Below are 121896 nucleotides of genomic sequence, written 5' to 3' on the forward strand. Positions count from 1 at the left end.
CTCTCTCGGCCCTGGTCAGCCTGACGCGGGTTAACCTGCTGACTTATAGCCAATTGATGAGCCACTTTCACAAGCAAATTTTGAGGTATTTCCCTGCACTTTAAAGAATGGAAAATGAAGATGCTTCTCATCAAAGTGGCATGGACAGATTTCCGACGAAAGGAGGATTTTGCTTGGATTCAGAAAATTAATGTGTGATGATTTTGGAATATTGATGAAGCTAATAGAGGAGCTGATGCAGGAGAATTAAGCAGGGACATCACTCCTGGAACTGGAGAGAAAAGACTCGAGACAAGATTTGAAGTTTCCGGGAGGTCCAGCCTGAAATAATGAGGGCAGCAGCAACTTTTCTCCCACAGTCTAAAACATTTGCGCAGAAGGAGTTCCTGTGGAGCCCGTTTGATCACTATCACAGATTGGTGGAAGTTCTGTAGTATTCATTTAGCAATTGTGTCCAAACATGACCAGCTGCCTGGAACATTTTCTATGGCTGAAAACATCAAAGATAGGCATGTTGTTTATTTTTCACAGCTTCATTTCATATTTGCCTATGTAAGTAAGGGTGTATCGTATATCAGCCATATAGGTCTACTGTTAAGAGGCAGCATCATTAACATAAAAAAAGAATTGCGCAGAGGCTAAATTTCAATTTTAACATTATTATTGTATGTGGTTGATTTAATTTAAATGAAAGGAAGTGTTCCATCTTAATTCAAACAATGCTCAGGTGGGTTTTTTCTTTCAACAGTTTGGGCTGTTATTAATGTGTTGACAGTAGTACTGAAGCAACAATGGTTGGAAGTAATGCACAAGGGAAATTAACACCTTCTCTGTGTTTGGGTTTATGTTTAGTTGCCCCTGCAATAAATTGGTTAATAAACATAGGGTCGACAATGGGCACAATTTTCCACTGGCACTCCAGGCCAGTAACTTTACAAATTCACTGGCCCTGCCATTAAAACCACTGGCCCTTTTACCACTCTTGGTTCAGCAACTCTGACACCCGCATGAATAAGTAGTAATAGATTGAGTATGTTACCTACCATTACTGACACTGTTCAAATGTATGCATAATTAGCGTGATCAGCCCGTGAGAGTAACTTTTTTTAAACAAAATCTTACAGTCTCCTACTTCCTGTAGCCGTTAAAGGTAAACAGTCTGCGGCACGTCCGCTCTGTGAACGGTCTGTTTATGTAGCCACAGCGCTAACGTGCACCGGGACGAGGTGCCGCTGATAACGGGAATACATACACTTATTGCCACCTCACGTAACTGCCCATCTGCCTCGATCATCCCGCAGGTGCATCAGTGATGGCCGGAGCTTCGCGTGCATGTTTACAGTTCACAGGCAGGTGACTGACACACAGACTCTGCATGCACAGCGGGCAGTTTACTCTGTGCTCTCATTAAAAGCTGCACTATGTGATATCAGACAGACTTTTCCTGTTGTTCTATGTGTGGGAAACACTGCTATGGGTGTTTAGTGGCTCATCAGCGTTGGGGGAAGTAAATCTCCCTCGCGTGTGTATGAAAACTAAAACGTGTGTTTATACTAGTCTGCGGTAGCTTGCCAACGTCAATTAGCATGTTCTGGAATGGCAGCTGATCTGTCGCTGAGTTCTGCGTAGAAAGTAACTCGTCCCGTTCATCAGAACTGTGAATCTCGGGAGGGCTACTATATTGTCTACATTGTGGGCTTGTAGATCCTACTGGCACACTGGGCCAGTTAAATAGGTAATCTACTGGCCTGGGGGGTTACAAACATAGTGTCGGGCCACCGGGCCAGTGCTTATGTCGAGCCCTGAAATAGTCTGGTACACTGTTTATCCGATGCGCTTCTGATTATATCAGTGATATATTTGAACTTGAATAGGGTATAATAGATTTACTTTTTTCTATAATGTTGTGAACAGTCTGTAGACTGAGCTTTTTTAGTGGAGCATGTTGTGTAGGCACTATTTGGTGTTACTATGTTTTATAAATGGGAATTTTGTATTTAAATTGACGCTGTTTTTTCAGTTCGTCTGTTTGTACTTTTTTACACTTAGTTTTTGTAAGTCACATTCTGTTTATGCCGCTTCTCAATGACATAGTGATGTCTTCTGATGTGAGTAAATGCTCTGCTTTGGTGCTGCTGGATCTTTGCTCTACTTTTGACACTGTAGATCAGAGCAACCTGATTGACAGGCTTGAGCAGAGGATTTGTGTCTCTGGGAGCGCCTTGGACTGGTTCTCCTGCTATGTCTCTGAGAGAAATTTACTGTGTCACTTATTCATCCATGTCTGAGATGAAGTCTTTTCTGTGGTGTGCCTAAGGATCTGTGTTGGCCCTATATTATTTTCTCTGTTGCAAAGGTTGCAATGTCAATTGGGTTAGAAATCTTTGTATCAGTTTTGATTAATTTATTGAAACACTGAGCCCTTTTTTTCTGATTCCCTTTTCACCTGCCTTAGTAAGCTGTCCCTTGACTGTCTACAAATAGCACAGAACTCTGCTGCAAGGCTGTTGACTAGGTCTAGCAATAAGAATCACATCACACATATCTTATCTTCCTTACACTGGCTTCCCATCAAATGCAAGCTTAATTTTAATGAAGTAAAACATTTGAACTTCATTTTGTGTGTTTATTTACTTCTATGGTGTTTCAGGATGCATAGCTGTTGGTCTTTCTGACACTTTAGCTTACATTGTCTATCCATGTGTTGGTTTTGTCAACCAAACAATGTTGGTGATCATCTGACTTATGTATTTAATCATGACATATTAGTTTTGTCAAGTATTTGTAAACTTGCAATAACAACCATTATAATTAACAATAAAAATTCTAGTGCCAAAAAATAAACAACTGAAGAGACAATGGTTCAGTGTCAACTGATTGTGTAACATGGCTTCGGTCTCACTTAGGGGAAATAGTGAGTCATCGCATTACGGGTTATGTAATCATCAAACAAAATACTCTCATGACCTATATGTATAACTACAGCAGCAAATTCAGACCCTAACCTTTAGGGGTGTGCATCTCTCCCTTATAAGGCAATCTGATATGAATCTAGATACATGGGTTATGATACAATTCAGGGACAATACATTTTAAAACAGTATGATTGGATTTGGTGCGACTCGATGCAATGCAAACTACACATTTAGCTAGACTGAGCACCAGCTGTGCCACTTACCTCGCCTGGCGCTGCTTTCCTGAGCCATCCCCACACCTCTCCCTCCTGCAGCTACATGCCAGCCATGCCCACCTCCACACCTTGTTGTGCAGGGCTGCAGCTTCAACTGACATACTTGTGAATATCCTCTCAGTATCATACTTACTCAGGAATGGCAAAGTTTTGAGGTGATGATCCAGAAGGGATGAAGTGCAGAGGAGGTCATGGAGGCGTGTGTACCGTTTCTCAAAGTCCTTGTTAAACACATTCTTCATCTCAGTAATGAGTGCCCTGTCTTCATCAGATGCCTCAAGGCATCTTGAATTAGCTTGTGGGAAGGCAGAGCCAGTTGCTGCTGTTTCTCCTGTAGGATTTCAGCTCCCCTTATGTTGCGGTGCAAAAATCCAACCACCCTCCCCACTCTTCCCAGCAACCCTGTAGCGGTGTCAACTTGAAATTCTATCTGTGAGGCCAGATTTAATGTGTGAGCAAAGTACCCCAGGTGAAGGGTCATCTCTGCTTCCACTCCAGCTACAATCATATATGATCATATGTAATCATATAATCTATCATCATATTTAGCAGCAAAGCTCCAGTCAACCAATTCATAACTTTAGCACATGGTACATTTTGATTGATCCAGAGGTCTGCCTATTGATGTAGTCGTTTCTAAATTGTTAAAATTGGTTTCTGATTCAAATTGGTGAATCTTTACACCCCAACTAACCTTACAATAATATAAGGCATATTGTGTTAAGAGTACAATTGATAAAAAGATGTACCCCATGATTTACAACAACTATTGTGACAACAACCTAACTTGGGAAAAAGGAAAAAGTTGCATTCCTCTTAAAACATTTTTTAGTTTGCTTGAGCCCATTTACCTCTAATCTTCATCTACCACTACTAGTGAATCCACAATACTACATTATGTCAAAAACTCCTTTTGAAGTTTTGTATTCATCAGGAAAAATGAAAATAAAAGACATCTGGTTTTGGTTTCCATTAATTGGTCATTTTTATGCGTTTTAGCAGAAACTGTTGCTCGCTTACAAAACAGCAACAAAAACAGCTTCTGCCTACCTGAACACCCTCATCCTGAACTCCCTCCCGCCCACTACGCTCTGCCAATGAAAGGTGCCTGGTACTCCCATCACAACAGGGCCCTAAGTCTCTAACTAGACTCTTCTCCTCAGTCGTCCCCAGGTGTTGGAACCAGCTACCAAACTCCATTCGGTCCGCAGAGTCCCTTTGACCTTTATGAAGAAGCTAAAGACCCAGCTCTTTATGAACACATCTGCACTTAATGATACTGATGCAATTGATGATGATGACATCGAGGATGTAGTTTATGCTGACTAGGTTTTTCATGATGATGATGATGACTATACTGAACCTTGTTGATGTTGCTGATGATGATTATTTAAAAAAAAAAAGAAACGCCCTATACACTTCCTGTCAGCACCAGTGTCTGATCGCACTTGAAGCTGTTTGTTGGCACTTACTGACTTCATTCCCTCCAGTCTTGATCGTTGCTTGTGTTGTATTAACTGTCAGATGTACGTCGCTTTGGACAAAAGTGTCTGCGAAATATAATTGTAACATTGTAACATTGTAGCAGCTGGGGACGGCTTTTTTGTTGTTGTTTTAAATGAGAGGGACACTTTTTGCATGCTGCTTTTGCGTTGCAGAGCACCTCGCCTTTTTTCCGCTCTGTGTGCCTCGCGTTTTTGGAGAAACGTTCTGAGCGCCTCGAGTTGAAAAAAAGCTTCAACCCAAAGCAGAAAAACGCCTGTTTTCAACAGGATTCAACAGAAAAGGCTGTGCAGTGCGCCTCGCGTTTTGCAGGCTGTTCTGTCTGATCTGTCTCCTTTCAACCATGTTCTGCCCCTGAAATTATAGTTTACTGTCCTGTTTATACAGTGTAGCACAGGCGCCTGTACCTTTTAAGGAAAAGTGCTCCCTGGGATAAGTAGCTGGTCATGTGCCATGAGGTAAGTTTTATGTTTATGTAATGTTTTATGTTTTGGTCTTCAGCTCCTCAGTTAAGATGCGGTTCTTTATCTTCTTTTTTGCTAAAGCAACGTCTGTAAGTATTATCACTGTAGTTCATGTAACCTCAAAGTCATTTTGTATTCATGCAATGTTGAAGCATGTTGCCAATATAAACCATTAATTTAACTTGGACTGCTGGACATTTCATCATTTGTTATTAAAGTTTTTACTTAGAATATTGAAATAGTCTAATACTCCAGATGCTTTTTTAAAATAAGGGTTAAAGGGCTGAGAGATGGGGGATACCTGACACGCTGATTTGGGAAGTGCTAGAGATATCTGTCAGACAAATTAAGTCATATTTTTCCTTGATCTCATTAAAAGCAATTGTTTGATTTTCTTTTTAATACAATGTACAATTCTGGCTAGTTAGTGTTTATTGCTCCAACATAACCTTTTGACATCAATCATCTGAAGTAACTAATGTACATAGAGGTCCACCCCTAAAAAGAAAAGATTGAGGAAAACTTTTTAAGAAACAAATTATCAAAGTGTAACCGAATATCAATTTCCTGATATAAACAAATATTGACGCCAACCCAGGAGCTTTGAGAATCATCAAGGAGTTTATCATGATAGCAGACAGAAATTTATGGAGCTCAAAAAATTATTCAGGACATTTCTGAGAAAATCCTCAGCACACTCATGGCAGAAAGAAAGTGCCAGAAGTCACGTGACATGTTTTTTTGTCTTTACAGAATATATTTTTTTGTACTTGTAATTGACTCATAGCACCACCTGCTGTTGTAAGAGTATATTACTCAGGACATCTGTGAGAAAATCGTCAACACACTCATGGCGGAATGTTCATACCAAAAGTCACTTGAAACTTTTTTCTTTGTAAGATATATTTTTTGCTGACCGCCGAGGTCAGCCCTACACATGGGTCTGTATCTGACTGACTGAGTGACGGTACCTTTAGAGACATAGAGAGAGAGAGAGAGAGAGAGAGAGTTGCGACATGGCAATGGCGGATCATGGAGCATATTGGACCTCCGCTGACGCGACTCTGTCTACATGGCTCTGGATACTTTGTTCAGGGAGTAGGCGGGGCTGCTCCTCCGCTGTCGTCACCTACAGTACATCCACAGCGTGCATAGCCAGGGGTAGTTTCAGGTCTTTGTTTTAAATGTTTCCTTCGGTTGGTCTTAACAGAAAACAGTTGTATTTACATTAGAAACGGGACCTTAATTAACACACAACGCCTGGCTAATGTTCACTAATGCCGTTTGGTTACGAAGCACAATGCCAGAGTCATCCAGTGTGTATGTTGGAGCTAGTTTGCTAACCTTAGCATGCTCGCTAACGTTATGACTACCAAAATACTATCTGAGTGTGTATGTCAGTTATATAGCTTGACGCTAGGAATGAGGATTTTCTGAAAGTTACATATAGCACCTTTAAGTATTGATTTTTTTTAAAAATGCTTAAATCAATTTAAAGTAGATGTGGGTTTACTCAATCATTAGATGGTTTCTATGCTACGATGGTAGTGTAAAATAATATTTTGTGAAATTACGAGACAGGGTCAAAGAGTTTGCACATATGCAAAATGCCTTTAATAGAAACAAATATCCAAATTCCTCATTAAATATGATGCTATTTATCACCCAGATTATAAAATATTATAGATATGACAGATTTTTCTGAACCAAAACACAAATATTACATGAAGTTAAATTACCAGAATACACATTACAATAGAAATACAAATGATTGTATATTGTATTATAAAGTACAGTGAAAGTAGAATTAGCTACTAATTATTCTAACAGTGTGATAAAGAGTGAAACTATCAACATAAATCTGACCAAGTTAGAGTTGAAGCAAAGAGCACACTGTTATTTCAATTAAATTAAGATTTTTGTCTTCGACTTCATTGACTGACCTGTCCAATTACTCAATCTTGAGTAGCTCACCACCTAAAATTTGGACTTTGAACATTATTGGTCCTAAAAAAAACGACTAAAGCAAGTTATACAACATGATTCAAATTTTGACTTTTTTGAAAATTACACTCATGTTTTTACTCATAAATTCAATAGCAAATTTATTTTAGAGGTCCAGGTGCTTGAAGTTTGCAACATTATGAATACTTCTATTCTTACGCTCAGCATAACCATATCAACCGTTATCAATCATTCGGCAGGTCAACCCAAGTTCAAATTTAATTTCAGATTTTTTTTTTAAACCTGAAATTGCTTTTACCTTTTTTTCTTCTTTCATTCTTATGTTTCAAAGGGATATCAACACTGATTCTATTGCTGGCTTGACAGTAGCCATGACAGCAGCACAAATAAGGATGTAGTGATGAGACTGATTTTGTGGCTCACTCCACCTGAAATTTCTGTAAGTGAGAAAAAAGTAAATAAGATGTTGCTTGAACATATAATAATTTGTGTGTGTGTGTGTGTGTTTTTGATGTCTTTGAGGTATTGTTATATATAACTTACGTATGCCATCCACAGTTATTGAGCTGGTGTCAATGTTGAATGCCGTAATATTTGAAGCTGCTTCAGTCAACACATCTGCAATTTGAGTACCATTGGGAACAAATGTGTTTGCAAATAATAGGTCCATTGTGTTGAAAATCGATCCATTACTGAGTGAGAAATACAGAAAAAGTACTCTTGTTATTTTCTACAAATTTAAAGAAAACATCCCGACAATTTATCAACAAAACAAATTACCTGAATGAAGTCACTTTCAAGAATCTGAATGTAGAGAATCCTTTCTGGTAGAAAGGTTCAAGCTGTGGGAATTCAAGGCAACGTATTACATTTTACAAAGTACATTTATTTTGGCAATCTTGTTGTGTGCTTTTCTTCTCTTACACTGTTCAATAACTATTTTAACACTCAATACTCTGTATGAACTGATGATTTTTTAATTGTCTTGGCTCGTAATTCATGAGAAAATAAAGCAGAAGGATTTTTGATGGTATAGAGCCAAAAATTATTGGACATGTAAATGTAAACATTTTCCCATATCAGTTTTTAAATTGCAATATACTTGTCACAACCGCCTGCCAAATAGTGTAATAGAAAAATAACATTGGTCCAATTCATACTGTGTTGCTTTTTCAATGATAGCTAATTGTTCTGGTTTGTGAATACAGTATTAAAAAAGGCAGGACCTTTACCTTGTGAATTCTCACAGGCTAACATTATAGGAAGCTCAACGTTACAGGTCACTAATTTTCTATCCTGAAAAAGGCCTCAATAAGGGGTGAATTCTTTTTCCAGTATGTATCTCTTGATATCTTGCGAAACTTTTATGCAAAAGCCTAAACTATGAATACATTGCATAATTATTTTTTTCAGATTTATATGTTATCACAGGTTAAATTGTTATGGGAAAGACTTACGTTCGCCTTGATCATTGCAGCTCGATTTATAAATGCTGGAGATGTCACATTGAGCAAGTCATTACTAAATGTCTCTCCTGCAGATCTAAAAGTCAACCTCCGTTTTATGAGTTGTACAGTAGTCGTGGGAACAGCTGTTACAGAGGGTATCACTGCAGCAGTTGAATTTGGGGCTTCAGTAGGAGAACTTGATGTTGTATTTGGATTTCCTGTAAAAACAATAAAAATACCTTAATATGTTTTGGGGCTCAGTCATTTATCTATTTGTCTCTGTCAAGAATCAACTTAGACTTCATTCAAATCATAATTTCAAATGTCTTATATCTGGATAAAACCAAATGTGATAACTTCTTTCCTTTACAATGGAAGTTATTCATATGCTTTATGTGAATAGCTCTAAGAGATAGAAAACCACAAAAGATTTGTAGATGTACATCTTAACTGATTTTGTAAAATGTATTTAATAAAGGGTGTGCTCTTCTTCCGTCCAGTTATTTAAAAAAATGTAAATAAATCATAAAAACATCCAGTGGGATATGGGTATATGACTATAAATTGTATTGAAGCGATAGTTGTAATTGCCTAGATTTACACACATCCTTTTGCGCACCCACAAACACAGTCACACGGCTAGTGATGAACAGGTTACAGTGTTATAAATGTTCAAAAAAAATATTAAAAAATGAATTAATTTCTACTCACGAACGATAGCAATGGTGTTTGTATCAATGGTGACGTTGAAGGTGTTGTTGGGGTTATTTAAACCTTGTTTTAAGGTGTCTATGATTTCCTCATCCTTGGGTATTTCATCTTGTGAAGCTGAATTGTTGAACTCCAGTTTGAGCTCTACTTCAGTGTTCTCCATTCGCGTTAATGCTATACCTCGACTACATAGAGAGAATACAAACCTTTATTAAATGATATTTCCACTTATTAAAATGTATTTTATCCATGTTTTTTTTGGTCATCCATGCTGAAACATTCTAATACTCACAACCAACAATGTACTCTTTAAGTTATTGTTAAATATAAATACAGTAAATGGATTTTGAACAATGCTTGCAGTATTACCTAAATCGAATGACAATGGTGCGAAGGAAAAGAACACCAAATCTTGCTCTGTAGATGAAATCACACTGTGAAAGGGAAAAAAAGTAGCATAAAATTAGTCAAATGAATTGACCCCAAAATATACTTAAAGCGCAATAAAAATAATAAGTAACTGAAAAATGGTACGAACCAGTGTTACAACTTTGGTTTCGAGTGCTCTGTATTGCGCACTGTTTGGATTATCGAGTTCAACCACAAAAGGTTCTTCCAAGTTGGCTGCGAGAACAACAACTGGTGGAGGAGCTGTGCCTGATGCACCAGTGCTAGCTGTTACTTCAGATGTTGATGTCTCGTTCGTAGTAGTCAAAGAACCAACTGTGTTCGACCCTCCGGTTGTGGTGGAACTACCATTTGTAAATGATCCACGAGTTGTAGTTAACCCATTGGTACTTGTTGACCCACTGCTTGTCGTGAGTTCTCCAGTTGCATTATTGAAATTTGTTGACCCACTGGGAGTCACAGATGCTTCCGTGGTTACTTCAGGAACCACAACTGATGCGGGGACTGCAGGCACTACAGTTGTCGTCGGTTCACCAGTTGTTGTTGACTCTACTGCCGTGGTTAATGTGTGATGGATGACAAAAGGTAAATGTTAGTAGGTGCACTGCCCAGAATTTGTGCCAACTGGAGGAAAAAGTAGATTCATATTTGAAATGTCTACTTACCAATTGCTCGGATGGAGTTGGCATCAATAGTGAGGTTGAAGGTGTTGCTGTTGTTTTCCACAGCACTTGTTAAGACTTCTACGACATCCTCAGCCTTTGGGATTTGGTCGAGTGTTGCCGTGCTGTTGAACACCAGCTCCACCTCTGCTATGACATTCCCCGAATCTGACTCCCTATTTGAAAACACACATCGTAATCAATTGAGCCCGTTTTAGAAATGCACGGGTTCTTACCTTTTTCATTATACATTCATTTCTTAGTGACTCTGAAGTATTTAAAAGTGCCAGATTATTGCACGAAATGTGGTTTTCTAGTTGCGAGTTGATGAAGTGTATGTCTGAGACTTTCAAGCCTGTAAAGGTTACCCAAATTCGACGACTTCTGTGCCGGTAAAAACACGTCCAAACCTCTGGGCAAAGATGAAGTCGCACTGTGAGCAAGAAAGAAAAATGACAAACTTTCAGCTCGAAAATATTACAGTGGCTTACAAATGAAATGGATAAAATGACAAGATTACGCAGGACAGCGTCAATTGTTGTAAATGACTTTAAGTTGTACGCACTGTTGTTACAACTCGTGTTTCAAGTTCTTTGAATTCTGTGCTGCTGCGATCGTTGAACTCTTCCTGGAATGGTTCTTCCAAGGTTACTTCAAGAACCACAACTGATGCGGGGACTGCAGGCACTACAGTTGTCGTCGGTTCACCAGTTGTTGTTGACTCTACTGCCGTGGTTAATGTGTGATGGATGACAAAAGGTAAATGTTAGTAGGTGCACTGCCCAGAATTTGTGCCAACTGGAGGAAAAAGTAGATTCATATTTGAAATGTCTACTTACCAATTGCTCGGATGGAGTTGGCATCAATAGTGAGGTTGAAGGTGTTGCTGCTGTTTTCCACAGCACTTGTTAAGACTTCTACGACATCCTCAGCCTTTGGGATTTGGTCGAGTGTTGCCGTGCTGTTGAACACCAGCTCCACCTCTGCTATGACATTCCCCGAATCTGACTCCCTATTTGAAAACACACATCGTAATCAATTGAGCCCGTTTTAGAAATGCACGGGTTCTTACCTTTTTCATTATACATTCATTTCTTAGTGACTCTGAAGTATTTAAAAGTGCCAGATTATTGCACGAAATGTGGTTTTCTAGTTGCGAGTTGATGAAGTGTATGTCTGAGACTTTCAAGCCTGTAAAGGTTACCCAAATTCGACGACTTCTGTGCCGGTAAAAACACGTCCAAACCTCTGGGCAAAGATGAAGTCGCACTGTGAGCAAGAAACAAAAATGACAAACTTTCAGCTCGAAAATATTACAGTGGCTTACAAATGAAATGGATAAAATGACAAGATTACGCAGGACAGCGTCAATTGTTGTAAATGACTTTAAGTTGTACGCACTGCTGTTACAACTCGTGTTTCAAGGTCTTTGAATTCTGTGCTGATGCGATTGTTGAACTCTTCCTGGAATGGTTCTTCCAAGGTTACTTCAAGAACCACAACTGATGCGGGGACTGCAGGCACTACAGTTGTCGTCGGTTCACCAGTTGTTGTTGACTCTACTGCCGTGGTTAATGTGCGATGGATGACAAAAGGTAAATGTTAGTAGGTGCACTGCCCAGAATTTGTGCCAACTGGAGGAAAAAGTAGATTCATATTTGAAATGTCTACTTACCAATTGCTCGGATGGAGTTGGCATCAATAGTGAGGTTGAAGGTGTTGCTGCTGTTTTCCACAGCACTTGTTAAGACTTCTACGACATCCTCAGCCTTTGGGATTTGGTCGAGTGTTGCCGTGCTGTTGAACACCAGCTCCACCTCTGCTATGACATTCCCCGAATCTGACTCCCTATTTGAAAACACACATCGTAATCAATTGAGCCCGTTTTAGAAATGCACGGGTTCTTACCTTTTTCATTATACATTCATTTCTTAGTGACTCTGAAGTATTTAAAAGTGCCAGATTATTGCACGAAATGTGGTTTTCTAGTTGCGAGTTGATGAAGTGTATGTCTGAGACTTTCAAGCCTGTAAAGGTTACCCAAATTCGACGACTTCTGTGCCGGTAAAAACACGTCCAAACCTCTGGGCAAAGATGAAGTCGCACTGTGAGCAAGAAAGAAAAATGACAAACTTTCAGCTCGAAAATATTACAGTGGCTTACAAATGAAATGGATAAAATGACAAGATTACGCAGGACAGCGTCAATTGTTGTAAATGACTTTAAGTTGTACGCACTGTTGTTACAACTCGTGTTTCAAGTTCTTTGAATTCTGTGCTGCTGCGATCGTTGAACTCTTCCTGGAATGGTTCTTCCAAGGTTACTTCAAGAACCACAACTGATGCGGGGACTGCAGGCACTACAGTTGTCGTCGGTTCACCAGTTGTTGTTGACTCTACTGCCGTGGTTAATGTGCGATGGATGACAAAAGGTAAATGTTAGTAGGTGCACTGCCCAGAATTTGTGCCAACTGGAGGAAAAAGTAGATTCATATTTGAAATGTCTACTTACCAATTGCTCGGATGGAGTTGGCATCAATAGTGAGGTTGAAGGTGTTGCTGCTGTTTTCCACAGCACTTGTTAAGACTTCTACGACATCCTCAGCCTTTGGGATTTGGTCGAGTGTTGCCGTGCTGTTGAACACCAGCTCCACCTCTGCTATGACATTCCCCGAATCTGACTCCCTATTTGAAAACACACATCGTAATCAATTGAGCCCGTTTTAGAAATGCACGGGTTCTTACCTTTTTCATTATACATTCATTTCTTAGTGACTCTGAAGTATTTAAAAGTGCCAGATTATTGCACGAAATGTGGTTTTCTAGTTGCGAGTTGATGAAGTTTATGTCTGAGACTTTCAAGCCTGTAAAGGTTACCCAAATTCGACGACTTCTGTGCCGGTAAAAAGACGTCCAAACCTCTGGGCAAAGATGAAGTCGCACTGTGAGCAAGAAAGAAAAATGACAAACTTTCAGCTCGAAAATATTACAGTGGCTTACAAATGAAATGGATAAAATGACAAGATTACGCAGGACAGCGTCAATTGTTGTAAATGACTTCAAGTTGTACGCACTGCTGTTACAACTCGTGTTTCAAGTTCTTTGAATTCTGTGCTGCTGCGATTGTTGAACTCTTCCTGGAATGGTTCTTCCAAGGTTACTTCAAGAACCACAACTGATGCGGGGACTGCAGGCACTACAGTTGTCGTCGGTTCACCAGTTGTTGTTGACTCTACTGCCGTGGTTAATGTGAGATGGATGACAAAAGGTAAATGTTAGTAGGTGCACTGCCCAGAATTTGTGCCAACTGGAGGAAAAAGTAGATTCATATTTGAAATGTCTACTTACCAATTGCTCGGATGGAGTTGGCATCAATAGTGAGGTTGAAGGTGTTGCTGCTGTTTTCCACAGCACTTGTTAAGACTTCTACGACATCCTCAGCCTTTGGGATTTGGTCGAGTGTTGCCGTGCTGTTGAACACCAGCTCCACCTCTGCTATGACATTCCCCGAATCTGACTCCCTATTTGAAAACACACATCGTAATCAATTGAGCCCGTTTTAGAAATGCACGGGTTCTTACCTTTTTCATTATACATTCATTTCTTAGTGACTCTGAAGTATTTAAAAGTGCCAGATTATTGCACGAAATGTGGTTTTCTAGTTGCGAGTTGATGAAGTGTATGTCTGAGACTTTCAAGCCTGTAAAGGTTACCCAAATTCGACGACTTCTGTGCCGGTAAAAAGACGTCCAAACCTCTGGGCAAAGATGAAGTCGCACTGTGAGTAAGAAAGAAAAATGACAAACTTTCAGCTCGAAAATATTACAGTGGCTTACAAATGAAATGGATAAAATGACAAGATTACACAGGACAGCGTCAATTGTCGTAAATGACTTTAAGTTGTACGCACTGCTGTTACAACTCGTGTTTCAAGTTCTTTGAATTCTGTGCTGCTGCGATTGTTGAACTCTTCCTGGAATGGTTCTTCCAAGGTTACTTCAAGAACCACAACTGATGCGGGGACTGCAGGCACTACAGTTGTCGTCGGTTCACCAGTTGTTGTTGACTCTACTGCCGTGGTTAATGTGAGATGGATGACAAAAGGTAAATGTTAGTAGGTGCACTGCCCAGAATTTGTGCCAACTGGAGGAAAAAGTAGATTCATATTTGAAATGTCTACTTACCAATTGCTCGGATGGAGTTGGCATCAATAGTGAGGTTGAAGGTGTTGCTGCTGTTTTCCACAGCACTTGTTAAGACTTCTACGACATCCTCAGCCTTTGGGATTTGGTCGAGTGTTGCCGTGCTGTTGAACATCAGCTCCACCTCTGCTATGACATTCCCCGAATCTGACTCCCTATTTGAAAACACACATCGTAATCAATTGAGCCCGTTTTAGAAATGCACGGGTTCTTACCTTTTTCATTATACATTCATTTCTTAGTGACTCTGAAGTATTTAAAAGTGCCAGATTATTGCACGAAATGTGGTTTTCTAGTTGCGAGTTGATGAAGTGTATGTCTGAGACTTTCAAGCCTGTAAAGGTTACCCAAATTCGACGACTTCTGTGCCGGTAAAAAGACGTCCAAACCTCTGGGCAAAGATGAAGTCGCACTGTGAGCAAGAAAGAAAAATGACAAACTTTCAGCTCGAAAATATTACAGTGGCTTACAAATGAAATGGATAAAATGACAAGATTACGCAGGACAGCGTCAATTGTTGTAAATGACTTTAAGTTGTACGCACTGTTGTTACAACTCGTGTTTCAAGTTCTTTGAATTCTGTGCTGCTGCGATTGTTGAACTCTTCCTGGAATGGTTCTTCCAAGGTTACTTCAAGAACCACAACTGATGCGGGGACTGCAGGCACTACAGTTGTCGTCGGTTCACCAGTTGTTGTTGACTCTACTGCCGTGGTTAATGTGCGATGGATGACAAAAGGTAAATGTTAGTAGGTGCACTGCCCAGAATTTGTGCCAACTGGAGGAAAAAGTAGATTCATATTTGAAATGTCTACTTACCAATTGCTCGGATGGAGTTGGCATCAATAGTGAGGTTGAAGGTGTTGCTGCTGTTTTCCACAGCACTTGTTAAGACTTCTACGACATCCTCAGCCTTTGGGATTTGGTCGAGTGTTGCCGTGCTGTTGAACACCAGCTCCACCTCTGCTATGACATTCCCCGAATCTGACTCCCTATTTAAAAACACACATCGTAATCAATTGAGCCCGTTTTAGAAATGCACGGGTTCTTACCTTTTTCATTATACATTCATTTCTTAGTGACTCTGAAGTATTTAAAAGTGCCAGATTATTGCACGAAATGTGGTTTTCTAGTTGCGAGTTGATGAAGTTTATGTCTGAGACTTTCAAGCCTGTAAAGGTTACCCAAATTCGACGACTTCTGTGCCGGTAAAAAGACGTCCAAACCTCTGGGCAAAGATGAAGTCGCACTGTGAGCAAGAAACAAAAATGACAAACTTTCAGCTCGAAAATATTACAGTGGCTTACAAATGAAATGGATAAAATGACAAGATTACGCAGGACAGCGTCAATTGTTGTAAATGACTTTAAGTTGTACGCACTGTTGTTACAACTCGTGTTTCAAGTTCTTTGAATTCTGTGCTGCTGCGATTGTTGAACTCCTCCTGGAATGGTTCTTCCAAGGTTACTTCAAGAACCACAACTGATGCGGGGACTGCAGGCACTACAGTTGTCGTCGGTTCACCAGTTGTTGTTGACTCTACTGCCGTGGTTAATGTGCGATGGATGACAAAAGGTAAATGTTAGTAGGTGCACTGCCCAGAATTTGTGCCAACTGGAGGAAAAAGTAGATTCATATTTGAAATGTCTACTTACCAATTGCTCGGATGGAGTTGGCATCAATAGTGAGGTTGAAGGTGTTGCTGCTGTTTTCCACAGCACTTGTTAAGACTTCTACGACATCCTCAGCCTTTGGGATTTGGTCGAGTGTTGCCGTGCTGTTGAACACCAGCTCCACCTCTGCTATGACATTCCCCGAATCTGACTCCCTATTTAAAAACACACATCGTAATCAATTGAGCCCGTTTTAGAAATGCACGGGTTCTTACCTTTTTCATTATACATTCATTTCTTAGTGACTCTGAAGTATTTAAAAGTGTCAGATTATTGCACGAAATGTGGTTTTCTAGTTGCGAGTTGATGAAGTTTAATGTCTGAGACTTTCAAGCCTGTAAAGGTTACCCAAATTCGACGACTTCTGTGCCGGTAAAAAGACGTCCAAACCTCTGGGCAAAGATGAAGTCGCACTGTGAGCAAGAAACAAAAATGACAAACTTTCAGCTCGAAAATATTACAGTGGCTTACAAATGAAATGGATAAAATGACAAGATTACGCAGGACAGCGTCAATTGTCGTAAATGACTTTAAGTTGTACGCACTGTTGTTACAACTCGTGTTTCAAGTTCTTTGAATTCTGTGCTGCTGCGATTGTTGAACTCTTCCTGGAATGGTTCTTCCAAGGTTACTTCAAGAACCACAACTGATGCGGGGACTGCAGGCACTACAGTTGTCGTCGGTTCACCAGTTGTTGTTGACTCTACTGCCGTGGTTAATGTGAGATGGATGACAAAAGGTAAATGTTAGTAGGTGCACTGCCCAGAATTTGTGCCAACTGGAGGAAAAAGTAGATTCATATTTGAAATGTCTACTTACCAATTGCTCGGATGGAGTTGGCATCAATAGTGAGGTTGAAGGTGTTGCTGCTGTTTTCCACAGCACTTGTTAAGACTTCTACGACATCCTCAGCCTTTGGGATTTGGTCGAGTGTTGCCGTGCTGTTGAACACCAGCTCCACCTCTGCTATGACATTCCCCGAATCTGACTCCCTATTTGAAAACACACATCGTAATCAATTGAGCCCGTTTTAGAAATGCACGGGTTCTTACCTTTTTCATTATACATTCATTTCTTAGTGACTCTGAAGTATTTAAAAGTGCCAGATTATTGCACGAAATGTGGTTTTCTAGTTGCGAGTTGATGAAGTTTAATGTCTGAGACTTTCAAGCCTGTAAAGGTTACCCAAATTCGACGACTTCTGTGCCGGTAAAAAGACGTCCAAACCTCTGGGCAAAGATGAAGTCGCACTGTGAGCAAGAAAGAAAAATGACAAACTTTCAGCTCGAAAATATTACAGTGGCTTACAAATGAAATGGATAAAATGACAAGATTACGCAGGACAGCGTCAATTGTTGTAAATGACTTTAAGTTGTACGCACTGTTGTTACAACTCGTGTTTCAAGTTCTTTGAATTCTGTGCTGCTGCGATTGTTGAACTCTTCCTGGAATGGTTCTTCCAAGGTTACTTCAAGAACCACAACTGATGCAGGGACTGCAGGCACTACAGTTGTCGTCGGTTCACCAGTTGTTGTTGACTCTACTGCCGTGGTTAATGTGTGATGGACGACAAAAGGTAAATGTTAGTAGGTGCACTGCCCAGAATTTGTGCCAACTGGAGGAAAAAGTAGATTCATATTTGAAATGTCTACTTACCAATTGCTCGGATGGAGTTGGCATCAATAGTGAGGTTGAAGGTGTTGCTGCTGTTTTCCACAGCACTTGTTAAGACTTCTACGACATCCTCAGCCTTTGGGATTTGGTCGAGTGTTGCCGTGCTGTTGAACACCAGCTCCACCTCTGCTATGACATTCCCCGAATCTGACTCCCTATTTAAAAACACACATCGTAATCAATTGAGCCCGTTTTAGAAATGCACGGGTTCTTACCTTTTTCATTATACATTCATTTCTTAGTGACTCTGAAGTATTTAAAAGTGCCAGATTATTGCACGAAATGTGGTTTTCTAGTTGCGAGTTGATGAAGTTTATGTCTGAGACTTTCAAGCCTGTAAAGGTTACCCAAATTCGACGACTTCTGTGCCGGTAAAAACACGTCCAAACCTCTGGGCAAAGATGAAGTCGCACTGTGAGCAAGAAACAAAAATGACAAACTTTCAGCTCGAAAATATTACAGTGGCTTACAAATGAAATGGATAAAATGACAAGATTACGCAGGACAGCGTCAATTGTTGTAAATGACTTTAAGTTGTACGCACTGTTGTTACAACTCGTGTTTCAAGTTCTTTGAATTCTGTGCTGCTGCGATTGTTGAACTCTTCCTGGAATGGTTCTTCCAAGGTTACTTCAAGAACCACAACTGATGCAGGGACTGCAGGCACTACAGTTGTCGTCGGTTCACCAGTTGTTGTTGACTCTACTGCCGTGGTTAATGTGTGATGGACGACAAAAGGTAAATGTTAGTAGGTGCACTGCCCAGAATTTGTGCCAACTGGAGGAAAAAGTAGATTCATATTTGAAATGTCTACTTACCAATTGCTCGGATGGAGTTGGCATCAATAGTGAGGTTGAAGGTGTTGCTGCTGTTTTCCACAGCACTTGTTAAGACTTCTACGACATCCTCAGCCTTTGGGATTTGGTCGAGTGTTGCCGTGCTGTTGAACACCAGCTCCACCTCTGCTATGACATTCCCCGAATCTGACTCCCTATTTAAAAACACACATCGTAATCAATTGAGCCCGTTTTAGAAATGCACGGGTTCTTACCTTTTTCATTATACATTCATTTCTTAGTGACTCTGAAGTATTTAAAAGTGCCAGATTATTGCACGAAATGTGGTTTTCTAGTTGCGAGTTGATGAAGTTTATGTCTGAGACTTTCAAGCCTGTAAAGGTTACCCAAATTCGACGACTTCTGTGCCGGTAAAAACACGTCCAAACCTCTGGGCAAAGATGAAGTCGCACTGTGAGCAAGAAACAAAAATGACAAACTTTCAGCTCGAAAATATTACAGTGGCTTACAAATGAAATGGATAAAATGACAAGATTACGCAGGACAGCGTCAATTGTTGTAAATGACTTTAAGTTGTACGCACTGCTGTTACAACTCGTGTTTCAAGTTCTTTGAATTCTGTGCTGCTGCGATTGTTGAACTCTTCCTGGAATGGTTCTTCCAAGGTTACTTCAAGAACCACAACTGATGCGGGGACTGCAGGCACTACAGTTGTCGTCGGTTCACCAGTTGTTGTTGACTCTACTGCCGTGGTTAATGTGCGATGGATGACAAAAGGTAAATGTTAGTAGGTGCACTGCCCAGAATTTGTGCCAACTGGAGGAAAAAGTAGATTCATATTTGAAATGTCTACTTACCAATTGCTCGGATGGAGTTGGCATCAATAGTGAGGTTGAAGGTGTTGCTGCTGTTTTCCACAGCACTTGTTAAGACTTCTACGACATCCTCAGCCTTTGGGATTTGGTCGAGTGTTGCCGTGCTGTTGAACACCAGCTCCACCTCTGCTATGACATTCCCCGAATCTGACTCCCTATTTAAAAACACACATCGTAATCAATTGAGCCCGTTTTAGAAATGCACGGGTTCTTACCTTTTTCATTATACATTCATTTCTTAGTGACTCTGAAGTATTTAAAAGTGTCAGATTATTGCACGAAATGTGGTTTTCTAGTTGCGAGTTGATGAAGTTTAATGTCTGAGACTTTCAAGCCTGTAAAGGTTACCCAAATTCGACGACTTCTGTGCCGGTAAAAAGACGTCCAAACCTCTGGGCAAAGATGAAGTCGCACTGTGAGCAAGAAACAAAAATGACAAACTTTCAGCTCGAAAATATTACAGTGGCTTACAAATGAAATGGATAAAATGACAAGATTACGCAGGACAGCGTCAATTGTCGTAAATGACTTTAAGTTGTACGCACTGTTGTTACAACTCGTGTTTCAAGTTCTTTGAATTCTGTGCTGCTGCGATTGTTGAACTCTTCCTGGAATGGTTCTTCCAAGGTTACTTCAAGAACCACAACTGATGCGGGGACTGCAGGCACTACAGTTGTCGTCGGTTCACCAGTTGTTGTTGACTCTACTGCCGTGGTTAATGTGAGATGGATGACAAAAGGTAAATGTTAGTAGGTGCACTGCCCAGAATTTGTGCCAACTGGAGGAAAAAGTAGATTCATATTTGAAATGTCTACTTACCAATTGCTCGGATGGAGTTGGCATCAATAGTGAGGTTGAAGGTGTTGCTGCTGTTTTCCACAGCACTTGTTAAGACTTCTACGACATCCTCAGCCTTTGGGATTTGGTCGAGTGTTGCCGTGCTGTTGAACACCAGCTCCACCTCTGCTATGACATTCCCCGAATCTGACTCCCTATTTAAAAACACACATCGTAATCAATTGAGCCCGTTTTAGAAATGCACGGGTTCTTACCTTTTTCATTATACATTCATTTCTTAGTGACTCTGAAGTATTTAAAAGTGCCAGATTATTGCACGAAATGTGGTTTTCTAGTTGCGAGTTGATGAAGTTTAATGTCTGAGACTTTCAAGCCTGTAAAGGTTACCCAAATTCGACGACTTCTGTGCCGGTAAAAAGACGTCCAAACCTCTGGGCAAAGATGAAGTCGCACTGTGAGCAAGAAACAAAAATGACAAACTTTCAGCTCGAAAATATTACAGTGGCTTACAAATGAAATGGATAAAATGACAAGATTACGCAGGACAGCGTCAATTGTTGTAAATGACTTTAAGTTGTACGCACTGTTGTTACAACTCGTGTTTCAAGTTCTTTGAATTCTGTGCTGCTGCGATTGTTGAACTCTTCCTGGAATGGTTCTTCCAAGGTTACTTCAAGAACCACAACTGATGCAGGGACTGCAGGCACTACAGTTGTCGTCGGTTCACCAGTTGTTGTTGACTCTACTGCCGTGGTTAATGTGTGATGGACGACAAAAGGTAAATGTTAGTAGGTGCACTGCCCAGAATTTGTGCCAACTGGAGGAAAAAGTAGATTCATATTTGAAATGTCTACTTACCAATTGCTCGGATGGAGTTGGCATCAATAGTGAGGTTGAAGGTGTTGCTGCTGTTTTCCACAGCACTTGTTAAGACTTCTACGACATCCTCAGCCTTTGGGATTTGGTCGAGTGTTGCCGTGCTGTTGAACACCAGCTCCACCTCTGCTATGACATTCCCCGAATCTGACTCCCTATTTGAAAACACACATCGTAATCAATTGAGCCCATTTTAGAAATGCACGGGTTCTTACCTTTTTCATTATACATTCATTTCTTAGTGACTCTGAAGTATTTAAAAGTGCCAGATTATTGCACGAAATGTGGTTTTCTAGTTGCGAGTTGATGAAGTTTATGTCTGAGACTTTCAAGCCTGTAAAGGTTACCCAAATTCGACGACTTCTGTGCCGGTAAAAAGACGTCCAAACCTCTGGGCAAAGATGAAGTCGCACTGTGAGCAAGAAACAAAAATGACAAACTTTCAGCTCGAAAATATTACAGTGGCTTACAAATGAAATGGATAAAATGACAAGATTACGCAGGACAGCGTCAATTGTTGTAAATGACTTTAAGTTGTACGCACTGTTGTTACAACTCGTGTTTCAAGTTCTTTGAATTCTGTGCTGCTGCGATTGTTGAACTCTTCCTGGAATGGTTCTTCCAAGGTTACTTCAAGAACCACAACTGATGCGGGGACTGCAGGCACTACAGTTGTCGTCGGTTCACCAGTTGTTGTTGACTCTACTGCCGTGGTTAATGTGAGATGGATGACAAAAGGTAAATGTTAGTAGGTGCACTGCCCAGAATTTGTGCCAACTGGAGGAAAAAGTAGATTCATATTTGAAATGTCTACTTACCAATTGCTCGGATGGAGTTGGCATCAATAGTGAGGTTGAAGGTGTTGCTGCTGTTTTCCACAGCACTTGTTAAGACTTCTACGACATCCTCAGCCTTTGGGATTTGGTCGAGTGTTGCCGTGCTGTTGAACACCAGCTCCACCTCTGCTATGACATTCCCCGAATCTGACTCCCTATTTGAAAACACACATCGTAATCAATTGAGCCCGTTTTAGAAATGCACGGGTTCTTACCTTTTTCATTATACATTCATTTCTTAGTGACTCTGAAGTATTTAAAAGTGTCAGATTATTGCACGAAATGTGGTTTTCTAGTTGCGAGTTGATGAAGTGTATGTCTGAGACTTTCAAGCCTGTAAAGGTTACCCAAATTCGACGACTTCTGTGCCGGTAAAAAGACGTCCAAACCTCTGGGCAAAGATGAAGTCGCACTGTGAGCAAGAAACAAAAATGACAAACTTTCAGCTCGAAAATATTACAGTGGCTTACAAATGAAATGGATAAAATGACAAGATTACGCAGGACAGCGTCAATTGTTGTAAATGACTTTAAGTTGTACGCACTGTTGTTACAACTCGTGTTTCAAGTTCTTTGAATTCTGTGCTGCTGCGATTGTTGAACTCTTCCTGGAATGGTTCTTCCAAGGTTACTTCAAGAACCACAACTGATGCAGGGACTGCAGGCACTACAGTTGTCGTCGGTTGACCAGTTGTTGTTGACTCTACTGCCGTGGTTAATGTTTGATGGACGACAAAAGGTAAATGTTAGTAGGTGCACTGCCCAGAATTTGTGCCAACTGGAGGAAAAAGTAGATTCATATTTGAAATGTCTACTTACCAATTGCTCGGATGGAGTTGGCATCAATAGTGAGGTTGAAGGTGTTGCTGCTGTTTTCCACAGCACTTTTTAAGACTTCTACGACATCCTCAGCCTTTGGGATTTGGTCGAGTGTTGCCGTGCTGTTGAACACCAGCTCCACCTCTGCTATGACATTCCCCGAATCTGACTCCCTATTTGAAAACACACATCGTAATCAATTGAGCCCGTTTTAGAAATGCACGGGTTCTTACCTTTTTCATTATACATTCATTTCTTAGTGACTCTGAAGTATTTAAAAGTGCCAGATTATTGCACGAAATGTGGTTTTCTAGTTGCGAGTTGATGAAGTTTAATGTCTGAGACTTTCAAGCCTGTAAAGGTTACCCAAATTCGACGACTTCTGTGCCGGTAAAAAGACGTCCAAACCTCTGGGCAAAGATGAAGTCGCACTGTGAGCAAGAAACAAAAATGACAAACTTTCAGCTCGAAAATATTACAGTGGCTTACAAATGAAATGGATAAAATGACAAGATTACGCAGGACAGCGTCAATTGTTGTAAATGACTTTAAGTTGTACGCACTGTTGTTACAACTCGTGTTTCAAGTTCTTTGAATTCTGTGCTGCTGCGATTGTTGAACTCTTCCTGGAATGGTTCTTCCAAGGTTACTTCAAGAACCACAACTGATGCAGGGACTGCAGGCACTACAGTTGTCGTCGGTTCACCAGTTGTTGTTGACTCTACTGCCGTGGTTAATGTGAGATGGATGACAAAAGGTAAATGTTAGTAGGTGCACTGCCCAGAATTTGTGCCAACTGGAGGAAAAAGTAGATTCATATTTGAAATGTCTACTTACCAATTGCTCGGATGGAGTTGGCATCAATAGTGAGGTTGAAGGTGTTGCTGCTGTTTTCCACAGCACTTGTTAAGACTTCTACGACATCCTCAGCCTTTGGGATTTGGTCGAGTGTTGCCGTGCTGTTGAACACCAGCTCCACCTCTGCTATGACATTCCCCGAATCTGACTCCCTATTTGAAAACACACATCGTAATCAATTGAGCCCGTTTTAGAAATGCACGGGTTCTTACCTTTTTCATTATACATTCATTTCTTAGTGACTCTGAAGTATTTAAAAGTGCCAGATTATTGCACGAAATGTGGTTTTCTAGTTGCGAGTTGATGAAGTTTAATGTCTGAGACTTTCAAGCCTGTAAAGGTTACCCAAATTCGACGACTTCTGTGCCGGTAAAAAGACGTCCAAACCTCTGGGCAAAGATGAAGTCGCACTGTGAGCAAGAAACAAAAATGACAAACTTTCAGCTCGAAAATATTACAGTGGCTTACAAATGAAATGGATAAAATGACAAGATTACGCAGGACAGCGTCAATTGTTGTAAATGACTTTAAGTTGTACGCACTGCTGTTACAACTCGTGTTTCAAGTTCTTTGAATTCTGTGCTGCTGCGATTGTTGAACTCTTCCTGGAATGGTTCTTCCAAGGTTACTTCAAGAACCACAACTGATGCGGGGACTGCAGGCACTACAGTTGTCGTCGGTTCACCAGTTGTTGTTGACTCTACTGCCGTGGTAAATGTGTGATGGATGACAAAAGGTCAATGTTAGTAGGTGCACTGCCCAGAATTTGTGCCAACTGGAGGAAAAAGTAGATTCATATTTGAAATGTCTACTTACCAATTGCTCGGATGGAGTTGGCATCAATAGTGAGGTTGAAGGTGTTGCTGCTGTTTTCCACAGCACTTGTTAAGACTTCTACGACATCCTCAGCCTTTGGGATTTGGTCGAGTGTTGCCGTGCTGTTGAACACCAGCTCCACCTCTGCTATGACATTCCCCGAATCTGACTCCCTATTTGAAAACACACATCGTAATCAATTGAGCCCATTTTAGAAATGCACGGGTTCTTACCTTTTTCATTATACATTCATTTCTTAGTGACTCTGAAGTATTTAAAAGTGCCAGATTATTGCACGAAATGTGGTTTTCTAGTTGCGAGTTGATGAAGTTTATGTCTGAGACTTTCAAGCCTGTAAAGGTTACCCAAATTCGACGACTTCTGTGCCGGTAAAAAGACGTCCAAACCTCTGGGCAAAGATGAAGTCGCACTGTGAGCAAGAAAGAAAAATGACAAACTTTCAGCTCGAAAATATTACAGTGGCTTACAAATGAAATGGATAAAATGACAAGATTACGCAGGACAGCGTCAATTGTTGTAAATGACTTTAAGTTGTACGCACTGCTGTTACAACTCGTGTTTCAAGTTCTTTGAATTCTGTGCTGCTGCGATTGTTGAACTCTTCCTGGAATGGTTCTTCCAAGGTTACTTCAAGAACCACAACTGATGCGGGGACTGCAGGCACTACAGTTGTCGTCGGTTCACCAGTTGTTGTTGACTCTACTGCCGTGGTTAATGTGAGATGGATGACAAAAGGTCAATGTTAGTAGGTGCACTGCCCAGAATTTGTGCCAACTGGAGGAAAAAGTAGATTCATATTTGAAATGTCTACTTACCAATTGCTCGGATGGAGTTGGCATCAATAGTGAGGTTGAAGGTGTTGCTGCTGTTTTCCACAGCACTTGTTAAGACTTCTACGACATCCTCAGCCTTTGGGATTTGGTCGAGTGTTGCCGTGCTGTTGAACACCAGCTCCACCTCTGCTATGACATTCCCCGAATCTGACTCCCTATTTGAAAACACACATCGTAATCAATTGAGCCCGTTTTAGAAATGCACGGGTTCTTACCTTTTTCATTATACATTCATTTCTTAGTGACTCTGAAGTATTTAAAAGTGCCAGATTATTGCACGAAATGTGGTTTTCTAGTTGCGAGTTGATGAAGTTTATGTCTGAGACTTTCAAGCCTGTAAAGGTTACCCAAATTCGACGACTTCTGTGCCGGTAAAAAGACGTCCAAACCTCTGGGCAAAGATGAAGTCGCACTGTGAGCAAGAAACAAAAACGACAAACTTTCAGCTCGAAAATATTACAGTGGCTTACAAATGAAATGGATAAAATGACAAGATTACGCAGGACAGCGTCAATTGTTGTAAATGACTTTAAGTTGTACGCACTGTTGTTACAACTCGTGTTTCAAGTTCTTTGAATTCTGTGCTGCTGCGATTGTTGAACTCTTCCTGGAATGGTTCTTCCAAGGTTACTTCAAGAACCACAACTGATGCGGGGACTGCAGGCACTACAGTTGTCGTCGGTTCACCAGTTGTTGTTGACTCTACTGCCGTGGTTAATGTGAGATGGATGACAAAAGGTCAATGTTAGTAGGTGCACTGCCCAGAATTTGTGCCAACTGGAGGAAAAAGTAGATTCATATTTGAAATGTCTACTTACCAATTGCTCGGATGGAGTTGGCATCAATAGTGAGGTTGAAGGTGTTGCTGCTGTTTTCCACAGCACTTGTTAAGACATCTACGACATCCTCAGCCTTTGGGATTTGGTCGAGTGTTGCCGTGCTGTTGAACACCAGCTCCACCTCTGCTATGACATTCCCCAAATCTGACTCCCTATTTGAAAACACACATCGTAATCAATTGAGCCCGTTTTAGAAATGCACAGGTTCTTACCTTTTTCATTATACATTCATTTCTTAGTGACTCTGAAGTATTTAAAAGTGCCAGATTATTGCACGGAATGTGGTTTTCTAGTTGCGAGTTGATGAAGTGTATGTCTGAGACTTTCAAGCCCGTAAAGGTTACCCAAATTCGACGACTTCTGTGCCGGTAAAAAGACGTCCAAACCTCTGGGCAAAGATGAAGTCGCACTGTGAGCAAGAAACAAAAATGACAAACTTTCAGCTCGAAAATATTACAGTGGCTTACAAATGAAATGGATAAAATGACAAGATTACGCAGGACAGCGTCAATTGTTGTAAATGACTTTAAGTTGTACGCACTGTTGTTACAACTCGTGTTTCAAGTTCTTTGAATTCTGTGCTGCTGCGATTGTTGAACTCTTCCTGGAATGGTTCTTCCAAGGTTACTTCAAGAACCACAACTGATGCGGGGACTGCAGGCACTACAGTTGTCGTCGGTTCACCAGTTGTTGTTGACTCTACTGCCGTGGTTAATGTGAGATGGATGACAAAAGGTCAATGTTAGTAGGTGCACTGCCCAGAATTTGTGCCAACTGGAGGAAAAAGTAGATTCATATTTGAAATGTCTACTTACCAATTGCTCGGATGGAGTTGGCATCAATAGTGAGGTTGAAGGTGTTGCTGCTGTTTTCCACAGCACTTGTTAAGACTTCTACGACATCCTCAGCCTTTGGGATTTGGTCGAGTGTTGCCGTGCTGTTGAACACCAGCTCCACCTCTGCTATGACATTCCCCGAATCTGACTCCCTATTTGAAAACACACATCGTAATCAATTGAGCCCGTTTTAGAAATGCACGGGTTCTTACCTTTTTCATTATACATTCATTTCTTAGTGACTCTGAAGTATTTAAAAGTGTCAGATTATTGCACGAAATGTGGTTTTCTAGTTGCGAGTTGATGAAGTGTATGTCTGAGACTTTCAAGCCTGTAAAGGTTACCCAAACTGGACGACTTCTGTGCCGGTAAAAAGACGTCCAAACCTCTGGGCAAAGATGAAGTCGCACTGTGAGCAAGAAAGAAAAATGACAAACTTTCAGCTCGAAAATATTACAGTGGCTTACAAATGAAATGGATAAAATGACAAGATTACGCAGGACAGCGTCAATTGTTGTAAATGACTTTAAGTTGTACGCACTGTTGTTACAACTCGTGTTTCAAGTTCTTTGAATTCCGTGCTGCTGCGATTGTTGAACTCTTCCTGGAATGGTTCTTCCAAGGTTACTTCAAGAACCACAACTGATGCAGGGACTGCAGGCACTACAGTTGTCGTCGGTTCACCAGTTGTTGTTGACTCTACTGCCGTGGTTAATGTGTGATGGACGACAAAAGGTAAATGTTAGTAGGTGCACTGCCCAGAATTTGTGCCAACTGGAGGAAAAAGTAGATTCATATTTGAAATGTCTACTTACCAATTGCTCGGATGGAGTTGGCATCAATAGTGAGGTTGAAGGTGTTGCTGCTGTTTTCCACAGCACTTGTTAAGACTTCTACGACATCCTCAGCCTTTGGGATTTGGTCGAGTGTTGCCGTGCTGTTGAACACCAGCTCCACCTCTGCTATGACATTCCCCGAATCTGACTCCCTATTTGAAAACACATCGTAATCAATTGAGCCCGTTTTAGAAATGCACGGGTTCTTACCTTTTTCATTATACATTCATTTCTTAGTGACTCTGAAGTATTTAAAAGTGTCTGATTATTGCACGAAATGTGGTTTTCTAGTTGCGAGTTGATGAAGTTTAATGTCTGAGACTTTCAATCCTGTAAAGGTTACCCAAATTCGACGACTTCTGTGCCGGTAAAAAGACGTCCAAACCTCTGGGCAAAGATGAAGTCGCACTGTGAGCAAGAAAGAAAAATGACAAACTTTCAGCTCGAAAATATTACAGTGGCTTACAAATGAAATGGATAAAATGACAAGATTACGCAGGACAGCGTCAATTGTTGTAAATGACTTTAAGTTGTACGCACTGCTGTTACAACTCGTGTTTCAAGTTCTTTGAATTCTGTGCTGCTGCGATTGTTGAACTCTTCCTGGAATGGTTCTTCCAAGGTTACTTCAAGAACCACAACTGATGCAGGGACTGCAGGCACTACAGTTGTCGTCGGTTCACCAGTTGTTGTTGACTCTACGGCCGTGGTTAATGTGAGATGGATGACAAAAGGTAAATGTTAGTAGGTGCACTGCCCAGAATTTGTGCCAACTGGAGGAAAAAGTAGATTCATATTTGAAATGTCTACTTACCAATTGCTCGGATGGAGTTGGCATCAATAGTGAGGTTGAAGGTGTTGCTGCTGTTTTCCACAGCACTTGTTAAGACTTCTACGACATCCTCAGCCTTTGGGATTTGGTCGAGTGTTGCCGTGCTGTTGAACACCAGCTCCACCTCTGCTATGACATTCCCCGAATCTGACTCCCTATTTGAAAACACACATCGTAATCAATTGAGCCCATTTTAGAAATGCACGGGTTCTTACCTTTTTCATTATACATTCATTTCTTTGTGACTCTGAAGTATTTAAAAGTGCCAGATTATTGCACGAAATGTGGTTTTCTAGTTGCGAGTTGATGAAGTTTATGTCTGAGACTTTCAAGCCTGTAAAGGTTACCCAAATTCGACGACTTCTGTGCCGGTAAAAAGACGTCCAAACCTCTGGGCAAAGATGAAGTCGCACTGTGAGCAAGAAAGAAAAATGACAAACTTTCAGCTCAAAAATATTACAGTGGCTTACAAATGAAATGGATAAAATGACAAGATTACGCAGGACAGCGTCAATTGTTGTAAATGACTTTAAGTTGTACGCACTGCTGTTACAACTCGTGTTTCAAGTTCTTTGAATTCTGTGCTGCTGCGATTGTTGAACTCTTCCTGGAATGGTTCTTCCAAGGTTACTTCAAGAACCACAACTGATGCGGGGACTGCAGGCACTACAGTTGTCGTCGGTTCACCAGTTGTTGTTGACTCTACTGCCGTGGTTAATGTGAGATGGATGACAAAAGGTCAATGTTAGTAGGTGCACTGCCCAGAATTTGTGCCAACTGGAGGAAAAAGTAGATTCATATTTGAAATGTCTACTTACCAATTGCTCGGATGGAGTTGGCATCAATAGTGAGGTTGAAGGTGTTGCTGCTGTTTTCCACAGCACTTGTTAAGACATCTACGACATCCTCAGCCTTTGGGATTTGGTCGAGTGTTGCCGTGCTGTTGAACACCAGCTCCACCTCTGCTATGACATTCCCCGAATCTGACTCCCTATTTGAAAACACACATCGTAATCAATTGAGCCCGTTTTAGAAATGCACGGGTTCTTACCTTTTTCATTATACATTCATTTCTTAGTGACTCTGAAGTATTTAAAAGTGCCAGATTATTGCACGAAATGTGGTTTTCTAGTTGCGAGTTGATGAAGTTTATGTCTGAGACTTTCAAGCCTGTAAAGGTTACCCAAATTCGACGACTTCTGTGCCGGTAAAAAGACGTCCAAACCTCTGGGCAAAGATGAAGTCGCACTGTGAGCAAGAAAGAAAAATGACAAACTTTCAGCTCAAAAATATTACAGTGGCTTACAAATGAAATGGATAAAATGACAAGATTACGCAGGACAGCGTCAATTGTTGTAAATGACTTTAAGTTGTACGCACTGCTGTTACAACTCGTGTTTCAAGTTCTTTGAATTCTGTGCTGCTGCGATTGTTGAACTCTTCCTGGAATGGTTCTTCCAAGGTTACTTCAAGAACCACAACTGATGCGGGGACTGCAGGCACTACAGTTGTCGTCGGTTCACCAGTTGTTGTTGACTCTACTGCCGTGGTTAATGTGCGATGGATGACAAAAGGTCAATGTTAGTAGGTGCACTGCCCAGAATTTGTGCCAACTGGAGGAAAAAGTAGATTCATATTTGAAATGTCTACTTACCAATTGCTCGGATGGAGTTGGCATCAATAGTGAGGTTGAAGGTGTTGCTGCTGTTTTCCACAGCACTTGTTAAGACTTCTACGACATCCTCAGCCTTTGGGATTTGGTCGAGTGTTGCCGTGCTGTTGAACACCAGCTCCACCTCTGCTATGACATTCCCCGAATCTGACTCCCTATTTGAAAACACACATCGTAATCAATTGAGCCCGTTTTAGAAATGCACGGGTTCTTACCTTTTTCATTATACATTCATTTCTTAGTGACTCTGAAGTATTTAAAAGTGCCAGATTATTGCACGAAATGTGGTTTTCTAGTTGCGAGTTGATGAAGTTTATGTCTGAGACTTTCAAGCCTGTAAAGGTTACCCAAATTCGACGACTTCTGTGCCGGTAAAAAGACGTCCAAACCTCTGGGCAAAGATGAAGTCGCACTGTGAGCAAGAAACAAAAATGAGAAACTTTCAGCTCGAAAATATTACAGTGGCTTACAAATGAAATGGATAAAATGACAAGATTACGCAGGACAGCGTCAATTGTTGTAAATGACTTTAAGTTGTACGCACTGTTGTTACAACTCGTGTTTCAAGTTCTTTGAATTCTGTGCTGCTGCGATTGTTGAACTCTTCCTGGAATGGTTCTTCCAAGGTTACTTCAAGAACCACAACTGATGCAGGGACTGCAGGCACTACAGTTGTCGTCGGTTCACCAGTTGTTGTTGACTCTACTGCCGTGGTTAATGTGAGATGGATGACAAAAGGTAAATGTTAGTAGGTGCACTGCCCAGAATTTGTGCCAACTGGAGGAAAAAGTAGATTCATATTTGAAATGTCTACTTACCAATTGCTCGGATGGAGTTGGCATCAATAGTGAGGTTGAAGGTGTTGCTGCTGTTTTCCACAGCACTTGTTAAGACTTCTACGACATCCTCAGCCTTTGGGATTTGGTCGAGTGTTGCCGTGCTGTTGAACACCAGCTCCACCTCTGCTATGACATTCCCCGAATCTGACTCCCTATTTGAAAACACACATCGTAATCAATTGAGCCCGTTTTAGAAATGCACGGGTTCTTACCTTTTTCATTATACATTCATTTCTTAGTGACTCTGAAGTATTTAAAAGTGCCAGATTATTGCACGAAATGTGGTTTTCTAGTTGCGAGTTGATGAAGTTTAATGTCTGAGACTTTCAAGCCTGTAAAGGTTACCCAAATTCGACGACTTCTGTGCCGGTAAAAAGACGTCCAAACCTCTGGGCAAAGATGAAGTCGCACTGTGAGCAAGAAACAAAAATGACAAACTTTCAGCTCGAAAATATTACAGTGGCTTACAAATGAAATGGATAAAATGACAAGATTACGCAGGACAGCGTCAATTGTTGTAAATGACTTTAAGTTGTACGCACTGCTGTTACAACTCGTGTTTCAAGTTCTTTGAATTCTGTGCTGCTGCGATTGTTGAACTCTTCCTGGAATGGTTCTTCCAAGGTTACTTCAAGAACCACAACTGATGCGGGGACTGCAGGCACTACAGTTGTCGTCGGTTCACCAGTTGTTGTTGACTCTACTGCCGTGGTTAATGTGCGATGGATGACAAAAGGTAAATGTTAGTAGGTGCACTGCCCAGAATTTGTGCCAACTGGAGGAAAAAGTAGATTCATATTTGAAATGTCTACTTACCAATTGCTCGGATGGAGTTGGCATCAATAGTGAGGTTGAAGGTGTTGCTGCTGTTTTCCACAGCACTTGTTAAGACTTCTACGACATCCTCAGCCTTTGGGATTTGGTCGAGTGTTGCCGTGCTGTTGAACACCAGCTCCACCTCTGCTATGACATTCCCCGAATCTGACTCCCTATTTGAAAACACACATCGTAATCAATTGAGCCCGTTTTAGAAATGCACGGGTTCTTACCTTTTTCATTATACATTCATTTCTTAGTGACTCTGAAGTATTTAAAAGTGCCAGATTATTGCACGAAATGTGGTTTTCTAGTTGCGAGTTGATGAAGTTTAATGTCTGAGACTTTCAAGCCTGTAAAGGTTACCCAAATTCGACGACTTCTGTGCCGGTAAAAAGACGTCCAAACCTCTGGGCAAAGATGAAGTCGCACTGTGAGCAAGAAACAAAAATGACAAACTTTCAGCTCGAAAATATTACAGTGGCTTACAAATGAAATGGATAAAATGACAAGATTACGCAGGACAGCGTCAATTGTTGTAAATGACTTTAAGTTGTACGCACTGTTGTTACAACTCGTGTTTCAAGTTCTTTGAATTCTGTGCTGCTGCGATTGTTGAACTCTTCCTGGAATGGTTCTTCCAAGGTTACTTCAAGAACCACAACTGATGCAGGGACTGCAGGCACTACAGTTGTCGTCGGTTCACCAGTTGTTGTTGACTCTACTGCCGTGGTTAATGTGCGATGGATGACAAAAGGTCAATGTTAGTAGGTGCACTGCCCAGAATTTGTGCCAACTGGAGGAAAAAGTAGATTCATATTTGAAATGTCTACTTACCAATTGCTCGGATGGAGTTGGCATCAATAGTGAGGTTGAAGGTGTTGCTGCTGTTTTCCACAGCACTTGTTAAGACTTCTACGACATCCTCAGCCTTTGGGATTTGGTCGAGTGTTGCCGTGCTGTTGAACACCAGCTCCACCTCTGCTATGACATTCCCCGAATCTGACTCCCTATTTGAAAACACACATCGTAATCAATTGAGCCCGTTTTAGAAATGCACGGGTTCTTACCTTTTTCATTATACATTCATTTCTTAGTGACTCTGAAGTATTTAAAAGTGCCAGATTATTGCACGAAATGTGGTTTTCTAGTTGCGAGTTGATGAAGTTTATGTCTGAGACTTTCAAGCCTGTAAAGGTTACCCAAATTCGACGACTTCTGTGCCGGTAAAAAGACGTCCAAACCTCTGGGCAAAGATGAAGTCGCACTGTGAGCAAGAAACAAAAATGACAAACTTTCAGCTCGAAAATATTACAGTGGCTTACAAATGAAATGGATAAAATGACAAGATTACGCAGGACAGCGTCAATTGTTGTAAATGACTTTAAGTTGTACGCACTGTTGTTACAACTCGTGTTTCAAGTTCTTTGAATTCTGTGCTGCTGCGATTGTTGAACTCTTCCTGGAATGGTTCTTCCAAGGTTACTTCAAGAACCACAACTGATGCAGGGACTGCAGGCACTACAGTTGTCGTCGGTTCACCAGTTGTTGTTGACTCTACTGCCGTGGTTAATGTGAGATGGATGACAAAAGGTAAATGTTAGTAGGTGCACTGCCCAGAATTTGTGCCAACTGGAGGAAAAAGTAGATTCATATTTGAAATGTCTACTTACCAATTGCTCGGATGGAGTTGGCATCAATAGTGAGGTTGAAGGTGTTGCTGCTGTTTTCCACAGCACTTGTTAAGACTTCTACGACATCCTCAGCCTTTGGGATTTGGTCGAGTGTTGCCGTGCTGTTGAACACCAGCTCCACCTCTGCTATGACATTCCCCGAATCTGACTCCCTATTTGAAAACACACATCGTAATCAATTGAGCCCGTTTTAGAAATGCACGGGTTCTTACCTTTTTCATTATACATTCATTTCTTAGTGACTCTGAAGTATTTAAAAGTGCCAGATTATTGCACGAAATGTGGTTTTCTAGTTGCGAGTTGATGAAGTTTATGTCTGAGACTTTCAAGCCTGTAAAGGTTACCCAAATTCGACGACTTCTGTGCCGGTAAAAAGACGTCCAAACCTCTGGGCAAAGATGAAGTCGCACTGTGAGCAAGAAAGAAAAATGACAAACTTTCAGCTCGAAAATATTACAGTGGCTTACAAATGAAATGGATAAAATGACAAGATTACGCAGGACAGCGTCAATTGTTGTAAATGACTTTAAGTTGTACGCACTGCTGTTACAACTCGTGTTTCAAGTTCTTTGAATTCTGTGCTGCTGCGATTGTTGAACTCTTCCTGGAATGGTTCTTCCAAGGTTACTTCAAGAACCACAACTGATGCGGGGACTGCAGGCACTACAGTTGTCGTCGGTTCACCAGTTGTTGTTGACTCTACTGCCGTGGTTAATGTGCGATGGATGACAAAAGGTAAATGTTAGTAGGTGCACTGCCCAGAATTTGTGCCAACTGGAGGAAAAAGTAGATTCATATTTGAAATGTCTACTTACCAATTGCTCGGATGGAGTTGGCATCAATAGTGAGGTTGAAGGTGTTGCTGCTGTTTTCCACAGCACTTGTTAAGACTTCTACGACATCCTCAGCCTTTGGGATTTGGTCGAGTGTTGCCGTGCTGTTGAACACCAGCTCCACCTCTGCTATGACATTCCCCGAATCTGACTCCCTATTTGAAAACACACATCGTAATCAATTGAGCCCATTTTAGAAATGCACGGGTTCTTACCTTTTTCATTATACATTCATTTCTTAGTGACTCTGAAGTATTTAAAAGTGCCAGATTATTGCACGAAATGTGGTTTTCTAGTTGCGAGTTGATGAAGTGTATGTCTGAGACTTTCAAGCCTGTAAAGGTTACCCAAATTCGACGACTTCTGTGCCGGTAAAAAGACGTCCAAACCTCTGGGCAAAGATGAAGTCGCACTGTGAGCAAGAAACAAAAACGACAAACTTTCAGCTCGAAAATATTACAGTGGCTTACAAATGAAATGGATAAAATGACAAGATTACGCAGGACAGCGTCAATTGTTGTAAATGACTTTAAGTTGTACGCACTGTTGTTACAACTCGTGTTTCAAGTTCTTTGAATTCTGTGCTGTTGCGATTGTTGAACTCTTCCTGGAATGGTTCTTCCAAGGTTACTTCAAGAACCACAACTGATGCGGGGACTGCAGGCACTACAGTTGTCGTCGGTTCACCAGTTGTTGTTGACTCTACTGCCGTGGTTAATGTGAGATGGATGACAAAAGGTCAATGTTAGTAGGTGCACTGCCCAGAATTTGTGCCAACTGGAGGAAAAAGTAGATTCATATTTGAAATGTCTACTTACCAATTGCTCGGATGGAGTTGGCATCAATAGTGAGGTTGAAGGTGTTGCTGCTGTTTTCCACAGCACTTGTTAAGACTTCTACGACATCCTCAGCCTTTGGGATTTGGTCGAGTGTTGCCGTGCTGTTGAACACCAGCTCCACCTCTGCTATGACATTCCCCGAATCTGACTCCCTATTTGAAAACACACATCGTAATCAATTGAGCCCGTTTTAGAAATGCACGGGTTCTTACCTTTTTCATTATACATTCATTTCTTAGTGACTCTGAAGTATTTAAAAGTGCCAGATTATTGCACGAAATGTGGTTTTCTAGTTGCGAGTTGATGAAGTTTATGTCTGAGACTTTCAAGCCTGTAAAGGTTACCCAAATTCGACGACTTCTGTGCCGGTAAAAAGACGTCCAAACCTCTGGGCAAAGATGAAGTCGCACTGTGAGCAAGAAAGAAAAATGACAAACTTTCAGCTCGAAAATATTACAGTGGCTTACAAATGAAATGGATAAAATGACAAGATTACGCAGGACAGCGTCAATTGTTGTAAATGACTTTAAGTTGTACGCACTGTTGTTACAACTCGTGTTTCAAGTTCTTTGAATTCTGTGCTGCTGCGATTGTTGAACTCTTCCTGGAATGGTTCTTCCAAGGTTACTTCAAGAACCACAACTGATGCGGGGACTGCAGGCACTACAGTTGTCGTCGGTTCACCAGTTGTTGTTGACTCTACTGCCGTGGTTAATGTGAGATGGATGACAAAAGGTCAATGTTAGTAGGTGCACTGCCCAGAATTTGTGCCAACTGGAGGAAAAAGTAGATTCATATTTGAAATGTCTACTTACCAATTGCTCGGATGGAGTTGGCATCAATAGTGAGGTTGAAGGTGTTGCTGCTGTTTTCCACAGCACTTGTTAAGACTTCTACGACATCCTCAGCCTTTGGGATTTGGTCGAGTGTTGCTGTGCTGTTGAACACCAGCTCCACCTCTGCTATGACATTCCCCGATTCTGACTCCCTATTTGAAAACACACATCGTAATCAATTGAGCCCGTTTTAGAAATGCACGGGTTCTTACCTTTTTCATTATACATTCATTTCTTAGTGACTCTGAAGTATTTAAAAGTGCCAGATTATTGCACGAAATGTGGTTTTCTAGTTGCGAGTTGATGAAGTTTATGTCTGAGACTTTCAAGCCTGTAAAGGTTACCCAAATTCGACGACTTCTGTGCCGGTAAAAAGACGTCCAAACCTCTGGGCAAAGATGAAGTCGCACTGTGAGCAAGAAACAAAAACGACAAACTTTCAGCTCGAAAATATTACAGTGGCTTACAAATGAAATGGATAAAATGACAAGATTACGCAGGACAGCGTCAATTGTTGTAAATGACTTTAAGTTGTACGCACTGTTGTTACAACTCGTGTTTCAAGTTCTTTGAATTCTGTGCTGCTGCGATTGTTGAACTCTTCCTGGAATGGTTCTTCCAAGGTTACTTCAAGAACCACAACTGATGCGGGGATTGCAGGCACTACAGTTGTCGTCGGTTCACCAGTTGTTGTTGACTCTACTGCCGTGGTTAATGTGCGATGGATGACAAAAGGTAAATGTTAGTAGGTGCACTGCCCAGAATTTGTGCCAACTGGAGGAAAAAGTAGATTCATATTTGAAATGTCTACTTACCAATTGCTCGGATGGAGTTGGCATCAATAGTGAGGTTGAAGGTGTTGCTGCTGTTTTCCACAGCACTTGTTAAGACTTCTACGACATCCTCAGCCTTTGGGATTTGGTCGAGTGTTGCCGTGCTGTTGAACACCAGCTCCACCTCTGCTATGACATTCCCCGAATCTGACTCCCTATTTGAAAACACACATCGTAATCAATTGAGCCCGTTTTAGAAATGCACGGGTTCTTACCTTTTTCATTATACATTCATTTCTTAGTGACTCTGAAGTATTTAAAAGTGCCAGATTATTGCACGGAATGTGGTTTTCTAGTTGCGAGTTGATGAAGTGTATGTCTGAGACTTTCAAGCCCGTAAAGGTTACCCAAATTCGACGACTTCTGTGCCGGTAAAAAGACGTCCAAACCTCTGGGCAAAGATGAAGTCGCACTGTGAGCAAGAAAGAAAAATGACAAACTTTCAGCTCGAAAATATTACAGTGGCTTACAAATGAAATGGATAAAATGACAAGATTACGCAGGACAGCGTCAATTGTTGTAAATGACTTTAAGTTGTACGCACTGCTGTTACAACTCGTGTTTCAAGTTCTTTGAATTCTGTGCTGCTGCGATTGTTGAACTCTTCCTGGAATGGTTCTTCCAAGGTTACTTCAAGAACCACAACTGATGCGGGGACTGCAGGCACTACAGTTGTCGTCGGTTCACCAGTTGTTGTTGACTCTACTGCCGTGGTTAATGTGTGATGGACGACAAAAGGTAAATGTTAGTAGGTGCACTGCCCAGAATTTGTGCCAACTGGAGGAAAAAGTAGATTCATATTTGAAATGTCTACTTACCAATTGCTCGGATGGAGTTGGCATCAATAGTGAGGTTGAAGGTGTTGCTGCTGTTTTCCACAGCACTTGTTAAGACTTCTACGACATCCTCAGCCTTTGGGATTTGGTCGAGTGTTGCCGTGCTGTTGAACACCAGCTCCACCTCTGCTATGACATTCCCCGAATCTGACTCCCTATTTGAAAACACACATCGTAATCAATTGAGCCCGTTTTAGAAATGCACGGGTTCTTACCTTTTTCATTATACATTCATTTCTTAGTGACTCTGAAGTATTTAAAAGTGCCAGATTATTGCACGAAATGTGGTTTTCTAGTTGCGAGTTGATGAAGTTTATGTCTGAGACTTTCAAGCCTGTAAAGGTTACCCAAATTCGACGACTTCTGTGCCGGTAAAAAGACGTCCAAACCTCTGGGCAAAGATGAAGTCGCACTGTGAGCAAGAAAGAAAAATGACAAACTTTCAGCTCGAAAATATTACAGTGGCTTACAAATGAAATGGATAAAATGACAAGATTACGCAGGACAGCGTCAATTGTTGTAAATGACTTTAAGTTGTACGCACTGCTGTTACAACTCGTGTTTCAAGTTCTTTGAATTCTGTGCTGCTGCGATTGTTGAACTCTTCCTGGAATGGTTCTTCCAAGGTTACTTCAAGAACCACAACTGATGCGGGGACTGCAGGCACTACAGTTGTCGTCGGTTCACCAGTTGTTGTTGACTCTACTGCCGTGGTTAATGTGAGATGGATGACAAAAGGTCAATGTTAGTAGGTGCACTGCCCAGAATTTGTGCCAACTGGAGGAAAAAGTAGATTCATATTTGAAATGTCTACTTACCAATTGCTCGGATGGAGTTGGCATCAATAGTGAGGTTGAAGGTGTTGCTGCTGTTTTCCACAGCACTTGTTAAGACATCTACGACATCCTCAGCCTTTGGGATTTGGTCGAGTGTTGCCGTGCTGTTGAACACCAGCTCCACCTCTGCTATGACATTCCCCAAATCTGACTCCCTATTTGAAAACACACATCGTAATCAATTGAGCCCGTTTTAGAAATGCACGGGTTCTTACCTTTTTCATTATACATTCATTTCTTAGTGACTCTGAAGTATTTAAAAGTGCCAGATTATTGCACGGAATGTGGTTTTCTAGTTGCGAGTTGATGAAGTGTATGTCTGAGACTTTCAAGCCCGTAAAGGTTACCCAAATTCGACGACTTCTGTGCCGGTAAAAAGACGTCCAAACCTCTGGGCAAAGATGAAGTCGCACTGTGAGCAAGAAAGAAAAATGACAAACTTTCAGCTCGAAAATATTACAGTGGCTTACAAATGAAATGGATAAAATGACAAGATTACGCAGGACAGCGTCAATTGTTGTAAATGACTTTAAGTTGTACGCACTGCTGTTACAACTCGTGTTTCAAGTTCTTTGAATTCTGTGCTGCTGCGATTGTTGAACTCTTCCTGGAATGGTTCTTCCAAGGTTACTTCAAGAACCACAACTGATGCGGGGACTGCAGGCACTACAGTTGTCGTCGGTTCACCAGTTGTTGTTGACTCTACTGCCGTGGTTAATGTGTGATGGACGACAAAAGGTAAATGTTAGTAGGTGCACTGCCCAGAATTTGTGCCAACTGGAGGAAAAAGTAGATTCATATTTGAAATGTCTACTTACCAATTGCTCGGATGGAGTTGGCATCAATAGTGAGGTTGAAGGTGTTGCTGCTGTTTTCCACAGCACTTGTTAAGACTTCTACGACATCCTCAGCCTTTGGGATTTGGTCGAGTGTTGCCGTGCTGTTGAACACCAGCTCCACCTCTGCTATGACATTCCCCGAATCTGACTCCCTATTTGAAAACACACATCGTAATCAATTGAGCCCGTTTTAGAAATGCACGGGTTCTTACCTTTTTCATTATACATTCATTTCTTAGTGACTCTGAAGTATTTAAAAGTGCCAGATTATTGCACGAAATGTGGTTTTCTAGTTGCGAGTTGATGAAGTTCATGTCTGAGACTTTCAAGCCTGTAAAGGTTACCCAAATTCGACGACTTCTGTGCCGGTAAAAAGACGTCCAAACCTCTGGGCAAAGATGAAGTCGCACTGTGAGCAAGAAAGAAAAATGACAAACTTTCAGCTCGAAAATATTACAGTGGCTTACAAATGAAATGGATAAAATGACAAGATTACGCAGGACAGCGTCAATTGTTGTAAATGACTTTAAGTTGTACGCACTGCTGTTACAACTCGTGTTTCAAGTTCTTTGAATTCTGTGCTGCTGCGATTGTTGAACTCTTCCTGGAATGGTTCTTCCAAGGTTACTTCAAGAACCACAACTGATGCAGGGACTGCAGGCACTACAGTTGTCGTCGGTTCACCAGTTGTTGTTGACTCTACTGCCGTGGTTAATGTGTGATGGACGACAAAAGGTAAATGTTAGTAGGTGCACTGCCCAGAATTTGTGCCAACTGGAGGAAAAAGTAGATTCATATTTGAAATGTCTACTTACCAATTGCTCGGATGGAGTTGGCATCAATAGTGAGGTTGAAGGTGTTGCTGCTGTTTTCCACAGCACTTGTTAAGACTTCTACGACATCCTCAGCCTTTGGGATTTGGTCGAGTGTTGCCGTGCTGTTGAACACCAGCTCCACCTCTGCTATGACATTCCCCGAATCTGACTCCCTATTTGAAAACACACATCGTAATCAATTGAGCCCATTTTAGAAATGCACGGGTTCTTACCTTTTTCATTATACATTCATTTCTTAGTGACTCTGAAGTATTTAAAAGTGCCAGATTATTGCACGAAATGTGGTTTTCTAGTTGCGAGTTGATGAAGTTTATGTCTGAGACTTTCAAGCCTGTAAAGGTTACCCAAATTCGACGACTTCTGTGCCGGTAAAAAGACGTCCAAACCTCTGGGCAAAGATGAAGTCGCACTGTGAGCAAGAAAGAAAAATGACAAACTTTCAGCTCAAAAATATTACAGTGGCTTACAAATGAAATGGATAAAATGACAAGATTACGCAGGACAGCGTCAATTGTTGTAAATGACTTTAAGTTGTACGCACTGCTGTTACAACTCGTGTTTCAAGTTCTTTGAATTCTGTGCTGCTGCGATTGTTGAACTCTTCCTGGAATGGTTCTTCCAAGGTTACTTCAAGAACCACAACTGATGCGGGGACTGCAGGCACTACAGTTGTCGTCGGTTCACCAGTTGTTGTTGACTCTACTGCCGTGGTTAATGTGAGATGGATGACAAAAGGTCAATGTTAGTAGGTGCACTGCCCAGAATTTGTGCCAACTGGAGGAAAAAGTAGATTCATATTTGAAATGTCTACTTACCAATTGCTCGGATGGAGTTGGCATCAATAGTGAGGTTGAAGGTGTTGCTGCTGTTTTCCACAGCACTTGTTAAGACTTCTACGACATCCTCAGCCTTTGGGATTTGGTCGAGTGTTGCCGTGCTGTTGAACACCAGCTCCACCTCTGCTATGACATTCCCCGAATCTGACTCCCTATTTGAAAACACACATCGTAATCAATTGAGCCCGTTTTAGAAATGCACGGGTTCTTACCTTTTTCATTATACATTCATTTCTTAGTGACTCTGAAGTATTTAAAAGTGCCAGATTATTGCACGAAATGTGGTTTTCTAGTTGCGAGTTGATGAAGTTTATGTCTGAGACTTTCAAGCCTGTAAAGGTTACCCAAATTCGACGACTTCTGTGCCGGTAAAAAGACGTCCAAACCTCTGGGCAAAGATGAAGTCGCACTGTGAGCAAGAAACAAAAATGACAAACTTTCAGCTCGAAAATATTACAGTGGCTTACAAATGAAATGGATAAAATGACAAGATTACGCAGGACAGCGTCAATTGTTGTAAATGACTTTAAGTTGTACGCACTGCTGTTACAACTCGTGTTTCAAGTTCTTTGAATTCTGTGCTGCTGCGATTGTTGAACTCTTCCTGGAATGGTTCTTCCAAGGTTACTTCAAGAACCACAACTGATGCGGGGACTGCAGGCACTACAGTTGTCGTCGGTTCACCAGTTGTTGTTGACTCTACTGCCGTGGTTAATGTGAGATGGATGACAAAAGGTAAATGTTAGTAGGTGCACTGCCCAGAATTTGTGCCAACTGGAGGAAAAAGTAGATTCATATTTGAAATGTCTACTTACCAATTGCTCGGATGGAGTTGGCATCAATAGTGAGGTTGAAGGTGTTGCTGCTGTTTTCCACAGCACTTGTTAAGACTTCTACGACATCCTCAGCCTTTGGGATTTGGTCGAGTGTTGCCGTGCTGTTGAACACCAGCTCCACCTCTGCTATGACATTCCCCGAATCTGACTCCCTATTTGAAAACACACATCGTAATCAATTGAGCCCGTTTTAGAAATGCACGGGTTCTTACCTTTTTCATTATACATTCATTTCTTAGTGACTCTGAAGTATTTAAAAGTGCCAGATTATTGCACGAAATGTGGTTTTCTAGTTGCGAGTTGATGAAGTTTAATGTCTGAGACTTTCAAGCCTGTAAAGGTTACCCAAATTCGACGACTTCTGTGCCGGTAAAAAGACGTCCAAACCTCTGGGCAAAGATGAAGTCGCACTGTGAGCAAGAAACAAAAATGACAAACTTTCAGCTCGAAAATATTACAGTGGCTTACAAATGAAATGGATAAAATGACAAGATTACGCAGGACAGCGTCAATTGTTGTAAATGACTTTAAGTTGTACGCACTGCTGTTACAACTCGTGTTTCAAGTTCTTTGAATTCTGTGCTGCTGCGATTGTTGAACTCTTCCTGGAATGGTTCTTCCAAGGTTACTTCAAGAACCACAACTGATGCAGGGACTGCAGGCACTACAGTTGTCGTCGGTTCACCAGTTGTTGTTGACTCTACTGCCGTGGTTAATGTGAGATGGATGACAAAAGGTCAATGTTAGTAGGTGCACTGCCCAGAATTTGTGCCAACTGGAGGAAAAAGTAGATTCATATTTGAAATGTCTACTTACCAATTGCTCGGATGGAGTTGGCATCAATAGTGAGGTTGAAGGTGTTGCTGCTGTTTTCCACAGCACTTGTTAAGACATCTACGACATCCTCAGCCTTTGGGATTTGGTCGAGTGTTGCCGTGCTGTTGAACACCAGCTCCACCTCTGCTATGACATTCCCCAAATCTGACTCCCTATTTGAAAACACACATCGTAATCAATTGAGCCCGTTTTAGAAATGCACGGGTTCTTACCTTTTTCATTATACATTCATTTCTTAGTGACTCTGAAGTATTTAAAAGTGCCAGATTATTGCACGGAATGTGGTTTTCTAGTTGCGAGTTGATGAAGTGTATGTCTGAGACTTTCAAGCCCGTAAAGGTTACCCAAATTCGACGACTTCTGTGCCGGTAAAAAGACGTCCAAACCTCTGGGCAAAGATGAAGTCGCACTGTGAGCAAGAAAGAAAAATGACAAACTTTCAGCTCGAAAATATTACAGTGGCTTACAAATGAAATGGATAAAATGACAAGATTACGCAGGACAGCGTCAATTGTTGTAAATGACTTTAAGTTGTACGCACTGCTGTTACAACTCGTGTTTCAAGTTCTTTGAATTCTGTGCTGCTGCGATTGTTGAACTCTTCCTGGAATGGTTCTTCCAAGGTTACTTCAAGAACCACAACTGATGCGGGGACTGCAGGCACTACAGTTGTCGTCGGTTCACCAGTTGTTGTTGACTCTACTGCCGTGGTTAATGTGTGATGGACGACAAAAGGTAAATGTTAGTAGGTGCACTGCCCAGAATTTGTGCCAACTGGAGGAAAAAGTAGATTCATATTTGAAATGTCTACTTACCAATTGCTCGGATGGAGTTGGCATCAATAGTGAGGTTGAAGGTGTTGCTGCTGTTTTCCACAGCACTTGTTAAGACTTCTACGACATCCTCAGCCTTTGGGATTTGGTCGAGTGTTGCCGTGCTGTTGAACACCAGCTCCACCTCTGCTATGACATTCCCCGAATCTGACTCCCTATTTGAAAACACACATCGTAATCAATTGAGCCCGTTTTAGAAATGCACGGGTTCTTACCTTTTTCATTATACATTCATTTCTTAGTGACTCTGAAGTATTTAAAAGTGCCAGATTATTGCACGAAATGTGGTTTTCTAGTTGCGAGTTGATGAAGTTCATGTCTGAGACTTTCAAGCCTGTAAAGGTTACCCAAATTCGACGACTTCTGTGCCGGTAAAAAGACGTCCAAACCTCTGGGCAAAGATGAAGTCGCACTGTGAGCAAGAAAGAAAAATGACAAACTTTCAGCTCGAAAATATTACAGTGGCTTACAAATGAAATGGATAAAATGACAAGATTACGCAGGACAGCGTCAATTGTTGTAAATGACTTTAAGTTGTACGCACTGCTGTTACAACTCGTGTTTCAAGTTCTTTGAATTCTGTGCTGCTGCGATTGTTGAACTCTTCCTGGAATGGTTCTTCCAAGGTTACTTCAAGAACCACAACTGATGCAGGGACTGCAGGCACTACAGTTGTCGTCGGTTCACCAGTTGTTGTTGACTCTACTGCCGTGGTTAATGTGTGATGGACGACAAAAGGTAAATGTTAGTAGGTGCACTGCCCAGAATTTGTGCCAACTGGAGGAAAAAGTAGATTCATATTTGAAATGTCTACTTACCAATTGCTCGGATGGAGTTGGCATCAATAGTGAGGTTGAAGGTGTTGCTGCTGTTTTCCACAGCACTTGTTAAGACTTCTACGACATCCTCAGCCTTTGGGATTTGGTCGAGTGTTGCCGTGCTGTTGAACACCAGCTCCACCTCTGCTATGACATTCCCCGAATCTGACTCCCTATTTGAAAACACACATCGTAATCAATTGAGCCCATTTTAGAAATGCACGGGTTCTTACCTTTTTCATTATACATTCATTTCTTAGTGACTCTGAAGTATTTAAAAGTGCCAGATTATTGCACGAAATGTGGTTTTCTAGTTGCGAGTTGATGAAGTTTATGTCTGAGACTTTCAAGCCTGTAAAGGTTACCCAAATTCGACGACTTCTGTGCCGGTAAAAAGACGTCCAAACCTCTGGGCAAAGATGAAGTCGCACTGTGAGCAAGAAAGAAAAATGACAAACTTTCAGCTCAAAAATATTACAGTGGCTTACAAATGAAATGGATAAAATGACAAGATTACGCAGGACAGCGTCAATTGTTGTAAATGACTTTAAGTTGTACGCACTGCTGTTACAACTCGTGTTTCAAGTTCTTTGAATTCTGTGCTGCTGCGATTGTTGAACTCTTCCTGGAATGGTTCTTCCAAGGTTACTTCAAGAACCACAACTGATGCGGGGACTGCAGGCACTACAGTTGTCGTCGGTTCACCAGTTGTTGTTGACTCTACTGCCGTGGTTAATGTGAGATGGATGACAAAAGGTAAATGTTAGTAGGTGCACTGCCCAGAATTTGTGCCAACTGGAGGAAAAAGTAGATTCATATTTGAAATGTCTACTTACCAATTGCTCGGATGGAGTTGGCATCAATAGTGAGGTTGAAGGTGTTGCTGCTGTTTTCCACAGCACTTGTTAAGACTTCTACGACATCCTCAGCCTTTGGGATTTGGTCGAGTGTTGCCGTGCTGTTGAACACCAGCTCCACCTCTGCTATGACATTCCCCGAATCTGACTCCCTATTTGAAAACACACATCGTAATCAATTGAGCCCGTTTTAGAAATGCACGGGTTCTTACCTTTTTCATTATACATTCATTTCTTAGTGACTCTGAAGTATTTAAAAGTGCCAGATTATTGCACGAAATGTGGTTTTCTAGTTGCGAGTTGATGAAGTTTATGTCTGAGACTTTCAAGCCTGTAAAGGTTACCCAAATTCGACGACTTCTGTGCCGGTAAAAAGACGTCCAAACCTCTGGGCAAAGATGAAGTCGCACTGTGAGCAAGAAACAAAAATGACAAACTTTCAGCTCGAAAATATTACAGTGGCTTACAAATGAAATGGATAAAATGACAAGATTACGCAGGACAGCGTCAATTGTTGTAAATGACTTTAAGTTGTACGCACTGCTGTTACAACTCGTGTTTCAAGTTCTTTGAATTCTGTGCTGCTGCGATTGTTGAACTCTTCCTGGAATGGTTCTTCCAAGGTTACTTCAAGAACCACAACTGATGCGGGGACTGCAGGCACTACAGTTGTCGTCGGTTCACCAGTTGTTGTTGACTCTACTGCCGTGGTTAATGTGAGATGGATGACAAAAGGTAAATGTTAGTAGGTGCACTGCCCAGAATTTGTGCCAACTGGAGGAAAAAGTAGATTCATATTTGAAATGTCTACTTACCAATTGCTCGGATGGAGTTGGCATCAATAGTGAGGTTGAAGGTGTTGCTGCTGTTTTCCACAGCACTTGTTAAGACTTCTACGACATCCTCAGCCTTTGGGATTTGGTCGAGTGTTGCCATGCTGTTGAACACCAGCTCCACCTCTGCTATGACATTCCCCGAATCTGACTCCCTATTTGAAAACACACATCGTAATCAATTGAGCCCGTTTTAGAAATGCACGGGTTCTTACCTTTTTCATTATACATTCATTTCTTAGTGACTCTGAAGTATTTAAAAGTGCCAGATTATTGCACGAAATGTGGTTTTCTAGTTGCGAGTTGATGAAGTTTAATGTCTGAGACTTTCAAGCCTGTAAAGGTTACCCAAATTCGACGACTTCTGTGCCGGTAAAAAGACGTCCAAACCTCTGGGCAAAGATGAAGTCGCACTGTGAGCAAGAAACAAAAATGACAAACTTTCAGCTCGAAAATATTACAGTGGCTTACAAATGAAATGGATAAAATGACAAGATTACGCAGGACAGCGTCAATTGTTGTAAATGACTTTAAGTTGTACGCACTGCTGTTACAACTCGTGTTTCAAGTTCTTTGAATTCTGTGCTGCTGCGATTGTTGAACTCTTCCTGGAATGGTTCTTCCAAGGTTACTTCAAGAACCACAACTGATGCAGGGACTGCAGGCACTACAGTTGTCGTCGGTTCACCAGTTGTTGTTGACTCTACTGCCGTGGTTAATGTGTGATGGACGACAAAAGGTAAATGTTAGTAGGTGCACTGCCCAGAATTTGTGCCAACTGGAGGAAAAAGTAGATTCATATTTGAAATGTCTACTTACCAATTGCTCGGATGGAGTTGGCATCAATAGTGAGGTTGAAGGTGTTGCTGCTGTTTTCCACAGCACTTGTTAAGACTTCTACGACATCCTCAGCCTTTGGGATTTGGTCGAGTGTTGCCGTGCTGTTGAACACCAGCTCCACCTCTGCTATGACATTCCCCGAATCTGACTCCCTATTTGAAAACACACATCGTAATCAATTGAGCCCATTTTAGAAATGCACGGGTTCTTACCTTTTTCATTATACATTCATTTCTTAGTGACTCTGAAGTATTTAAAAGTGCCAGTTTATTGCACGAAATGTGGTTTTCTAGTTGCGAGTTGATGAAGTTTATGTCTGAGACTTTCAAGCCTGTAAAGGTTACCCAAATTCGACGACTTCTGTGCCGGTAAAAAGACGTCCAAACCTCTGGGCAAAGATGAAGTCGCACTGTGAGCAAGAAAGAAAAATGACAAACTTTCAGCTCGAAAATATTACAGTGGCTTACAAATGAAATGGATAAAATGACAAGATTACGCAGGACAGCGTCAATTGTTGTAAATGACTTTAAGTTGTACGCACTGTTGTTACAACTCGTGTTTCAAGTTCTTTGAATTCTGTGCTGCTGCGATTGTTGAACTCTTCCTGGAATGGTTCTTCCAAGGTTACTTCAAGAACCACAACTGATGCGGGGACTGCAGGCACTACAGTTGTCGTCGGTTCACCAGTTGTTGTTGACTCTACTGCCGTGGTTAATGTGAGATGGATGACAAAAGGTAAATGTTAGTAGGTGCACTGCCCAGAATTTGTGCCAACTGGAGGAAAAAGTAGATTCATATTTGAAATGTCTACTTACCAATTGCTTGGATGGAGTTGGCATCAATAGTGAGGTTGAAGGTGTTGCTGCTGTTTTCCACAGCACTTGTTAAGACTTCTACGACATCCTCAGCCTTTGGGATTTGGTCGAGTGTTGCCGTGCTGTTGAACACCAGCTCCACCTCTGCTATGACATTCCCCGAATCTGACTCCCTATTTGAAAACACACATCGTAATCAATTGAGCCCGTTTTAGAAATGCACGGGTTCTTACCTTTTTCATTATACATTCATTTCTTAGTGACTCTGAAGTATTTAAAAGTGCCAGATTATTGCACGAAATGTGGTTTTCTAGTTGCGAGTTGATGAAGTGTATGTCTGAGACTTTCAAGCCTGTAAAGGTTACCCAAATTCGACGACTTCTGTGCCGGTAAAAAGACGTCCAAACCTCTGGGCAAAGATGAAGTCGCACTGTGAGCAAGAAACAAAAATGACAAACTTTCAGCTCGAAAATATTACAGTGGCTTACAAATGAAATGGATAAAATGACAAGATTATACAGGACAGCGTCAATTGTCGTAAATGACTTTAAGTTGTACGCACTGCTGTTACAACTCGTGTTTCAAGTTCTTTGAATTCTGTGCTGCTGCGATTGTTGAACTCTTCCTGGAATGGTTCTTCCAAGGTTACTTCAAGAACCACAACTGATGCGGGGACTGCAGGCACTACAGTTGTCGTCGGTTCACCAGTTGTTGTTGACTCTACTGCCGTGGTTAATGTGCGATGGATGACAAAAGGTAAATGTTAGTAGGTGCACTGCCCAGAATTTGTGCCAACTGGAGGAAAAAGTAGATTCATATTTGAAATGTCTACTTACCAATTGCTCGGATGGAGTTGGCATCAATAGTGAGGTTGAAGGTGTTGCTGCTGTTTTCCACAGCACTTGTTAAGACTTCTACGACATCCTCAGCCTTTGGGATTTGGTCGAGTGTTGCCGTGCTGTTGAACACCAGCTCCACCTCTGCTATGACATTCCCCGAATCTGACTCCCTATTTGAAAACACACATCGTAATCAATTGAGCCCATTTTAGAAATGCACGGGTTCTTACCTTTTTCATTATACATTCATTTCTTAGTGACTCTGAAGTATTTAAAAGTGCCAGATTATTGCACGAAATGTGGTTTTCTAGTTGCGAGTTGATGAAGTTTATGTCTGAGACTTTCAAGCCTGTAAAGGTTACCCAAATTCGACGACTTCTGTGCCGGTAAAAAGACGTCCAAACCTCTGGGCAAAGATGAAGTCGCACTGTGAGCAAGAAAGAAAAATGACAAACTTTCAGCTCGAAAATATTACAGTGGCTTACAAATGAAATGGATAAAATGACAAGATTACGCAGGACAGCGTCAATTGTTGTAAATGACTTTAAGTTGTACGCACTGCTGTTACAACTCGTGTTTCAAGTTCTTTGAATTCTGTGCTGCTGCGATTGTTGAACTCTTCCTGGAATGGTTCTTCCAAGGTTACTTCAAGAACCACAACTGATGCGGGGACTGCAGGCACTACAGTTGTCGTCGGTTCACCAGTTGTTGTTGACTCTACGGCCGTGGTTAATGTGTGATGGACGACAAAAGGTAAATGTTAGTAGGTGCACTGCCCAGAATTTGTGCCAACTGGAGGAAAAAGTAGATTCATATTTGAAATGTCTACTTACCAATTGCTCGGATGGAGTTGGCATCAATAGTGAGGTTGAAGGTGTTGCTGCTGTTTTCCACAGCACTTGTTAAGACTTCTACGACATCCTCAGCCTTTGGGATTTGGTCGAGTGTTGCTGTGCTGTTGAACACCAGCTCCACCTCTGCTATGACATTCCCCGAATCTGACTCCCTATTTGAAAACACACATCGTAATCAATTGAGCCCGTTTTAGAAATGCACGGGTTCTTACCTTTTTCATTATACATTCATTTCTTAGTGACTCTGAAGTATTTAAAAGTGCCAGATTATTGCACGAAATGTGGTTTTCTAGTTGCGAGTTGATGAAGTTTATGTCTGAGACTTTCAAGCCTGTAAAGGTTACCCAAATTCGACGACTTCTGTGCCGGTGAAAAGACGTCCAAACCTCTGGGCAAAGATGAAGTCGCACTGTGAGCAAGAAACAAAAATGACAAACTTTCAGCTCGAAAATATTACAGTGGCTTACAAATGAAATGGATAAAATGACAAGATTACGCAGGACAGCGTCAATTGTTGTAAATGACTTTAAGTTGTACGCACTGCTGTTACAACTCGTGTTTCAAGTTCTTTGAATTCTGTGCTGCTGCGATTGTTGAACTCTTCCTGGAATGGTTCTTCCAAGGTTACTTCAAGAACCACAACTGATGCGGGGACTGCAGGCACTACAGTTGTCGTCGGTTCACCAGTTGTTGACTCTACGGCCGTGGTTAATGTGCGATGGATGACAAAAGGTAAATGTTAGTAGGTGCACTGCCCAGAATGTGTGCCAACTGGAGGAAAAAGTAGATTCATATTTGAAATGTCTACTTACCAATTGCTCGGATGGAGTTGGCATCAATAGTGAGGTTGAAGGTGTTGCTGCTGTTTTCCACAGCACTTGTTAAGACTTCTACGACATCCTCAGCCTTTGGGATTTCGTCGAGTGCTGCTGTGCTGTTGAACATCAGCTCCACCTCTGCTATGACATTCCCCGAATCTGACTCCCTATTTGAAAACACACATCGTAATCAATTGAGCCCGTTTTAGAAATGCACGGGTTCTTACCTTTTTCATTATACATTCATTTCTTAGTGACTCTGAAGTATTTAAAAGTGCCAGATTATTGCACGAAATGTGGTTTTCTAGTTGCGAGTTGATGAAGTGTATGTCTGAGACTTTCAAGCCTGTAAAGGTTACCCAAATTCGACGACTTCTGTGCCGGTAAAAAGACGTCCAAACCTCTGGGCAAAGATGAAGTCGCACTGTGAGCAAGAAAGAAAAATGACAAACTTTCAGCTCGAAAATATTACAGTGGCTTACAAATGAAATGGATAAAATGACAAGATTACGCAGGACAGCGTCAATTGTTGTAAATGACTCTAAGTTGTACGCACTGTTGTTACAACTCGTGTTTCAAGTTCTTTGAATTCTGTGCTGCTGCGATTGTTGAACTCTTCCTGGAATGGTTCTTCCAAGGTTACTTCAAGAACCACAACTGATGCAGGGACTGCAGGCACTACAGTTGTCGTCGGTTCACCAGTTGTTGTTGACTCTACTGCCGTGGTTAATGTGAGATGGATGACAAAAGGTAAATGTTAGTAGGTGCACTGCCCAGAATTTGTGCCAACTGGAGGAAAAAGTAGATTCATATTTGAAATGTCTACTTACCAATTGCTCGGATGGAGTTGGCATCAATAGTGAGGTTGAAGGTGTTGCTGCTGTTTTCCACAGCACTTGTTAAGACTTCTACGACATCCTCAGCCTTTGGGATTTGGTCGAGTGTTGCCGTGCTGTTGAACACCAGCTCCACCTCTGCTATGACATTCCCCGAATCTGACTCCCTATTTGAAAACACACATCGTAATCAATTGAGCCCGTTTTAGAAATGCACGGGTTCTTACCTTTTTCATTATACATTCATTTCTTAGTGACTCTGAAGTATTTAAAAGTGCCAGATTATTGCACGAAATGTGGTTTTCTAGTTGCGAGTTGATGAAGTTTATGTCTGAGACTTTCAAGCCCGTAAAGGTTACCCAAATTCGACGACTTCTGTGCCGGTAAAAAGACGTCCAAACCTCTGGGCAAAGATGAAGTCGCACTGTGAGCAAGAAAGAAAAATGACAAACTTTCAGCTCGAAAATATTACAGTGGCTTACAAATGAAATGGATAAAATGACAAGATTACGCAGGACAGCGTCAATTGTTGTAAATGACTTTAAGTTGTACGCACTGCTGTTACAACTCGTGTTTCAAGTTCTTTGAATTCTGTGCTGCTGCGATTGTTGAACTCTTCCTGGAAAGGTTCTTCCAAGGTTACTTCAAGAACCACAACTGATGCGGGGACTGCAGGCACTACAGTTGTCGTCGGTTCACCAGTTGTTGTTGACTCTACGGCCGTGGTTAATGTGCGATGGATGACAAAAGGTAAATGTTAGTAGGTGCACTGCCCAGAATTTGTGCCAACTGGAGGAAAAAGTAGATTCATATTTGAAATGTCTACTTACCAATTGCTCGGATGGAGTTGGCATCAATAGTGAGGTTGAAGGTGTTGCTGCTGTTTTCCACAGCACTTGTTAAGACTTCTACGACATCCTCAGCCTTTGGGATTTGGTCGAGTGTTGCCGTGCTGTTGAACACCAGCTCCACCTCTGCTATGACATTCCCCGAATCTGACTCCCTATTTGAAAACACACATCGTAATCAATTGAGCCCGTTTTAGAAATGCACGGGTTCTTACCTTTTTCATTATACATTCATTTCTTAGTGACTCTGAAGTATTTAAAAGTGCCAGATTATTGCACGAAATGTGGTTTTCTAGTTGCGAGTTGATGAAGTGTATGTCTGAGACTTTCAAGCCCGTAAAGGTTACCCAAATTCGACGACTTCTGTGCCGCTAAAAAGACGTCCAAACCTCTGGGCAAAGATGAAGTCGCACTGTGAGCAAGAAACAAAAATGACAAACTTTCAGCTCGAAAATATTACAGTGGCTTACAAATGAAATGGATAAAATGACAAGATTACGCAGGACAGCGTCAATTGTTGTAAATGACTTTAAGTTGTACGCACTGCTGTTACAACTCGTGTTTCAAGTTCTTTGAATTCTGTGCTGCTGCGATTGTTGAACTCTTCCTGGAATGGTTCTTCCAAGGTTACTTCAAGAACCACAACTGATGCGGGGATTGCAGGCACTACAGTTGTCGTTGGCTCACCAGTTGTTGTTGACTCTATCGGCATAGTTACTGTGTGAAATATATAAACCATATATTTGAAAAACATTTACTTTTTAAAATTTTTATCTTCCACATATTTATTGATCAAATCACAAACTTACCCATAATTATCAGCAAAACTAATAAGTTGGGTCCAACACCCATCTTGTTTGCAATTGAATCTGTAAAATGAGTAATAAGTTATTTACAGCAGAAGAATACTAGCAGCTCATACTACCCTTTAAATTAAAGTCCCTTAGAGCTTAGTTTATGGTATTAGATAGATAGATAGATAGATAGATAGATAGATAGATAGATGCATTTACACATGAACAACCAACCGTTTGTATTTAAACTGACCTTTTCAAAATTCCACTAATTTTACATTTTTTGTTTGTGGGTACTACAAACCAAAAAACTTTCTAGAATTGGTCCAGGAGACTGCCTTCAGAAAAATCACAGTAACTTTAAGTCCAATAAAAGTTTTTGCCAGTAAAAGACAAAGGCTGCCTCTCCCTGAGAGGGATACAGTTATCTTGTCGGTGTACATCATTGGCACCACGCCTACTTTTTAGTACTTTGAAGTACATTCACTTTTCTGAAATTTGAATAAAGTGTTAATTAATACTATTTGGTCACTGTTTACTGTTTTTTTCCCTGTGTGTGTGTGTGTGTGTGTACACAGTATATGCATTATATGTATATATTCTGTATATATATATACAGTATTGTGCAAAAGTTTTAGGCAGGTGTGTATGCTTATTTGAAAGCAAAGGGTAGTAACACTGATTTGATTTAGATTTATCTTCTGTTCATTCACTGCATTTTCTTATTTGATGTATAATAAACTATTAACATTTCCATTTTTCAAAGCATTCTTAGTTTACAGCATTGTTCCCCTGATCTGAAGTCTGTCAAATGCCGGCCTTTTAAGCTAACAGTAGTGATTGTCACGGCTGTTTACATTCCATCCGATGCTAACGTTAGCACAGGACTCACTCTATTGCTGGACACCATTAACGAACAACAGCGGTGAGGATGCTTTTTGTGGACTATAGCTCAGCATTCAACACAATAATCCCGGACATTCTGATCACCAATTTTACCACCATGGGCCTCCCCCCTCTCACATGTGCCTGGATTAAAGACTTCTTAACCAACCGGCTCCAAACTGTGAGACTTGGCTCCCACCTCTCCTCCACCCGCACACTGAGCACCGGCTCCCCACAGGGCTGTGTGCTGAGCCCACTCCTGTACTTTCTGCACACCCATGACTGCAGTCCAGCCCACAGAGACAACATAATCGTCAAATTTGCTGACAACACTACAGTGGTTGGACTCATCTCAGGGGGGGACGAGTCTGCCTAAAGAGAGGAGGTTCTTAAATTAACAGCGTGGGGTCCCGTGAATAACCTGGCATTGAACACCACAAATACTAAAGCATCCTGGACGGAGAATCACAGCAGTCATCAAGAAGACTCAGCAGCTGCTACACTTCCTGAGGGTCCTCAGGAGGAACAACATCAGCGCTAATCTGCTGCTGACCTTCTACCGCTCAGAGAGAGCCTGATGACATACTGCATCACAGTGTTATACGGCAGCTGCACTGAGGCAGACAGGAAGAGGCTTCAGAGGGTAATCAAAACAGCTCAGAAAATTGTGGGCTTCCCTCTCTCCTCCCTGATGGACATTTATACCTCCCGCTGCCTGAATAAGGCACAAAACATCATCAAGGACAGCTCTCATCCTGGTTTCCAAATGTTTGACCTGTTCCCCTCTGGCAGGCGCTACAGGTGCATCAAAGCAAAAACAAACAAACTTAAAAACAGTTTCTTCCCCACAGCCATCACCACTCTGAACCAACACATGAACTCACTGACACCCTGACACTCACGCACTTTCTCCCAATCTTGTGCAATATTTTCTAAAAGTGCAATATGAACTCTAGCACACTGGTGAATGTGTCTGTTGTACTGAATGTGTTTGTTTTGTTTGTTGTTGTTGGTTGTTTGTTTTTCTGTGCTCTCCTTACCCCTTGTACATTGTATAATGACAATAAAGTATTCTATTCTATTTTTCACACCTGCCTAAAACTTTTGCACAGTCCTGTATATTCTTCATGAGCTTTAAGTAAGTTTGTGCTTTATGACCCTGTACAATTTTGTTTTAATTGCTTTTTCTGTACAAACTCGTTTAGATTTGATCATCCTTTTTATAATACAAAAAAACTTCGAAATTCATCTTCAACCCAGGACTCAAAACACCTGGGTCATTTATCTAGGTCGTCATTTCACTTGTAGCCTTTCTTAACTTTAATAGATTGTAAACCTGTCTGGAGTTGTCAAAAAATGACTAAAAAAGGGCTAAGACTGTATACAGTACATTTATATATTAAATAATGCAAAAAGATGTACATTTAGATTTAAAGATTTACTTACCCCGATTGGGAGAAGACACAGATAGATAGAAAAAAGAAAAAAATATAGTCCACTCTTTGAACAAGTTAAAATTTATTTTAGTTGTTTACTGCTTTAGCCTTTAATAAGTTAATCCATTTGAAGTTGGTGACATTGCAAACATTCACCTGTTGTGGGAGTCCCCGTCCTTGTGTTGTTGCATTTTATATGAGGGAGTTCTATCACTAACAAATGGCATGACTCATTTGAAGACATATACATGATACATTATTCAGGAATGTTACAGCGAAGCAAAGAACAATATAAAATCACAAGTCATAAGGTGCCACCTGTTAAAGCTGTCTTTCTTGGCTCAGTTTCAGAGTATACTCCCTTGTCTTTGTCATGTGAACAAAATGTAATGCTGCAGCATTCCACTTCTGGAAAATCTGATGGGCGTTCCGACAAGGTTCCAGTTAATTATGTCAAACAATTCATTATTGAGGGCTGTACGGTGGTGTAGTGGTTAGCGCTGTTGCAGTTTGCATGTTTGCATGTTCTCTCCGGGGTCTCCGGCTTCCTCCCACAGGCCAAAGACATGCTTATTAACTGGTGACTCTAAATTGCCATGCTTTCACATCATTTCGATGCGATCAGATGAACCCCAAGATAGCTATCAGCTACCCTCAGATTAATTGGTGTTAATTAAGAGGTGAAAACAGCTTTTTGATTTATTTTATATTCAAGAGGGATATGTTTCAAACACAAATATTTTGCAAATCATGCAGAATAGCAGGTAGACAAACAAACTAAGGGCCCTATCGTACACCCAGTGCAAAGCGCCACAGCGCAAGTGTCATTGCTATTTTCCACCCGACACAGTTTCCATATTCACGCCCAGCTGCCACGTTGTGTATATAGCAAGTGATCTTACTGATATACTCCCACGTTTTTGCCCATATTTAGCGTGTTGGTATTAAAATCAGGTGTGGTCAGGCAAACGGGTGGCGTGTTGCTATCTTGAGGACACAGAAAGCAGCTGCGCCACAGACCAACAAAAACCTTGTCTAAAGTCTATGAAGCGACGTGAAATAACGTTGTTTATGGGACAGAGGACTGTGAGACGGCAAGCTTTCTTTTCCCTTGTCTCCTAAAATTACGATACTGCTTTCGGTTTGTTACCGATCTGGTGAGAAGTGCCGGAAAGACGTGGACAAGCTCTCCGCTGCCTCAACACACACACCTGCTTCAGGGAGATTCCTGGTCGAGCCACATATGGGCCAAAAACTGCAGAGACTCCAAGCTCTCCATCTCACGTGTTCATTCTGATGTGCACTCCCTCTAATACATGCAGGAACACACACTCACACACACACAAGTAAGAGGTAAATTTATTACAATCCTCAGACATAACTACTTGTGGCACCAACAATCCTGCCCACAGATATTAATACACTGTCCAGTGTCCCTTACGTACACACTGGAGAATACAGCCATGTGATCCAGCGGCAACAATAAGTACATAAACATTTCCAGCCGACCTTGGTCAGCACACATAAGTTAATGTAATGTAATAAGATAAATTCATGTCAGGTCCTGACGGCGTGTCTGGAGATTAAAAAAATTAATTTAGTTATGCTGTTGTGCCTCGTGCATAAATGTATACAGCGGCTCTATTCATTTTCATTTCTGAGGGGCAGTTGGATTGCTTCAGTGGCTATCACATCAGCTGGAGCCGACACTCCGATTGGTTTGATTCATGTTATGCCGAAAACACACCTATGAATAATCCAGGGACTTAAGCCAACCTCTTTGCACCTTGCACCTTGCGCCCTGCGCCTCGGTTTGCGCCCAGATTGTGCACCGTCTAACTAGCAAAAGTGGGTCAGACGCCCTAACACTTACCGCCATGCACTTTAGACTGTGAGCTTTCTGCCGTGTAAATAGGACCCTAAGAGTTATAGCTAAAATGCTCTTTAATATTTGTTTATTTATTGCATACGCATATGGATGATGGTGTAATCCACGAATAAGAAAAGAGACTGGTATATCCTGTATGACATTAATCTGAAAATATCCTTTTCATGAATAACTCAATGAGGTAAAACAGTTTATGTTGTCATTACATTTGTAGGTATTAGTGTTCACTTGTCAGTACTCACATTATATTCTATTCTTCTTTTCTATTCTATATTTAGTCACATGAATTTGCCTGAGCTGGTGTTAAGATGCCTCCTCACCATCCTGGATATATGCATTGTTTGCACTTTTTCAGCATCAGTAATAAAATGGAAGGATGGCTGTATGACACCTGAACAAGTCTACAATAATCTCTATTGTCAATCATTACAGTGTTGGGTTGATCTTCCTGATTGAATAATCCAATAGATGCTACTGTTAACAAAAGTCTCATATTGGGGCGCTGGTTTAGCTCAGTTGGTTTGGCTCAGTTCATTCCCCACTCTCTCCTCCCCACATTTCCTGTCCATATCCTCAGCGTTCCTATATGATAAAGGCAAAAAGCCAAAAAAATCTTTCATCTTAAAAAAAGAAAACATGTTTTGTATTAAGGAGAGGACTTAGCGCTGACTTTATTTGTGAAGCTGGATTTCTAAAAGCTTCAAATAATGAATTCAGCAAGTATAAAGCAAGTATACTCAATCAGACCCAAAAGAGAGTTGGCTTGTTTTGGTTGAAGCAGTTATGATGACAGCAGTTATGACATGCTGCAGTGCTTACAGCATTGAAATGTTACAAAAGTCACCATCCGTACATCTCAACAGAATTAGAGTCACTGTTTTTAATCCACAGAATAGGCTGACAACACTGAATTTTTCGTTCTTTTAAAATATTCTTGAAGGAAACTGCACTTTATTACCCAGGAAAATGTTTGATGCTATTTTCTCCCTGAACAAACCTGAATCAATGACTCTATCGAGAATATCTGATTATAAGACTATGTTTTAAGAAATAATGAGACATCATCTGATTGTATATACAGCATATTTAGTGCCTTTAATGAAACCATCATCAAATGATTAAACATTTTTTGGCAAGATGGCAAAAAAAAGAGACAAAACCTTCATTTTCATTTTCTGAGCATCATGATGAATATTTTACTGACAAACAATTAAAAGGTACAGTCACAGAATATACATATACATACAACTAAATAATTCAATTCAAACATGATTGGCTTTAAATAATGTTTTTCAGGAAATTATCTCGTGAAGGGATTTATTTTCAAGGTTAAACAGTGGACAATGCAATCAACCTCTCCAGGTCTTTTTGGATTATTTATGTCAACATAGTCCTTTTTCATGTCGGTGAAAGCTGTCACTTTGTAGTGAGGCTCACATTGACATCTGCTTGACGCTATTGCTGGCTAGACAGCATCCATGACAACAGCACAAGGATGGTTGCAGTGATGAGACTGATATTGTGGTTTACTCCGCTTGAAACTTCTGTAAATATTAAGGAAAGGAAACAAGCCATTACTTTAGCAAACAGTTATTTAATATTTAACATTTTGGATGAGGTATAAGTAAGTTCTGATAGAATAATGCTTACGTGCGCCATCCACAGTAATGGAATTGGTGTCAATGTTAAAGGCTGTGATGTTTGAAGCTGCACTGACCAAAGTACTTGCAATCTGAGTGTTATTAGGAACAGTTGCTGATGCAAAGCTGAGGTCCATGTTGTTAATGATTGATCCATTGCTGTAGAGTAATGAACAAAAATATTAATTTATATGAATTTTGAGCCTTGCTCTGAAGATTCTAAAAACTTAACATCAACAAAATAATTACCTGAATGAAATTACTGTCAACAAGCGGAATGAAGAAAATACTCTTTGGAAGAAAGGTTCAAGCTGTGAAAATACAAGAAAAAAAACAATTTTAGGTACATTTCCAAAAACACAACAACCAGTATTAATCAAGGATGGATGACATGTCTCCAGCGCCTCGAACAAAAGTGTAGTGGTGAAATCTGGTGCTGGTGACGTCATTTTTAGTCTGCGCAGTAGGGTAATCATTTGGAGCCAGAGTCTGTGCAGTAGAGATTTACTTGTGGAGCTGCGGTACTGATGTCTGCCCCTTCCGTTACCCAAAACACACATTTAACTTACACACAAAATGGAAAAGATCCCTAAGATCAGCACCGTCTACTGCAGAACAGCTTCTTGTTACTTATAACTACCAGTTTGTTTATGTTTGGTTGGCAAGGCTAGATTACATTATTTGAATAACTGTAAACAAATTAATAATAGTTGTCCCACACACTGGGGGATTATCAATGTTGGGTGCTCCCTCACAACTCACAATACTCTATTTTGTTTACAGGAGGAGGAGTCTTTTGGGATGCTGACTGTTGCTGGCTTAATTTAACTACAACATGTATAAGGATGTTTCTGCAGTACAAAAGACAATAGCAAAACTATAATACTGGCAACTGAGGCAAGCAGTATAAAGCTCACCCCAACTTCGCGCAGACTTTTTACTAAGTGGAGGGCAGGAAAAACTCCACTGAAAGTCCAAGTGAACAGATTTGGACAATTGCGTTCACACACACACCACACCTGCACTCCAGTGCACTCCAGTGCAGGTGTGGTGTGTGTGTGAAAGGGGTTTTTAGATTTTAGTTTTTGCTCTGTGAGAAATTGATTTTATGACTGACTATTACTGTAACATGATATATGTTGTAAAAAAAAATTTGAATCAATTATTAATTGTGATGCTTAAATGCTTTGCTAGGTTTTACTGTAGACTTACTGTAGTCTTTATCAATGACGCTCGACTTGTAAATGCTACAGATGATGGATTTAGCAAGTCACTTGTAAATGTCTCTCCAGCAGATCTGAAAGTAATTCGCCTTGTTGTGACTGCCTCAATAGTAGTAGTTGTAGCAGATGTGGTTGAAGGAGTCATTGTGGTTGTAGTATTTAAAGTAGGGGTGGCAGATGTCGGGCTCCGTCCTATAAAAAACAGAAACAACATGAAGAAAGTAAAAATAAGAGGCTTCCATTTGAAGCAAAATACATATCACGATATACTAAATGTGTATATGTTAGGTCACAACAAAAGTAGTAGTAGATAATGTCTGTAGGACATTGGACCTCATTGTAATAACTTCTCTTTGTTTACCCAGCAATTTGTTAAAAAGTTGTCTGGAAGGAATTAGATAATATTTTTAAAGAAAGATCAGTGATACTAATGGCTGTAAAAAAGGATGCTTTAAGCCCCATCCTTAACTGTAATAAAACGTAAAACATGATTTTCCAATGAAATTCTGGAGTATATCAAAAATCAACCCTAGACAAAGTTCTCGCTTTATATTTTTAATCCTTGTTACATGTCTTGATAACTGTAGTTCACAAAAAATAATTGCACCCACCCAAACACAACCACACAACCACACAAACACACACACACACACACACACACACACACACACACACACACACACAACCAATAACACAAACCACAACACAGAGTGACACAATGACAGAAATAATAGACACTGAATCAGCATTCCCACTAATGACAATTAACAACAGCCACTGGATTAAAATGTAAGGCGAGAATTTACTTACCAATTACTTGGATAGATGTGGAATCAACAGTGAGGTTGAAAGTACTGTTGGGGTTTGACACAGCTTCTACTAAGGTTTCTGCAACAGTATCAGACTGTGGGATTTGATCTGGTGATGAGGTACTGTTGAACTCAACCCCTACCTCTGCTTCAGTATTATCCATTCTTGTTCTGGCCACAGATCGTCTGCATCAAAAATGCAAATATTTAAAGTCATAATTAAATTAGTAACATATGTTTTAATATCACACTTTTTCATATCACATTTAAAATTTAAATAAAGATAACCACAACCAATAAAGTAATGATAAATCAGCCAAACTCTGAAAATGTAAAGTGTTACCTAAATACTATGACAAAACTGCGGATGAAAAGAGAGCCAAATCGTGTCCTGTAGATAATATCAAACTGTGGGAAAAAGCATATACATAAACAAATAAATTATTAGTTTAATTGAATTAACAACTACAAAGTTACTCTAAAAAAAAGAACATAGTACTCACCAATGCAACAACTTGAGCCTCAAGAACCTTAAATTGTTGACTTTCTTTATCATTAAGTTCCTCTACAAATGGCTCTATGAGGACTGCTGCAACAACCACAACTGGTGAAGGAGATGCAATAGCAGCAGTAGTAAAAGTACTAGTTGTTGTCATTGTAGTTGTGGCTGCAGTTGTTGATGATGCAACAGTTGTTGAACCTCCAGTTGTTGTTGTAGACCCACTGGTTGTAGTTGATCCAAGAATTGTCGTTGAACCTCCAGTAGCTGTCACTGCACTGCTGGTTGTTGTTGATGTCCCTGTTGTTGTTGATCCTGCAGTTGTTGTCACTGCACCACTGGGTGTTGTTGAACCTCCAGTTGTTGTTGTAGACCCACTGGTTGTAGTTGATCCAAGAATTGTCGTTGAACCTCCAGTAGCTGTCACTGCACTGCTGGTTGTTGTTGATGTCCCTGTTGTTGTTGATCCTGCAGTTGTTGTCACTGCACCACTGGGTGTTGTTGATCCTCCAGCAGTTGTTACTGCTCTACTGGTTGTTGTTGATGCCTCGGTTGTTGTTGATCCTTCAATTGTTGTTGTTGATCCCCCGGTTGTAGATGAAAGCCCAGTTGTTGATGAGGCACCTGTTGTTGTTGAACCACCAGTTGTTGTCACTGCACCACTGGATGTTGTTGTTGTTGTTCCTTCACTTGCTGTTGTTGATCCTCCAGCTGTAGTTGTGGCTGCTGTTGTCACTGCACCACTGGTTGATGCCTGTGTTGTTGTTAATACTCCAGTTGTTGTCACTGCACCACTGGTTGATGCCTGTGTTGTTGATCCTCCAGTTGTTGTCACTGCACCACTGGTTGATGCCTGTATTGTTGTTGATCCTCCAGTTGTTGTCACTGCCGCACTGGTTGATGCCTGTGTTGTTGTTGATCCTCCACTTGTTGAACCTTCAGTTGTTGTCACTGCTTCACTGATTGTTGTTGATGCCCCTGTTGTTGTTGAACCTCCAGTTGTAGTTGAAGACTCTGGTGTTGAACTTCCAGTTGTTGTTGATCCTCCAGTTGCTGTCACTGCACCACTGGTTGTTGTTGATGCCCTTGTTGTTGTTGATCCTCCAGTTGTAGTTGAAAGCTCTGTTGTTGAACCTCCAGTTGTTGTTGAACTTCCAGTCGTTGTCACTGCACCACTGGTTGTTGTTGATCCTTCACTTGTTGTTGTTGACCCTCCAGCTATAGTTGTAGCTGCGGTTGATGATGATGCACCTGTTGTTGTTGAACCTCCAGTTGTTGTCACTGCAACACTTGTTGATGCCTGTGTTGTTGTTGATCCTCCAGTTGTTGTCACTGTACCACTGGTTGATGCCTGTGTTGTTGTTGATCCTCCAGTTGTTGTCGCTGCAACATTTGTTGATGCCTGTGTTGTTGTTGACCCTCCACTTGTAGCTGAAAGCCCAGTTGTTGTTGATCCTTCAGCTGTAGTTGTGGCTGCAGTTGTTGATGATGCGGCAGTTGGTGTTGACGCTACAGTTGTTGTCACTGCACCACTGGTTGTTGTTGATGCTTCTGTTGTTGTTGATAGTCCAGTTGTAGCTGAAAGTCCTGTTGTTGTTGATCCTTCACTTGTTGTTGATGATCCTCCAGCTGTAGCTGTGGCTGTGGTTGTTGATGATGCACCAGTTGTTGTCACTGCACCACTTGTTGTTGATGCCTGTGTTGTTGTTGATCCTTCAGTTATTATTGATCCTCCAGTTGTTGTTACTGCTTCACTGAGTGTTGATGATGCCCCTGTTGGTGTTGTTGTTAATCCTCCAGTGGTTGTCACTGCACCACTGGTTGATGCCTGTGTTGTTGTTGATCCTCCAGTTGTTGTCACTGCACCACTGGTTGATGCCTGTGTTGTTGTTAATCCTCCAGTTGTTATCACTGCACCACTGGTTGATGCCTGTGTTGTTGTTGATTCTCCAGTTGTTGTCACTGCACCACTGGTTGATGCCTGTGTTGTTGTTGATCCTCCAGTTGTTGTCACTGCACCACTGGTTGATGCCTGTGTTGTTGTTAATCCTCCAGTTGTTATCACTGCACCACTGGTTGATGCCTGTGTTGTTGTTGATTCTCCAGTTGTTGTCGCTGCACCACTGGTTGATGCCTGTGTTGTTGTTGATCCTCCAGTTGTTGTCACTGCTTCACTGATTGTTGTTGATGCCCTTGTTGTTGTTGTTGATCCTCCAGTTGTAGTTGAAAGCTCTGTTGTTGAACCTCCAGTTGTTGTTGAACCTCCAGTTGTTGTCACTGCACCACTGGTTGATGCCTGTGTTGTTGTTGATTCTCCAGTTGTTGTCACTGCACCACTGGTTGATGCCTGTGTTGTTGTTGATCCTCCAGTTGTTGTCACTGCTTCACTGATTGTTGTTGATGCCCTTGTTGTTGTTGTTGATCCTCCAGTTGTAGTTGAAAGCTCTGTTGTTGAACCTCCAGTTGTTGTTGAACCTCCAGTCGTTGTCACTGCACCACTGGTTGATGCCTGTGTTGTTGTTAATCCTCCAGTTGTTGTCACTGCACCACTGGTTGATGCCTGTGTTGTTGTTAATCCTCCAGTTGTTGTCACTGCACCACTGGTTGATGCCTGTGTTGTTGTTAATCCTCCAGTTGTTGTCACAGCACCACTGGTTGATGCCTGTGTTGTTGTTGAACCTCCAGTTGTTGTCACAGCACCACTGGTTGATGCCTGTGTTGTTGTTAATCCTCCAGTTGTTATCACTGCACCACTGGTTGATGCCTGTGTTGTTGTTGATCCTCCAGTTGTTGTCACAGCACCACTGGTTGATGCCTGTGTTGTTGTTGTTGATCCTGCAGTTGTTGTCACTGCACCACTGGTTGATGCCTGTGTTGTTGTTGATCCTCCACTTGTTGTTGAACCCTCAGTTGTTGAACCCCCAGATGTTGTTGTTGATCCTCCAGTTGTAGTCAAAGCTCCAATTGTTGTTGAAACACCAGTGGTTGTCACTGCACCATTCGTTGTTAATGCCTCTGTTGTTGTTGATACTCCACTTGTTGTTGAACCTTCAGTTGTTGTCACTGCTTCACTGATTGTTGTTAATGCCTCTGTTGTTGTTGATGTCCCTGTTGTTGTTGATCCTCCAGTTGTAGTCAAAGCTTCAGTTGTTGTTGAAACACCAGTCATTGTCACTGCACCACTTGTTGTTGATGCCTCTGTTGTTGTTGATCCTCCAGTCATTGTCACTGCACCACTTGTTGTTGAACCTCCAGTTGTTGTTGAACCTCCAGTCGTTGTCACTGCACCGCTGGTTGTTGTTGATCCTTCACTTGTTGTGGTTGACCCTCCAGCTATAGTTGTGGCTGCGGTTGATGATGATGCGCCTGTTGATGTCGAACCTCCAGTTGTTGTCACTGCAACACTTGTTGATGCCTGTGTTGTTGTTGATCCTCCAGTTGTTGTCACTGCACCACTGGTTGATGCCTGTGTTGTTGTTGATTCTCCAGTTGTTGTCACTGCACCACTGGTTGATGCCTGTGTTGTTGTTGATCCTCCAGTTGTTGTCACTGCTTCACTGATTGTTGTTGATGCCCTTGTTGTTATTATTGATCCCCCAGTTGTTGTTACTGCTTCACTGAGTGTTGATGATGCCCCTGTTGGTGCTGTTGTTGATCCTCCAGTTGTAGTTGAAGGCTCCGTTGTTGAACCTCCAGTTGTTGTTGATCCTCTCGTTGGAGTTAAAGCTCCAGTTGTTGTCACTGCACCGCTGGTTGATGCCTGTGTTGTGGTTAATCCTCCAGTTGTTGTCACTGCACCACTGGTTGATGCCTGTGTTGTTGTTAATCCTCCAGTTGTTGTCACTGCACCACTGGTTGATGCCTGTGTTGTTGTTAATCCTCCAGTTGTTGTCACTGCACCACTGGTTGATGCCTGTGTTGTTGTTAATCCTCCAGTTGTTGTCACAGCACCACTGGTTGATGCCTGTGTTGTTGTTGAACCTCCAGTTGTTGTCACAGCACCACTGGTTGATGCCTGTGTTGTTGTTAATCCTCCAGTTGTTATCACTGCACCACTGGTTGATGCCTGTGTTGTTGTTGATCCTCCAGTTGTTGTCACAGCACCACTGGTTGATGCCTGTGTTGTTGTTGTTGATCCTGCAGTTGTTGTCACTGCACCACTGGTTGATGCCTGTGTTGTTGTTGATCCTCCACTTGTTGTTGAACCCTCAGTTGTTGAACCCCCAGTTGTTGTTGTTGATCCTCCAGTTGTAGTCAAAGCTCCAATTGTTGTTGAAACACCAGTGGTTGTCACTGCACCATTCGTTGTTAATGCCTCTGTTGTTGTTGATGCCTCTGTTGTTGTTGATACTCCACTTGTTGTTGAACCTTCAGTTGTTGTCACTGCTTCACTGATTGTTGTTAATGCCTCTGTTGTTGTTGATGTCCCTGTTGTTGTTGATCCTCCAGTTGTAGTCAAAGCTTCAGTTGTTGTTGAAACACCAGTCATTGTCACTGCACCACTTGTTGTTGATGCCTCTGTTGTTGTTGATCCTCCAGTCATTGTCACTGCACCACTTGTTGTTGAACCTCCAGTTGTTGTTGAACCTCCAGTCGTTGTCACTGCACCGCTGGTTGTTGTTGATCCTTCACTTGTTGTGGTTGACCCTCCAGCTATAGTTGTGGCTGCGGTTGATGATGATGCGCCTGTTGATGTCGAACCTCCAGTTGTTGTCACTGCAACACTTGTTGATGCCTGTGTTGTTGTTGATCCTCCAGTTGTTGTCACTGCACCACTGGTTGATGCCTGTGTTGTTGTTGATCCTTCAGTTGTTGTCACTGCACCACTGGTTGATGCCTGTGTTGTTGTTGATCCTCCAGTTGTTGTCAATGCACCACTGGTTGTTGTTGATGCCTCTGTTGTTGTTGATCCTCCAGTTGTAGTTGAAGGCTCTGTTGTTGAACCTCCATTTGTTGTTGATCCTCCAGTTGTAGTCAAAGCTCCAGTTGTTGTTGAAACACCAGTTGTTGTCACTGCACCAGTTGTTTTTAATGCCTCTGTTGTTGTTGATCCTCCAGTTGTTGTCACTGCACCACTTGTTGTTGAACCTCCAGTTGTTGTTAAACCTCCAGTTGTTGTGGAACCTCCAATCGTTGTCACAGCACCGCTGGTTGTTGTTGATTCTCCACTTGTTATTGTTGATCCTTCAGCTATAGTTGTGGCTGCAGTTGATGATGATGCACCTGTTGTTGTTGAACTTCCAGTTGTTGTCACTGCACCACTTGTTAATGTCTCTGTTGTTGTTAATCCTCCAGTTGTTGTCACTGCACCACTGGTTGTTGTTGAAGCCTCTGTTGTTGTTGTTGATCCTCCAGCTGTAGTTGTGGCTGCAGCTGTTGATGATGAAACAGTTGTTGTTGAACCTTGTGCAGCTGATGCAGTAGGAAGATCATTGGATTAATTTGTTTAAAATACCTGTTTGGTTTTTTTTGCTGCATTTGAACATTGTTACTATATATTACTGTAATCACCCACTTACCTGTCAGCATCAGAGAAAAAATTAATAGGATTTGTCCAACACCCATTATGGCTGCTCTTGAACCTGCAAAATGTAATAGCACAGTGACTTACTCAAAAAAGTGTCAATATAATGTATATCTTAATGTTTAATCTACAGTATAAATGTTCATTTGAAATTTATAATCATAGTTATAGGTAAAGTGTCACAATTTTTTTTTTTTCTCGAGTGTAAAATAGAATGTTCGCCCTTCAAATGAAGTAAGTAGTATTTCAATTTTAGAGTACGTGAGATGTTTTCATTTACTTATGTCAACAGTGTTAACAGCATGTATTCTTATTAAGATATTCCACTGGTGTATACAAACAAAAATTAAAAAAACACATTGCCTTTTAATGCAGCCAAAGTGCACAAGATTTGTCTAAATACAGTTTTGAATTTCTTAATACAACATAAAGATAAAATTAAATTAAGGTGATAAAAGCTTTAAGATGTTCTTATTATGCAGTGTCAATATCCAGTATGTCTTTGTTGTTAATTGGGATTTCATATTTGGGTTGAGTATTTTGGTATATACATACACACATACATACATATATATCATGCTTGTATGTGTGTATGAATCTAGCTAGTGTTGAAGATCTTCAGGTCCAATTCAGTGGCTGGTTCAGATGAGTTTTATTCACTGCGCAGTGGAGAGAGATCATCACAGCAAGTTGTAGAAAACCTCTCTGACTAGAGTCAGCTCTAGTCAGAATGTATATTATGGTTAACAGAAAACAAAGGGCTAACCAAAATGGCTATGCTAATTGAGATAAAGCAACAAAGAGCAATACACAACCAAGATGAAAGAAGCTACGGTGTCATTCTCAGATGTTGGTGGCTGGGGGACCCAACTAACAAGAAGGTTCAAGCTACCTTCTCGAGGCTCATACAGTGGTCTTACGCCGGGAACACACTGGACGCTTCCTCGTCCGGTGTGTCCCCAGCGTTAGGGGTGAAGAACTCACAGCCTGTAAAGCACTTTTAACAGTGTGTTTTAAAAGGGGCTATACAAATAAAGTTTATGTTTATAGATATTGACACTGAAGGTGAATTTTCTTTCTTGCATCAAAAAAGACTCCAAAAGTGATTTAAATGGGGTATTCAAGTCTGATGAGAAGTTGTTGATGTTCCAAAGCCAAAAAATACACCCCTCCCTTTTTTGCTTTGTCAAAATTCAGTGGAAACCTGGAAAAGGAACATTTATTTTCTTCACTGTTGAAGACATACTTTGTATTTTCAACCACTTAATAAAATATTTCTTAGAATAATATCGTAGTATTATACGATACATATGACCTCCCTATGGAGGAAGACAAGCAAAAAGATGGAAAGAAGTTTCCACCAAGAAACTATACATTATTGGATTCTTGTTTTATTATTGCTATGGGGTAGATGAAATAAATACAACTTATGAAGAATATACAGAAGCTTCTACTTCTGTGTTAATTCTTCTGCACCTAAACACTAGGTCACTTGTATGTGTACACCTACTAGGCTATAAACTTGATTCTGATTCTGATAATACCTTATAAAGCAAGATTTCACAAAACATTGCAAAAATAATACATAGCAAAATCTATCAAAATAATAGTAGGATAAGTTACACTTTAATAGTACCCTCCTATGAAATATTGACATAAATATGTACTTACCCAGAAAAATTGTCACAAGTGATGCTAAAACTGTTCTTTTAATTTGCAATACTGTATTCAGTTTCCTTATTCTAATGTGTGCACATCTCCTGTGAAGCCACCTGTGTGCATGGGTCTATATATATTGTACCAAGTTTTTTAAAAAAAAGCATTGTGACGTAAGAAATGAAACAAAGAAAGAAAAAAAAAAGTCATGGCTCAGTCACAAGACAATCCCATTCATTTTTGTTTCTGCATTCCACTCAAGTAGACTAACCAGATTAACTTCTTATCTTTAACACAGATAAAGCTAAGATACTTACGAAATCAAATTTTTCAGTTCATCACCTTTGTATTGACAATTACTTTATTTTTGCAAATAGGGAAATTGGAAAATGTAAGTGCAACATAAAGTTTCCATTATTTTTGTCTTATGTTTATTCATTGAGCTTTGAGCAGTATAAAATAACTTTTCAAATTTAAAGATTACATTTTTGAAGTAAGGAAAAAAAAATTCTGTTTGTATCACTTGGAAAGGGTCTGGCTGTATGGTTATGTCGAGTTATTTACAAATCAAATTGCACTGCTTAATCAACAAACTAAATAAATTATTTTTACAGAAAAAAATGTCATACATAGTTGAACCAATGTACCCTGGCATGTTCCTGTAAAAAATGTTTTTCCCTCATTCAAACTTCATTAAAAGTCATGTGAAAAACATAATAGTGAAAAAATACAAAGGCAACAAGGTCATGTCCTAAACCAGAGAATAGAATCCACATTTAGCATGGACCCACCCTGGTCTGACTGATATTCAGAGATAATGAAATTCCTCTATGGTTAGTGATTATTACTGCAACGTGCACACACTTTCTGGTACTTCCTAAAGACTGTCCCTGGCTGTTAAGATCATACATATTAGACAGTACAGTAGACATGCACAGCAACAGAAATCAAGGTCTATTGGTGCCGGACACAGCAACTTTCAGATCAGAGCCAGGCAGTGGCTTTCACACTGTCCCTATCTGCCTAAATACAAAATCAACACAAAACAATAAGGGAAAGAAAAAAAAACATACTTCACATAACGTAGATGTGAATAGAACGTTTATTTAAAGTGGTATTGGTTTCAGAGGAATAAAAGTGTAAGAAACATTGGGATAAACAGAAATACAAGTTACTGTACAAGTTTACTGTATAAGCTGCTGGAGACTGAATTTCCCAGAGGGAGTCATCCCAAAGGGATCAATAAAGTTGAGTCTAAGTCTAAGTCTAAGTGCAAATTCTATAGGTCAGTAAAATCTCCAAAGATCAGCAAAACATAAGAATGACTAAGTCACATAAAACTAAACATTAAAGAAAACATCACATCAACTCATTGGTTACATAACAGTAAGAACTACAACCTTTATTGAACTAGAAATTTAATGGCAATGAAACCAAGAGACAAAGACCTAGCTTAACAAAACCAGATAAAAAGTATAAAATAAAATACTTTAAACAAAAAATCTTCAATCCTAATCATGTGTAAGGTTTGTCATCAACATGTTTTATTAGAATAGTATTTTTAAAGGTAGGACATACAAGGTTATCTTTGAAATGGAAACGCAGGCTAAAAGAGAATGGGGGCATAACTGGCCTTACCACCACAAACGTGTGAAGAAATTCTACTGACATCATTCAGTGCCTGGCTTACTTAAACATCCCTTGTTTAAACCATCCATGGTATTGGTGGAAGAGTTTCATGTCTATTTGTCTGTACACTGTCCAATGAAAATTCATATTCAGTGCAATTGTATTCCTTGTTTTATTGTTTTTTTTCAGATCTCATTATTTAAGTAATCAGAGCAATCCAACATTATTGACACTTTTTCTCTTCAGCATACAAAGAATAAGGGTGTGTAGTGTCTCACTGAAGGCAGGTTTTAAGCTGAAAACAAGAATTTCATGGCTTCTGTGTCTTCTGTGTTATTAAATAACAGAAGTTAGGTTTACCTAAAATTCGATGTTGGACGCCACCCAATTTTGACAAAACAGGGAAAACTTATAATTAGTTACTAATCAATTTAGGCTTGTGATCTCAGGATTGCTACGAGGTTCTCGGCCATGGTGTATGGTGACTTTACCATTTCAAACACACAAATCACTGGATCAAGGTCTTAATAAATGAGATATTTGCTAAACTACTAACTACATGATTCTACTATACTAAACTATTAATAAATTAATAAATGAGGAATAAATGAGTGAGCACAATGAATAGGTTCACGATGAACAATTTCTGAATAAGATTGACATTAAGTCAAGTCAAATCAGTGACCGTATCTTTGGAGGTTTATCAATTGATTGAATGTATAAAACACCATTCAGCAGTGGAGAGATTGAGGAGCACCATGGAAGGCCGTGAAGCAATTTAATATTAGGTTTAATTCTAATTTTGATCAAGAATCCTAGTTTAGGTCGAATACTTATTAAATCTCTTGATTAATTTCTCAATTGGTAATTTAGCATACATTTTCTGACATCAACTCTTAACACCTGAAATAGTGTTGTTCACCTGACGATGGACAGAGTGGCAGTAGCAGAAGTTCTTCCTGGCGGCCTCAGCATTTTGGGTCCCACGGTAAAGACTGCAGGCTTTGAGTCTGTGTCTCTCCATCTCTCTCAGCAGTGGCCAGAGCACCTCCTCATGTCCTTTGGCTGAAGGGGTTATTATGGCAGCTTTGCCATATTCAAAGTCCTTTCAAAGTCTTTGTCTTTAACGTCATCTTTATTCAAAGTCACTTTTCTTTCGATAGTTACAAGATTGGAATTTTAGGCAAGTTCAATGCAACCTTAGGATTCAGTAGAGTCAAAGCAGGCGCCGTTTTCTGGCCCAGCATTACGCAGGGCAGCATCAAGGTGAGAACCAGAGGCGTAACAGCACAAGTAGCAACAATGGATCCTGGCTGGCAGGACTCAAGTTCTAATTGTTGTTCTGAAATCAGAACTTTTCTTCACAGGTTGGTTGGATGTCCCTTCCAACATGCTCGTTGTGGCTTGAACTCTGCTGTGGGCCTTGGGCTACCAGACGGCAGGCCTTTCCCCCTCTCTCTGGCCTTTGGCCATTAGGCCAGAGAGAGGGAGGATCACATCACTACATCAGTCTTGGGGTCTCAGCAGAAGAGCCACAGCAGAAGACCCGTCTTATCACTTCTCCTTGGGTGTTATCCTTTGTGAGAGGGGTGTTTTGCATTGGCAGGAGCTGCTGACCACTCCCCATCATAAACCATCTGTTGATTCTTTCAGTTAAACTTCTTTTACAAACTTAATATTAATTCACTTCGCCTTTTTAATTCTTCCAAATTTGAAAGTTTTGCTCTCTCTCCTTTGAAATGAAACCAAATACTTGATATCGCTCACTGAATAAAACTTGATCAACTGAATTAAACCATTTCAGCAACCACATAGATGACAACCTTAGTTGTCATGACAAATACGTATAGCTGTACACATACATTTTACATATATGCATCTGTATACCATTTTGTACACCAAATGAATGAAATAATAGAGTAAAACCAAGAGAACTTTAGTCTTATCAGTGCTCCTATCACCACAGGAATGTGTCTGTATCCTGTGACGTGCAGAGGTGCTCGGAGAGATCTTGCAGGCAGATAAAATTCACACAACATTGTAAAACAAATAAGCAATCATCGATTCCAATTCTATACTTAAAAGAGCTATAACTATAGGCTTTATAATCTCACGATGAATGGCTTATAAGGAGGATGAAAATGCGTAATACACTAAATGATTAAAACAAATGTGTATATTGTAAAATATGGCGAGTAACTGAGGATAAAGCACTAATGTGCACATGCATTCCTACTGAAGACTTTTGGAAACATGTAACATACTTATAAATCTAACAGGACAATATAAAATAATTGAGGTAACAGAATACATATTAATTAAGGCTTTGGCCTACAGGTTTAAGAATTGTCTGTTTCCTGAACAACTGAAATTCAGAGAGTCACAGAACTATAGTATCTCTTATCAGTTAAAGCAGTGGCAGGGGGGATGAGAGGGAGAGTGGACAGATAGCCACCCATCCTCTCTGTACGTTTAGAATCAGCAATCAACATTAAGCATTAGTCCAGTACCTTCAGGTGGTCATTACATATAACATAGTTAATGTACATTTTAATGATAAAGTTCTTAATTTCATACAGTTTTTTCCTCCATCTTGTTGCTCGAGTGAGTCTTTTGATGTTAGCCAGAAATCAAGGAAATTGTCCTCCTAAAGGAGCCATAATTTAGCTGGCTTAACTTGTCAGAGCTGGCACTAAAATCTTGTCCATCTCTGGTCGAGTAGGTCCAGGCCCAGCTGTAAATAAGGCTGGTCGCTTGACATTATTGACCCAGAGGTCACGTGAACAGGAAGATGAAGATTCCGTTTTAGTTAAGTAGTTAATGATTTTAATTCTTCATCATCGGATCATCTGCTACACAATCTGTGAAATTGAAAGGGAGAAATAATTTACAACATGGCAAATTCTCACACAATTAAACATCACCATGCCGTTATAGGCTTTTTTTTAATGGTTTCTTACTTTGTATGCATTAGGTATAGGCCTACTCACTATTTCTTGGACATATGCATTGCAACATATCAAATTAGTTGTAAATTGTTTGGAGAAATGTGCTTATTCTTGAGTTAATTGGGAGGAAAAGTTCCACTCTCTTATCCGTACAGTAAATATAAAGCCAGCAACCAGTTATTTTACCTTAGCGTAAACACTACAGTCAGGGAGAAACAACTAAACTCTTTATATCTAGAGGTAGTCATTAATGCCAACTGGCATTCCCAAGCTCATAACTACACTCAAAATTTAAAAAACTGAATTGTTGCTAATGGTGACAATGAACTAAAGCTATAGTAGAAGCTGCATGTCATCCGAACTTGCATATTTTGACGGGACATCAATGTGGGGTCTCGGTCTGAGTGTTACTTGGGGCTGGGCCAAACTGAACTACACCATAAAATAAGATTACACCATTTTTTCACTTTATTCAATCATTTCTGTGAAAATGATTTGTATTCAACGGACCACCAGGAGTGTGCTGTTCAGACACCGGGTGTGGAGGGACCCAAAAAGAAATGCTGGCCGGGAGAAGCAGCAGAACTAGCACCTGAAGAAGATCTGGGCAAGTGGGCCTTGGAACCACATTCAGCAGCCTCCCAGTGAACACTACAGGACTGGGACCACACATTGCCTTGCAACAAATTGTGGCCAATTTCATAAAATGAAATACAGTACTGACTTGATTTACAGTGGACAAGAACACAGCTCAAACTGACTCTAGGGATGACAAAGTTGCAACAGGTTCATGCTGGGACAGAATGCACGAAGCTGGAATGGCATAAGAGATATTTCGTGAATCAGTTAGCATCCATCTCCTGATCTGACGGTTATGGCGGGGTCAGCCCCAGGGTGGCAAGAACCAACAAAAAAAAAAACACCAAATGTGAAAAAAGCCAACTTCTACACCTAATCTGTGTTTAAATAACTTTAACTGATGAACAGTAAGTAACACCAACTATAGTAGGGCTGTTTGCAAGTTACAGGTTGTTGCTTGATATTTAGTGTACTGATATGACAGTTGCAATTATTCCTTCAGCAAGTGAATAAGGGTGTTTCCTGTAATGCTAAATGACTCCTTCACAACCACACCACCACAACACTGTATATACCTCACTTGTGTTGTCCTCATCTGGCTGCTCCACATTGAAGGCATCAGAAACAGGGAACGTTGTTCGGATCACAATCGGGTAATTGAAGACGAGGGGCCTTATTGCAGCCATTTTTGGGCTATATTGGAAAAAAACTATTTCCCCCCCAAGCAAGGAAACAGAACTTTGCTCAACTTGGTGCTGTGTTGTGTTGGCTTCAGCAGGATTTGTGGTTGATGCATCCGTTGATAAAAGGGGCTGACGAGAACTTGAATCTGTCATTCCTGTTGCAGGTCGAGAGAGAAATTTCAAGGAGTTGGACGATGTGGTTTGAGACACAAATCCAGGTGATGGCAAAGCTTTGGATGTCACAGTTTCAGGTACAGCAGTTGACATGTTAGTTGGCGTATCTATTAAAGAACTGTTAACTTTTTCTTTTACAATTTTAGATCTTTGACTTAGGGCAGGTGTCCCATCTGTTGAGACAGACATGAAGGTTGTTTCAACATTTGTTGTTTGTGTTGTTCTTACGGCTGTTTCTGTTTCAGATGCTGTAAATTGAGTTGCCGTTGCTGTTGATGCTGTTGCCATTGATACCACAGATGGCACAGATGGTCTGTTATTTGGTGTAGACACTAGACTTCTTGTTGTTGCTGTAGTTAAAATTGATGAACTTTGTTTAGGTGGCTCTTTTGTAAAAGAAGTTGTAGTTTGTGTTGGTAGAGTTGATTGTGGTGAATTTGTTGTGTTAAATTGTTTTGATTTTGTGGATGCTGTGACCTGTGTCTGAAGAGTTGTTGACTCTTTGCTAAATCCGCTGTGACTTGTCCCCACATTGGTTTGTTTTTGTCCTGTTGATAGTGTGAATGGTGCTGGTGTTTGAATGATGGTTTTTGTTTCAACTGGTGTTGTACCAAATATAGTTTGTGGTACTGTTTCTACAGATGTTGTATTTTTTATTATTGATTTTATTGTGGTTAAACTAGATTGGGTTAGGGTTGATGGGGTCACTGATGTTGTACTTTGTGATGGTGACATTGATGATTCTGTTTTGTGTGAGATAGATTGTGTTGGATTAGTTGTGGACCCTGTTTCAACAGATTCTCTAGTTTGTGTTGTGAGTGATATTACCATAGATGGTCTAGTTTGTGTTGGTGTAGTCACTGATCCGTCGTGTGTTGGTATTGTGCTGTGGACTGCTATTGATCCAGCAGTTGTGGGCCCTTCTGTAGTTGATATTTGTGATGTGACTGATTCTGTTGTTGTGGATGCTTTACTTTGTGAAGACGTTGTTGTTGCTACTGTACTTAGTGTTGATCTCCCTGTATTGTGATCCGTTAACACTTGTGGTTGTGTTGTTACAGATGATGTGATTGGTGTTGATGTGATAACTGATGCCGATGTTGTTACAGTAATCACATTGTCTTTGGCGGTAGATCTTGTTGGTTGTGTTGTTGTTATGGCTGTTTCTGTTTCAGATGCTGTAAATTGAGTTGGTGTTGCTGTTGATGCTGTTGCCTTTGATACAGCAGGTAGCACAGATGTTCTGTTATTTGGTGTAGACACTAGACTTCTTGTTGTTGCTGTAGCTAAAATTGATGAACTTTGTTTAGGTGGCTCTTTTGTAAAAGAAGTTGTAGTCTGTGTTGGTAGAGTTGATTGTGGTGAATTTGTCGTGTTAAATTGTTTTGATTTTGTGGATGCTGTGACCTGTGTCTGAAGAGTTGTTGACTCTTTGCTAAATCCGCTGTGACTTGTCCCCACATTGGTTTGTTTTTGTCCTGTTGATAGTGTGAATGGTGCTGGTGTTTGAATGGGGTTTTTTGTTTCAACTGGTGTTGTACCAAATATAGTTTGTGGTACTGTTTCCACAGATGTTGTATTTTTTGTTGATATCGATTTTATTGTGTTTGGAGTAGATTGGGTTAGGGTTGATGGGGTCACTGATGTTGTACTTTGTGATGGTGACATTGATGATTCGGTTTTGTGTGAGATAGATTGTGTTGGATTGGTTGTGGACCCTGTTTCAACAGATTCTCTAGTTTGTGTTGTGAGTGATATTGCCATAGATGGTCTAGTTTGTGTTGGTGTAGTCACTGATCCGTTGTGTGTTGGTATTGTGCTGTGGACTGCTATTGATCCAGCAGTTGTGGGCCCTTCTGTAGTTGATATTTGTGATGTGACTGATTCTGTTGTTGTGGATGCTTTACTTTGTGAAGACGTTGTTGTTGCTACTGTACTTAGTGTTGATCTCCCTGTATTGTGATCAGTTAACGCTTCTGGTTGTGTTGTTACAGATGATGTGATTAGTGTTGATGTGATAACTGATGCCGATGTTGTTACAGTAATCACATTGTCTTTAGCTGCAGATCTTGTTGGTTGTGTTGTTATTATGGCTGTTTCTGTTTCAGATGCTGTAAATTGAGTTGGCGTTGCTGTTGATGCTGTTGCCATTGATACAGCAGGTAGCACAGATGTTCTGTTATTTGGTGCAGACACTAGACTTCTTGTTGTTGCTGTAGCTAAAATTGATGAACTTTGTTTAGGTGGCTCTTTTGTAAAAGAAGTTGTAGTCTGTGTTGGTAAAGTTGATTGTGGTGAATTTGTTGTGTTAAATTGTTTTGATTTTGTGGATGCTGTGACAGGTGTCTGAAGAGTTGTTGACTCTTTGCTAAATCCGCTTTGACTTGTCCCCACATTGGTTTGTTTTTGTCCTGTTGATAGTGTGAATGGTGATGGTGTTTGAATGAGGGTTTTGGTTTCAACTGGTGTTGTACCAAATATAGTTTGTGGTACTGTTTCTACAGATGTTGTATTTTTAATTATCGATTTTATTGTGTTTGGAGTAGATTGGGTTAGGGTTGATGTGGACACTGATGTTGTACTTTGTGATGGTGACATTGATGATTTGGTTTTGTGTGAGATAGATTGTGTTGGATTAGTTGTGGACCCTGTTTCAACAGATTCTCTAGTTTGTGTTGTGAGTGATGTTGCCATAGATGGTCTAGTTTGTGTTGGTGTAGTCACTGATCCGTCGTGTGTTGGTATTGTGCTGTGGACTGCTATTGATCCAGCAGTTGTGGGCCCTTCTGTAGTTGATATTTGTGATGTGACTGATTCTGTTGTTGTGGATGCTTTACTTTGTGAAGACGTTGTTGTTGCTACTGTACTTAGTGTTGATCTCCCTGTATTGTGATCAGTTAACACTTGTGGTTGTGTTGTTACAGATGATGTGATTGGTGTTGATGTGATAACTGATGCCGATGTTGTTACAGTAATCACATTGTCTTTAGCTGCAGATCTTGTTGGTTGTGTTGTTGTTATGGCTGTTTCTGTTTCAGATGCTGTAAATTGAGTTGGCGTTGCTGTTGATGCTGTTGCCATTGATACAGCAGGTAGCACAGATGTTCTGTTATTTGGTGTAGACACTAGACTTCTTGTTGTTGCTGTAGCTAAAATTGATGAACTTTGTTTAGGTGGCTCTTTTGTAAAAGAAGTTGTAGTTTGTGTTGGTAAAGTTGATTGTGGTGAATTTGTTGTGTTAAATTGTTTTGATTTTGTGGATGCTGTGACAGGTGTCTGAAGAGTTGTTGACTCTTTGCTAAATCCGCTGTGACTTGTCCCCACATTGGTTTGTTTTTGTCCTGTTGATAGTGTGAATGGTGCTGGTGTTTGAATGGTTTTTTTTGTTTCAACTGGTGTTGTACCAAATATAGTTTGTGGTACTGTTTCCACAGATGTTGTATTTTTAATTATCGATTTTATTGTGTTTGGACTAGATTGGGTTAGGGTTGATGGGGTCACTGATGTTGTACTTTGTGATGGTGACATTGATGATTCGGTTTTGTGTGAGATAGATTGTGTTGGATTAGTTGTGGACCCTGTTTCAACAGATTCTCTAGTTTGTGTTGTGAGTGATGTTGCCATAGATGGTCTAGTTTGTGTTGGTGTAGTCAATGATCTGTTGTGTGTTGGTATTGTGCTGTGGACTGCTATTAATGCAGCAGTTGTGGGCCCTTCTGTAGTTGATATTTGTGATGTGACTGATTCTGTTGTTATGGATGCTTTACTCTGTGAAGACGTTGTTGCAACTGTATTTCGTGTTGATCTCCCTGTTTTGTGATCAGTTAACGCTTGTGGTTGTGTTTTTACAGATGATGTGGTTAGTGTTGATGTGACATCGGATGGTGATGTTGTTACAGTAATCACATCTTCTTTAGCTGCAGATCTTGTTGGTTGTGTTGTTGTTATCGCTGTTTCTGTTTCAGATGCTATAAATTGAGTTGGTGTTGCTGTTGATGCCGTTGCCATTAATACTGCAGGTAGCACAGATGTTCTGTTATTTGGTGTAGACACTAGACTTCTTGTTGTTGCTGGAGCTAAAATTGATGAACTTTGTTTCAATGGCTCTTTTGTAAAAGAAGTTGTAGTTTGTGTTGGTAGAGTTGATTGTGGTGAATTTGTTGTGTTAAATTGTTTTGATTTTGTGGATGCTTTGACCTGTGTCTGAAGAGTTGTTGACTCTTTGCTAAATCCGCTGTGACTTGTCCCCACATTGGTTTGTTTTTGTCCTGTTGATAGTGTGAATGGTGATGGTGTTTGAATGAGGGTTTTTGTTTCAACTGGTGTTGTACCAAATATAGTTTGTGGTACTGTTTCCACAGATGTTGTATTTTTAATTATCGATTTTATTGTGTTTGGACTAGATTGGGTTAGGGTTGATGTGGACACTGATGTTGTACTTTGTGATGGTGACATTGATGATTCGGTTTTGTGTGAGATAGATTGTGTTGGATTAGTTGTGGACCCTGTTTCAACAGATTCTCTAGTTTGTGTTGTGAGTGATATTGCCATAGATGGTCTAGTTTGTGTTGGTGTAGTCACTGATCCGTTGTGTGTTGGTATTGTGCTGTGGACTGCTATTGATCCAGCAGTTGTGGGCCCTTCTGTAGTTGATATTTGTGATGTGACTGATTCTGTTGTTGTGGATGCTTTACTTTTTGAAGACGTTGTTGTTGCTACTGTACTTAGTGTTGATCTCCCTGTATTGTGATCAGTTAACACTTGTGGTTGTGTTGTTACAGATGATGTGATTGGTGTTGATGTGATAACTGATGCCAATGTTGTTACAGTAATCACATTGTCTTTAGCTGCAGATCTTGTTGGTTGTGTTGTTATTATGGCTGTTTCTGTTTCAGATGCTGTAAATTGAGTTGGCGTTGCTGTTGATGCTGTTGCCTTTGATACAGCAGGTAGCACAGATGTTCTGTTATTTGGTGTAGACACTAGACTTCTTGTTGTTGCTGTAGCTAAAATAGATGGACTTTGTTGAGGTGGCTCTTTTGTAAAAGAAGTTGTAGTCTGTGTTGGTAGAGTTGATTGTGGTGAATTTGTTGTGTTAAATTGTTTTGATTTTGTGGATGCTGTGACCTGTGTCTGAAGAGTTGTTGACTCTTTGCTAAATCCGCTGTGACTTGTCCCCACATTGGTTTGTTTTTGTCCTGTTGATAGTGTGAATGCTGATGGTGTATGAATGGGGGTTTTTGTTTCAACTGGTGTTGTACCAAATATAGTTTGTGGTACTGTTTCTACAGATGTTGTATCTTTTGTTGATATCGATGTTATTGTGTTTGGACTAGATTGGGTTAGGGTTGATGTGGACACTGATGTTGTACTTTGTGATGGTGACATTGATGATTCGGTTTTGTGTGAGATAGATTGTGTTGGATTGGTTGTGGACCCTGTTTCAACAGATTCTCTAGTTTGTGTTGTGAGTGATATTGCCATAGATGGTCTAGTTTGTGTTGGTGTAGTCACTGATCCGTCGTGTGTTGGTATTGTGCTGTGGACTGCTATTGATCCAGCAGTTGTGGGCCCTTCTGTAGTTGATATTTGTGATGTGACTGATTCTGTTGTTGTGGATGCTTTACTTTGTGAAGACGTTGTTGTTGTTACTGTACTTAGTGTTGATCTCCCTGTATTGTGATCAGTTAACACTTGTGGTTGTGTTGTTACAGATGATGTGATTAGTGTTGATGTGATAACTGATGGCGATGGTGTTACAGTAATCACATTGTCTTTGGCGGTAGATCTTGTTGGTTGTGTTGTTGTTATGGCTGTTTCTGTTTCAGATGCTGTAAATTGAGTTGGCGTTGCTGTTGATGCTGTTGCCATTGATACAGCAGGTAGCACAGATGTTCTGTTATTTGGTGTAGACACTAGACTTCTTGTTGTTGCTGTAGCTAAAATAGATGGACTTTGTTTAGGTGGCTCTTTTGTAAAAGAAGTTGTAGTTTGTGTTGGTAAAGTTGATTGTGGTGAATTTGTTGTGTTAAATTGTTTTGATTTTGTGGATGCTGTGACAGGTGTCTGAAGAGTTGTTGACTCTTTGCTAAATCCGCTGTGACTTGTCCCCACATTGGTTTGTTTTTGTCCTGTTGATAGTGTGAATGGTGCTGGTGTTTGAATGGTTTTTTTTGTTTCAACTGGTGTTGTACCAAATATAGTTTGTGGTACTGTTTCCACAGATGTTGTATTTTTAATTATCGATTTTATTGTGTTTGGACTAGATTGGGTTAGGGTTGATGGGGTCACTGATGTTGTACTTTGTGATGGTGACATTGATGATTCTGTTTTGTGTGAGATAGATTGTGTTGGATTAGTTGTGGACCCTGTTTCAACAGATTCTCTAGTTTGTGTTGTGAGTGATGTTGCCATAGATGGTCTAGTTTGTGTTGGTGTAGTCAATGATCTGTTGTGTGTTGGTATTGTGCTGTGGACTGCTATTAATGCAGCAGTTGTGGGCCCTTCTGTAGTTGATATTTGTGATGTGACTGATTCTGTTGTTATGGATGCTTTACTCTGTGAAGACGTTGTTGCAACTGTATTTCGTGTTGATCTCCCTGTTTTGTGATCAGTTAACGCTTGTGGTTGTGTTTTTACAGATGATGTGGTTAGTGTTGATGTGACATCGGATGGTGATGTTGTTACAGTAATCACATCTTCTTTGGCTGCAGATCTTGTTGGTTGTGTTGTTGTTATGGCTGTTTCTGTTTCAGATGCTATAAATTGAGTTGGTGTTGCTGTTGATGCCGTTGCCATTAATACTGCAGATGGTACAGATGTTCTGTTTTTAGGTGTAGACACTAGACTTTTGGTTGTTTCATGGGTTGTTGCTGGAGCTAAAATTGATGAACTTTGTTTCAATGGCTCTTCTGTAAAAGAAGTTGTAGTCTGTGTTGGTAGAGTTGATTGTGGTGAATTTGTTGTGTTAAATTGTTTTGATTTTGTGGATGCTGTGACCTGTGTCTGAAGAGTTGTTGACTCTTTGCTAAATCCGCTGTGACTTGTCCCCACATTGGTTTGTTTTTGTCCTGTTGATAGTGTGAATGGTGATGGTGTTTGAATGAGGGTTTTTGTTTCAACTGGTGTTGTACCAAATATAGTTTGTGGTACTGTTTCTACAGATGTTGTATTTTTTGTTGATATCGATTTTATTGTGTTTGGACTAGATTGGGTTAGGGTTGATGTGGACACTGATGTTGTACTTCGTGATGGTGACATTGATGATTCGGTTTTGTGTGAGATAGATTGTGTTGGATTAGTTGTGGACCCTGTTTCAACAGATTCTCTAGTTTGTGTTGTGAGTGATATTGCCATAGATGGTCTAGTTTGTGTTGGTGTAGTCACTGATCCGTTGTGTGTTGGTATTGTGCTGTGGACTGCTATTGATCCAGCAGTTGTGGGCCCTTCTGTAGTTGATATTTGTGATGTGACTGATTCTGTTGTTGTGGATGCTTTACTTTTTGAAGACGTTGTTGTTGCTACTGTACTTAGTGTTGATCTCCCTGTATTGTGATCAGTTAACACTTGTGGTTGTGTTGTTACAGATGATGTGATTGGTGTTGATGTGATAACTGATGCCAATGTTGTTACAGTAATCACATTGTCTTTAGCTGCAGATCTTGTTGGTTGTGTTGTTATTATGGCTGTTTCTGTTTCAGATGCTGTAAATTGAGTTGGCGTTGCTGTTGATGCTGTTGCCTTTGATACAGCAGGTAGCACAGATGTTCTGTTATTTGGTGTAGACACTAGACTTCTTGTTGTTGCTGTAGCTAAAATAGATGGACTTTGTTGAGGTGGCTCTTTTGTAAAAGAAGTTGTAGTCTGTGTTGGTAAAGTTGATTGTGGTGAATTTGTTGTGTTAAATTGTTTTGATTTTGTGGATGCTGTGACCTGTGTCTGAAGAGTTGTTGACTCTTTGCGAAATCCGCTGTGACTTGTCCCCACATTGGTTTGTTTTTGTCCTGTTGATAGTGTGAATGCTGATGGTGTATGAATGGGGGTTTTTGTTTCAACTGGTGTTGTACCAAATATAGTTTGTGGTACTGTTTCTACAGATGTTGTATCTTTTGTTGATATCGATGTTATTGTGTTTGGACTAGATTGGGTTAGGGTTGATGTGGACACTGATGTTGTACTTTGTGATGGTGACATTGATGATTCGGTTTTGTGTGAGATAGATTGTGTTGGATTGGTTGTGGACCCTGTTTCAACAGATTCTCTAGTTTGTGTTGTGAGTGATATTGCCATAGATGGTCTAGTTTGTGTTGGTGTAGTCACTGATCCGTCGTGTGTTGGTATTGTGCTGTGGACTGCTATTGATCCAGCAGTTGTGGGCCCTTCTGTAGTTGATATTTGTGATGTGACTGATTCTGTTGTTGTGGATGCTTTACTTTGTGAAGACGTTGTTGTTGCTACTGTACTTAGTGTTGATCTCCCTGTATTGTGATCCGTTAACACTTGTGGTTGTGTTGTTACAGATGATGTGATTAGTGTTGATGTGATAACTGATACCGATGGTGTTACAGTATTCACATTGTCTTTGGCGGTAGATCTTGTTGTCCCCACATTGGTTTGTTTTTGTCCTGTTGATAGTGTGAATGGTGCTGGTCTTTGAATGAGGGCTTTTGTTTCAACTGGTGTTGTACCAAGTGTAGTTTGTGGTACTGTTTCCACAGATGTTGTATTTTTAATTATCGATTTTATTGTGTTTGGACTAGATTGGGTTAGGGTTGATGGGGTCACTGATGTTGTACTTTGTGATGGTGACATTGATGATTCGGTTTTGTGTGAGATAGATTGTGTTGGATTAGTTGTGGACCCTGTTTCAACAGATTCTCTAGTTTGTGTTGTGAGTGATGTTGCCACAGATGGTCTAGTTTGTGTTGGTGTAGTCAATGATCTGTTGTGTGTTGGTATTGTGCTGTGGACTGCTATTAATGCAGCAGTTGTGGGCCCTTCTGTAGTTGATATTTGTGATGTGACTGATTCTGTTGTTATGGATGCTTTACTCTGTGAAGACGTTGTTGCAACTGTATTTCGTGTTGATCTCCCTGTTTTGTGATCAGTTAACGCTTGTGGTTGTGTTTTTACAGATGATGTGGTTAGTGTTGATGTGACATCGGATGGTGATGTTGTTACAGTAATCACATCTTCTTTGGCTGCAGATCTTGTTGGTTGTGTTGTTGTTATCGCTGTTTCTGTTTCAGATGCTATAAATTGAGTTGGTGTTGCTGTTGATGCCGTTGCCATTAATACTGCAGATGGTACAGATGTTCTGTTTTTAGGTGTAGACACTAGACTTTTGGTTGTTTCATGGGTTGTTGCTGGAGCTAAAATTGATGAACTTTGTTTCAATGGCTCTTTTGTAAAAGAAGTTGTAGTCTGTGTTGGTAGAGTTGATTGTGGTGAATTTGTTGTGTTAAATTGTTTTGATTTTGTGGATGCTGTGACCTGTGTCTGAAGAGTTGTTGACTCTTTGCTAAATCCGCTGTGACTTGTCCCCACATTGGTTTGTTTTTGTCCTGTTGATAGTGTGAATGGTGATGGTGTTTGAATGAGGGTTTTTGTTTCAACTGGTGTTGTACCAAATATAGTTTGTGGTACTGTTTCTACAGATGTTGTATTTTTTGTTGATATCGATTTTATTGTGTTTGGACTAGATTGGGTTAGGGTTGATGTGGACACTGATGTTGTACTTCGTGATGGTGACATTGATGATTCGGTTTTGTGTGAGATAGATTGTGTTGGATTAGTTGTGGACCCTGTTTCAACAGATTCTCTAGTTTGTGTTGTGAGTGATATTGCCATAGATGGTCTAGTTTGTGTTGGTGTAGTCACTGATCCGTTGTGTGTTGGTATTGTGCTGTGGACTGCTATTGATCCAGCAGTTGTGGGCCCTTCTGTAGTTGATATTTGTGATGTGACTGATTCTGTTGTTGTGGATGCTTTACTTTTTGAAGACGTTGTTGTTGCTACTGTACTTAGTGTTGATCTCCCTGTATTGTGATCAGTTAACACTTGTGGTTGTGTTGTTACAGATGATGTGATTGGTGTTGATGTGATAACTGATGCCAATGTTGTTACATTAATCACATTGTCTTTAGCTGCAGATCTTGTTGGTTGTGTTGTTATTATGGCTGTTTCTGTTTCAGATGCTGTAAATTGAGTTGGCGTTGCTGTTGATGCTGTTGCCTTTGATACAGCAGGTAGCACAGATGTTCTGTTATTTGGTGTAGACACTAGACTTCTTGTTGTTGCTGTAGCTAAAATAGATGGACTTTGTTGAGGTGGCTCTTTTGTAAAAGAAGTTGTAGTCTGTGTTGGTAGAGTTGATTGTGGTGAATTTGTTGTGTTAAATTGTTTTGATTTTGTGGATGCTTTGACCTGTGTCTGAAGAGTTGTTGACTCTTTGCTAAATCCGCTGTGACTTGTCCCCACATTGGTTTGTTTTTGTCCTGTTGATAGTGTGAATGGTGCTGGTGTTTGAATGAGGGTTTTTGTTTCAACTGGTGTTGTACCAAATATAGTTTGTGGTACTGTTTCTACAGATGTTGTATTTTTTATTATTGATTTTATTGTGGTTGGACTAGATTGGGTTAGGGTTGATGTGGACACTGATGTTGTACTTTGTGATGGTGACATTGATGATTCGGTTTTGTGTGAGATAGATTGTGTTGGATTAGTTGTGGACCCTGTTTCAACAGATTCTCTAGTTTGTGTTGTGAGTGATGTTGCCATAGATGGTCTAGTTTGTGTTGGTGTAGTCACTGATCCGTTGTGTGTTGGTATTGTGCTGTGGACTGCTATTGATCCAGCAGTTGTGGGCCCTTCTGTAGTTGATATTTGTGATGTGACTGATTCTGTTGTTGTGGATGCTTTACTTTGTGAAGACGTTGTTGTTGCTACTGTACTTAGTGTTGATCTCCCTGTATTGTGATCAGTTAACGCTTGTGGTTGTGTTGTTACAGATGATGTGATTAGTGTTGATGTGATAACTGATGCCAATGTTGTTACAGTAATCACATTGTCTTTGGCGGTAGATCTTGTTGGTTGTGTTGTTGTTATGGCTGTTTCTGTTTCAGATGCTGTAAATTGAGTTGGCGTTGCTGTTGATGCTGTTGCCATTGATACAGCAGGTAGCACAGATGTTCTGTTATTTGGTGCAGACACTAGACTTCTTGTTGTTGCTGTAGCTAAATTAGATGAACTTTGTTTAGGTGGCTCTTTTGTAAAAGAAGTTGTATTTTGTGTTGGTAGAGTTGATTGTGGTGAATTTGCTGTGTTAAATTGTTTTGATTTTGTGGATGCTGTGACCTGTGTCTGAAGAGTTGTTGACTCTTTGCTAAATCCGCTGTGACTTGTCCCCACATTGGTTTGTTTTTGTCCTGTTGATAGTGTGAATGGTGCTGGTGTTTGAATGAGGGCTTTTGTTTCAACTGGTGTTGTACCAAGTGTAGTTTGTGGTACTGTTTCCACAGATGTTGTATTTTTAATTATCGATTTTATTGTGTTTGGACTAGATTGGGTTAGGGTTGATGGGGTCACTGATGTTGTACTTTGTGATGGTGACATTGATGATTCGGTTTTGTGTGAGATAGATTGTGTTGGATTAGTTGTGGACCCTGTTTCAACAGATTCTCTAGTTTGTGTTGTGAGTGATATTGCCATAGATGGTCTAGTTTGTGTTGGTGTAGTCACTGATCCGTTGTGTGTTGGTATTGTGCTGTGGACTGCTATTGATCCAGCAGTTGTGGGCCCTTCTGTAGTTGATATTTGTGATGTGACTGATTCTGTTGTTGTGGATGCTTTACTTTTTGAAGACGTTGTTGTTGCTACTGTACTTAGTGTTGATCTCCCTGTATTGTGATCAGTTAACACTTGTGGTTGTGTTGTTACAGATGATGTGATTGGTGTTGATGTGATAACTGATGCCAATGTTGTTACATTAATCACATTGTCTTTAGCTGCAGATCTTGTTGGTTGTGTTGTTGTTATGGCTGTTTCTGTTTCAGATGCTGTAAATTGAGTTGGCGTTGCTGTTGATGCTGTTGCCATTGATACAGCAGGTAGCACAGATGTTCTGTTATTTGGTGCAGACACTAGACTTCTTGTTGTTGCTGTAGCTAAAATAGATGGACTTTGTTGAGGTGGCTCTTTTGTAAAAGAAGTTGTAGTCTGTGTTGGTAAAGTTGATTGTGGTGAATTTGTTGTGTTAAATTGTTTTGATTTTGTGGATGCTGTGACCTGTGTCTGAAGAGTTGTTGACTCTTTGCTAAATCCGCTGTGACTTGTCCCCTCATTGGTTTGTTTTTGTCCTGTTGATAGTGTGAATGGTGCTGGTGTTTGAATGAGGGTTTTGGTTTCAACTGGTGTTGTACCAAGTGTAGTTGGTGGTACTGTTTCCACAGATGTTGTATTTTTTATTATCGATTTTATTGTGTTTGGACTAGATTGGGTTAGGGTTGATGTGGACACTGATGTTGTACTTTGTGATGGTGACATTGATGATTCGGTTTTGTGTGAGATAGATTGTGTTGGATTAGTTGTGGACCCTGTTTCAACAGATTCTCTAGTTTGTGTTGTGAGTGATGTTGCCATAGATGGTCTAGTTTGTGTTGGTGTAGTCACTGATCCGTTGTGTGTTGGTATTGTGCTGTGGACTGCTATTGATCCAGCAGTTGTGGGCCCTTCTGTAGTTGATATTTGTGATGTGACTGATTCTGTTGTTATGGATGCTTTACTTTGTGAAGACGTTGTTGTTGCTACTGTACTTAGTGTTGATCTCCCTGTATTGTGATCAGTTAACACTTGTGGTTGTGTTGTTACAGATGATGTGATTAGTGTTGATGTGATAACTGATACCGATGGTGTTACAGTATTCACATTGTCTTTAGCTGCAGATCTTGTTGGTTGTGTTGTTGTTATGGCTGTTTCTGTTTCAGATGCTGTAAATTGAGTTGGCGTTGCTGTTGATGCTGTTGCCATTGATACAGCAGGTAGCACAGATGTTCTGTTATTTGGTGTAGACACTAGACTTCTTGTTGTTGCTGTAGCTAAAATAGATGGACTTTGTTTCAATGGCTCTTTTGTAAAAGAAGTTGTAGTTTGTGTTGGTAAAGTTGATTGTGGTGAATTTGTTGTGTTAAATTGTTTTGATTTTGTGGATGCTGTGACCTGTGTCTGAAGAGTTGTTGACTCTTTGCTAAATCCGCTGTGACTTGTCCCCTCATTGGTTTGTTTTTGTCCTGTTGATAGTGTGAATGGTGCTGGTGTTTGAATGAGGGTTTTGGTTTCAACTGGTGTTGTACCAAATATAGTTTGTGGTACTGTTTCCACAGATGTTGTATTTTTAATTATCGATTTTATTGTGTTTGGACTAGATTGGGTTAGGGTTGATGTGGACACTGATGTTGTACTTTGTGATGGTGACATTGATGATTCGGTTTTGTGTGAGATAGATTGTGTTGGATTAGTTGTGGACCCTGTTTCAACAGATTCTCTACTAGACACTAGACTTCTTGTTGTTGCTGTAGCTAAAATTGATGAACTTTTTTTAGTTGGCTCTTTTGTAAAAGAAGTAGTTTGTGTTGGTTGAGTTGATTGTGGTGAATTGGTTGTTTTAAGTTTCATTGACTTCGTGGATTCTGTGGCCTTTGTTTTAAGAGCTGTTGACTCTCTTGTTACTTGCATATTGTGTGTTTCTGTTATGTTGCGAATTTTAACGGCATTTTTTTGTTTTTGGTCAGTTGATTGTGTTGTATTAGTCGTGAATCGTGTGTCTTTTTTTTTACTAGACGTAGTTTGTGGTGGTGTTACTGCAGTTGGTGTAGTTTCTGAGACTCTAACTTTGGCTGTACTTAGTGCTTCCTTTGCAGTAGTGGTCATCTCATTCACATTTTCAGTTGTAATAATTAACAAACTCATGTCATTTGAATTGCCAAATGAGGTTAAGTTTAAAGCTATACTGTTAGATATTTTGGGGGTAGAATTGGGCTCTTCTGTCAGTGTTACATCTTGGAATTTGAGTACAGGTGCGCTTAGTGACAAAGGATCCGCTTGTGATACGTCTGGAATGTTGGTTGGTGTGCCGTGATCTGTGATGTCTGAGGCCTCAGGTGTGGTTGGCATAGCTGTAGCAAATATATTTGTGGGTGAGTCAACAGTGGGTGTGTTTTTCATGGTTGTTGATGTGGAAGTTTCATGCACTGATGCCGCAGAGGTGTCACTGGACACTATTGAATCCATCACAGTTGAATTTGGTAAAGATAAGTTTGATTCTATTATTGTCAGTGGCTGGGCAGGCTGAGCTGTAGTCGAGGTTGAAAGAGTGTGGGTTGAGTCAATGTGGAACTTTGTTGCTGTGACTGTCCCTTCGTCAGAATTCATCAGTCCTGAAATATTATGCACCATTGTGGAAGTGCCAGAGGCAAGAAAAGCTGAACTTTCATTGGTCAGCGTAGGAGAGGTGGCAGAGATTGTAGATGGTTCTGACGCAGGCTTGCTTGTTGTCATGTAAGGTGATGGACTGGTTTGAGCAGATTCATGGAGAGCTGTCACAGGAGGAGCGTGAGAAACAGTACTTGATTCTGTAGCAGTGGCTATATTTGAACTTAGATTTGTCTCTGTTGTTGCACTTATTTCCTCCCTTGGCACTGATATTCCTCCATTCTCTCCTGTTACATGCAGCACTGAAGCTCCCATAGTTTCCTCATCACTCTTTGAGGTAGATGTTGTTATTCCAGTTGAAATAAACATATTTGATTGCATAGGGGGCGTTGTTGGTGTTGTCCATGTTGTTGGTGTAGACGAACGTTGGCTGTTGAATGGCTCAGTGGTTGAAAATTCATTGCTGTCCGGCACTTTAGTGGTCAAGGCATTTGCTGTGCTAATTCCAGGAACCTCAGTCGAGGCTGTGACCCCAAAGTGAGGTGGGTAGACAGCTGTGTAAGAGGAAAAGGCAGACATTTGCATAATTAGTATATTTCAAATCCTTCACAGAGATCAAAAGCTGCTCCAAAAATATAACCAAGAAAGTTTTTTCTCTTTATGCACAATGCCCACAATTTATATTAGTAAACAAATAGTGAGAATACTTCAAATTATGTTTGACTAGAAGTTAAAAGTCAAAAGGCTATTTACTTTTGGAATTGGAGTCTTTTCTAGAATACTATGTGAACTTGGCTGACATGTCTGACATGCCTGACATGTCTGACGTCGCTGAGCCATACATACCAAGGTATGTCATAGAACCATGATGCAGTGCAACCTTACTTACCTGCCAGTAGGCTCAGGAAAAACCCGCACTTCATGGTGGCAAGTGATTGTTATTCATGAGCAGGAAGCATATCTGATAACAAAGCAAAGACAAAAAGCAACATTCAAGGCATTTGTCTCTCTATTATTTGTAGACGGCACCTTATACGTCACAACATATTCTTCATGACTTGCATACTAACATACATGACATTTTGTCTGTGTGCTCTATTTTCACACAGTTTGAGTAGACAGTATGAGATGATATGTGGTAGATAACATTCCTCCACCCACTGGTATGCATCACTTAACCTTGCACATGTATTCTTTAAATGTTGAAATGTATGAAGTAGAATTTGCAACACTGAGGTAAAGTATTCTCCCTCAATATATATTACCAATTTAAAAAAATAAATAAAACATTAGTATCACTTTTTTCTAACACAACAAACCCAAACCTATTGCACGTATGCTGTAGTGCTTTGAGACTAAAAACAGACTTTTATGTGTAAAATTGGTGAAGTTCCCCTTTCAAAAACTTACAGTAGCTGCCCCCCAGGCTTCTGATATTTTCTTTTGGGAGCTTAATATTGTAAAATAATCAAGTTCAGTCTCCCATCTCCACTGATCCGCTAATGTTTTTGCGCTAACCTAAACATGCTGTTGCCCTATGAGTTAGGAATTAGTAATTTAATTCAAGTTGCTCTTTGTTTTCTACAATTTACACCACACTTGCCTTAAACTATTGGGTGATATTCTATGTATTTAAAGAAACAGTCTAATATTTAGTAATTCTGTCTACTTATGAACCCATATGACATGGTGATATTTAATAATAGTAATTAGCAAGTATAAGTATTCGGAATACTACATTTCAGTTATTGTTACAGCCCTCTAATGCAGTGGTTCCAAAACCTTTTCTGCAGGGCCCCTCTTTGGTTGATGAAAATATTTTCAAGCCCCTCCTACCCCTCACCATACTCATCGACACATAAATATACATCCATATTCACTAACACTCGCTGTCAGACACGTGCTGCTCCTCAATATCTTTTGACATGTCATAAATGTGCCTCGCAATGGTATTGTTGACAGAGGGAGTAGACTTAAGTCTGCTGACTGTTGCTTCATCAATCATGAAACCACAATATCTGAGGGTGCAGCTTTTTACATGAAGAAACTCTGTTTGGCACGACAGTTGAGTGTAGGGCTGAAGCCACCATCGCAATTGCGATGTGCTCATGTGCAGTAGTCACATCACAGGACGCTACTTTATTGCTGCTTGGTGCAAAAGCAAAACTCACGACTTATCTGCAGGAAAAGTCTGTCTAATATCATATTAGTGCAGCTCTTCACCAGAGCACACAGAGGCATGACCACATGCACCAGCAGTGTGTGTGTCACCTGCCTGTAACATGCTGCTACTGTCACATGCAGTGTCGGCTGGATGATCAACCCCCGCCCCCCAATACTCCGGGGCCGCATCCTCCAGTTTGGGAATCACTGCTCGAATGGTTTACTATTTAATTTGGTTTGACATGAAAAAGGTTTCATAACAACTAAGTTAGTCGAGTCAAAACAACTTTGAAATGCCCTGACGGAAATGAACAAGCAGGTATAAGCAACTTACAAAGCCTGTTCCATCACAGCTAACTGGCCTTAAAGAAAAACCGCTCAAGATATGTCGGTACAATCAGATACATTTTATCATTAAGTTGCAACAACAACAGCTTTAACAACAATGCAACGTACAACGTATTGATTCTGCAGACTATCAAATACTTTATACATATTAAAGTTTCCACACAAATTGAAAATTGATGGGAACACACATAATGTCATTACTGTTCAAAATCAGGCTTATGGTCTTTTCAGCATCAACTCAGAATGTCATTTCTAGAATCTGTTTGGGATCTTTTTCACAAGCAGCCACCCGTATGCCTGTCTCTCTCTCTCTCTCTCTCTCTCTCTCTCTCTCTCTCTCTCTCACACGCTACACACACACACACACACACACACACACACACACACACACACACACACACATTTTTCCTCCCTTTTGTTCACCTTTACATCTTGATTTTTACATTCACCAGACCATAAAAAGATTATATTGAAACTGTGAATACAACCATGATAAAAACTCAATCCAATCTTATTTGTAAAACTTGTAGGCTGCGCTCTGACCCTTCGTGACCTAGCATGGGAGTTCAAAACAGTTAAAGAATCTGAAGATTGTGAGTCAAAGATTCTAAAAAGTCACACTCACCTTTAAAAAGCAATGAGCTGATATCTTGCGTGAATCTTCATTACACTGATAAGCGTCGACAAAACTAAAAAAGAAGACCCATGTTAGTTGTCTCACAAAACCAGTTCTACCTGCTATAATTACACCTGTTGACTTGATTTCACTGGTAAAAAGCTGTCACTGTTCCTCCACATTATGCAAAACATGTTTTCTGTTTGTTCAAGCAAAACAAACCAGGAAAGGAAAACCAGGAAGCTGAAAAGAGTTTGTTTGACACAGGCAGCTGACAGTAAAAACAATCCATCCTGTTCATCAACAATCCATTCACGTCTAGTTTATTTTTATAGATCGTCACCATGAGACAGAACGTATAAATCGCTCCATAAATGACCACATGGTCCTTGTCTTAATTCAGATGCAGATAGCCTGACCAATGTTTTCTATGGAGTGGTGAATGATGGCTGCAGGGCCTTCTACATGTAAATAATCCAGCTGCTTTATAAAATGTTAAGGCTCTGTTTAACGCGCAGGAACTAGCCTTCTCCTTGTGTGCTTGATGGCCGTGTTCCTTGTCTGCTGTGTTTTATTTTTTCTAAGTGTATCTGGCGAGCTGTCCTGTGCCACCTCACATTCGAGGAATAGATTTCAGTCCCGAGGAACTTTGGTTCCAGCCTGATCCGTCTGCGGCTTAGTAGCATGATTGGATTAGATCGGTGATACAGTATCTTGCAACAACATATATCAACAAAGTGTTGTAGTCAATGACAACACTAGCATTGAGCGTGCAGTTGTTTTACTTTGGAACCAAAAATCATTTTACAGCAGATCACAGACAGATTCAAGAAGGACCTGGCTCAAGGTATAACCTTCAAACAAAACCCCCTCAAACCCCTTAAAGTAATAATCTCGAAAATGTACATCTAAATGTCTGTTAAGTCACTATCTATCGCTGAATGAGGTCACAATGGTGATTGAGCCTATGGCCCACTGATGAAAGCCAGTTAGTGATGCGATTTCCATCAGCCAGCAGTGGTTGAGAGAGGGTAGGCGGAGCTAAGCGGCTGCTTTTCCGTTCTCTGCAAGTGTTGCGAGTAAACAGTAATCTACTATGGCTGAACAAACAAAGAAAAGATGGATGACTACAGATACAACTTCAACAAGAAGTGAAAATCCAAAGAAGAAGAAACAAACTCGACGCTCAGATGAAGCAAACAGTCTGAAAAGGAAAGTGACCGTCAGCCAGGAAAATCAAGAGTTACAACCGGAGCCGACCGTGGACGTCACACGTGTGCTCCTGCAATTACCATTTATCGCCATAGGTGGCGCCAAAGAGAATGAAAATAAGATTTTGGAGACTACCACTTTAACACAAGATCTTAAAATGTAGTAGGGAAGTAGTAGGTTATTTCATTGACTAAAAATAATCATGAACTATAAAATAACAATAATGTACAACCTAGTGTCACAGCATTTTGCGAAGTAGTCACAAAAAAAAATACAAAAGGTGAATTTGTAGCCTGAAATGAAAATGCCTCGTAGCTTTTGAGATACAAGCATGAAATACACTTCAGATGGAAATACAAAAGTTTGAAAATCATGCTGTATGATATAAAAATAATGAAAATAAAAAAGAGACAATTTGTGTCCATGCACAGGGTTTAAATATGTGTTTTTGTGACTTTCTCACAAACTGATGTGAGACCGGGATGGCCTGGAAGGTGTAAAACACAGGTTGTAAACTTGTAGGTGTGGTGCTCTGAATTTATTAGCTGACTAGTAAACTATCTCAGTTAGGTGTGTTTGGGGGCAATGGGGTTTGGGATCAGGGAGTGCAGGGTAGACTGTATGTCCAGCATGTATGCATGAAAGTATTAGTCTGGTGGTACAGTATTAAAATTGCACTCCTGTACACCACTCGTCTAATGCACGCATGAAAACACTATAAAAATAGCTTCTTAGGATTAATGACGTCTGTAGTAAGGAGTGTTCAAACCTGTAAAGCCAGAACAGTTAGATATTTTTGGCTGGTAGGTAATCTTCTGTATACAGTTTGCCCAGTGAACAACCCAGATCAGCATTTTCCCAGTAGTCAAATCTTTGCATCTACATCAGTGGCACACCCAACCTGATCATTGTCAGTCATGTGAGGGCGGTGTTTTTCACATTTTGTACTTTTTGTTGTGACAGAGCTACACCTAGTTTTTAGTGGCCCTATGCTACATCGCACAATATAAGAAAGCTTTCTTTCTCATTTTTGTCTAGAAAAGCACACTAAGAAAACAATAAGCCCCTGTGAAAGTGAAAGCATCAGGGCTCTCATATTGTCTTACATACACTTACATGTCATAACCCCATTAAATCTGTGTAGTTACCCTTCTCATAGCCAACTAACAGAAACCACCACAGTGATCTGTGAGTCATTCCTATCCTTTTTTTTAAAACCACATAATGGAAATGACACTCCTGATTGTCCATGCCACACGTAGAGCCTTTTGTCATTGCAACCTTTCTGCCTCACGTAGAAATGAAGCCTTTTGACTGAGCACTTTAAAGCCATGGTTCTCAAGTGGTGGGTCGGGACCCAAAAGTGGGTCATGGAGCTGTTTTCAGTGGGTCGCGAATGTGTGCTTGAAAGCAAAAAGTCTATGCTGCGCTTTTATTTGGAAGGGCAGGGGTTTCCTATGACATGCATGCAGTAGACGTGTAGTTTATTCACACTCCGTGTGTCCACTGATTGGGTAATCCCAGCTACAGTTACATTTACATTCTTGAAACTTGATGAGCCCGACAGTTGTTGCATTTATGTTGCACTTTTTTTGTTTAGTCCTGTGGAAAAAAGGCTGCTAATTAATTTTAATTAATTATTTGTCATTAAGGAGGTGGTGGCGGGTCCTGAGGCTAGACCAGTTGAGAACCACTGCTTTAAAGGATGCAAAGGCCGAATAAAAGCCTGAATCGAGCCCAACAAATTTGATGCCAGGCTGAATTCTCAGAGTATTGGTCCTATTATTGTAATTATTGTAAATAGCTGGCTCTGTTTCCTTCTCCTTAGACATGCTGTAGTGCACCCACTTATTAAGAAATAGAGCCTTGATCATGCCTCTTTTAAAGAATCATATTTATTAAACATGACTTTATCAGTAGTCATGGCAAATGTCTCCTCTTCAGCGGCCTCTCTGACCTGTGGTGTTCCCCAAGACTCCATCCTTGGCCCCTGTTGTTCTGTACATACATGCTACAACTGAGTCCAGGGCAGGGCTCTGCGGACTTTAGATGACCAGACATTTGCCGCCTGTGCCCCTCAGCTCTTGAACTCCCTGTCAGGGGATCTGCAGCTTGCTGAATCAGGGACATATTTTAAATCACTTTGCAAAAGGAATTTGTTCAAGAAAGCATTTAAGCGTGCTGTTTTTTTTTAACATGTCTTATCTACAATATTATTACAATTATCTTAGTTGGGGGCTTTTATTTATTTTAATTTATTACAATTTAATTTAGCAGATGCTTTTGGCCAAAGCGACGTACATCTGAGAGTTAATACAGCCCAAGCAAGGATTTTGACAGAGGGTCTTCAGTAAAAAATATATACAGGCGGAGGGCACTTGCTCTGGCTTTGATGGAGGATGATAGGCTGCTCACGGTGAAACAGAGGTCCTTGTGGGTACATGAGACCCTCAGAAAGAGGAAAGAACACGGCGAGTACCACCAGCTAGCCCAAGAGCTTCGCCTGGATGATAACCGGTTCCGTGTTTATTTTAGGATGAGTCGGGCCCAGCATCACAAAAATGACCACCAACTACAGGGAGTCCATTGGTCCTGCCGAGTGGCTGAGCATCTGTTTGCGGTAAGTTATGTTTGTTTTAACGTCAGCATCTCCATGGAAATCAACCAGATGTCGTCATCCACACAGAAGGCCCGCCTCTCCATTCATATGATTGGACAATGAGGAAAAAACGGCCATGACGTCAGCTGCTTTTCTGCTTTGAGTTGAAGTTTTTTAAACTTGAGGCGCTCGGAGCGTTTCCGCAACCCAAAAGCAGCACGCAAAAAGCTTCGACAACAATGACAAAAAAGCCCCCAGCTGCTAAAACGCGTTGTGTCTGATTGGGCCCTAAGACTGCTTAAAAACTGCTGGGTTAAAAAATAACCCAACTTTAACCCCTGGGTCACTATGGGACAGAACACATGCTGGGTTGGTTTGACCCAAGTGCTGGGTTGTGTGTTTTAACCCAACTTCTGGGTTGTTTAACAGATCCAATCAGGGGGTGAAAGTTCCTCTATTCCTGGATTAAACAACCAATATGCTGGCTTATTTTTTTTCTCATTCCCAGCTTTTTAAAAAAATAATATTATTTTAGTTATTAACATTGCTATTACTACAATTATCTTATTGGTACTATATATAAATATTATTATATTATTTTGTAATAATCATGTTTGTCGTTTATATAAAATTACAGGAAAACACGGGAAACAAAAGGTCTCTGTTAATGTGCATTTATTGCCATTTTACACATTATACATACATTCTTACACTTCATGTTGTTAAAATAACTAACAGTTTGCCCCAGCTCAAAATCATATGATTCAAAGTTTCTCAAAGCAATACATATCACTCCTCTCCGCTCTGTGGTGGGCTGAAGGCTTGTCTTGCAGATAGATCAGCTGGTTTGACCTACATAAAACAGAGTGTTGTATTAGCAGTCAAATAAAAATAATGAACATAAAATAATTAATATTTCTGAGGCAGTATTTTTTAGTTTTACTGCCCTGAGGGACATTCATTTTAAACTGCAACAGAGATGAAGGCAGAGAGAGCAGAGCTGAGAGGGGAACCAAAGGAGACATAGCCTATAGCAGCTAGGATTATGGAGGGAAAACTGGCTAACTAGCATGTTAACTTTCTTACTATCCAGTTCTCTGAGTTAAAGATCATGCTGTTCACCACAACTTATTAAAATAAAGATAAAATATTAATATCAACCTATCATTTCATCCTGTCCAGCCTGTGTCTCAGCCTCTGTGAGAGAGAAGGATCCAGAATGATCCGGTTGAAGCAGGAAATTGTACAACCCAGCAGTTGGGTCAAAGTGACCGGCTGCATATAAAGACGTTTAAAGCACCATGAGTTCATCCAAATACTTTGTCTTGAGAGGAAGTGGCCTGTTCAGATAAAGACTGCCATCTGCTGGTCCAGAAATCCTCCAGAGAATTCATTTACACTATGATAGTCGTTTAATAAGACGAAGAATGAAAGCAAACATTAAACTTAAAGAAATATTACTGAAACCCTTTCATTAAAATAATCTTTATATATTAAATAGATTTAATAATATCACAGTTACAGGATCGGGGGAGAATGAAAGATTTCAGAATTTCAGTAGTGGCAGTGATGAGGTTTCGTGCATGTAAAGAAAAAATAAATATATCAATAATGAATAAAACATCGCTTCAATCAACTCTAAAGTGTTATGATAGAAATGCTACATTCTCCTTTTTTTTAAAAGATTATTTTTGGGGTTTTTTTGCCTTTAGTTGATAAGACAGCTGAAGACAGACAGAAAATGCTGTGAGGAGAGAGTGGGGGACGACATGCACCAAATGATCAGCTGACCGGGAGTCGAACCTGCAATCAGTGCGACGAGGGCTGCAGCCTCTGTATAAAGGGCGTGTGCTGAAACAGCGCCCCCAAACTGCTACGTTCTCCTTCTGAATGTGTAAATGAAGTGGAAGAAGACAGTCGTACTGAGCTGTAATTAATGTTTCAGGTTGTTTAAAAAGAGCTTCAGCCATAAAAAATAAAATACATATAGAAGCATAAATTAATAGATTGAATAATGAGTAGTTCGGTCAGTAAAGTAATTAGTGAATCGACGACGTCAGGGGGCGGATCCAGAGAATTATTAATGGGGTGGCAGAAATGTATCGGCTAAATATGCTGCTTTGATCGCAAACAATCACGTCAGTATTTGCTTGGAAATTCTAAAGCTTTGAATCGACATTAGAAATAAAGTAATAATAATCTAAATTAGGCTAATGCATTAAAATGTGATATACAGTATATATATATATATATATGTGTGTGTGTGTGTCTAATCTCACAATATATCAAACTGTCTCCATTATGCACCACTGTGAGCTCAACTAACTAATTATATCATAGAAAATAGTGCTGAGCAAGTTATCAAATTACAAAATATCACAGGAGCTTCAGTTGGTTTAAGGTAAAATACAATAAACTAGACAGAATAATATTAGGACTGAAGCAGTAGTGGTGCTAGAGAGATGCAGTTTTTTCCAGACTTAAGAAAGCATGTGTTATAGCGAGTACAGATTGGGACCACAATACAGACACCAACAGAGTCTCAGAGTTAAGTTGAACAGAGTTTATTGTAACTAATTCTTATCTTTAAAAGGTAATATTGCTCTGTCTGAATGAAGAGGTCCTGGGTGTCGAGAGCAGGGTTGTGGGTTCAGAGGTTCCAGAGATCAGAGTCAGAGGCTGGCTGGGTTGCAGAGGTTGAGGTCCTGGAGCTGGGTGCTGGAGGTATGGAGATCTGGACACATGGAGAGCAGGGGCGGGTCCAGACATTTTTGATAGGGGTGGCACCAGTGGGGCACTGACTTGTGCAGTGGTGTCATGAAGTGTGAGCAGGAGCGCCTGCGCACAAACATATGCACGCACACACGCACAAGAAAATACACACCCACCCAAACTTGTCGTCATAGCATATTAATTTATCATTTTTGTCTCCACTTCCCATATCTACTTCACTTACTAACACTGCAAGCAAGAATAGACCTACTAGTCACAACATTCAGGAAATAGCAACATACAAACGTAAATAAAACAAATTGAAAACTTCCATACTTTATTCTTGAAAAACACAAAACAACCTTCCAAAGTATGAAAGTATGATATACATACAAAAAAGACAATGCACATTCTGTATAAAGTGCCAACAAAATTACAATAAATTAGCCTGTTAGGGCAAAACATTAACTTGACAAAACTTGTCACAGAAAACAATGCACATTAAAAAACACAGTCACTCTCCGCCTATAAAGTGCAAACATATTTAAAATAGATCAGCCTCTTTGGACAAATTATTTAACCAAATAAATTATAAACTTTACATGTGCTACAGTGTTGGTTACTCTAGTATTACCATTCAAGACACCTAATCTGTTTTGACAGTTCCTTCCTTCCTTCCTTCGTAGATTTTGTGCATGCTGGAATTCAAGGAAGCTTTCATGAACAGCCCCAATGTAATAAAATCGAAGTACTAATGACAGCTGCTCCTTTTTTTGCAGATCTTTGGTTTCATCAGCGATGATGTAGAATACCTCACTCTCTTTCACTTCTTTCACAGTGGAGTCCTGCACCATACTTGCTAAGCACTGCAGAATTTCGTTTTGTATGGTATTGCTTATGTATTTTGCATTGCCTTTTGCTTTCATTTTTTTGGCTACCACGGGATTGTGTTTAGCAATCATTTCAAGAATTTCTAAGAAATTCCCTTTGTTGTCAGATTGCTCAGACTCACAGTGACCTCTTTGTGCCGTATTTTGTGTGGCTGTCAATAGCAGTACATCTGCAACAGTTTTAATGTAACTGCCATTCTCTTCAACTTTCTTTTTGTACTCTTTGTTGATCATGTTTAATACAGAAGCATCTGTAAGTGCAGCCCTCTTGTGTTCACTCCAAGCTAACATAGCAGTAATGTGAGAATCAGATTTTTCATGCAACTTAAAGCCAGCATCTTTATACCTTGCTTTTTTCCAATGTGAAAACGGATTCTGACGTGCTCGGCAAAGAGAACTGTCTGTATGCATAGCAGTAAGCTGAGTCTTTCATTGGTGAGTACTCAAGCCATGAAAACATGTTGTACCACGATGGATTGAACGACCTCCTCTTCTTCCCTTGCATGGTTTTTGGATACATCTTTAACCGGGGTTGAGTGGGTCCGGCTGCTCTTGACTGTAAGTAAATATCTGCAAGCGACAAATGTATGGGAATCAGAACCTTTAAGTGTCATTTAAATCACTGATTTGACTTAAATTAATTGTTAAGACATACCAATAGGTCCGGGCCGGCCAAAAGGGGCTGCCACACCACTGTCCCCCTGTGCATGGCCTGCAGGAACCTCTGCATTGTCAGCACTGGACTCACCTGAAGCAATACAGAGATTTTATCAGATTAATTTTATTTCAAATTGTCACATTTAGCTTTTAAACACCAGTGTTATTAATATACTGATCCAAATAAAAGTGGATACTGTAATGTTAAAAAAAAAAGGTAAAGCATACATACCCTGCTGTGTATGTGAGAGGTAAGAGGCCATCATCACAGGAACCTTCATCTGACTTCATCTGAACCTTCATCTGACATCTAACACATATGTTGTCATTAGAATGATAATTAAATCAGCCTTTCCTAAGTAAACTAAGTGGTATGTTACAGTCGATCCAAATGAGTAAGTTCAAACATGAGAACAAACTGGAACTCTCAGGACTTTACATGCCTATGTGTACAGCTGACTCACTGCTCTGACCCTGCTCTGGCTCTGCTATCTTGGATGTCTTTCTCTTGAAGAAATCCTTATCTCCTGATTTCTTTTCATACTGTAATAGTCCCATAATGCACGACACTCTGATATGTTGTTCACCAGATAGCCTTATTGTGCATACACACGAATGAAAACGAAATGTAATTGACGTTGCATAGGTCTAACATAACAATGTTACTCAGTACAGATTTACATAGCTAACCGTTAGCTTTAGCATCGTTGACAGTCAAAACAGTGTTTGCTAATGAGATGAGATGATGACAGCCTTGTGCCAATTACAATAAAAAGAAAAAAACAGGACAGGGTAAATGTTCAGCTTATTACCGTTACAGCTTTTAACCACAGGCACAGTAAGGCTGCTTCCCAAGTCTCTTATTTGATAGCTCCTCGCTCCTCGCCCGAACCGGAAGTAGTTCCGGAGCCGCCATATTGAGGACCGTCTCAAAGCTCTTATCGCTGCTCAGAGGAGCGAGGAGCGAGGAGGGAGTTCCGAGGAGCGATAAGGGAGGATACACGAGAGCAGCCTCCACGGAAGTCTTTTACTGGCCGACACGCCCCCTTATTAGATATCAGTTAGTGATTGGACGCTGCAGCAGATCGGACTCATGTGAAACTTCACAACATCGCCGGAGTTTCATATCGCAGAGAGGAAGAAGCGGACCTTAAAACAGACTTTACAGGGCGCCTTGAAACCGACTATAAACAACGTCCCTATAATGAGTTGGTATTTGACAAGCTGAGATCGTTTAGAACGAAATATTGATCATAACTTGTCCTAAAATATATAAAATGCACTGAATAACTGAAGATTTGATTTGTTTTCTGAGTCAACATCTGAGTAAAAATCATCTAAAAATCAAAAGCAGCAAAAACAGATTCATTTCTATTAAATTTAATCTAAAAAAATACCTCTCGTCATGATCAGTTATTTCCCTGCTAACTTTTATTACAGATGAATGAATGAATTCAGAGGGAGCAGGAGAGTCTCTCTGTCAGCAGGTAACACTTTTTACGTGTGAGCGTGATCATCAGTGAGGTCGGGTTTGATCAGCGTGACGTGATTTCTATTTATCCTGAAACTTTGAGCCTAATCAATCATTTTCATAGTTCATGAACAGACAGTATTTGGGCTTATTAAATAATGAATTCTGATCAGATGATCAGTGATCAAAAATGTTTATAATGAACAAATAATATAAAGACACAGTGCTGTAGGAAATGTCCGTCTGGCTCTGCAGCAGGAACACAGACTGCAGCCTGTTCTTCATGTGCAGGTGTTTGGTACACAGGTAACAGGATACAGAGAGGAAACACTGATACTGTGTGTTTCATTAGAATTAATACAGAGCACCTGTGTGCAGACACAAACAGCTGTTAAAGCAGACTGACAGCTGATCCAGCGGTGATCAGCTGACGCGATCATCACAAACGGACGTCGCAGCACGTGACGCTTCATCGAAGGACGTCTCATGTCTCTTAAAAAACATTCCCTCGTTTCCTCTCTCCTCTCTTGGTTTACTCGCGTCTCTCCATGCATCTCTGGTGGGAGGGACTAAGACGCAAGTGAACGACGCAAGTGAAGGAAGCATGGATGCAATTTAAGAGACTTGGGAAGCAGCCTTGGTTTCCTCGCGTCTCTCCATGCATCTCTGGTGGGAGGGACTAAGACGCAAGTGAACGACGCAAGTGAAGGAAGCATGGATGCAATTTAAGAGACTTGGGAAGCAGCCTAAGAGTTGTAAAATGTAGGCTACTCACATCTTTGGCGACTCCTCACAGACGCTGCTGTAGAAAAAAAGTTTGCTCCAACTGTTGGCCGGTTCAAACTTCTTCTTCGTGCCCTTTTTTATTTTTTTGCAGGCGAGATACTACTTTAGCGCATTTCTGCCTCTCAGGTTTAAAGTGGAACTGCAACTCAAAACAAGAGTGCGGTTTACATTGAGCGTCGTGGCCCGCCTCTGACTGGGCATATAGCCAATCATATTTTAAGCTATTGGGCCACCCATGGCCACTCCCCGAACACGCCAGTGTGTTCCTTTTATATTCTTAAATCATCTGATGCTTTCTTTAGACGGGAAACAACACGCCAATTAACTTCAAATAGTTCAGTGACTGAAAAAGCCTATAAATCATTTAACAGCCTGTTTTTTAATCGCCAGAGCTCGTTTTAGACAATATAATCCTAAACATTAATAACAGCTCAGTATAGACTCTCTTCTTCCACTTTCACGTAATTTAAGCAATAATATAAAAGCAGATAACAGAATACAATATTTCTAATGGGGAACTGTTTCTGTGTCTGGATGTTTTGGCGTGCAGTGCTCTGGGGAGCTCTTTACTTTTTTATTTTTTTATTTCCTGATCAGCCAACACTTTCGCTTTCTGCTCACACCACCCCGCGAGCAGTTGAACCCGCCTTTAATCTCTTTCTATCTTTTATTTTCACAAAGAAGTTCGCTCGTGATCGTTATTAGTCTTCATCCAGAGAGCATGGTGGTGTTAAAGCTTCTGGCGGTGCTGTCCGGTCTCTGCTTCATCGACGCCAATCCGACTACTACAGGTAAACTTTTCACTGTTACAGGGCCCAGAGCTCACCAGCTGTCTATCAACCACAGAGACGCAACTTTATATATATAAAGGCTATAAAAACGGTTGTATTCTGTCGATGTATGAACGGGGCCTGTAATGGGTTAAAATTAAACAGTGATAGTGCTTTTAACGGACAGACGGACGATTTTTTCTGAGAAAATGTAACACGGCTCAGGTTGATCAGGGGTTTTGGAAGAGCTAGCCGACCGGAGAGTTACAGAGACACAGTGGGAGAAAATAAGTGAGTTAAGGAAATGAGAGCAGTAGAGAAAACCGAGCTTTTAAGACTGGACAGACTCGTATATGTTCCGTGACTGTGGCGATTATTAAACACGGACATTGTCTGACACTGTCACTCCGTTTGTCTCAAACACTTTATTGATAAACCTGAGAGTTACACAGAGCTACATCAGGCTTCATCATCATGACTACTCTTATTTCCGCAGTTCTGTTCTTATATGTACCAGTATGTGCCCTCTCTCTCTCTCTCTCTCTCTCTCTCTCTCTCTCTCCCCCTCGCTCTCTCTCTCTCTCTCTCCCTCTCTCTCTCTCTCTCTCTCTCTCTCTCTCTCCCCCTCGCTCTCACTCTCTCCAGCAGTCCGTCAGTCTGCGTTTAAATATTATTTATTTCCTAGTCATTGCCTGTTTTAAAACTCACCATGAGAAAAAGTCGAACTGCAGCTGCTAAATTAAGTCACATTTGTCAAACATTAAATAAAATATGAAGTGAATCCTCCTAATGTTGATAATTCTGTCAGGAGGCAGAGAGAGAGCAGCTGCAGTGAAGAGGTGAAGCTGTCTCTCTTTCATTTCACCTCTGCATGGACAACATTATACTACCATGTGAATAAGGCTCTTTAAATCCTGCTTGAATGTGAAGTACCAGACATTTATTATTTGAATTATTTGTTTTTATTTACAAATAAAGACACTTCCATCACAAACTGGGGCATAAAATAAACCAAAATACAGGAAATAAAGGTTTTGACACTCAAAATGTCCTAAACACTATTTAGCCTAATTGTATTTTCTTTATTTGATTTGACAGACGTGCAGAATGTATAAATGTATGGTACTGAATCATAACGCAGGTCAGACATTATGATGGTCCGGACCTTTGCCTGAGAAAAACTCTCTAACAGGACCTCTTTCAAGTTTAGTTGAGTTCCCCTGACTTAGAGGCTGTTCAGACCTGGTGTTATCCACATCATCATATGTGTCCTGGTTGATCCGATCACAAGTCGTCAGCTTTAGACCACTAAAGTCTCCTGACTGATCTCTTTTAGCCCCCGACCCATCAACGTAAGGCATTCATTATGGAGTCATAGGCGTGTCATAAAAAAGTATAATATGTAGATAAAATACAAAATAAAATGTGGAAATATAACAAAGGAATAAATAATTTAAACTATAAAGATAAATAAAATACAAAGTAAAAATTCTTTCTTTTAATTTTTGGTTTGATTTTTGTTCAATAATCAATACACAATTATTTATTCATTTGTAAGTAAATGCCTAGAATCAAAATGAACGAGTTAATATCAAAATGAATGAAAATTGCTTCTCATGTATTTTCCCATGAATACATGAATAGGTTACATCTCGTACTCCTTCACAAAGATCGCAGGTGAACAAATTCAAAACGTTATTTTGGCGACTTTGTAAAACAGCTCATGTCAGCTCAGATCAGACGCACGCCGGCAGAGTGGAACACACAGTTCCTAATTCACACAGTGGTGTAGTTTTGAACAGGGTGACGTATTGTTCGCTGCAAGGTTTTAAATTCTGAAGTGGGTCGGGCCTGGGCCCTACATACCCTACTGGTTCTGTGGTCAGCTCGTGGGTAGCTCATCTAAAGTAAATAATTTTGCCACATTTGAATCAATATTGAGGAACAAAGTGTTCATTGATGCTGCAACAGGAGGTCTTAATGTAATCTCTGTTTCCCCAGGAGCGACAGTCGAAGGAACAGTTGGTGAGACTGTCATTCTGCCGGTCAAGCTCAACACCAGGCTGGACGTGACGGATCTACATGTAGAGTGGAAATACGGTGACAAGATTGTGCACTCATATCAATCAGGCAAAGACTATCTAGAGTATCAGGACGAGGACTTCAGAGGTCGAACTTCTCTCTTCTCACACGATGAACTGGCTGCAGGAAACGTTTCACTAAAACTGAGCAGCGTGACTGAACAGGATGAAGGAAGTTACACCTGCAAAGTTTTTGATAAAAACATCCCTGGTGGCAGAATAAAAATAGTTCATCTTGAAGTTCATCTCAGTGAGTACAGCTAACTAAATATAACATTACATAACTGTCACTGTGCTTTAACTCTTAAACACATTTACACAGCTAACAGATTGACACATTTTTTAACAGAGGTGGAGCAACGTCCACCAGATCGGTCTAAAAAGAATGTGAGTAACTATCTTCAGTTCTATATGTTCATTGGTCACCAGCACATCACATGCTTCTCTGTGGGTCAGATTTTTATCACAAATTTAAATATTTGACCAGCCACCGGTAAGACAAAAAAATCTGACTTTACTGCAACAACAAAAAAAGGTGGACTTGAAGTGAGCACAGGTATACATGATTAAAGGAGCCTATCCCAGCTGTCACAGGGCGAGAGGCGGGGTTAAGCTCTGGACTGATCGCCAGTCAATCAGGGAATTGATCCTAACGAGCATGTCTTTGGACTGTGGGAGGAAGCCCGAGTACCCGGAGAGAACCACACATGCATGGGGAGAACATGCAGGCTCCACACAGACCCAAAATCAGATCAGTTCATTCAGTATATTTTAAATAAGAGTTTATGTTGTGATGTCTCAGGAGGTCACATGACTGGATGGATGTTATCTTGGAAGCCAACAGTGAAGAACAAACTGTGACGACCTTCTCCTTTTCTTTCAGGATAACACTGGTGCCATTGTTGGTGCTGTTGGTGGTGTTGGTGCTGTTGGTGGTGCTGTTGTAATTCTGGTCATTGGCTTAATAATCTTTGCTGTGCGTCGCAGACATAAACAGTCTTGTAAGTCAAACATTTATTTTATCTTCATGTTTCAGTTTAAAAATAAAAGGTTCACATATTTAAGTGTCTGAAAACACAGCGCCTTTTATTGTATCTGACTTTAGAATGTGAACTTAAAATCAGTTTGCATATAAAACAAGCTGTGGGTCACAACCCTCCATGGGGTCACTCTGAGGGGTCACAAGACGATGAGTGGCTCAGATAATTAAACACTTCAAAGCTTTTTCAAAAGTGCATCACTGTAATAGAGAAACGGTGCGTTTAAGGCCCGCTCACATTGGAAGGTGCCTCCTCGTCACTTTCATCTGCAGACAAACAACTGGAACAAGTTTTTATAAACATCCACAAGAAGTCATATTCAGAACGTTAAGAACAACAAGCACTGAGCGACAAGAACCATGTTCAGTTGACTTTTATGGGATTTCATTTTCTGCCTTGTAAACTCTTCTCTCCTCATCTCCTGACAGGAGGAGAACGAACCCAAGTCAGGACAGAAGACGAGCCAGAGGACAGGAGAGAAGACGAGCCAGAGGACAGGAGAGAAGACGAGCCAGAGGACAGGAGAGAAGACGAGCCAGAGAACAGGAGAGAAGACGAGCCAGAAGACGAGCCAGAGGACAGGAGAGAAGACGAGCCAGAGGACAGGAGAGAAGATGAGCCAGAGGACAGGAGAGAGAACAGGAGAGAAGACGAGCCAGAGGACAGGAGAGAGGAGCTTGAGATGCCAAACAACACGGACCCGCTCATGAAGCCTCAGGTTTTCTGACAGCGATGAAGTCTGACTGAGAAACAGAAAAACACTCAGGGACCGTTTTAGCTACCATGATCAGGTTAAGATGAACATTGTCCACTAACAAAAGAATAATAACCCATCTTCATCCCACTAACAGAGGCGTGTTCCATCAACACTACTATTTATGGATTCAGCTGTAACAGCCACATGAACACAGTTACAGAATCACCTTAAACACAGAGCAAAGTGTTTCTGTGTAAACGCAGAGAAACTGGTCCGACTACAATAATATGGATCAGACAGCTGCAGCTCAGCAACACTAAGAAAGTAGAACACAGCAGTCCTCAGATCCCCACACGGCTTCCTGTGTGTCAGAGGACAGATTGACAAAGCACTAAAACACCTGAGACATCTGCTCGTTGCTTCTGACACATCCAGACCCCTCAGGTCCTCGGGGACAGCTTCACTCATCGTTTCCACAATCAGACACAAGACGAGCTGTTAGTGTCTACAGAGTACCTGACGCTTTCTCACCCTGCTCCTTTAAAACTCTGTGATTTACTGCTGCCTTCATATAAAGTTCAATCACTTCTCATCAACTTGTACTGAATGCTTTTACTGAGATCAATTTTTACTTGTTTATTGATCGTATATTTGAATATCTTCTGTATTTTAAAGTCTTAATTTCACGTTTCTTTTAATTAAAGATGAAAATGTTTTTGCATAAAAATGTTGATTTTAAGTCAGTTGAGAAACTGTAAATATATAATATTAGTTCTACACATTTCAGCTCTAAACATGAAACTGTGAATTTGAACAGACAAATTGTATTACAAATATTTTTGATCATTTTTACAGGAATGTTGGAATGTGAACATTTTTATGGAATTTTGTATTTTTTTTATTGCTTTTGTAAAAATTAAATATGAGTGGATGTAAAAATGTGTTTTCTGTTTAGTTTTTGATGTAAATTCACATTTTGTTCTTTCTTGAGCCACAACAAATGTTTACTTCATTCAGAGCAGAGATATTGATCCGTCCTGATCATGCTGGTGAGAGATGTGAACAAGGTCCTCTCTGTAACACTTCTCTTAACATCATAATCAATGCCTGTAACTTGGAACATGACCAAATGTTTTGTTAGCTGAGGATCATTTTAAACATGTGCTTCAACTGTTTTATAACAAAGGAGGTCAGAGCTGCATCATGTCTCTCCATCAGTGAAAAGGTGAAGGCACAATGTGTGACAGGTGTGAGAGAGGTCATGCAGACAGGTGTGTAGCAGACTGTGATTGTAGGCGACACTTGAACCGATGACCCTCTTCTGAATGTCATGACAGTTGTGGCGTCATCACCAGCACAAACACAGGAGCATCCTCGTAAACAAGTTCTGTTCCTTTAATGTTCATGAAGGAAATATGTTTTCCTGTCATACAGCAGCTGCTTAGCTCCCTGAACTTTACACAAGGAGGAAGATGTCAGGTTTCACTTGTCAGTATTGTCATTTGTTTCTGAGTTTTAGGATAAAAAGTTCCCTGGCTTGCCCACCACATACTAATGTAACGGATCTTTGAGGAAGTACAGTCAGACACTAAAGTAAGAGACGTGTTAAAATGCTTCACTGATCTCATGTGGTTTAAAATGCTGACATCTGCTGGCCATCACTGGTATCGTGTGGGAAGTGTTCAAAGTTGGACCGTAGCTCGCCTGGTGAATCGAAAGCTTAAACAACTTAAACTTCATGTGATGTGGACATCAGGCTGATGTCTGCGCCGACGATGTGTCCTCCCATTCCAATATGAAGCCAAGATGGCGACCATTGAGGGTGAGAAGTGTCCCGTGTGTGGATTCTCATGATGCACTGAATTGTTCCATGATTTAAAGGGTGAATGTTACTCGATCAAGGCGGCAAAGGGAAGAGCAAAAGAATGTGAATCGAGAGACAATCTCAGGGTGGTCATGAACTCTCCTCTGAAAGGAGAAAAGATGATGCTGTACCAGATATCAAAGGAAAACATGGATAATAATGACGCCATTTTTACTTCCTGATTGGCTGATGCCTCTGAGATGTGTCAGCTCTACAGCGATCAGCTCCTCTGAGCTTCCTGCTGGTACAAATGGCAGAAGTGAGCCTGCGTACTAAAAGACAACTTACAACAATCTTTTATTGATTTCTTAGTTTGAATGTAGAAAGAGCAGTACAGATAAAGAGAGCAGTAATACAAGCGAGCAGGATTACATGTGTAGCTTCAGGCTCCATCATTCTTTTCTTGGTTCAAACATAAAACGCTTTATTTTAACAACGCGCTGCACGAAATATTGACCTCTGTCCCGTCACCAGCTCTCAACAGGAGGATCTCTTCTTCTTCAGTGCAGTGGGAGATGATCGGAAGCCCGTTGTTTAGCATCAGCACGAGCTGCTGTGTTTGGAGTGAAGAGTGCCTACATTTAACAACTATGATACACTAAAATAAATGAGGTAAATTTTACTTCACATTTCTCTTTGGATTACACAACTAATAACTTAATGAGTATCAATAACTCTTGACACAAAGGGACTGACAACTTTTCACGCTCAAACTCACGGGCAATTTTAGAGTCATCTTTGAACCTATTATTATTACCCGTTAAATGCTATCCATTCACACACATGTGTGTGGACACGTAGTTCATGCCACCCCTGCATAAGCCAGTGCCCCAGCTGGGCCGACCCAGTCACAAAAGTCGGGATCCGCCCCAGCCCCCATCCAAACACTGTCACTCCATGAAATCAACATGGCAACAGCTGCCAAACTCGAGGCTTCAGAACGTCAGTTAACAAACCAACAGGTAGAGTCACATTTATACACTCTTTGATCTCTACTCTCTCTGATTGGCCCTGACCCCTGACCCCTATGCAGAGGGCCAAAAGAGAAGTTGGTCAACAAAGGCATCATTACGTTCTTACCTCGAGCCCTCCGTCGGTACATGTATACACACACTGTGAGTATGAGAGTGTAGAGGATGAACAGCAGGATGGTGCACACCAGCTTGGGCAGAGGCATGAGAGGAGGAAGAGGAGGAGGAGGAGGAGTAGGGACACCGGTAGGCCAGGCTGCGAGGAAGAAAACAAGGGTCGGAGCTTTAAACATGAAGCATAAGGGAGTCCTTTGAGACATTGGAAGAGAACGTTGGATGTGGAGGAAACTAAGCCCTGAGGAGGTTAGTCTGTGTCCTAATCACACACGTAGAATAAGCGCAGAGTTTCATGTCACCTCTCACTGCCAGCCTGCTCTCCGGTGATGGTCCTTTCTCGGGGTGTTCACACTTGTAGAAGCCCTCGTCAGACAAGGACACTGCTGGCAGGATCATCGTTCCTGCAGGCTTAGTACCAATAAAAACTCCGCCCTTGAAGAAACTTGCAGAGAAATTTGATGTAGATTCACGTTGCTGTTCTTCCTTGTAGGAGCAGCGAAGCTTCACTTCACCTCCCTCCTTCACAGGAAGTGGGGGGCTCTCCAAGATCACAACGAGGTCTGAAATATAGACGAATGTCTGATCAGAGTTCAAGTTATGTAACAACCCAGCAGATGCCACACATACATATTTGGTATTACCTGTCACTGTGATGTTGACGATGTTGCTGCACTCCCCGTTCTCAGACTCACACCAGTACACGCCGGTGTGATATGTCCTGGGGTACCGGATGTAGCAGGAGGACTCACCTGGTCTCCCCCAGCCAGACTTACAGGGCTCAGACTTGCTAAAGGAGGTGTTTCTTTTCACTGTCCAGCTGCTGGAGTTTGCCCACACCTCACACTTCATGTCGAGGCGCTCATTCTGGAAGAACTGAGATCTGTTGGGAGTGAGCCTCAGCGTGGCTGCAGGAACATATCTGTGTTTACTGCAGGCACTTGGGTTTTGAGATGGTACAATGTAAAACATTGTGCCTTTACATTGATTATAAACACAGAAACTTGATCAAAGTACCCTTTTGTGCAACCTGGTCTCACAAAATTACATGAAATGACCTCGACTTCTTACCCCTGAATGACGTGCTGGTGGCTCGTTATGTGTTAAAATGACGTGCAATCAGCAGGAAAACAATGCCAATGTAAAGTCAGTGGGGATCCATTTTCATGCACACACTGATTCCCTGGTTTAACAACATCCCACAGTGGGCGGTAGTTCATGTGGTTCAAGTAAATCTTAAACTGAGGCTATCGGCGGCTTTAGGCGACTTTGAGCATTTGGCTAATTTGACTAAATTACCAGAAATAAACCTACATCCACACATTTAACATATCGTCAACCTAATAGCATATCTGCCTTACTCATTTTTTGGCCAAATTGAGATACTGGCCTATCTCTCCTCTCCTAACTCTGCTGCATCACCCTGCATAACTGCCTATACCCTCAGCCAATCAGAACGCTTGAAACCATCCAAAATCACTATCTGCCCTAGTCATCTGGTTGACTTGGGCATTTTCGAGCTATATATAGAAGGTGCCCAAGTCATCTCAAATTGACTTGAGCATTTTTGACGCTACACAACGATGGACGAATTATTTCAAGAAATCTTGAAATAAGATTAAATCTCTATAGACTACAGAAAATATCTGAATTTGCTGCTACATATTATATCATTCTCAAAACAAGATCAAGAGGAATTTATAACCAGATTTAAGACATCAAGTCTTGGTTAGATCAACCATTTTTGCAGTTTACGTGTCTAAAATAAAGTTGAACAACCCAGTTAAGGTTAGGCAAATAAAACAAACCTCATTAAGGTTAGGCATGTAGAACAAACTGGTTAAGGTTAGGCAAGTAAAATGACCTGGTTATGTTAAAGCAAGTAAACAACTTGGTTATGTTTCAGAAAGTTAAAACAACTTGGTTATGATTCAGAAAGTTAAAACAACTTGGTTATGTTTGTATGTATCTATATAGGAGAGAAAATGCCTAAGTCATGTCTTGTTCACACATCTGGTGGAAGTCACCATTAATGTATAAAAAAAAAGTTCTTACGTCTTTGCTAAAAAATTGTGTTTTTTCTTCTTTTCCGAAAACCTGAAAAAGTGAGTTAGGCAGGTATGCTACAAGGCTAACGATATATCACTTCGGTGCAGTGTAATTAGATGTTCGGCTGTACTAGCTATTTGATATTATTATTATATATATCTTTTTAGAACTAATAATATAATTAATGTATATATATATATATATATATATATATATATATATATATTTTTTTACAACCCTTATTTTCAGGTAGGTTTATTTCTGCTAATTTAGCCAAAATAGTTGAATGCTCAAAGTCCGCACAAAACAGACACAAGTCCATTCAGTGGCCGCCGATAGCCTCAGGATTCAGATATATTTCATGAACTTAATACATTAAGAAAGGATCCCCACTGACTTTACATTGGCATTGTTTTCATACTGGTTGCACGTCATTTTAACACAATAAAGTACTTCTGATTCTTCTTGATTAAAGCAGCTTCAAAATGAAGTCGTTTTCAAGATTGTGTCAAAGTGACACTTCAAATAAAATAAGCAACATAACTTTGAGCTTTTTAAATATAAGACTTAAACCGCTGTTTAATATCACACTAAAAGGGTGAGCAGGAGACAGCGTTTGCACCACATTACAGAAACACAAAAAGCTTGGTCTACTTTTGGTTTCTGTCCAAGCTTTGAAATTAAAAAGTAACTTTACTTACCGAGCATCAGGCAGAGCGGTGCCATCTCCATCATGTCTATGTTAAGTATGTTGTCTTAGTCGAGTCAGGTTGACAGGAAGTCAACCACATCCTGAACTAACAGGAAACTATAAAGACAAAAAAAATTCACTGACCCTCAGTGAAACTTTTAAAAACATGCTTGCTCTCTTTATTTCAAACTAATAAATCCAAGCTTTAGATAGAAGTTAGCTTTTAGCCTTAGCCTTTGTGAAGTCACCCTCAGACATGTTTCAGAACTTCAGATCTCCCACTTGTTAACAAAGCTTCTCATCTGTATCACCCGCTTTCGAAACTTTAACATGAACTATCTGAAACTTTTCACAATATTGTTTATTGTCTTCGCTGAAAACCACAGAATCACTGCTTCCTCAAAAGAGGTGACCTATGAGTCACTTTTCTGAGGACCTGAAAATGAAGCAGCCAAAACCTCAACCAAGAGACCAGACTCAAAGCAACCAACACGCCCTCATACTTTTAATTTGATTTATTTAACCTTTATTGAAGCAGGCAAGTCATTAAGAACAAATTCTTATTTACAATGGCGGCCTCTTGAGGGGCTAAAAAGGAAAGCTGGACACATCCAAACATTGACAACATGCAGTACATACTGTACATGGTGTGCAGTCTAGCACACAAGCATTAGGCAGGTAGCTAGCAGGCAAACAGTGACAATACAACAAGACAAGCAAAGCAAAGCAGTATGACAAACAGGCAACACAAAAAAACCCAGCAGCAAAGTGACAAGAATATGCACAGGGTAACAGTAAGCAGCAAACACACAGAGATTAGTTGATTATTGTTTTAGGTGGAGAAACAGCAGCATGTTTCAGTGAGAATGTTCATAACAGAGTCCTTGAAAGCTGACCGATTGCCGATTCAAACATCCAATGTTTGTTTCGCGGGCAGGAGGCAAGATCGAAAGGATCACAGGCGCGTGTTACACCTGTAAAAAGAGGAGAAATAATCAGTGATTCAGCGATGTTTCCTCAACAACAGTGTTTAGTAGAGTGAGTAAACACATTTACATACATTTAAGAGAAAAGCGCCAAGGGAAACACAAGGAGAAAGTACAGCAGCTTGGAGGTAGCATTTGCCATGGTTAGACCAGAAGACGAAGAAGCAGCTCGACTCACAACACACAGCAGCAGCAAGCATCGCACCAGATTGGATCCTAATCTGCAACCACAAACACGTTCTCTTATTTCCACCCTGTTGAACTTTACATCCATTTTTTCTTTTCATACATCTGAATATTTCTGATTATTCATTCAGTCACAAACTTTAAACTCTGAGCACAGATGAGTTTGCAAACAAATATGTTACAGTGTAATTCAGCAGTGAGGAAATGTAGGTTCAAACTTCAGATGTAAAAACGTTTCTTGTTTTTGTCCAAAGTGAACAATGAGAAAGTTTATTGTTATTGTTTTTATAACAAAGGTCATTTAAGATTTTCAGGGCTGCATGAAATAAAGAAAATGAAAGAAGACATTTAAAGCACCACGAGTTCATCCAAAACCACGAGGTTCCTTTCTTTGTCTTATAGTACAAGAGGAAGTGGCCTGTTCAGATAAAGACCACCATCTGCTGGTAGGTGTGAAGACCTGCTTGTGTCCTACAGACAATTAATTTAGACTATAATACATGTTTAATCAGCAGCAAAGTGACAAGAATATGCACAGGGTAACAGCTGGCCCTCATCTTCACCCAGATCTTCAACACATCTCTGGAGCTGTGTGAAGTCCCCTCCTGCTCCAAACACCCCACCATCATCCTGGTCCCCAAGAAACCCTCCATCTCAGGACTGAATGACCACAGGCCCGTCGCCCTGACGTCTGTGGTCATGAAATCCTTTGAGAGACTGGTGTTGAGCCACCTGAAGAACATCTCAGGCCCACTGCTGGACCCCCCGCAGTTTGCCTACCGGGCAAACAGGTCGGTGGATGATGTGGTCAACATGGGACTGCACTACATCCTGCATCACCATGACTCTCCAGGGACCTATCGAGGATCCTGTTTGTGGACTTCAGATTGGCGTTCAGGTACTGCCCTCTTGTGGCCAATTTGAGAATATAACGTCAGAATCACTACATCTAAATACTGTACTTGATACTACTAAATTCCTACAAAATAAACAAACACAAATTACACAATGTGACAACACATCCACACACCTCAGGGGACCCCTCTGTGAAACTCCTGAAGTTTGCAGACAACGGTCATCAGCCTCATGCAGGACGGAGGCGAGTCTGCTTTCAGACGGGAGGTGGATCAGCTGGTCCTCTGGTGCGGTCAGAACCACCGGGAGCTCAACCCGCTCAAGACTGTGGAGATGACAGCAGACTTTATGAGAAGCCCCTCCCACCCCCCAACCCCCAACAATCCTCAACAGCACCACTGTGGACACCTTCAGGTTCCTGGGATCTACGGTCTCCAAGGACCTGAAGTGGATCTCCCACATAGACACCATCAGGAAAAAGGCCCAGCAGAGGATGTACTTCCTGGGGCAGCTCAGGAAGTTCAACCGCCATCATCCAGTCTGTTCTCTGCACGTCCATCACTGTTTGGCTTGGACCTGGCACCAAACAAGACAAGAACAGACTGCAACGGACAATCAAGTCTGCAGAGACGATTGCTGGAACGGACCAGCCCTCCATCCAGGACCTGTACCGGTACAGGGTCAGGAAGCGGGCAGGTAACATCACTCCCCTCCGGCAGGCGTTACAGAGCGCTGTATGCCAAAACCACCAGACACAGGAGCAGTTTGTCTCCCCAGGCTGTCACTGTGATGATCAGCTAACTCAGCGTCAGGGCCAGGGACAATACATGTGTAATAACCTAATCACCTGTACATGTGAGTTATACAAACATCCACTGTGCATGAGAAATGTGTTATTTATTATTAATTGTCATTGCTTAAGTAACCCTCTTATGACGTACATAATATCACGACATCGAAGGTCGATCCACATTCTCTGTAAATACTGTAAATACTACAACCAGCTATCTCTTGTATAACAACCTGATTCACAACCATGTTTATCTCTGCACCTTCGCACTCTCTATTGCACCATTGCACTATTGTCTATAAGTGTTGTTGTGTTTTCTTTAGATAATGTATATTTATACTTATATATATATTTATGACAGCTGGGATAGGCTCCAGCACCCCTGCAACCCTCAACAGGATAAGCAGTATAGACAATGGACAGATGGATGGATATATATCTATAATTTGTAAAATATATTTGTACCCAGGGGAGTGTACACCGTAGTTTAAGATTTAGTCTTTAGTGTCTGAGTGTCTGTGTTACCTTGTCTAACCTGTCCTTGTTTTTAAGTTTAGTCTGTTTCCTACGTGTGTCTGTACTTTGAGAGCAGAGAAAACCTGGAGTCAAGTTCCTTGTATGTGCTCACATCCTTGGCCAACAAAGCTGATTCTGATTGTGAACTCGGTAGAAAGGCCTTTTCCTACTCTGCCCCATCAACCTGGAACACACTACAGCTGAACCTAAAGCTGTCCAGCTACATTCCCCCAGAGAATTGTAAGATACTTAACAGATATGGAGAGAGCGTCTGTGGGGACGTGCTCATGTACCACTTTTGTTGACTCTCCTGCATTCCTCACCTTGATGATTTTATTATTGCTTGTTTCTCTGTATTGATTATTGCCTGTCTGTAACTCTGTGTTGTTGCTGCTGTCTAAGCAGAGAGAATGAGACCATGTAATCAATGAGATTACCTGTCTAAATAACTACAAATAAAAACAATGGTTAAGGCCTGCACATATTAGTTCAATATTTAATGTTTAAGTGACATAGAGAGCCAAGTATGTACACACCTGGCCAATAAAGCTGATTCTGATTAACTTAAAGAAATATGACTTCAATCCTTTCATGAAAACAATCTTTATTATATATATTCATGGATGGATTATCATGACCATGGACCCTGGGCACAAACTCGACACGGGCCCTATAAAAACGCAAATAGGCCCAGTACACGTGCGCTGCATGTCCCCTAACAGAGAACAACAAATTGGCTGCACAATAGCATGGGGCAACTCACAACCAGGGGTGCATTAGCATCCTGGTCCCCAGGAGGCACAATGTAGCACCAGCCCCCCTGCTAAAAGTGTCACAATCACCATCCACTTGCTTCTTGTTGAAAAATGTTGAAATCGAGGATATTTGATGTGTCAAAGCAGCATCTTTAGCAGCTTCCTTTTTTTAGTTTGAGTTTTGCTGACCTACTGGGCATACATTTCTCCATTTTCAAATTGTTATTGTGACCACGAAATAGAAGGTTAATGTACCTCGCATCCTACGTCATTCCGTCTATGGAATTTAAATGACATTAAAATAAAAATGTCAACAATTTTATTCAAACAACACTGTCAAAATAACATTCATTTTCCAAAAACTAAAAAAACCTTTGTTATCATTAATCATTATGAGGCAGAACCAGTACTACACACAAAGAAGGTTAAGGCGTTCTCAAGGCCAAGGGCCCCCATTGGCTCAGGCCCTGGGCATGTGCCCATGTTGCCCATGCAGTAATCTGTCTATGTATATATTAAAGAGATAAAATAATGTCACAGCTACAGGATCAGGGGAGGATAAGATGAGATTTTCCGTTGTGGCAGTTATGAGGTTTTGGCATGTAAAGAACAAATAAATAAATCATGAATAAATAAAATATAAAAAGGTCATTTGAATTCTTTTTCTTGTACCAAACAGAAGCAGCATTATTTACTGGAGAAGAAACACAATTTGACCCAGTTGTGTTTTTGTAAGACACTGGATACGGATATTTATATGTTGAGAAGTGTTCACCTCATGTATGTGTAAAAATACCGTAATAATAACATCATAGTGATACAAAGACAAGTTTATTGATCATATGTGTGGCGTCTGTATTTCCTACTTTTTCATGATTATTTAGCTGAGTTTGGGACATTCCTGAGAGTCAGTCACCGGGCAAAGGTCGAGACCAACTTTATACGATCTATGGTGACGTCACTGCCTCCTTCATCGGCTCTGTGCGGCTCGTGAAAGTTAACTGGACTCTAAAAGGAGACACGTTTCTGCCTCGTGTTACTACAAAGTGTATTCTAGGCTTCAAACAAAGTGAGTAATTGATATTAAAAACGGCAGCGCTCGTTGCTGATTGTTACGTCGGATCAGCTTGATCAGATGATGAAGGAATAAAAAAACACAGGGAGCTCTTAAAACTCGCCCGCCGGCATTTGTAGTCATCATTTATTTTTTTATTTCCTGATCAGCCAACACTTTCGCTTTCTCATCCTGAAGGTGGCGGCGTGTCCGAAGTGTATGTTCACACCACCCCGCGAGCAGTTAAACCCGTCTTTAAACTTTTTCTATCTTTTATTTTCACAAAGAAGTTCGCTCGTGATCGTTATTAGTCTTCATCCAGAGAGCATGGTGGTGTTAAAGCTTCTGGCGGTGCTGTCCGGTCTCTGCTTCATCGACGCCAATCCGACTACTACAGGTAAACTTTTCACTGTTAAAGGGCCCGGAGCTCACCTGCTGTCTATCAACCACAGAGCGGTGTATTCTGTCGATGAATGAACGGGACCTGTACTAAGTATTGTATTTACTAAGTATTGTATTTATTTATTAATTTGAAAGCGACAGTGCATATTACTAAGATTTCTGAAATATGCCAGAGTTAGCCAGAAGGTTAATTTCCATCTCTCGTCCCCAGGCAGGCAATAGTTAAAAAGCACAAACGTTAAGAGTAAACGCATGATAATACAATCATCGATAAAAGCAATGAAAATATGCAGATACGAACAAAACCTGCACTACAAAAGATCAAGGAAGACAGCTAATATGACACACAACTTAGTGCTTTTAACAGACCTAAATAAATCACTGATGACCGTTCATAACTTCCAGATAATAGATAAGACAAAACACACAATGCGGAAATGTAACACGGCTCAGGTTGATCAGGGGTTTTCCGTCGTAGCAGGGCACCAGCCGAGGTATTGCATCACTTAGACTTTATAAAGTCTCCTGAGGCCCACAGCCCATCAACGTAAGGCAATTTATTATGGAGTCATAGGCGTGTCATAAGAATGTATAATATGTAGATACAATACACAAATAAATGTGGAAATATAACAAATGAAGTAAATACATTTTAAACTATAAAGACAAATTAGAAAATAAAATGTATAATTCTCTTCATTTAGTGTTTTATTTTTGGGCAGGTCACATCACTAAACAATTATTGTTTCATTTATCAGTAAATGTGTTCCTTTATTTCCAATTGTGTTGTCTTTATCACATATTTATTCTTTTGTATTTGGTTCTTTTATCTGTGTTTAATTAAATGTATTTATTCCTTCTTCATTTATTCTTCTTCAACATCAAAGTCGCCACAAACGAAGAATTTGTATTTTTAAATTTCACAAGGACTACAAATGTCTGGTGGGAATTTACAAAAAAAAAACTAAACTGAAATACACATTTGAATCAATATTGAGGAACAAAGTGTTCATTGATGCTGCAACAGGAGGTCTTAATGTAATCTCTGTTTCCCCAGGAGCAACAGACACAGTCACAGTCACAGTTAATGAGACGGCCATTCTGCCAGTCAAGCTCAACACCAGGCTGGACGGGACGGATCTATATGTAGAGTGGAAATACGGTGACAAGTTTGTGCACTCATATCAATCAGGCAAAGACAATCTATTCTATCAGCACGAGGACTTCAGAGGTCGAACTTCTCTCTTCTCACACGATGAACTGGCTGCAGGAAACGTTTCACTAAAACTGAGCAGCGTGACTGAACAGGATGAAGGAAGTTACACCTGCAGAGTTTTTGATGAAAACATCCCTGGTGGCATAAAAGAAATAGTTCATCTTGAAGTTCATCTCAGTGAGTACAGCTAACTAAATATAACATTACATAACTGTCACTGTGCTTTAACTCTTAAACACATTTACACAGCTAACAGATTGACACGTTTTTTAACAGAGTTGGAGCAACGTCAACCAGATCCAACTGAAGCCATGGTGAGTAACTATCTTCAGTTCTATATGTTCATTGGTCACCAGCACATCACATGCTTCTCTGTGGGTCAGATTTTTATCACAAATTTAAATATTTGACCAGCCACCGGTAAGACAAACAAATCTGACTTTACTGCAACAACAAAAAAAGGTGGACTTGAAGTGAGCACAGATATACATGATTAAAGGAGCCCATCCCAGCTGTCACAGGGCGAGAGGCGGGGTTAAGCTCTGGACTGATCGCCAGTCAATCAGGGAATTGATCCGAACGAGCATGTCTTTGGACTGTGGGAGGAAGCCCGAGTACCCGGAGAGAACCACACATGCACGGGGAGAACATGCAGGCTCCACACAGACCCAAAATCAGATCAGTTCATTCAGTATATTTTAAATAAGAGTTTATGTTGTGATGTCTCAGGAGGTCACATGACTGGATGGATGTTATCTTGGAAGCCAACAGTGAAGAACAAACTGTGACGACCTTCTCCTTTTCTTTCAGGGTAACACTGGTGCCATTGTTGGTGGTGTTGGTGTTGTTGGTGTACTTCTGGTCATTGGCTTAATAATCTTTGTTGTACGTCACAGACGTAAACAGTCTGGTAAGTCAAACATTTCTTTTGTCTTCATGTTTCAGTTTAAAAATAAAAGGTTCACATGTTTAAGTGTCTGAAAACACAGCGCCTTTTATTGTATCTGACTTTAGAATGTGAACTTAAAATCAGTTTGCACATAAAACAAGCTGTGGGTCACAACCCTCCATGGGGTCACTCTGAGGGGTCACAAGACGATGAGTGGCTCAGATAATGGTGATGTTCTTTTAGTCACTTTTCATTGAAAACAACAAACAACAAACACAACACTTCAAAGCTTTTTCAAAAGTGCATCACTGTAATAGAGAAACGGTGCGTTTAAGGCCCGCTCACATTGGAAGGTGCCTCCTCGTCACTTTCATCTGCAGACAAACAACTGGAACAAGTTTTTATAAACATCCACAAGAAGTCATATTCAGAACGTTAAGAACAACAAGCACTGAGCGACAAGAACCATGTTCAGTTGACTTTTATGGGATTTCATTTTCTGCCTTGTAAACTCTTCTCTCCTCATCTCCTGACAGGAGGAGGACCAACCCAAGTCAGGACAGAAGACAAGAGAGAAGACAGGAGAGAGGACGAGCCAGAGGACAGGAGAGAGAACAGGAGAGAGGAGCTTGAGATGCAAAGCAACACGGACCCGAACGCTCATGAAGCCTCAGGTTTTCTGACACATAGACACAAGTGAAGTCTGACTGAGAAACAGAAAAACACTCAGGGACCGTTTTAGCTACCATGATCAGGTTAAGATGAACATTGTCCACTAACAAAAGAATAATAACCCATCTTCATCACACTAACAGAGGCGTGTTCCATCAACACTACTATTTATGGATTCAGCTGTAACAGCCACATGAACACAGTTACAGAATCACCTTAAACACAGAGCAAAGTGTTTCTGTGTAAACGCAGAGAAACTGGTCCGACTACAATAATATGGATCAGACAGCTGCAGCTCAGCAACACTAAGAAAGTAGAACACAGCAGTCCTCAGATCCCCACACGGCTTCCTGTGTGTCAGAGGACAGATTGATAAAGCACTAAAACACCTGAGACATCTGCTCGTTGCTTCTGACACATCCAGACCCCTCAGGTCCTCGGGGACAGCTTCACTCATCGTTCCCACAATCAGACACAAGACGAGCTGTTAGTGTCTACAGAGTACCTGACGCTTTCTCACCCTGCTCCTTTAAAACTCTTTGATTTACTGCTGCCTTCATATAAAGTTCAATCACTTCTCATCAACTTTTAATGAATGCTTTTACTGAGATCAATTTTTACTTGTTTATTGATCGTATATTTTAATATCTTCTGTATTTTAAAGTCTTAATTTCACGTTTCTTTTAATTAAAGATGAAAATGTTTTTGCATAAAAATGTTGATTTTAAGTCAGTCAATAAACTGTAAATATATAACATTAATTCTACACATTTTTCAGTTCTAAACATGAAACTGTGAATTTAAACTAAAACATTTTATTACAAATATTTTTGATAATGTTGTTGGAATGTGAACATTTTTATGTCAGTTTG

At 40.6% G+C, this 121896-nt stretch overlaps 4 protein-coding genes and 1 long non-coding RNA gene across 10 annotated transcripts; 1 reads left to right on the forward strand and 4 right to left on the reverse strand.

Annotated features, from left to right (window-relative positions):
- Positions 1–6804: 6804 nt before the first annotated feature.
- Positions 6805–10236, reverse strand: LOC138601100 (uncharacterized). Its single transcript, XR_011308784.1, has 7 exons — positions 9820–10236; positions 9651–9715; positions 9282–9466; positions 8580–8788; positions 7903–7964; positions 7666–7814; positions 6805–7559 (listed from the first exon to the last, which is right to left on the reverse strand). It is a non-coding gene; the product is annotated as an uncharacterized lncRNA (long non-coding RNA).
- A 48011-nt stretch (positions 10237–58247) lies between these two features.
- Positions 58248–68626, reverse strand: LOC138600400 (mucin-22-like). Of its 3 annotated transcripts, none has more exons than XM_069671812.1 (9): positions 68548–68626; positions 66872–66934; positions 61357–66725; positions 61197–61261; positions 60855–61039; positions 60034–60236; positions 59071–59132; positions 58832–58980; positions 58248–58725 (listed from the first exon to the last, which is right to left on the reverse strand). In XM_069671812.1, exons 2-9 carry the CDS (start codon positions 66915–66917, stop codon positions 58637–58639), a joined length of 6168 nt encoding a protein of 2055 aa, XP_069527913.1. In that variant the 5' UTR covers positions 66918–66934; positions 68548–68626; the 3' UTR covers positions 58248–58636. The 3 variants fall into 3 exon arrangements, with proteins under 3 accessions (XP_069527913.1, XP_069527911.1, XP_069527912.1); XM_069671810.1 differs by having other exon boundaries at positions 61357–66764; XM_069671811.1 differs by having other exon boundaries at positions 61357–66764; positions 66872–68080.
- A 1013-nt stretch (positions 68627–69639) lies between these two features.
- On the reverse strand, positions 69640–92178 carry LOC138600399 (serine-rich adhesin for platelets-like). 2 transcript variants are annotated; one of them, XM_069671807.1, is made up of 4 exons: positions 92109–92178; positions 89862–89933; positions 74269–89526; positions 69640–73022 (listed from the first exon to the last, which is right to left on the reverse strand). In XM_069671807.1, exons 2-4 carry the CDS (start codon positions 89893–89895, stop codon positions 72988–72990), a joined length of 15327 nt encoding a protein of 5108 aa, XP_069527908.1. In that variant the 5' UTR covers positions 89896–89933; positions 92109–92178; the 3' UTR covers positions 69640–72987. The 2 variants fall into 2 exon arrangements, with proteins under 2 accessions (XP_069527908.1, XP_069527909.1); XM_069671808.1 differs by having other exon boundaries at positions 74264–89526.
- Positions 92179–98458: 6280 nt separating this feature from the next.
- Positions 98459–101098, reverse strand: LOC138601039 (uncharacterized). Of its 3 annotated transcripts, none has more exons than XM_069672612.1 (5): positions 100982–101098; positions 100402–100479; positions 100168–100260; positions 99980–100082; positions 98459–98748 (listed from the first exon to the last, which is right to left on the reverse strand). In XM_069672612.1, exons 2-5 carry the CDS (start codon positions 100448–100450, stop codon positions 98583–98585), a joined length of 411 nt encoding a protein of 136 aa, XP_069528713.1. In that variant the 5' UTR covers positions 100451–100479; positions 100982–101098; the 3' UTR covers positions 98459–98582. The 3 variants fall into 3 exon arrangements, with proteins under 3 accessions (XP_069528713.1, XP_069528712.1, XP_069528711.1); XM_069672611.1 differs by having other exon boundaries at positions 98459–98707; positions 99859–100082; XM_069672610.1 differs by having other exon boundaries at positions 99859–100082.
- A 1467-nt stretch (positions 101099–102565) lies between these two features.
- On the forward strand, positions 102566–121694 carry LOC138600478 (uncharacterized). The gene is made up of 14 exons (XM_069671897.1): positions 102566–103217; positions 105198–105527; positions 105627–105664; positions 106161–106278; positions 106590–106643; positions 106746–107035; positions 114443–114666; positions 114937–115426; positions 116078–116276; positions 117964–118242; positions 119305–119640; positions 119740–119777; positions 120274–120373; positions 120889–121694. Exons 1-14 carry the CDS (start codon positions 103148–103150, stop codon positions 121050–121052), a joined length of 2730 nt encoding a protein of 909 aa, XP_069527998.1. The 5' UTR covers positions 102566–103147; the 3' UTR covers positions 121053–121694.
- The last annotated feature ends 202 nt before the right edge of the window (positions 121695–121896 follow it).

This window comes from Semicossyphus pulcher, unplaced genomic scaffold (assembly GCF_022749685.1).
Source record: "Semicossyphus pulcher isolate SPU_LCO1_2020_fin unplaced genomic scaffold, fSemPul1.0.p SCAF_21, whole genome shotgun sequence".
NCBI classification, from domain to species: domain Eukaryota; kingdom Metazoa; phylum Chordata; class Actinopteri; order Labriformes; family Labridae; genus Semicossyphus; species Semicossyphus pulcher.

Excerpts from the sequence above, each read along its gene's own strand:
- LOC138600400 (XM_069671810.1), bottom strand. The coding sequence starts at position 66,917 with ATGGGTGTTGGACAAATCCTATTAATTTTTTCTCTGATGCTGACAG. Across the intron at positions 61,040-61,196 it reads AGTTTTGTCATAGTATTTAG|ACGATCTGTGGCCAGAACAA; the intron begins GTAACACTTTAC and ends TTTTTGATGCAG. Across the intron at positions 59,133-60,033 it reads CGTCATTGATAAAGACTACA|CTTGAACCTTTCTTCCAAAG; the intron begins GTAAGTCTACAG and ends GTATTTTCACAG.
- LOC138600399 (XM_069671807.1), bottom strand. The coding sequence starts at position 89,895 with ATGAAGTGCGGGTTTTTCCTGAGCCTACTGGCAG. Across the intron at positions 89,527-89,861 it reads TTTCCTGAGCCTACTGGCAG|CTGTCTACCCACCTCACTTT; the intron begins GTAAGTAAGGTT and ends CCTCTTACACAG. Across the intron at positions 73,023-74,268 it reads GCCAGATGAGGACAACACAA|ATTGTGTAGCAGATGATCCG; the intron begins GTGAGGTATATA and ends TCAATTTCACAG.
- LOC138601039 (XM_069672610.1), bottom strand. The coding sequence starts at position 100,450 with ATGAAGGTTCCTGTGATGATGGCCTCTTACCTCTCACATACACAGCAG. Across the intron at positions 100,083-100,167 it reads TGGCCGGCCCGGACCTATTG|ATATTTACTTACAGTCAAGA; the intron begins GTATGTCTTAAC and ends TGTCGCTTGCAG. Across the intron at positions 98,749-99,858 it reads TCACATTGGAAAAAAGCAAG|GCGCTCCTGCTCACACTTCA; the intron begins GTATAAAGATGC and ends GTTTGTGCGCAG.
- LOC138600478 (XM_069671897.1), top strand. The coding sequence starts at position 103,148 with ATGGTGGTGTTAAAGCTTCTGGCGGTGCTGTCCGGTCTCTGCTTCATC. Across the intron at positions 116,277-117,963 it reads CTACATTCCCCCAGAGAATT|ACTCGCCCGCCGGCATTTGT; the intron begins GTAAGATACTTA and ends GGAGCTCTTAAA. Across the intron at positions 119,778-120,273 it reads CAGATCCAACTGAAGCCATG|GGTAACACTGGTGCCATTGT; the intron begins GTGAGTAACTAT and ends CTTTTCTTTCAG.